Raw genomic sequence first — 121,476 nt, forward strand, 5'->3', positions numbered from 1 at the left:
TTGCAGCTGGACATGTTCTGCACTGAAGGCTGGAGCCGTTGTGGCACTTTCTGTGCTGCAGTGAAATGAATCTTCTGCATATTCACAAAAAACATTTACCTGTTGTATAAATACATGTGGAATCAAATATGAAAATAAGAAAAAAAATCGGTCTTTTTGTATCCCTTCTGGCAAGAAGTGTGGATGAAAAGGGGCGATACCAATTACAAGCATGGTAATTATAGCACAGTACATAACCAATCACCTAAGTAGTCCTGGAATGTACAGTGACTCAATAATGAAAACCTAGGATAATTGTTTGCTATATCTGACTATTGACAAGTGTACTCATCACTGTAATGTTGGTGTCATGGTAGCTTAGCAGGCAAAGTGTTGTGCTGCTAAGCATAAGGAAATGGGTTTGATTCCTGGTGATGGTGGCTGCATTTCAATGGGGGCAGAGAGCAAGAGCACCAGTGTACTACTCTGAACAGTGTGAGAGAACACGAGTGGATGAACAGAGAAATGGCTGTTGTTGCACTATGCTTTATTATTACAATATATTCACATGCATCTAGTGATACAATCAGCACTAGCAAGGTGGCAGTGGCAACGCCTAATAGAACCATGGTGCCCTTTGTTAAAAACAGAGAACATAGCGCGCGCTAGATGAACAGAAAAACTAAGATGGCGCGTGGCACAAGAATCTTGTCACTTTTTCACCGGAATAAATGGCAGCGTTGAGACGCACTGCTCGAAATCTCCAAGCGTATTCGTGCCAAAAACCCGTTCATCTACGAACGAAGTCTTCGTATTTTACACCCTTTTCAGTGTTTCCATCAGCTGCTGCAGTGAACTACGCAACAGTGTGTTCGAGGCTATTTGCCACGCATTCCGCGTTCCCTGCCATAGTGCTCACTATAGTACTTTTTTTGTGTTATTGTTTAGGTTAATGTTAAAATGTTAAAGAGCACAAGGAGAATAATCCACAATATCCCTTTACAGTTTATTATAAACGTACTATGGCTTTTGTGCATAATGTCCCAAATGATATGTTAGTTTACGGGGCTCACATTTGTCCAACAAAGGCTTCATTTATATTTGACAAGTTCAGCTGCTGAATTATTTGCAAACAGTACCTAATAAAAGTACAAGGTTTCCATTAAATGACTGTCTAGATTGGGCTCTTTGTGACTGTGATCATCCGAACACACCTGATTCAGTTCAAAATAAGAATAGTAGTCCAGCTATTCGAATGAACTAATTGAATTCTTACACACACATAGCTTTCTACAAGAACACAAACATATGTAAAACATTAAAATCAACTTCACAGTCCTCACCAAATAATTGTTCACTAGTCATCTGCTCTCACAAATGCCTGTACTATAAACCCACACAGTTACATACCTGCAAGAACTGAGAAGTTACGATTCTTTAATGTGCGAAATGTTCTAGTCTGAACACAAAAACCACACGCATGCTTATTGTCCAGTTCAAACTGACGTCCACATATCAAAAATGAAGGTACCCAAAATTCAAATTAAAACACTCCAACAAGTTGACCTGTCAGCTCACGCAAATTAAGCCACTTAGTAGTTGCACGTCACCAAAAGATGTACTTGAACCACACAGGTAACTAATTTTTCAAACAGATAGTACTTGGGAATACGCTCAAAGCGTGCAATAGAAATACACTCAAAGCGCGCATTTTGTGATAAAGATAGGAATGAAATATGGCAACTGCGAGATAAAAATAGCTGCAGCTCTGTTCAGAAAAAGAGGAATAACAAAACGCATGCTTGCCTGAGCGTAGTGAAATGAGGAATTTCACTTCTGCCGAGAGTGCGGCTCTAACTACACAGAATAGCCTTTCATTTCTAAATTTTATGTATAAAATTCTCACAGCTTTTTAACGTCTATCAGCAGTGAATACTGGTATATGCAAACAAACCCCCACAGGCTTTATTCACTGGCTCGCTTTTCCCTACACATTATACTTTAAATTCTAGTTGGTGCTGGTACATGTAAACAAACCCCCACAGGCTTTATTCACTGGCTCGCTTGTCCCTGCACATTATTCTTAAAATTTTAGTTGAACATCTTCTGCACTGATGGCTGGAGATGTTAAAACACTTTCTGTGGTGCAATGAAAAGTAATCAATCCTCTGCACATTCACAAAAAAATCTGCTTGTTGTATAAAGACACATAATATTAAATATGGAAATAAAATAAATCAGTATTTTTTTATTGCTTCCGGCAAAAAGTGTGGTTGGAAAAGGGGTGATACCGATTACAAGCATGATGGAAATAGCGCAGTACATAACCAACCACCTAAGTAGTGCTGGAATGTTCTGTGACTCATTAATGAAAACCTAGAATAATTGTTTGCTGTATCAGACTTTTTGAAAACTGTACTCATTATTGTAACATGGGTGTCTGGGTAGCTTAGCAGGCCAAGTGTTGTGCTGCTAAGCACGAGGAAAGTTTTGATTCTTGTGATGCTGCCTGCATTGCGATGAGTGCAGAGAGCAAGAGCACCATTGTATTATTGTGAGCAATATGAGAGAGAACACGAGTGGATAGGGATGGCTGTCGCCGCACCATGCTTCATCATCACATTAAATTCACAAGCAGCTAGTGATACAATCAGCTGCTGTTTTGTATCAGCACTAGCAAGGCGGCAGTGGCAAGGCTTAGTAGAACCATGATGCTCTTTGTTAAAAACAGAGAGCGTAGCGCACGCTAAAAAACAGAAAAACGAGGGATGAAGCATGGCACGAGGATCTTTGCGCTTTTTCACTAGAATAAATGGCAGTGTTGAGACTCGCTGCTTGATCACTCCAGGTCTTTTCATCAACAAAACTCATTCATCGACGAACGAAGTCTTCGATTTTACACCCTTTCCAGTGTTTCCATCAGCTGCTGCCATGAACCATGCAGCAGCGTGTTCGAGGCTATTTGACATGCACTTCCGTATTCCCTGCCATAGTGTTCATAATAGTATTATTTCAGGTTGTATTATAGAACACGAGGAGAATAATCCACAATATCCCTTTAGAGTGTGTAATAAATATGCTATGCCTTTTGCGCATAATGTCAAGGATGATATGCAAGCTGCTTTACTGGGCTTGGATTTGTCCGACAAAGGCTTCGATTATACTTTACAAGTTCGGATGCTGCATTATTTGCAATCAGAACCTAATGATAAATATAAAGCTTCTATGAAACAATCGTCTAGATTGGGCTCCGCTATGAATGTGATCATCCGAACACACCTGATCCTGTTTTTTAAGATAAGGGTAATAGCCCAGCTATTCGAGTGACTTAATTGGATTATTACACACACATAGCTTTCTACCAGAACACAAAGATATGTAAAACATCAAAATCAACTTTACAGTCCTCACCAAATTTGTTCACTAGTCATCTGCTCTCACAAGTGCCTGTACTAAAAACCCACACATTTAGGCACCGACAAGAACCGAGAAGTTATGATTCTTTAGTGTGTGAAATGTTCCTGTCTGAACACAAAACCATACCCCTGCATATCATCCAGTTGCATAACGTCCACGTATAAAAAATTAGGGCACCCAAGATTCAAATTAAAACACTCCTACAAGTAGTGTATAGACCTGTCGTCATATGCAAATTAATCCACTTTATAGTTGGACCTCACCAAAAGATGCACTTGAAGCCCACAGGTAACTAACTTTTCAAACAAATAGTACGTGAGAGATGCAGATAAATGCAGCTTTTATAGTTTGATCAAGAAGAGCACATGACTGATTACCTGCATGGATTAATTAGTAATACAAACACATCGCATGATGTGCAACACAAAAAACAGCACCTAAAGCTGCTCCAACCCACTGCAGGTATACGCCAAAGGACACTATCGGTCCCTCAAAAGCTATGCCATCACCATAGAGGGAAACAAACAGCAAAATAGTTCAGAAACAATAAAACATGCATGACAGCAATGAAGAGGCAATGAAACTAATGCATTTCACTGTGTACTCTGGACACCGAACGCAGCAATCTAATACGTTCCACGTTTGTGTTCAATGAGCATGAGTCCTATGTAGATTTCACCTGCATGGGATTACTTGAGGAGTTAATGGCATGAAACACACACAATTGACTGCACCTGACACTCACGTACAAAGAACACTTTGTGCATTTCCATGGGTGATATTACATCCAAAACCTAGCACTGCTCTGCTGTTTTTCGATGAATAATTCCTCAAATGCTGATTAACTCTCGTACTAAAATCACAATAACATCCATAATAGCTTCTTTTATGCAGATGGCAATTAGGCCTCAGCTCATGCTCAATCACTTCATGTGTACGTCATGTTTTAAGTCGAACACACCTGAAGACGTCTATTGTCAGTGCCCTTTTCTCAGCCTATCAGCGACAGTGCAAAATAGCTCATGGGAATAGTTTACTGGCATAAGTAGTTTTAGGACACGGTATCCAGCAGCAGGTGCAAACAAAATTGGTAATCAAAACGTACTGGAAGTAGCCTCCAAGAACACTGTTTGGTTAATATGGGTCAATTTTGTTTGCATTAAATAAAAGGTTCATGGCAAAAAGATACTCCAATAACAATAAAATGAGCAAAAGCCAATCTGCAAGGTACTGGAAAGCTACAATTTCGGCAACTCGGTTGGCTTTTGTAACTATCATCTTAATTGCCATGAAAGTTTGACATAAGTTGTTGTGACAGTTGTACGTTAACAGATTTTATATTGAACACACAATTTTCGTTAGTTGTACTGTAGTTTTCCTTACATGCATATAGCCTTCGATTATAATATGGAAATTTGTAGGAAACCGCAGCATTTTTTTTCACTTGACTATCAATAAACTTTCTGTGTGGTTAAGAAACATCAAGAATACTTTCGCATTACGACTTCCCTTATTTGAAATTTTCTGTGTGTATTATTTTCAAACGTTAGACATAAACGCTACCTGAAGTTGTCATTTATGACTCCAACATTCTTGCACGTATCTAATACAGCACTGTGAAAAGCAAAGCGTGCAAGTGCGGAAAAAAATTTGTAACAAAACACACGAGCAAATTTAAGTTTGATGGAATTCCTGTATCGAGATGCCAGATACACAATAAAGCTCCACTAACACCACCTATTCACGGCACATTTCAGAGCACACAGCACCGCAAACAACTTTTGCGTCTAGCACCGCTGCAGAACATCGCAGGCTCATACCCCGACCGGTATCTCGTGAGGAAACTTTGTCAACTGGGGACACGATCGAGCACTTCGGGCACAACGCGGTCACCACATCATACTGCCCGCGGCAAGGCAGCGAACACGCCGCAGAACATGTCGAATGACGGTAATAAAGTTTATCAGCGCAGATTGTGATTGTGTCATCACCTCATCACCCAGTACTCCTCACGAATGAACCGCGAACACGGCGCACACACAAATCACAAGCGCTGCTTGCAGCGATCGAACACTTTTGACGAAAAATACGAGTCATCCGAAGATGACACCTGCAGATGTTGACGTTCCGGCTTCCAAGTCAAAGCGAACGATGGCACGAAACACACGAAATCGTCGGTCTCCGAACCTCGCGTAAACACAACTCTCCGTCGGGGTTCCATCGGCGATCGCAGCCAGTGACGAGAGCAGGAAGGTGCCTTTTTCCTCTTCCTTACAACCACTCACCACCACCACCGCACAAAAAAAAAACGGAGCGGAACCGGGCGTGCGGCTCGGCGTTGTGGCTGTTACCGGGGCACGAAGACGCCACGTGTCGTATTTCTGCGCGGACCCGAAGGACAGCGGTGCTCCGTAGAGTAATTTCAGCCACGCAGCGCCCAGCACATGGAAACAGCAGTGCGTCTTGGCGCCGCTCCTTATCTCCACAAAATGAGGTGGCTGCCTCTCTTCGGTCCTGGCAGCCGCGGCAAAAAAGGCAAACTGGCAGGTGTTCTGAGGGGCGGCCCGCCAAACGCAACACCAAACGAAGCGAGGGTACCGCAGTGGTCGTGCCTAGCCACTCATCAATGGTGTCGTTTTGCCCATTTCTAAGCTTATTTTTGTTTGGGCATATGTGGTTTGGTTTCCGTGTGTGCAGACAAAGTGGGTAACGATTTAGAGTACTAGGTACTCTACTATGGGAGAGCTTAAAGCCGTACCGTGAGCGTGGACTGGTATCTCCGCGTTTAGAAAAAGTTTATTCTCTCCTGGGACGCAACAAAGCTAAGGGACAAGCGTCTGTATAACAGGCACAATAACAAACAAAAGACAAAGCACAACATACATTACACATTTAAACAAGTGTCCAAGTCCGTAGGATGTCCATCGTTCATAGTACTAATAACTATACATACACTACATAAATGCACTAATCACAATATGGACAATGTACATGATGATATATGTGCAGAATTTACAAGACTTGGTGAAGATGTTAGAAAATATGTACAACAGGTATCAATATTCATAAAAGTTACATTATTTACAGCGTTAGAATGAAGTGCATATATACAAGAGCTCACACCAATATGGGACATACACAAACACATAAAATAGTAAACACATACTGATTACATGCACCAATCAGACATTAACAGGTGACCTGGCTATAGGAACCAGGCCAAGTGGAAGACTAATCGAACGCGTCTGTCAACTACGGACAGAAAGCGGCACGACCATTGTCGCAGAAATTCTTCCTCCCCAAGGAAGAACAATTCCTCCGACAGAAACGATAAGAGTTCACAGTAGAGGCGTTCCAAAATCGGAAAAAGAGCACGACGACGATGACCTGCCGCAACAGCTTCGCACCTATTACGCCATAAACAAAAGGCTCCCGCAGCTATTAGAAGGCGTGCAAAGCGACTACGCGAGCAGCGACCAGATGTTACAAAGGGATTAACACCTAGGCCACGAAAACTAGCGTTAACTGACCTCCAAAACACCTTTGCGATGACACATTGCTTCAGCATATGCTGGTTAGACTCCTGTAACGGGCAGTCAGGACAAGTGGAAGATGGGACCATGCGCCACCTCTCCAATCTGTCCCGTGTTGGGAGTACTCCCCATCCAAGACGCCACATAAAGTCACGGAGGTGACCAGGCAAAAACGATGACGTTATCGCGCTCCACGAGACATGTCTCGATCGTGCTAGACGGGCTGGAGGAACCAGAGGAAGCAGAAGAGCCGCCGTTGTATCTACGATGCGGCTTTCAAGAATGTCCACATCGGGACAAACCTGCTGCGCGTGTCGATAAAATGCTACTGCCGTTGAGTAAAATGCAGGCACGTTAAGTGTTTGCGGTGCAGAATTAAGCCGTGCATCAGGTAGTAAATAGCGTAGTTTGGTGCCCAAGAAATAACAGGCAAGATCACGCGCGGGGCACTGATCACCATGCGACAACCGAAGTAAGAATCGTAGGGCAAGCAGCCATTGTGAGTGCTATGTTCCGTGAGGAACCGAAGAGCGCAGAATGTCTGCTTCGCTTTCGAGAGCATATCTACCAGCCTTATGAAACGACCGCACCACAACGCATGCTTGGTTTCAAAATTTCGCAACGTCTGTATTCCTCTGGTATAAACAATGCCCCATTACGGTATAACTTCTTGTCCTGCAGAGGGCTTTTATTTGACTTCGTACAAAATCTTTATGGAACCTTATAAAAAGACGATAGCTTAGCGCGAGAAAAGAACGACGACAAAGGAACAAGGACGAGACGAAGACGTCGTCGTTCTGTTCTCGCGCTATAACTATCGTCATGTTATACCATCTAGCCCAAACCATCACACTTCTAACTTATAGAAAGGGCTTTCTTTTTACATTTGTTTTGCATCGCGTCTAAAATGCATTCGTATAGGCGTGCACGCAACTTTCTATGTTTCGTGTTGCCGGCGTATTGCGCGTGTTGATAGTCTTTATTCTGCGTCTGAAAGAGGTTTGCTGTTTAATGCAAAAGATAAACCAAGACGTTTGCACTAAAATGAAAAGTCTTGCAGAATTGTTCTTTCATGATAATCTGGCAAGATTGAACCGCAATGTGTTCTAGAATAATATTATCAGAGCCTTTACGTCTCAAAACCCCGATTTCATTATGAGAGATGTCGTAGTGAAGGGCTCCGGAAATATAGACTACCTGGGGTTCTTTAACGTGCCCCTACATCTAAGCACAGGGGCACCAAACATTATCGCCTCCATCTTAAATGCAGCCGCCACAGCCGGGATTCGATCTAGCAATGTTCGGGTTAGCAGTCGAGCGTTATAACCAACAGAACACCGCAGTGGGGCAGCACCATTGTGTTCTGGTGAGCGAGAACGCCGGCAAGAAATAAAAAAAAAATGGCTGCGAATTCCTATAGTGAAAGCCGGAAAGATTTCGCTGACTTAAAGACGGAAATGGGCCCCCGATCCGAGTAAAGAATACCTTTGAAAATATTACCATTTCGTAAATGCCAAAGCAATGGACTTTTGCGCTGTTGATAATGATTGATATGTGGGGTTTAACGTTCCAAAACCACCATATGATTATGAGAGACGCCGTAGTGGAGGGCTCCGGAAATTTCGACCTCCTGGGGTTCTTTAACGTGCACCCAAATCTGAGCACACGGGCCTACACCATTTTCGCCTCCATCGGAAATGCAGCCGCCGCAGCCGGAATTCGAACCCGCGATATGCGGGTCAGCAGCCGAGTACCTTAGCCACTAGACCACCGCGGCTTCTCTTTAGGCTCAGACAAGTTTCGCTGTGCGAAACTTCTCTGAGCTTAAAGATATTTTTCATGCCGGCAGTGAGGACAAATTCATAGTATGTTTAGCATCAGCGAGAGCTTGCGAAAATACTTTGAAAAATTCAGAATTATGGCTGAATCGGTCAACGACTTTCCTGAAACATTTATTATATTCGAATCAACTAAATATTTTCGCGAAAGTGCTTGCAGCACATGAAATAATCAATGCTGGGATGCTTCCCCGTTCTCGGCTTCATCGAACATGCATCCCGCTGCTTTTTATTTTAGCGTATGCACGGAAACTCACACCAGGGCGAGAAGTAGAGACTGCGTTACGCGTTCCTTTAACCATACAAATACAAGCGCCGAACAGAATGGTTGCCGAGATACCACGCTTCGGGAATCGTTCTTTCAAGCACGTTGTAAATAAAGGCAATGAACTGCTATGCCTACATATTCGCGAAGTATACACCGTCATGCATACCGTATAATTGTGGATGCACGGACGCTCAAAAAAAAAAAAAAAAAAGGCCGCTGAGTGAGCTGCACGCTTGAGGATGAAGTCTGAGTTGTTTCGCCGATTTCAGTTCTGTCAGTGAAGTGTATCGGTACCACGACGTTTTGTAAGGGCTCATTCACTATAAGGCTCACTCGAATGCGCCCGGCACTGCGGGAACTAGCGTGTAAAGAAATCGGTAAGTTAGAAAATGAACTGACTCGGTGTTGGAAGCACGCGCTGCGCTGACGACGGCATTGGCGAGTCACGTCATGTCGCTTATTTCGTCACAGCGACAATACCGCTGGCCTCTCCAGTGGTTGCCCTACCTCATAACTCCGAACTCTCAATCTCGCCTCCTTCCACGCGTGCATAGTCAGCCCCGTGTGCACCTCCTTGCAGCATTGCTTGCCCCTGAAGCTGACGCTGCTTGCGCATGCGTATCACCGATACACGCACGGCATGCCCCGACATGAACGGCAGCTTAATAAGACGGACTTCGCTTCCGCAGACCGCATCGCAAGCGCTCACAGCTGTCGGCCGCCTATAAGGCGTGCTTGGAGAATGCGCCTCTTTCTTTTTCGCACTGTCACGGCAGGCTCTTGCCGCATGGTCTCCTGCAGCCGTGACTTTTTTCTGAATTTTGGAGCGTCCCACCTACAGGACGTGCGCTAGCCAGTACTTGATCAAGAGTGTACTAGAGGAGAAAACTGGCCGTATACTCCAGTATCCTCCTGTCTATTCCGAAAAACGATTAAGAACAAAAAATTATTCATCAACGTATTACGGGAACGGCCATTAGCTGATAACCATTTCGAGGCATGTCGCCTAGGTGGGCGTTTTCCTTTACCCAGAGAGGTCAATACAGAAGAAAATAATTTGATTGATATGTGGGGTTTAACGTCCCGAAACCACCGTATAATTATGAGAGACGCCATAGTGGAGGACTCCGGAAATGTCGACCACCAGAGGTTCTTTAACGTGCACCCAAATCTGAGCACACGGGCCTACAAGATTTCCGCCTCCATCGGAAATGCAGCCGCCGTAGCCGGGATTCGAACCCATGACGTGCGGGTTAGCAGCCGAGTACCTTAGGCACTAGACCATCGCGGCGGGGCAATACAGAAGAAAAGAAATATTAATCAGCTGAAAATGCAGATTTTTATAGAAAAATAGTTCTCAAGTTGATCGTATAACTTGACATGGGCGCAGCTGACCCTGGGATCAAGTTATTTCATCGTTAATACTTTTTTTATGTGTGTGTGTGTGTGTGAGCAGCTAAGAAAGTTTGAGCGTTCACGTCGTACGTCATAACTAAGAAATTTGGAAATAACTTTTCGGTTTACAGTAGATATAATCAGAGCTATTTCATACGGAGTCTAATTCTGTATCAGAAGCTACCTCCTGGTGACGCCGCTGTGCTAGACGTTCCTTCATTTGCTCCGGTGCCTCTGCATCACGTTTAACCTTCTGGTTGAGAGGCGCTATTAGGTAGTTCCGGCGCAGCTTCATAACGAAGGCGAACAGCTGGGCCCGCGCAGGCGCCAGCACGTCTGCCCAACACCTCCTAGGCACGTTTGCTGCGGCTATGACGTCACTACTCTAATATGCGCTGATTGGTGAAGAGCGTAGTGGTGGCTACCACGTGCTAGCTGTGCTGTGTGTCACGTCACAGATCTTCAAGCATGCGCAGCACGGCTCTTGATGAAGCATGCGAAACGGCTCAACTTTGGCCAATTTAGCTCTCACCACGCTGCAAATAGTGCAGCACCGCCGTTTCTTAGTGGAGGTAGACATGCAGTGATGGAAACTGGGTGTTTCGATGCGGTCGTCGCCGTGGGTTGTCGCCTGGGCGCGTGCATCGAGGCACGCGTTCACCGTGGCCGACGTCCGTTTTCGGCGGGAGTTTCTCAAGCGGCTTTGGCAGCGACTTCTGCAACTGCCTGTAGCCGCAAGTGTCAGCTTCACTGGTCAACCATCTGTACGGAGTGCTTTTGCGGTGATTCTTTTTTTTTATTTCTCTCTGGGCTGTTATACGTGGCCACCAAAAAATGCACCGCAGATGCTGTGACGGACGTCAGCCTTTGCCCTCCTGCTGTCATATATAGCTTAAAAGGGGGCAGACATGTTTGCTTTTTCCGAGAAAAAAACGAACGCACGCAAAACACGCCAAAAAGAAACGGGACGTGCGCTCCCTCACCGCTACTCGAGCACTTCCAAGCGATTGACGGCTGTGTGTGTTCATCACCACGTTGCGCACGACTTCATGTGCGGTTGATGCACGCAGTGTCAGCTGAATGTTTTGATGCGCGTCCATCAAATAGCCTGAAGCCCTATCTACAATGAACGGAGGCAGTCATTAGCTGGAATATATATATATAACATATACTAGTTTTACTAGTAATATATACTATAATATATAATAGTTTCGCCTGGCGGTTCAGCCTTCTTCGGAGGACGTAAATGGAATGGCACATACCGTAGCGAAGGCTCACCCAACCAGGTCGGAGCAAAAAAAAAACAGAACGAATTAGTGAGGGAATCCGCAGTGACTATTCTTTGCTGCCATGTTTGTCGGGGAGGGGAAAAAAGAAAAAAAAAAACGGAGACACAGTGTTGCCAGAAGCGTGCGGGTTGCCCGTGCATTGTCGCGACAGGTATAAAAGGGCCGCCTGATGACGGGAACAAAGAAAAAGGGGAAAAGTAAATAATTTCCGCTTCTTCGCACCACACGCGTGGTTTGAGTTATTCGGTCACTCGGTGGTTGGCCAACGGCGCCCAGCCGTACACACAAAAGAAGATGCAAAGATACGACAAGCTCCAGCCTTAGGAAAACAATGGCCATGGTAATACTCAAAATCAATAAACGGAGAATCTTTAAGAAATAAACAAACAAGAGCTTAAGAAACTGCATACAAACAGAAAAAAAGACGGTATATTAGCAATACAAAGCAAACAAAATCAAATCACTCACCCATGGAACTAACGAGAACCCTGTGTGAGTGACGTACCTTCGTGACCTCTTGTAGAAGACAAAGCGAATGATTCAATTTAATTATTTATACACAGGATGATCAACTTAGAGCTTGAAACTAAACGCTATTGATGCGTGAGTCGATTCTAGGGTGCCAAGCATTCCAGACACGGCCCTATGAAAACAGTTGTCAATCGCGTACTTTTGAGTTTTGACACCTCAGTGCAGCAGAACAAAAATATTTTTTCGGCGATTTCGCACTCGAATTGCACCCTAATAAATTTATACGTAGCAGTAGTACAGCCGAAAAAATGACTGAAAAAGAAAAGCTTTTTTTAATGGCCCGCATTTTACCATGACAAAAAAAAAATATTTCAATTGATACGGTAATAAGTTTCACAGATGCCCTTGAATCACGTAAAATCGCAGTACGTGCATACGAGCACGCGCGCGACGTGATCTGTAAAAATAGGCTCTTGGGAAGCCTGTGCCAGCGAAAGACGCCGTCTTCAGAGGCGTGTGTCGAGCGAGGCAACACGCAACGCCCAGGAGGCGAAAATGGCCCATGTGTTCAGATTAGGGTGCACGTTAAAGAACCCCAGGGGGTCGAAATTTCCGGCGCCCTCCACTACGGCGTCTCTCATAATCATATGGTGGTTTTGGGACGTTAAACCCCACATATCAATCAATCAACAACGCTCAGGGGGGGGGGGGGTGCGGGAGGGCGAGAGAGAAGAGTTGTACAATATCTCAGAAGAGTTCCCCTCTCCTCTTGCTGGGCAAGCGCTGCACGGGCACTTTTTTTTTTTACAATGTTTGACTCCGTGGTGGCACCTGTTGGGACACGTCCTCAGCTGCCGAAATGGCTGAAATTCCTTGCCATAATAGATATTGGTGCAGCAAAATATAGTGCGATAGATCACTTCACGCGTTGATGGAGAAAATTCGCGCATGCGTCTGATGGCAAATTATATAGAGAAGAGGAAGGGTATGGGGATAGTTGTTACGCTGGCATGACGTGATGATCTTTAGCGAACTATACTTGAGAAGAAAGCAATGAAAAACACGAAAACGGCGAAGGATCCAGACAGGACAAGTGCTTGACTAACAACTAAATGCTTACTAACGAAATCCGCACACGAATGAACAATCAGCGCATGCCTGCATAGGTTATTTGAGCCAAGCAACGTTGCAAAATCAACAGTACAAAGCCAAGAAGTGTGTGAAGGTGTTGCAAACAGCCCACCTTCACGAAACGCCAAATACAAACGCCACGTGCACCCGTTGACTGGACCCCGAATTCTTTATCCGAGGCAAACTGAACTGGAACCACATCGCACGGGTACTTTGCCCATTTTTTTTTCTTATTTCGAAAGTCTTCGCAACTTTCGTGTTAAATCTCATTTCTTAATCCATTTGCTTTCAAACAGTGATTTCAAATGAGCGACGCAGCTACAGCCTTTGCAGCGCCGGCGTACGTAACTTCCCACTTTTCCTTGTCATATGCGGCCGTGTCACAGCGGTCAGATCGTCCGATCGGCATCAATGACAGGCTACGTGACCACAGCATTCTACTTCCTACAGGTACAGTGGTGGAAACTCACCTCTGTGCTGCAAAGGCTCTGCACTCCTGATTTCAAATAAGTGAGTGTCATTGACAATTAAAAAAATAAACAAAATTGAACTTAAAGTTTCTTTAAAACCTCCAAAATAAAACAAAAAATGGCAAAGTGTCACGTGTAAATCATCCCTCAGTTTTCCTTGCAGATAAAGAATTCACGTTTCTATATAGTAAGTGCACATGGTGTTGATATTTTGGTGTTTCATGAAAACTTGCTGTTTGTAACACCTTAACACCTTTGCAGTGTTAGGTGTGCAACTGCGAAATGCCTCAGTTACCCTAATTATGCGTGCGTTCCTGGTTTATGTGTAGGTGGGCTTTCTGCAATAAACAATGTGTTTGTGAAGTCCAGCCCTTGTCCTGTCTGGTTGTTCTCCTTTCCAGTATTTGTGTCTTTCACTGGTTTCTCCTTCCGGATATTCTGGAGCAACTCGCACAGCAAGCTACGCTGATGGGCTGTGTCAAACATGATTGTGATAAATCGGCATCTAGATCCAGTTAGTCGAATTTAGTCCAAGAAAGAAAACGGGTGATGTAAAGGCTAACATTACTCGGTTTGATTGTCTCTCGAGTGCTTGATAAATTGCAGGAAACAAAGACATTGTACACACACACCTTAGTGTTTTGTGCTCATACATTCATGTTCTGTGTAGTACTTGACACGAAGTTTATGGTGATCCCCATCTCGTCCAATTGTCGACCTTGCTGAACCTGCCAACTGATTGGATCGTTTGGTTGATAAAGAATATTTCATTCGTTGTGTTTTCTATTTTCTTTCTGCTATAAAAGCTGTGTTCCAGTTACCTAACTGTCTTTTTCTAAATACATATGCCTCAAACTGCTCTCGCTTGTTCAGACTGTTGAGCAATGTAAGCAATTGCGTCCATGAGCAGGCGCTTTAATTAGATCAAAGCGCCGCTCTTTTCTTTTCAAACTGCCTCTCTTCCTTGACTCGCATTCACGGTCATATCGATTGTCATTCTAATACCGACTCTCGACACCTTTTATTCATACATATTGTGTTACAGGGAGTAAGTACATGAACTTGATCATCCACCAGAATGTGTTGGTAGTCCTCGCCACACCCCACCGTTGGCGATATCACCGACCTGGATTTGCTCAACTACAGTGACTACGAAAGTATATTGCCGCGTGCATAGCTGCATTTAGCGGCGAGATAGCGACAACAATGAAGAACGCGGATTTGCTCGAGAGGCGCAGTGCAGCAGAGTGAAGAAGACGACAATCTTAGCGGCCTTCTCTGAGAGCGTCTCTACAAGTCCTACTGTCCGTGTTTTTAAATAAACCCCCTGTCATTTATAACCCGTGACAATATTGAAATTAACCTTTATTGTGAGTCCAGTACTACCTCTCTGCGCTAGTAGGAGCACTGAACAAGCTTTTTCTGGTCCAGTTTAACTTGAACTAGCAGTCGAATCAATTACGATGCGTTTGCCCAGCAGGTAGAATTGAAAAAGGGCCGGTCATTTACTGGTGAAGATGAGGTGTCACAGAGAGGCAGTTTTACTAAAAAAAATTAATCGTACATAAAAAATAAACGCACCGATCGCGCAAAAAAAAAAAAAAAAAGGCAGAGACTGCTGCGCCGCGCGGCGCACAAGCCACCCCCACACAGAAACGGCTGCTGCGCCGCACGGAAGTGACGTGTTGCATTTTCTGGTTAGGCGCTTTGTTTGAATAGTCGGGAGTGCCTAGCGGTACGTCTAGACATAACAATAAAAGCCGTTAAAGTTACGTCCAAACGAAAAAGTGAACAAAAATGTTATTTAGGTTTCGCGTGACAACAATACAAAAGAGGCTTGTTTGTCTTCTCAAACCAATCGGCAGTTGTGGCGTAGTTGGTTAAAGCAACACATGAGCTGGTGAGGTCGGTGGTTCAAGTCTCAATGCAGTTATCGATAATTTTCTCTTTTTTTGTTCACGCATGTATTGTTTTAACATTTGCGCCTCCTCATCAGCCCAACTTGCTGCTGGTGGTGGTCCCGTCCACAGGCCCTTTAATATTGGATCTTCGGTGACGCTTGCAGGATTGACTATATTTATTATGATACAGTGCTTTGCGAATTAGTGCTCTTAATCGGCGAGACGCAAAAAGCCACAAAAACTCGAATGCAGCTGGCTGCATTGGTTTCTTCGGCACAGGTGTCAGGAATGTTGATTTCCACGGTTTATCAAAGTCTTGATGACAGAAAGGTGCACTGCAACGTAGTCTTGGGCAACTTTTTTTATGTCGCTCAGTGTACCATCACCTGACGAGGTAACCAGCAAGCCGCTTTCTTTAAAAATACTGACGTGTCACCGCAATGTTCTCGGCGATCAGCACTTGATAAACAATGCCCAAGGGCAAGTGATGACGGCGTTAGCCCATCTAACTACTTGTCTGCGTTGCTCAAAAACACGCGCGGCCTGTGACAGCACGGGAGCATTCACGTAGCAACGGACGAGAACGGCCGTACGTGTTCGCACTTGACAAAACAGACGGCAATGCAGTAGCTCTGGTCTTCGGAGATCACAGGCTTCGTGAGAACATTACAATAAAGGTGTTTCCATCCATCGTATGAACACTTCGCCGACGCACTCGGGTTTCATGCATGTGCGTCCGGTCAGTCACACGTGAACCGTGCGAAAGCATTTATTTCATCGTCGACCTTGTCCTTCGCGACAAGCAAAACTCGGCAGCAAGAACACTTTCTCCTTTGACAACACCACGCTTGGCATTGCAATCTAGAAAATGCAGTACGTCCAACGACTGTAATCCGCACATCATACTGAGAAACTTTATGGCGCACACACTCAGATGAAGCTGCGGCGCGGTGGATGGCCGCGCTAGCTCCAACCACCAGGTTCAACTAAGCATCCAGCAATCACATGAAGCAGCGACGACACTCCAGTCCAACTTGGGAGTGTGGCCTAGGCCATGGCCACGATTTCATCGGAGTTTTCACCATCAACATATCGCAGGCGGCTACTATCTCGCAGTGTTTACCTTTCGCTGCCGCAGCGCCCATGGCGCCCCCTGTATTAAAAATACTTGTAATATGTATTTAAATAACAAACCTGAGTTAATTGACTCGTTAGGCACCTTCTTAGTAAAAGTTTTGTAGATTTAACGCATTAAGCACGAATAATTTACACAATTAACTAGCTTTAGGTAATAATTTTTTATGTGATGACACTTCTGTGCGGTGCAGAAGCCACTTTTGTGTGAGGATGGCTGCTGCGCCGCGCGGCGCAGAAGACGTTGTCAAAAAAAAAAAACAAAAACACACATTAGCGGCGGCGCGTCGATCGATTGGCGTCGATGACTCAACAAGAACTGTTGGCGGCGGCGCGCCGACGTCCCGGCGCACACCTGAAAGGTTTTTTTTTAGTGTCGTGAACACGCGCTTTCTCCAACGGCCGCGGAGAAACCAAATTTTACGCACCGCACGGCGGCGCTGTCTGTTGCTGGCGCGTTGACGAGTGAAAACAGCGTCTCATCTTTTTTTCTTTTTTTTTTGACGGTGGGGGGGGGGGGTAACTGGCGTGGAAGCGCATTGGTTTTTTATTCTATGGCAACCCAGCATCATTGTCTCACAAATGCTGCCCATTACATATACTTTAGCGGAAGATTTGAATGCTCATTGTTGTTTCCGAGGCCGATCAACGAGAGAGACAGTCAAAATTCTATTTTTGCGGACCATATGAAAAGTCTTTTACAAATCCGCATATACAGGCCTCAGCAGATCGACGTGTTTTGCGCTGTAAACGTAATTTAAGTTGCCAAGACATCTTTTTCGCATTGCAGTTTTAAATGCGCAGCACTTTTTTTAATCACTCAAATTGCGAACAAACGCGCTTTGATTGTTTCTATCTAGCATTTAATCACCTACGCACGTCCGATTCTCGTAGTTGTCTTCTCCTTAACCTGGGATGAATAAAAAAATCATCAAATAAGTACGTAAGTACATGACGAACTCGATTGGCAGGTCACGAAATGCATAACATGATATTCTTGTCCCGTACGTCGTGGAATCCTTTTCCTCAGTCACGTGTACCCGCATACCCCTTCGGGCCATAGAATGCTGGATGTGTGCGCCACGCGCACAATAAAAGAATCACGTCAGATGTCTGTTTCTTGACAAATTTTAATAGACTCTTTATGTATATACATTTTGTTTCACTGTTTTTATTCTTACTTTTAATTGCTCTTCGCGTAAATAAAATGCAATTTCTTTTTCTTGGACTATTTACTCTCTATTAGTGCCAAAATATCTGTCCTTGCGCATTTTGATTGTTTGTTGTATTTTATGTTCTTGATTTAACCACTATAATTGTCTGTGAGTCGTTCCATCCTTAAACTCAAACATGACTGTGTGAAACATATTATCATTGAACTGGAACACCGAACATCCTACATCTATGTTCTGTGCGCGCCAGCATGTGGCGCTCTGAAGACGCTAGCCTGCCCGCATAGTCCCCACACTTCTTTTTTCCTTATGTGCAATTTATCGGCGCATGTGTGATGAACTCGACATGCTTATATTGCAACCTCAATAGTGGGTTTCAACGCGAGAAACTTGTCAAAGCGTGAGCTGACGCGCGCGAACAAAGCACGCCAGCGAGTGGCTGCGCCATCTAGAAGCAATATGGTAAACTTTTTAACATCGTTAGTAGTAGGTGTTTTCTGACGACACTAGAAAACCCACTATAGCTGTCTATAGTCCGACCATTTGCGATTGCCTCGTCAGCGGTGTCAACGGTCGTCTCCTCTCTGGCGCTTGGAAAGGCGGTCCCTCTCTTGCAGACTAGCCAGCGAAGCCCTGCTCGGCCAACGTAGTGGTAGTTGCCGTTGTTTTCTGGATCTTGCTGCCATTGTCCAACGTAGGTGTATGTTAAGTTGTTTTATTTGCCCGTTTCTCACTTTAAATTAACATTCAGGGGCGCTTTTGGTTAAGAATTGCGTGCTGCTTGGAGGGACGTTAGAATCTTCAGCCAGCAAGCAATGGAGAATGCGTCCAATCGTCCTCGCGCATCGCGCAGGAGCCGGTGTTAGTTAAGCCTAGCGCACCCGTGTGCTCACATGCTTTTGTACTGAATTCCGTGTCATTTTTCTGCGTGTTGAGAGCTGTAACGAGTCGGTCTCGTTATGGTGTGTGTGAAATTTGTGTTTTCGCTGTTGTGTGCTTTGGGCGCGGCGCCTTACTCTTACCGGTACGGCTTCTTTGTTCGTCGCGACGATTGGGTGAAATGGCGATATCGGCTGAAATGGCGGTAGCGGGGGAACCTCTTATCGAAGTCTGCGTGGGGGATGCAAATGACTTTGCAATATCAGCTGTTGATAGTAATGCTTGCTTATTGGCTGGATCTTAGATGCCGCGCGCGCGTGGAATCGTTCCGCCCATTGCAAGGCTTGGCGGCTGAGCGTCTCGCGCCACTGTGCATGCGTCGCACGCTAACCGCTTGCAGGCTCGCGCCATCAACCGCTTGTGGGCTCCCGCCATCAACCGCTTGCGGGCTCCCGCGAACAACCGCTTGAGACTCCCGCCGCTATTCGAAAACTCCCTGCTGACTTTTGGACTTTTGAGCTGTTGTGGGATTCATTTGATTGGTTTTTGTGAGCGAAATATTTAGCGATTCCCTTTCGTAGATATGCGGCGTCCCGGTTCGCGTACTGCATGTGGTGGTGGTAGGCCGGTAGGCAGCATGGCACAGCGCCTACTGCATGTAGCTGCCCACAGTGTTCTGCTAGCGAAGGATGCTGAATTCTTACAGAACAGAATGTCAACACCCGTGGACGACGAAGGGTTCGTTCTGCGCATTCGGGGCCTTCCATGGTCAACGACCAAAGAAGAGATTTTGAACTTCTTCACGTCGAAGGGTAAGCGGCTATATCAGTAGCCACGTTTCGCTGGAGTCTTGGCTTGGTATGGCGTATTTCAAATATTCAGTTTCAGTTGAAGCGTTACATGGACTCCATAAAAGCGTGAATGTTGGATAAAGCTTGCTTAACATTAGATAATTTTGCATTAGTGTTTGGCCCTTCCCCCTGCAATCTCAAATGTACCGTGGCAGCTACACCACAGCCTCGACAACAGCGCTTTACGCGCCGCACGCCATTTCGGCTGGCGGACCGCAAGCGTGAACGGCGGCTCGCCTTACAACGCATGCGCAGTGGCAGTGACCGCACCGCAAGAGTATGCGGTGCGCGATTCTAAAACTCCTCTTACTGGGGAGTTTTCGAATACCGTTTGCAAGCGTTGCGAGCGTAGCGGGCGCCATGAGTTTTAGAAGAACGTCTGCCCTGCTGCAAACCGCAAGGCACGATCGCAGTGACACCGTAGCTTGGAAACCAGCGCTTGCGGGCCGCGATCGCCGCACGCAATTTCGGATTTTCTGCGTGCGGTCCGCGAATGCCGACTCGCGTTACGACGCATGCGCAGTGGCAGAGACCGCACCGCAAGGGCTCCAAGTGCGCTATTCTAAATCTCCCTACTGTTTGGTTGGTGGGACAGTGATGTTGAACGTTATGAGTTTCGAGAGTATCTGTAGGTAACTTATGACTTCAGGTTGATAAAACCACTAAACCATTAAATGTATAATTGCCATGCAGGTTTTTAAAAATTTATTTTGTGTTCACTTTGCTCCTGCTGTGGTGGCCGACCGACTGTTGTGTTGTGGGGGGGGGGGTTCTGATCACGAGCGTCTGCTGCATTTAACTTATTGCGAAATGCAAAGTACACCAGTGTATGTAGGTTTAGGAGCATGATTAAAGAAATTCTCAAGTCTCGTGTGTGCTGGCGAGTCCCATTCACATGTGAAGTTCATATTTTCTGCTTCTGCAGAGTGTCACATCAAAGGAGGCATTAATGGAGTGCACATGACACTTTCAAGAGAAGGCAGACCAAGTGGTGAAGCATATATTGAGCTAGAAAGCGAGCAAGACATTGAGATAGGCCTGCAGCGACACAATGAGCACATCGGTCACAGGTACATAGAAGGTGAGTATATTCAATAATTTAGGTTGGTACCCTAGTAATATTGTTTCTGATTGTTTCTGGTAGTAAGCCCCGTTCACTAGATATAAGAACACTCTGCTAGGGTTTGTACTAGTCAACCTCGAGGAGTGTTAGTGTTGACCATGGCTGCTGCCATTGCTGGTAACGATTTGAAGTTTGTACTGACACGTATCTCGAAGGAGTACGGCCACTAGCGCGAGTCCGGTCTTAGCGAGCCGCAGGGCACGTGTTAACAGTCGCCGTGGCGAGACACAATGCTACTCAAGGTCGCAGCACTTTGTCTGTGGCAACACCAAAATGCAGTACAGCCTGTTGCAAAATCGTGGCGGGAAAGCAAATGGGCTTATCCACGCCACGGACAAAAAGTACTACATAGGGTGCCACGAGAACGTCTCCATGGTAAAAGTGATACACAGAGACACCGGGAGCAAGGCCGGTTGCTCGAGCGAGGGCAAAGGCGCTCGCGTTGCCCTCGGAGGGAGACAGGTTGGCGTAGCTGGGCCACGCACTAGGACACCGTACTGCCCTTCGGCTGAGTGTACGCAAAGGGGCAACAAAATTCGCTCGGGCCGCCAGTGAAGTCCGGCGAGCCCCAAACAACGGGAGTCGACGGACGGAAAATGGAATGCGTGCTCACCGTAAGCTGTCCCGGAGAACCTGACTCCCGACGCACTAGCATAAAACCTCTCGGGAGACCGCGCGCGGCGCCACAGTTAACATCCCCTACTGTGTGAGAGGGGTTAAACGTCACTCCTTGCTCTCCCAGCGTTGCAGATAGCGGAGGAGGGGAAATCATGTCGGGACATGAGAACGGCAAAAAAGGCGGCAAAGCCCGCACAAAGACAGCGGGCTAGCCTCAATTCCCACAAGTTCCAATGATAACATTTGCTAAAGCTGACATGGGAAGTCAAAGATCATGAATCGCAGTGGTTTTAGTCCTGAAAGTTCTCTTGCAAGTGGAACATATGCTATGTGAACCACGAGTGAAAATCCTGCCTGTTCAGTCAACCCACAGCTAGGTAGCCGGGAAAACCGTCACACATGCATTTATGTGGAATGCACTGAGTATATCTAGTCCCTATTCCATTCATTACAACTACCCAGTTAAATGGCTTCCGTAGAATCTGGATACCCAACACGCTTGCTCATATTCGTGTCTGGGGTGCTGTGCTGAAGACAAGATGGGGTAACACCGTTCTTGAAGTGCAAGCAAAGAGGTGCCACTTATTCCCTGGGTGAATGATACGTTACACAAACCTATATAATAGGCAAGTACGCAGGAATTTTCACTGCTTTTTCTGTGCACAGACAGTCTAAGTAATGTTAGTACAGACATGATCGTTAGATGGCAACGTGCAGTCTGCAGGAAGACAATTTAAGGTAGATCACCACCTTCGAGAAAAAGTGTATCATAAAAAGACTGGTGAAGTTGATATTTGGCAGTTGTGTGGCACAGAATCGGTCAGAGTACATAAAGGTGCTGCATTTTAAATTCTGCATGAATCCACAGTTGCCCATATATAGAAACCTCTCAGAAATTGTTAGTGAAAATATTTGTTATAAGGGAAGCTATCGCGTATATGGAGGCTTCCAAAAATCACGTTTGGAAAAAATATGTCCTTGCACATTTTAGCCCAATGTCCTTGTGACAAAGAAACATTTAGTGTCTGAAATTACCAGGCTCGGTAGTCTGGTAATTTTACCTCTTTTGAATCGACATGATCTTTCGTGCAAGCTGAAGCATGTCTTTTCCTAGCTCATTTCGAGTCTCCAGCTGACAGTCTTTCTCATGCTCAGGGGTGCAACAGCTGTGCCAATTTGATACAAATCCATACCTGCAAAGTCTCCCAAATTACCCGGGATACTCCCGGTTGTACGGGTCATAGGAAAATCTGCCGGAAATCCAGTTTTGCCTCGCGCATCCAGTGCTTTTTCTGGCCACTTAAGCAAATTGTCTGGCCATGTAGTAAAAAGAATTCTTTTTTTTTTTAGCGATGGTAGCAAGGTTCAACTCTGTTCAATGTACGTTTTCGAGAGGCGAAAATAGCGCCAGAACATGCAGCCTGCCGAGTAGGAGCAGCGAAATCGCGCATGGCTGTGCACTGCAGTTCTTGAAGGTCATGCACATTAACTAAAAAAAAATCCATTGTAGCAGAGGGAGGGCAGTGACCCTGTGTTACAGCTGATGCTTTTGCTGGCTATTAAATGTGCCAGTATTCCCACACCAGAAAGAAAGAGCAAGAAGGGAGCCCCTCTGGGCTTGCTTGTTTACAAACTCTTTGTGGCTGTTCTATTGCAGCCAGCAGTCAGCCCTCTACATTGACATAATGAGTGACACAGGGACTCCAGTGGACAAAAAGGGGAAGGGGGGTGAAGCAGGGGTGGGATGCTGGGAGGGACCTTCACTCTTGCCCACCTCTATGGAAGGCCCACACCTCTCCACACACTTTCTGTACCTTTCCTTTATGCGACCCCTTTCCCCTCTGCATGAAGGAGCTAAGCTGAACCCTGCTTCCACAAAAGTTCCCCAGTTCTTGGAACCTTTTTTAAAATGTTTTTTCTTTTTTTATAATCCCACTGTTTTCTCCTCACTGTCTCTTTTATCCCCAACTCCCTTATTGAGGGCTCCTCCCCTACATCCTTACCTTTTCCTTCAACATTCTTGGTTTTTTACTCCACAAGGGTTGCCAAAAAGAGTGCTCAACACTGCCTGTTTTTTCCGCGAGCTGGGGGAAGGCGAGTGGTCGGCAGGACTGTACCATGGTCCTTTGCCCAACAAAATAACTCCTAAGCAAGCGGTGACAGGCCTCGCACGCGGAGCGATGTTATTGCATATGCCCTTCGCGCGACGGTGACCACTGGGTAGTTTAATCTCTGCTTCAGCTGTGTTGGTCCCTAGCGCTAGCTTTTACTCGCACGTAAAACAGATGAACGATGCGTAAGTGATGTCATCAGTTTGGACTCTGTACAGATCAGAGGCAACCGCAAAATGTCGCTGACAGTGTTGGGCTCTGTACAGATCAGAGGCAACTGCAAAATGTCGCTGACAGTGTTCATATAATTAACTGCTATCGCAATACCTCCCCCCCTCATGGACGACATGTTGTATACTGCACCCCCCCCCCCCCCCCCTTGTTAAGTAGATTTCTCGGATTGCGTTTCTCTAAACTTGGCAGGTATGCAAATCCCCATTTCTGAGCCAAAATGCCAGACCAGCCTCAAAATTATCTCAGTTGTGCTAATTTCAGCAAGACATAAAGGCCACATTGGTCATCTGCAGTTTTGCATCATCAATCAATCCAAGCGCCCTGACCCTAATCTTAAACCACAATGTCGGATATATTCCCATCAGGTGAGGGCACTCGCCAGACGCGATCAACCAGTTACAGTAACAAAGCCACGTGCCCATCAGTTCGCTGACGTCAGCGGATACCTATTGGCAGAATGGTGCAACTTCTAGACAAAAAATGTGTTGCCGTAGCCACCAACGCTTCGCGGGAAAGATAGACTTCCTAGTCAGCAAACGTGGCTATGGCATGAAGCACCTAGAGCTGGAAGCGCGAACAGTCGACGTGCTGCGAATGATGGCATTGCTGACGACCACGTTGGTCGCCATAGCAAAGGCATATAAAACATTTTTTCTGTTTTGTTTTATTGAGTCGTCCTGGCCATAACTGGTGCTGTCGCTGGATCAAGGGGCGCGGGCCATTACTTTATCTGGTAGAATGAGTCTTGCAAGTGAGCTTGAAGTTGTGGCCTTAACCTAACCCCATCGTGAAAAAAAAAAAAAAAAAAAAGAGTGAAGGAGTAGCAGTGTTCGAAAATTTCTTCGCCTTTGTAATAACCGGTGCAGAACGCTAGCTAAGCCACTTTCGCTGCACTACACCATCGTAAAAAAAAAGAGGGGGGGGGGGGGGGCATAGGGGTGTTAAAAATTTCTTGGACTTTTTTCTGACTGGTGCAGAATGCTAGTTAAGCCCACTGTTGTCGCGCTACACCAGTGCCCTGCTGTGTCCCGTGACTAGTGCTAAGGGGCTCTTAGCACTAGTCACGGGACACAGCTCATTTTGTTCCTGCGTGTATACACCACATAACTTTTAGTACTAGTATGATTGCTGACTGTTATAAAAATGTTACATGCAATCATTTCAAGCAGTGTATAAAATTGCTGGTGCCTTACAGAAACTGCGGCAGTTTTTTTTTTGCCCCTCCTACTCCTCAGTTTTACTAATCCCTCGATTTTCAAGGTCACCAGCTTGGCAGATCCACATTTTAATTCGCAAAGTCTGTCAAAGTATATGAAAGGTGGAGCAATTGTTAAAGTGGTACTGACACAAAATTTGTATATCATCTGCAAACATATGTATATCATCTGCAAAATATCAGTAGCAAATATAGCTTGGAAGGTATCTTAAGTTAATTTTGAAGTGAGCGCTCGACTCCATCGTGCCATTGACGCCCTCGAAGGGACCCAACTTCCTGCACATCACCACGCTGCATCAATAAAACAAGTTATGATGATGACTTAGCCGCCATTTTTCTTTCTCTGCGTTTCTTCCCGCAATTTTACTTCTTGGCGGCTGGTCGCGAGTGTGTGGTCGTGGCGCACGCTTTTAGTTTTCTGTTTGGTGTCACTGTAATCGCCCTTCTTATTCGAAAGTAATTCTTGATGCGGTCCATGCGAAGTGTCACAGTTATGTGTGCTGACATGGTCGAGCGCTGCACACACTAGGTGGCGATTGTTGCATCGGGTGGCTTCTCGTTTTTAGAGATTTCTCAAACCGTAAAAGAAACTTGTGAATAATGAGGGGCCTGTAATTATGTCGTGCACTGCATCAAATTATGTGTCGTGTTACGACTAACAGGCCCCCAGCAACACATTGCAGCAGAAAGACACGAGGCCAAGTTTTTGGTGTCAGTATCCCTTTAATGTGGACTTAATCATTGTTTGCTCATTGGGGTGGTTCAGAATACTACTTTTATTGAAATAGCATCGCATATTTTTAGTCTGCACGTTAATGTGATGCTGAATGGTTTCTACATACTTTTTTTTTCTGAATGTAAGCCTTCTCTTTTTTTACTGCTCCTAATTTGGTCTTTCGTGATAAAAAATGTTTTTTTTTTCCGAAGCCTGCTCCAAATTTGCGTTTTAGTGCTCCAAAAACTAAATTTTACTGCTCCTCAGTTGGTCCATGCTTGGTGTACCGACTCCCCAACTTGTGTTGATGCTTCATGTTGTCCTATGCTTGCCATATTTCATAAAATGCTGTAGTTTTCTTGCCAAGCCAGAATTAAGTCTAAGAGCTCGAAATCGCATTAAAAAAAAAGCACTAACAGCCGAGTGAAAATACGCAATTGAAACAACCGATTGCCACAGACTTGTAGTGGATATTTAAAAATAAATTGAAAACTTGTTTCACAAACTTGAGAACGTACATGGAGAATTAAGTATTACGTTATATTTATTGGGCGTGAGGCCCACCACTGGAGGTGCGGGCACTGCAGCAGCTGTGACTTGTTAAGTTGGATAACGTGATCTTGCCTCGCTGTGGCGAGGGGAAGCGGATGGTTGAATGCATTGTTTTTAACTGTGACTTAGCAGTGTTCTCACTTTTAATAGCATTTTTTTTCGCTCTCACATTATGTGTGTGAACTTCTGGAGACGACACAATCCAGTAAGTGCAGTAAAAGTTAAGGGTGGCTCAGTACTCTATTGCCCTGTGCCACGTAAGCGAAGATTCAGGCAGGATATTTCACTTTTGCCCCCACCTTTCTTTCCGAGGGCATGATACCACTGTCACCTCTCCCTTTTTCTTATTTCGGGCCGATGGGGTTAAAATGAACACCGACCATGAGTGTTCACGTAGAAGCAGAACGTTTCAGTTTCCACACAGTATCTTTGTTCACAATGAAAAATGAATGTGCAAATGCCCAGTTATGTATGTTTTGAGATGTGATGTAGTAACATGTATACATCAGTTGGAAGTTGCTATCATTAATTTGTCTCATTTGTCAGAGATAAGACCGATAAGTCCTGTTCTTTTCTCTTTTTATTATGTTTGCCCTATTCCACTCATTATACATCCCCCAGTTTTGCAGTGACCCACATTTTTCAACGAATCGGGTTAGTCCAGGCAGAATCTCCATTGAAATGTATTCAAAACGTTTGTTATATGTAGAAGTTTTACACTGACCCCGCATTTTAGGACGACTTTCAAATTCCATACGAAAGAAAAAAAACGCGCTTACTCTGATCGAACGTTGACCAAATATTCGAGTGCAAAATATCAACTTACGTTTTCTAGGTTGCAGGGGTGAGACAGCTAGCTGCGCACATTGCGCATTTTTTTATACATTTCCGCTTTCTTACAGCAAGCTGCCCCAGAAGCATAAAAATCTCGAAAATTGTTTGAACTGCTCTAAAACAGCCTCGAAAGCTGGAATTTTGATGCCAACCTCAGCTTCAGCAGGGCGAAAAGGCCAGGTTGACTAATAAGATGCACCCAAGCGTGTTTTTTTACTTTGCACCTTTCTGGTGCTGCCATAATCTCCTTTAAACTGTTGCAATTATGCATGACCCCGCAAAAATGTGCTGCCGTGCATCGAGCGTGCTGCTTCTGCTAGCTACGCTGTGTTGTACCACTGCCACCTAGAAAAAAACCACAGTCAAGTGGAAGGCATAGTTGGGTAGACTCTTGGATTCTTTGTTGTGCGTAGCGCGTTCCTCTGGTAGCTGCGATTTTCATGTCGACGCTGCTGCGTGTGGTCGCCTACGCGTGCGCATTTGCCATGAGCAAGTAACTGTAAATGTGCAGTCATTTCCCTGCATATGATACGGTTCCTGGATGCTGTGGCGCCTGCACATTGTACATTGTTTCTCAATATGGGTTCAGTGAGCGATGGAACGTGTGCAACCCATTCCCAGTTTATGCCCATTAGCTTAGCTTTACGTTCGATCAGTGTTTTGGGCGGCAGCTGTTCCGCAGTGTGACTGGTGTACTTTGTTTTCTTTCTTTCTTTTTTTTGCAATAAAACCGACCTCTGTACGTTTGGCGGTTCGTTTGCGTGGACACAAATTTTTTACCTGCACTGTGTGGTGCCATCGCTTTAAGGCCCAACCACACGTAAACATTGCAGCCCGTCAGCGCATGGCTATGACAGGGCGTCGTGCCTTTTTATTTAGGGTGAGAGTGCGGAGTGCAGCAAATGGGGCGCGGTGCCCCATCAACAAGCCACACGCTGACGTGCTGCAACCGGTACGTGTGGTCAGGCCTTTATGCGAGTCGCAGCGCGGGTGGAAATCGCAAGTCCATATATCATCGAAAGTTCTACATTGTCGATGGTGACCCTTTATTAAAGAAAAAAAACAGGCCAACGTGGGCCATATTAATAACACATCGTTGCTCACATGGAGAGGCGTTACAGTAGAACCCCGCTGATACGTTTTTCACGGGACCAAAAAAAATAAACTTAAGAGCCGGGAAACGCAAGAGCCGAGAAACGCGAAAAATTTAGAAATAAGAGTAGTGGTGAACTGCACAGTTTTAATTTAATTCTTTCGCTTGAAAAAATCATGCAAGGTTGCCTGGCGCATCTTTTCACGCCCGACAAGCACAAAGCATTTTTCAAGCACCTGTAGTGCCATGTGGCTCTTGCCATCGTCACTGGTGCGCACATATCTTCGCAATAAATCCACTACTGCTACGGCCGATGAGGACGTTGGCTCTGGTATCCGCTCCACCTCCTCCTCAACTTCCTCGTCACTGGCGCACGGATCGGCGCACTCAGCCACGATGTCGACGGATAACATCGCGGAGGTGACAACGGCGTCAACAGAAGCGTAGTCACTCTGCGGGATTCCACTGGCACCAATAGCCTCCATGGCAGTGTTCAGTCTGTCGCAGTCTGCGAACGCAGACTGTTTGAAAACTATTTGAAGACTATTTGGAGCGTTGGAAGTGTAGAGGCACTATGCTGCAAGCTCGTATAACCTGCGCAACGACCGACACGAAACAAAGGCAATGCGAGAAGACCGCAGCAAGCACGGGCACACATGGGCGATGGTGATGGCGATCGGGCTATACCCTTTGAATCGGGCCACCTGCGTGACCTGGTGGCGATAAGTTTAAGCCAGCGTGACATCCCATGAAAACAAAAACGGGTCTCGGAGACCTTACTTTTACAGATGCCAGAACCAATTTTAGGGCCCCAACACGTCATAGACACAATCTTTCTTAGAGTGCAAATACGGATCTCAAAGGTCATGCTTTTGCTGGCATGAACCGAAAATACGTCATAGCTGTTGCCCCCGGCACTTTGGGCGGCCAATCCCTTTGTCAAGCCGCGAAGCCAAGCTACATGAAAGACAACATGGCCGCTCGGGCCGGCGCGTCGTGGCACTTCGCAACGTATGATGCGGGAACGGTCCCATAGTTGCGAAGCAGCAGCGGGGTTCCTAATGCTTTGGATCCTATGGGAGCTGTGCCGGGACCGGCCGAAAACGACGTAACAGCCAGGAAAACGCAGCACACGGGAACGCAATAGCGGGTTCTACTGTATCAATAACATTCGCTTATTACTTAGTGCCATACACACATGCTTTGAGACGGTTGTTGCGCCGATGTTTCTTGGCTCCAGCGCTGCACTCTTGAAGGTGGTCCTGCTCGAGGTGGCCGTGAACAGCAATGCATCGCGATTTTGTCTGTCAAAAGTTCGCAGTACAATTGACTCTATTATGTCAGGCTTTTTTTTTTTTTTGAAGGCCCACTGTTATGCGACTACGATTCTTGTGCAATCACAATTTTTTAATTTTTTTTTAGTGTGATTTGTTATTCCTTTAAAGTGTTTCTAGAGAACATAGTTTTCAACAAAACCCTGTTTAAAATATATTTCATTTGTTATGAAGTCTAGATAGGTCACAAGGTATGTGAAAAGGTACTGCAGTTCACTCCTGGCATTAATCTGTTCAAAAATTTCCTTCAAAATCTGTTTCAGTGGTATGTGTATTTTTAGCAAATTAAAATATGCACTGGGGCCCCCACGTTGCTAAAAAAATGCTGCTAACTGCTTCGAAACAAACTTATTCTGCTCCAAAATTGAAATGTTGCTGCTCCAAAAACTGCTCCCAATTTAGCCTCGGCCGTCTCACCCCTTAGGTTGATGATTAAAAAGTAGAAAGTGAGACAGGATGTCTTCTCGGAATGGAAAATTTATTATTTTGGCAGTTCATGTGCTTTTGCATGTGCGTAGCCAGGGTTGTTATCTAGACAAGCTCTATTCATACAGAGTAGCTTGATCTGGCCAAAAAGCTGATTCAGGATCCTTATACAGAGGAACACTTACACCACATTCAGGGGACCACGCAAAACCGTTGTATAATCGAGAAACCAAGATGATACAGTGACACTCGGCCTTGCACCCCTCCCCCCCAAAAAATGGGTACAGACCACCTGAGTAGGCCCTGGCACGACCTTGTGCCTCTGCGAGGAAAGTGAATTAAGGGGAGGTGCTACTCGAAGACACTTTTTTTTTAATATTCACCCTAGAGCAGTGAAACTTGAGCTGTTTATTGAACTTTTTATGCTGATTTCAAATGTATAGTTAGTTTTCTTGCAAGTTACTCATGTTTAGCTTTGCAACATGACAAAGGGAAAACCTTAACCCTTTTGCCCCCCCCCTCTTTTCATCCCGAAACTTTTGAAATTTTTCACCATTAATAGCTCATAATGCTTCAAATAAAGTGTAGAGGTGTAGAGTGCGAATAAATAATTAGGAAGCATATACAAAATATGTAATACGCATGAAAAATAATAGATGTAAATAGTACATATTTCACCTACCCTAGTAAAGGTATACACACAATTTTTTTATTATAGAATAAAATATTGAAGTTTAAACCAGATAGTTGCATTTGTCATACTTTGGAAAAAAATTGGGCAAAATTTTATGCAGATCCGAGCACTAAATGTGCCCGAAAAAAGAGGCACATTGGAAAAAATGTCAAAATTTGTGTTTTGAGAAAGTTTTAAAGTTAAAATTGACTTCTTATTTATGAAAGATATCATTAAATCAGATGAAATTTGCACACCAAAAAGAACAATCCTTATTGTAGTGGCGACTGCGACTAAAATACGCCAACACCATGAGTTTGTCCCTCTCGGCTTTTTCGAGCCAAATCCTCACATTTCGCTCACAGGCAGGGCCACGAAACGCTTGCCAAACTTTCGCTCCATCTGGCTGAGCCTTGTGCCAACTGCAAGCTAGGAAGAACGTCGACAGGACTGTGAAATCCAAACCAAGTCCTGTGTCATGCCATTTTGAAGCCATGCTTGTGCCACATACTGTTGTACATAATGGCCCCGCCGCGATGGTCTAGTGGCTAAGGTACTCAGCTGCTGACTCGCAGGTCGCTGGATCGAATCTCCGCTGCGGCGGCTGCATTTCCGATGGAGGCGGAAATGTTGTAGGCCCGTGTGCTCAGATTTGGGTGCACGTTAAAGAACCCCAGGTGGTCGAAATTTTCGGAGCCCTCCACTACGGCGTCTCATAATCATATGGTGGTTTTGGGACGTTAAACCCCACAAATCAATCAATGTTGTACATAATGGCAATGTCGTCCTTGCTAAGTTCTCACTGCTAGCTCTTTCGGCCTCTCAAGATTGGCGCCAACGTCATCCATTTTTGATCAAGAACTTTCCGGCTGACAGGTGTGAATGACTTGATGCATTGGCTTTTGCAAGCCAACAACTGCCACAAATCGGACCAGCTGCTCGTAGCCTATTTCTGCAGAGCGCGCCGCACCACGGCTTTCACTTGCAAGCAATGCTTTTTTTCATTCATAACGGAGATAATTACACGAGAAAAGCATTGTTCATCTGCGCTGCTCGACAAGACATGGACCCCGCAAATAGGTTTCACAGCACATACAGGCGTGCAGCGGCTAATGGCGGTCCCCGATTCGTACCATGTGATAAGCCAGTCGCGGCACTCGAAAAGCACTCGGAAGAGTGCTTCTTTTTATTATTTCTTGCGCTGTATCAGCGAGAGAAACTGTTCGTATTTGAAGAGTGAGGCTCGAATTTTTGACTCGCGCGATCAACAAAGGCGAGCGGCGGCGCATTATCGGTGGCAAGGTGCTCGAAGACTGCACACTTTCGACCTTTAATAGGCACCTTGTGCTCTTTAGATGCAATTTTAAAGAATTTCCAGTTAGGTCTCGGCCTGTATTATGTTTTTCATAACAGTAGAGGTACTAATCTTATCAAAACAGACGAAAATAAAAAAAATTTTAATTTTGATCGGTAATCTCCCTTTAACTTATTATTGCCCTTAGTAGCAATGGCAGCATTACATAGAGGTGGTGCGAGCGAATCTTATTCTCAACTGGAGAAAAAGAAATCGAATCGAATGTGCAGCTTCCTACCAATAAACAGTCTGATAATTGCCTGTGCATGAAATCAAAACTGCATTGGCAACAGCCCCCGTCAGAAGAGTCGGACAGTGTCATCGCTAGCACATAATGGCAACAACCACAAGTTAGCATAGAATGCCTTTGTGTATGACTGAGCAGTGCTCATTGTAATTGGCATGTAAAGTACTACTAGTGATGTGCCACTGTTATTATGAACGTTGACATCCAGTGAAAGTCATTTTGCAAGGTGAAAACGGCTATCGCGCCCTTATGCGCACGCAAGCCTGTGACTGTGACACAGGCAGGATCAGCTGTATGTGGACCAGGAAGAGTTTCCACGGACCGGAGACGTGAAGTACAGTCGATCCTGGATATATCGAGTTTGGATATATAGAATTATTGGTTATATCATAGTGTTCAGAAATCCTTTGAATTTTCCATGCAAAAGTATGGAATCATGCACTCGTATATCAAACTCCTGCACTGTGGGACATCCACTATATAGAACGTTGCGCCGCGACGAAGTACAGAAAGTGCATTTTTCCTAGCAAATATACAGTAGTGTTATCGGAAATCTGTTAAACGGAACAGCTGCTTAAATGGAACAACTTCCTCTGATATGATATGTTGCATACTTGATTGCTAGAACACACTTCTCTCAGTAAACGGAACTCCTGTTAAATGAAACACATATTCCGGTCTCTTCAGGTTCCGTTTAATGAGTCTACTCTAGATAAATTTTCGGCCTTGTTATAACAAGTTGTGATTTCTTTGCGTGCACAATTGACGAAAAGGACGTATTGTTCCAAGGCGCTGATCTGGTTCCTTGCGCAGCGCCTGCGAGTGCACCGTTATGTTAGATGCGCGATCTGCTGGACCTAACGTAGGGAGGGGTGCATAGTGTTTTTCAAAACGACCAGTGGTCAAGGACACTATCATAAAAATGCGAAGTGACTCGGTGATCTCGTTGCAATGTTCGCATTTCCTTCCTTCTTTGTTAGCGCACAATGGCGCATAAGCCTGAAATGCATGGACTTTGACATGTTCAACTTCGTGACATACTTTTGGTGTTTTCGCTTTTAAAACACCTCTGAGGCTACGCTGTTTCTAGCTTTTTGCATCAAAGCAGCTGAAAGCAGTGTTTGCTACAAAGGTCGAAGTGACATCGGTAGCGGGAACTCGACATTGTCTTTTGTGCCTTCTGGACTTGTGTGAGGCCTGAAATTCTTTAATTTAGGCCTTAAATATGCATATTTTGTATCTTGAATTATTAATATATCGAACTATTTCTCCATCCCCTTCGAGTTCGGTATATCGTGGATCGAGTGTATCAGCTTTTCGGCCGGTCGAAGCCACTCTGTGTGGATAGAGCTTGACTAGGTAACGACCCCGGTTACATATGCACGCGATCGAGGCATATGTAGAAGCGTATGAATTTCCAAGAGAATGAATTTTTCAATCTCGGAAGACATCTAGTCTCTCTCTCTACTTTTCTAATCCTCAATCTAGTGGAACCTAACGTCATATTGTGCACTCTTGATTATTTGTTCGACGTTTGATTCGAGTGGATGTGGTTTTTTTCTTTTGGGCAGATACTGAAAGTTATAAGATGCGGGGTCAGTGTAAAACGGCATCATATAACCAAGGTTTTTTTAATACATCATTTCTATGAGGATTTCGCCTGGACCGAACTGATTAGTCGTAAAATGCGGGTCGTCGCAAAACTGGGTTACGTATAACTGTAGTTTTTGCGTTTCATCTCCGTGGAATCTTTTCCTGGTCAACATACAGCTGATATCCTGCCTTTAGTCACAAGCTTTTGGTCACCCCAGTCACAAGCTTAGCACGTGAAAGGGTGCAATGCAGCTATTTTTACTGTGCAAAGTAACTTTCACTGGACGCCAAGCTTCATATAACGGCGGAACATCCGTAGTTGCACTTCACGAGGCAACAAATTACAATTCGCGTGGCTCAGTTGTGCACAAAAGCATTCTATGCAAACTAGTTATCTTTCGCCATTTTGTGATAATGGCATTGTTGGACTCTTCTGACTAAATGCTGTTGGCAACACTGTTTCGGTTTCTCACCCAGGAAATTGTTGGATTCAATTCATTGGGAGAAAGATGCACATTGGATTAGAATTTTTAATGTTGAGAATAAAGATCGCTCGCACCTCTTTCAGCTTAAGTAATGCTGTCATTTGCAAAAATAATTTAATCATTGATTTGATATTCTGAAAGATGCTTTGCAAGGCATTGGGGATTTCACTCTTCCTTGTATTATGTGTATGGGGCTAGCGACTATGTTGTGAAGTTGTGGGTATTGTTGGCTGGGGGGTGACTGCTGTAGAAATTGACTAGATGTTATGAATGGCTGGTAAAATATTCACTTTTGTCGACAGTGTTTAAATCAAAGCGCAGTGAAATGGATTGGGTCGTGAAGCGCAGTGGAGCACACCAACAGGACTCTCTCAATGACGGCTGCGTCAGGTTGAGAGGCCTGCCCTTTGGTTGCTCCAAAGAAGAAATTGCACAGTTTTTCTCGGGTAAGTTTCTTTGTAAAAATTGTTCCTTAGTTTAAGATAAGTATTTCTGTGGCAGTGACTGATTGGCCTGCATCATCACTGGGGAAACAAATAAATGGAGAGGCTCAATTTGGAGATATTATAGCAGGAGGAAGAAGCACTGCTGCATTGTGCTTGCCTGCACTTCAAACTTGCGTGCCAAAGGGGCATACCCAAGAATGAGCATTTAGGAAAGGGGCATCACTTGTGCTCAGTAAGCCTTTATGCTGCAATCGGAAAGGCACTTTATGTATTGCATGTTTGATGAACTGGGCTCCTTATCTGCGGCATTAAGGGGTGGGGGTTAGTGTGTATACAGTAAAAAAGAAAAGGCTGCCTTCAATTTATTTGCACCTTGTACTGATGTAATTACCTGTTGTGAGAAAAGAGTGTTAGCATCTAGTGGTGAGGCAGCTGATATAGCTTTGCTTGAAGTGTTTTATGCTTGAAATGCAAAATGAAATTCGACTGCTGGAAGTTTAAGATGGAGCTGTGAGCATTGTTGCATGGTGGCCTTAATTTACAACCATGTTGTGGTGCATTGTTGACGCGTTAGTGTGCCTCTTTGTGTGCAGAGAGAGCAGAGCGAGTGACAATGTGTTTTTCTCCCATTCTGGGCCTTATTGAAGGGTTGGAGATTGTCCCCAATGGGATTACACTTCCTACCGACTACCAGGGGAGGAGCACAGGGGAAGCTTTTGTGCAGTTTGCCACTCGGGATATAGCTGAAAAGGCGATGGGGAAACACAAGGAAAAAATTGGGCACAGGTGGGAACAGAGTGCTACCAGGCGGTGAACTCGTTTGGGCCTCCATTTTTCTCATTTTTCTTGTCTCTCCTGTGCCAATTCTGTGTACCATGCTCATGTATCGCTTGCATTTTGGCGTCTTGGAGCACTTTTTCTTCAGAAGCTTTCATCTTGAGTGCTGCTTGCCTAGCGTTTATTTTCACTGAATCTGGCAGAGCTAACCTGAAGTGAAGACACAAGTTAGTTCTTGGAAATGCTAGGAATGTTTTCAGAGGGTGCACGTTAAAGAACCCCAGGTGGTCAAAATTTCCGGAGCCCTCCACTACGGCGTCTCTCATAATCAAATGGTGGTTTTGGGACGTTAAACCCCACAAATCAATCAGGAATGTTTTCAGATGGTAATGCTGTTTTCTTGTCTCACGTTTTGTTTGGTGCACTTCAAGAGGGAGTGGAAGAAGATTGCAGGCTGAAATTGTAGCTAAAAGAAGTTTTATCTCGTAGCTATATTACTTATTTTGTAGTTATCTTACTTCAGTATGCTCTGCCTTGTTCTATGAGAATTAGTGCACATTGAAAGTTCTTAACTTTGCTGTCTTTGTTAGAACCTTTGCTGAAAACAAGCAGCAATTACAGATCTGACATTTTAATTAAACATTCCTACTGCTGTTATAAAATTGAGCCTGTGTTAATGCAGTGTTCAAGAAACTGTGCCGCTACACACTTCTATAGCTTTACCCTAATAAGCCACTAAGTTGTGCTTTAAGGGGAGACACTGGTCTTAAAAATGAAATTTTTATTAAGAGATAATGAAAGTAGGTGTGTATATCTGTTTATTTCTTCTGTACTTAAACAGTGTTATTAGTTACCTGAAGTAGTTCTCCAGTTATCAGACAATAGGTGAAGTTTAATTAGGTCATTTCTTGCGGGTGATTGGGGCACTTTCCCTTAATATTTTTTGGTTCAGTTTAAGATTCAGCGTTAGTAAAGACCTGCCATGTGGAGCTATGCTATTTATATTGATGCTGATATCGATCATCATATGAAAATTATCCATTGTATTTATGCTTCATAATTCTGAAGTGTAATAAAAAAATAGCATAGCTCCTCAGTTTGGTTCCTTATGAGTTCAAAGGTAGAACATTTATTAAAATTGGCTTACAAAAACATAATGAAAAGTTTTGTAAGGCTACTCAGGCTGGGAAGAAATAAGAAGCTGAGAAAATCGCATGTAAAGTTTTGACACGCTGCAGAAATTTCTAAAAGGAATCTTCAAGAATAAATTTTATTCAGCTTTTTCCTATTTGTTTCTCTGCGAAAGAAAACTCTTATTTTATCAAAGGAATCATTTAAAAAAATTTTTGAATGAGGAAAGCAGGATTTGAGCCCCACCATGGCAAAAGGTTCAAGGAGAGGGAGTCCTGAAAAGACCATGGGGTATAAGACTAAAGCCACTGGTTCCTCGTAAATCAATGAGAACTTGATATGTACTTAGCTGACATGCACAATCATTAATTAAGCACCTAGAGGTTAGGCAGCATGTCCCTGTGTACTAGTTCGCTATGATCTGAGCATCGCTTACGCTCAGCCATGTGCAATGTAAAATGTACTTAGCTGACATGCACAATCATTAATTAAGCACCTAGAGGTTAGGCAGCATGTCCCTGTGTAATAGTTCGCTATGATCTGAGCATCGCTTACGCTCAGCCATGTGCAGATGTGTAGCGTCCCAAGACGGTGCAGGGTGTGCAGGGAACTGCATAGATTTCACGTTTCTGACAAGCACGTTTTTAAAAACCGGGCTAAACCAATGGACGCACCTTCACCATTCATTCAATCGCCTTCTTAAGCGGCTTGTGACATGCGCTCTCTGTTAGACTGCTCGCGTGATCATTCTGCTCACAGAGCGGGTCGTAAATGTCAAGGTGCCTACTGGGCACAGATTCCACCAAACTCTTGTCCCAACGGTGCACTTCTAGCCAGCACATTCTTCTTCTAAGCCCGCTTTTTACAGCTTCCAAAAGCTCATTGTGAGGACTGTTTTAAAGACGAGAGTCTCCAGGCATCTTGATCGCGTGGATAAACTACCGGCGCGAAGCACAAACACGGTGCGTTGAGAAACATGTACGAGCACAAGAGCAGCAGACATACACAATCGGACAGCCATGACAGCGAACGCGCAAGAAAAAGACGCGTTGGTCACGCCAGTCCATTGGAAACGTGGAACTGCGCTCTCGATTAGCATGCCGACCACTTTAGCCAAAGGGAGCCTCAGTATGGCGCGCTCAAGATGCGCGCTGAGCAAGAGCCAATCATCAACCCAGGAACGACCTTCAGAAAACCCGCAACGGTGGCCATTCTGCTTGGACGGCGCCATTTTGAGATGGCGCGAATTGCACAGAAAGGAAATAGCTTCTAGTTTTGCTCAAGATGGCACTCGCCCTCTGCAACGTTCATGGCGCACGTGCACAAAGAACAAATTTCGTTCTTTTGGGGGCATTTTACTGCTGCCGGGGTGCTTGGAAGGCCCCCCCCCCCCCCCTTTTTTTTTTTTTTTTGAGGCCGGGGTGCTTGGAAGGTCCCGACCGAATTTGGCTAGTAATTTGAGAGTGGGTGCTCAGTTACAAACGCCCCGAAAATAAGTTTTGCAAAAAACCAATTTTTTGGCAATTTTTTATCGTTCTAAGACCCGCGTCCCCCCTTAATAAAGCATTTTCCTGTTTATATCGCACAGTAGATGGTGCAATTATTCTTGGGGCTTTTTTTTTTCATCTTTTCTGTATCTCACCTGTTGAAGGGAAAAAAGAAGTTTGAGCAGTTTTTTAATTTGCTAGTCTGAAGGAAGGCTTTTGAAAGTTAATGCTGGTGATGCTGCTGCCAGGATGTTCAGTTTGTGGTATGCAGGTCATTTCACATCTAATGCATTTATTTCTATGCTTATGACACCTTAGTAATGATGTAGGCGTTTGCTAAAGCTTGATGGTTTGAATACTGAGAAGTCTTCTGATCAGATTTCAACATCAGAAAAGCCTGGTTTACAGTCAGGTCATAATTGAATCTGGAGTTATAATCAGTGCAAAGAAGAAAATATCAAACCAAAGGGCACTTCTGCTTTATGTTCGCTGCAGTTGGAATATGTGGATTGCATGTGTACTGCATAGTATCATTGAAGTTGAAGGCTTTCTCCTTGCAATCAATACAAAAAGCAGTAAGTACCTCTGCAGGAAAGTAGATTTGGCCCATCGGTGTACTACTCATCCTTTGAAGCAATGACTGGAGAATGCTCGATTGATTCTGTGCTTTTGCACATCTTTCTTACCACCTCTGCAAAAATTCTAAATGTGTTCCGCATGTTTAAAACACTTTCACCCCTTGGGGATTTTACTTGTCAATTAAACGGCTCTTAAATTACCTGCGATATTAACATTTAGAACAAACACTCATAAATTTCAGAATTCCATCACAATCACCAATGTCAAACATGTTGGTGTTAGTGCTATGCACTGCTGGCACTTAGTGAAATTTTCAAAAAGTAGAAAATTTCACTCTAATTTCTATATTCTGATATCGTTAGTGCTGGCCTTGACGTCACCCATCGACGACTTGGAGGGTGACATTACAAGAACCTGTTCATATGGTTCCAAATACGCATGCTCCCTGCTTTTCCTTGGACAGTGAGAACTGCTCGTAGAGGAAGAGAGCAAAGCTAATGAATTGGGTGTAGTGAAGGAAAGAGCAAAGCAAGCAGGGGCCATGTTTGGGTCATCGCACTTTTAAGGGTGCAGACTCATCTTAGACATTTTTTTGTTTATTTCTTCAGTGTTCTTGATCAAACTGCACAGGATAGTGCAGTTTTTTCTGATTTCAAATATTTCATTACTTTTGTAACTCATCTTGTTCCTGAGATAACTTTGTTCAGGGCCACCATAGAAAAATAAGTGCTTAATTAAAAGTGATAGTGAAGCTATGACAACATTGATTAATGACTAGAAATTGAAAGTATGCAAGAGTTCTTTGTTTTTAGTTTTTTGGTTATTTTACAGCAAAGTGAACCATACATTTTCATAAGAAGTTGGAATTGTTAGAATTTTGATGAGTAAATAATTGAAAAGGCTTGTGCTCTAATTTCTGCTCCCATACTTGCATTCTACACACGTACAGGTTTCCATTCCAAAAAGAATTGTTGTACCTGCTCTAGCTGCAGAGATATTGAGGCCTCTTTTGAGAAAAATTTACTCTTTTGAGAAAAATGGAAAAAGCTAACACCCAGTTTCTTCAAAAACCACCAATCATGGTGTGCATTTTTTGTGATGTTCATAAAAGCACTCATAAATTGGTAGTAGAGCTTCGGACACAGGTGCTAGCAAATTATAAAGAAGCTTCAAAGTAGGCTCCCCACTTTTTGCAGGTTCTGCATTGTGCTAGCACGAAGACCCTGGGCAGTCAGAATGACATTACAAAAAAAATCACCACTTCCTAGTGTCTGAAAATTTGCAGAGATCAGAAAATACTTGCAGAAACCAAATATGTCAATTCAAAAAATGAATTTTTTATCACTTTTTGGTCCCAAAGACCAGTCTGCCCCCTTAACTCCACTATTACGGACCATTTCGTAAGGTTTCTGGCAGCTAGATACCACAACTAAATTTTGACTTGTAGATGGTGTAGCCGCCATTTAGATCCTTTCTTGACAAAAAATCTAACTGCACTTGCTATTTTCATATCAAGAATGCTATGTCGCGATGGTGGTGCACATACCATTCTTGACCTGAAAGTATTCGGCTTGCAGTGAAGAAGCAAGTAACCGAACACTGTATAGAATGTGTTTATTCTTGTGGCACAATGACTCCAAAAAGGGAGCAAATGTCACTATGGCTTGTATATAAAATTCTGAACAAATTGTGAGAGGGCCCATTAAGTCTATTAAAAATAGGTATACTAAGCTTCTGCTCTAATGTGTGATCATGGTTTAAAGCAGGACCCTGCTTCAGAAACATTTTTGTCATTTTTGAGCGAGTACCTATTAATCTCACTGTGCACTCAAACCTTGTTCCATTAAAATGACATATAACACATTGAAATGGCATATAACGAAATCTTCAATATAACCAAGTAAGTGAAGTGCCCCTAAAAAACTCGTATAGAAAGGCTAGCATTGGAAATCTCATCTTGAAGAAGTAAAATTGACGTGTCAATGAATTTGACAAACCTAATTACCAAGTCTCTGAAACCAAAGAAATCCCCATGTTTGTACAGACTACAGGGCATTTTAGCCATGACAATTAGTCTGAACAGTACGTGCTATTATGTTATCACTCTGTTTGAAATGTGGCACATTTGAAAAGCATTTAGCTGTAAGAGTTTCTTTCGGTGCGTGTGGTAACATCAGAAGATTTTTTCAGTGTCTGTAGTGACGTGCTACTATTGCTCTAGGGTACTTCCATACTGACTGTACAGTAAACCGGTACTGCTGATACACGTTTATATAGCTTCTCGCAGTTTTCAGTAGGTAAAACTGTACTTTCGCTACTGTGTTTCATAATATTGCAGACTCGTAAAATTCTGTGAGAAACTGAAACATCGAAAAACTTGAAACCTGTTTCTGAAGCAGGGTGTTTCGTTAAGGTCTTTGTATTTATTGATGTACATATAGCTGAACTCTCACTTGCAATGCAAGTATCGGGACATCATAGATATTGCGGCCCAACTGTGCAGCATCTCTCTAATATTGGCTGGCTTGCTGTTACTTGTTTGTCAAGTTAGGAAAGTTGGAATTTAGGCTAGTGTGAATCTGTACAGTTGCACAGAGATTTTGTAGCATTCTAAAATACCTTATGCTCTTTTGCATTTAGTTACCTGACTACGCAATACTTTTTTGCAGACTAGTTGGTTCATACTTGAAAAATTGAATTGCTGCATAAACTTGAAGGAAAACAAGGGAGACAGGAAAGAGCGCAGACTACCTACTGTTTGTCGTTTATTGAAGCCAATATATACGCATGCTACGCTGCGCTTCCACGAGGCGCACAAAACCAAAGATGCCGCAAACAAAGCCGACCCAAAACAAATCAAATCAAAATTGACTGCCACCACAATGACAAAAGTGAAAAATGGCAAAATACAAAAGTGATACCCACCACAAACCAAACTGCGTATTCCCAAGGTGTGTGCTCATCTTTTTTGGGAATACGCAGTTTAGATTGTGGTGGGTATCACTTTTGTATTTTGCCATTTTTCACTTTTGTCATTGTGGTGGCAGTCAATTTTGATTTGATTTGTTTTGGGTCGGCATTGTTTGTGGCATCTTTGGTTTTGTGCGCGTCGTGAAAGCGCAGTGTAGCATGTGTATATATTGGCTTCAAGAAACGACAATAAACAGTAGGTAGTCTGCGCTCTTTCCTGTCTCCCTTGTTTTCCTTCAAGTTTGTGCAGCAATTCAATTTTTCAAATCTACCTGACAACCTTGTAACTTGAGGCATGCTGTGTTGCACTTGAAAGGGAAAGTCAAATAACAATTTACGTCAGAGTGCAAGCTCAATGTATGACACCTAAAATGACAATATTATCAACACAGGCATAGTTATCGAGAAGTTAAGCTAAATGCAGAAGAAAACAAGCGCCGCAGTATACTTTCAAAATGATCCCGGTGACATCAGGCGGACCGCCTACAATTAATCACTAGTAATCATTCTAACTGCATTAAAGAACCTTCCGTGCACCAAGAGACACAATAAAATGCTGCTTTTCCATTTATGTTTGATTCATGAAAAAAAGAACCGCCGCACGTTACTCTGAGGGATGGCACGAGTGGTTCAAAAATTCAATTTTCGCGTGGTTACACGGGACAGGTGGTGCTATCTAGCGGAGTGCAGTTGAAACAAAAGCATCTCATCTGCAATCTTTGAGCCAATGGAGGAAAATTGATCAATGGTCGTTTTTGCTGCTGTGGCTCCCACTGCTTTCGGTATGCTGCTACTAGCAGCAGTAAAGCTGGGCAACGTTGTGCACAGCAACAGTGACTCGAGACTGACCGGTCGGTTCGCTTCTGGAGGCTGGTAATTTGAAGCGCGCTAACCCGATGTGGACCACTAAAACGTGATTTTATTTCAAAATATGCCCTTTCTTCGCACAAAAGTAACACTACGAGGTGCAAATATGTATCTCCTAATGTGCCCCATCCCCAACAATATAGACAGTGCCACAGCAGATGTTGGCATTGACTGAAATAGCGACAGACACTGTTGGCTTTCCTCAATACGTACCTGCACTTCTCTACAGTGGTGTGATACCAATGCGCAATTGGTAGTTTTAAATACTGAGCCTGCACAACACATGCAGTTGTGTATGCAAGCATGCATTTCTCGTGGCGGCCCGACGTGTATGGGGGAGAGGGTGCCACCTATTCGATGCATCGCCAAGCAGCCTCGGCTTCCCATACGCACCGCTTGGTGGTAATCACACTTCTAGTGTTTTAGGCACTAACCTCGTCGTCTGTCGCCATTATGTGTTAGTAATGACACTGTGCCTAACTCTTCTGACAAGAGGCTGTTGGCAACGTGGAATCCGTTTCGTTTTTATGCGCAGGCAAATTTCGAACTCAATTTATCTAGAGAAATATGTGCGTTGTATGCAATTTTTTAAGTTTGAGAAAGAAGGATCACTGGCACATCTTTCAACTAAGTAATCCTGCCATTGGCAAGAATAATTTAGTCTACATTTTTTGGAGAAACACAAGGTCGTGTTGTGAGCTTATTCAGGCAGTCTGTGCCCGTTCTTCTGGCAAGGCTGAGTGTCGCTGCTCATATTCTTAGTTTTTCTATTATATGACAAACGGACTATGCGACTGTTTTGTGTGGTCCCCTGAAAGTTGTATAATTGGGGTTCCATGATATGGTTAAGCTCAACACTTGGGGGCATTTGTCTTGGAATAGCTATCACACTACTGGTGGCACTGTTGATGGTGTTAAAAAAAAAAGGTGAAGGGCTAATGGTAGGGATGGTGATACTTCAGTTATACAAGGGACTATGCAAGGGGTTATGCTTTTCCCAGCCAGAACTCGCAATATATTACTCTAGTTTTCAGGTCCCCTTCAGGCGCCTTTGGTCACTTGTGCAGACTCCCAAAGAGTGGTTTTATGATTATCTACTTATGGTTGAGTTACGATTTGTTGTGCTATCTGTATGCAGGAAAAGCTTGTTGGTAGTTTCTTTTGCAAGTAAATTAACTAAAATTTAAGCGAATTATCTTTTCTTGCTTTTTATGGTTACTCACTGAACCAGTCGTCCTAACTCTAGAATAGGTGAGAAATAGTGGTAGTGCAATCGCCCGGAGTTGTGCGTTTATTCTTGCAGTTATTTCGACCATAATTTTTGGTTAATCACCTCTTCTGTATATTATCTACAGCTCTTGCATTCAAAGGGGAAACAGTACTTAACAAATACAAAAAGCTTTATTAGTTCCCACATTGCAGTGCTCTTGTGGTCTGTCTTATCAATCCATGGTAGGGCAATTGAGGATGAATCCCTCAATACATTTGGCAAATTGATTACAAGGCAATGTTTATTGATCACTCTGTACTTCCAGTAGAATTATCATGCTACTTTATCTGTCCGGTATGGTGTCAGATGACAGTTGGCCAGAGTACTGCCGAAGGAAATGAAGCATGTGTGCGAGTGATACTACAGTATACAGGTAGTTCTCTGAACTTTTCTTGGCCTATTATCTCAAGACAAATTGTCACTGAAGCTCAGTTTGATATGTAATGATTGTCATGGATTGTAGTGCAGTGATGGAAGTGCTGCTTTAAACTACTACTCCAAAAGAGAAATGCTGCTCCAAAGTGCACTATTTGCTAGTAACTGCTCCAAACCTGCTCTGAAAAGATGTTGGCAAACTAAAAAGAATGTAGTTAAACTATAGTGTCTAGAATATACTTACTAGTGTGCTGACCGCGCGCGTCGCACATGCGTTTTATGCGGGTCGCGTGTGCTTTGGATGTACTTTGGATGTGCGTTCGTAAACGGTTGTGGTGTAGTTGCAGGGCATATCTGCTGTTGAACACACAGCGCATTCCTCCCCATATCTTTGCAGTGTTTCTTTTCAGTACGCATCGTTCACGCTTGTGTCCCTTCACGAAACCGGGATGTCGCAGAAAAAAAGACGCAAGGAGAGCCCATTTTTTTTTATTTTTCATATTGTGTGAGTGGATACTGCTCTAATGAGCACATATTATTCAGCGGCCCTGCAGACCCAGAACTTTGAGCAGAGTAGGATAAAAACATAAAGCGAAATGATCGAAGACTAACTGTGGCGGCTGTGGTTAGTGAGAAACATTTTAGGGATTGCTACATTTAGCGCTCCTTTAATATTAGTCAATGGTGTCATCAGTGAAATTCCCCGTGAAAAACTTAAACTAAAAATTTGTATCCTTCATTTTATTTGCAACTCTCTATTTCTTTTCACGGCCAAGATGACTTCTTGTTTAAACTAGCATCGCCGACACCGGCGTTTCTACGAAATCGGTTGTTTAATGCTGTTGCGTTAATATTCATTATTTTTTTGCACCACTTGAAAATGTCCGCATCGGTACCGGGTGTTTCAATAAATGTCCGAAATCCTAAAAAAATCTATATGTGCTGTAGCACTCAGACCATATTAGTTATGAAATTAAACTGTTTAAGTTCAGCTAGCATCAACGACATTGAAGATTTGAAGTTAATGTGAAGAACTCATCCTACCTTTGAGCAATAGAAAAATTGGCTTATAATAAGGAAATGTTGTGCCATAATTAAATCAACCAAATGCGAGTGTTTCACTGTTGAATTTTGTCGAACTTCATTAAAGTTCACTTTTTCTCTGGGAAATCACGCGTATTTATTTATTTATTCGTAATTTTTTTATCAAACACTTGGTATCGTACACCGTATTAATGATAACTGGGTGTATATTCATTAGTAAACTGCAACGAACAAATATTGCCTTGATTACACATCGCCTCCCAATCAGCATTCTACAGTTCTAAGTGAACTGGGAGAGCTCATCGGTGCCTGTCGTACGTGCGCTTTGGCAGAGAGACTGCCGCGGCCATTGTAGAGGCACCGCAGACTCCACTCCGCTCTGGCTCGGGTTGCTCGGCATAGCACTGTCACTGCGGCTATCGCTGTCTGGTGGCTGCCGGTGGAAGGCATTATACACTAAGTATCTTCTAGGCACTATAGTTACACCATTGGACCATCCCTTGAGCCTAAGTGAAACCAAAAGAAAGCTGTATATATACACTATCATCTCAGTATGCTACTCGGTGGCGTAAATCTAGGAAAAATCTCAAGGGGTGAAACATATCGGGCCATGGTGTCCAATTCATATTTTTAATGTGGGTTGTATTTTTATTTATGTAAGAAATAAACCATGCTTTCAAATAAAATTGAAAAAAAAAAAACGAGCATGGGGTTCGAGCTTGACGAATTGCATTGTTCTATTCATTCTTTTTTTTCCTTTTTTTTATTTCCATAGTTCACACAGCTTGAGGGGCATTAAACCCAGGTTCGCAGTAAATGATAAAAAGCCCTTTAAAAAGTTTATAGCACTATACTTAGCTGTTAACTCAATTATATCGTGTGTTAAAGCTAAATCTTGCAAGGGTCGTCCTCTCCAGCCTGAACAGAAGGAAGTCTGGACTCTCTTGGCCCCCCTCCCCCGCCCATAATTTATGCAAACTATTTTACTTCTTGTATACTATATGCATACTGGCATACGACACATTCAATAATATATATAAATGTTTATTAGGTGCTCAAGTGGTGCTTTACACTTCAGGAGTCATTAGGAACATGCGTAAACACCAATAGCAACTCTAAGTTATAGCTTTTTTTTATTGCTCTGAAGAGACTTATTGCTTCAAAGCACCATTTTTTTCTGCTCTAGAAACTGCTCTAAAAAGCAAAATGTCGCTTCCATCACTGGTAGTGGCATTGCCGATTCTTATTGCTGAGAGTGCATTTCAGAAGTCTTCCTTCTGTCGGATTTTTTTTTTTTTTTCCTGTGACTGTGACAGGCACAGATCATACATGCTCTATGTGTATACATTGCTCCGAATTCTTTCGTATTGTTTTTGTGATAGAGCTGCCTTCAGGTAAATTTTTATTAGATTGGCTACAGCATTAAATCAAGTAACTGAATTTTGAGAGGGGTCTGTGGATTTATGAAATCTTGTAGTTGGACAAAATGTTCTTGAGAACTGAAAAAATGTATGAAAGTAAAAGCTCTAGTCTTTTCTTTCAAAGCGAAATGCCTGAAAGCAAAAACTTCGTCTTGCAAGTGCACTGCGTGTCCGTTTGTGCAGGGATGTATCCTTCAAACTTGGATGTAAAGGAGTAATGCCAAAACATTCTTGAGGCTTTAGCATTGTCATTCATGAAGCAAGCCAATTCGGTATATATGCTGGCAACAGTTGTTCTATATTTGTTCTTAGTTTCACTATACAATATGTATATGGTTAGAAGTATGGTGTCAAGTTTCTTTAGCTTCTCAAAGTTTGCAAATTTAGGTAAAACTGCAGTTTTTTGTTAGCTTTGGTTAAATAGAAATGTGTGCAAAGTTACCAGCTATTCTGAAAGCATAAAACAAGAAAATATGCTAAGAAAAGCTAGTCTGGCTGTTGTGAGAAAGTATAAGTTCAAAGTTTTCACATTGGAACCATCATGATGCCTTATGATAGATCCAGAGGAACTACAGAGGCTGAAGCATGTTTGTTAGGTTGGCTCTGTCGATTCATTCCCATTGCCAGGAATTTGAGAATTGTGACCTGGATATCTACTTTGAGGGTGAGGAGAGAGCTGGAAGTATCTGGAGTTTGTTCTAGAAGCTAGGATTCTTCTGACAGACGTAGCTGTTGCTTTGAAATAGACTGCAAGAGATGCAGCCATTTCTAAAGCACTTCTTTGAACATTAGGACTGTGTAAAGTTATTAGGAATTATTTTTTGACATGTAGAGAATCTCTTGTTAGAAACTGTAGGATATTCGAAGAAGCGTAGCTTACTAGGCAAGTGTGTACGAATGCACATTTATTTGCAACATTTCAACTGCTACAGCATTTCTTTTTATGGTGTGCTAATTTGAAGAGCTAGATGGGTAATTCATGATCTTTTTTTTTACTTATGTGAAACATTGAATTGACACATTCTTTTGTTCCTTCCCTCATCAAGGCAGGTAAAAAGTTAAGAAAGTTTAGTAAAGCATTGTGGGTTGTTAGGTGCCTTATAGAGACCATCCTTCCACAAGATTTTTTAAATTGCTTTATTACAAGCAGTGATGAAAAATTACTTTGAGGCAGCGTGCAGCCATGAGTGAGGAGGCGAGCCTATAGCAAGCCAAACTCCTCCCCTGCATTCTTTATACCAGAGGGGGGATCATGTTAGGCACACCTCGAGCTTCTTGGGCAAGACTGACCCTTCTTTCTCTGAAGTCTTGCTGTGCTCGAGTGCGTTGACGCCCCCCTTTCACGCTGCTCCGTGCAGCGTGTGTAGAGGACGTGGAGGCTCTCTTTGGGTTGTCATGCAGCATATTTACCTAGGTCATTGCCCCATCTTGGAGAACGGCACCCACAAAAGTAAAAGCAGATGACATTGTTAGAAATTAAGTTTTTCCCATGGTACATATTGCCGAGAATCTTTTGTTAACTCTTGGCAGACAGAATGGCGAGTGCACAGTGTAAGCATTGCAGCATTTCACTGGACAGCTAAATATGGCAAGACCTGATGAGAAACCCTTCACATTTCTGTCCAAGCAAAGCCTTTTGCGCATTATGATGCAGTTCTATTTAGTCTCGTAGATAACGCAATCACAAATATACTTGAATACATTATGCCACAGGACCTAAAGGATGGGCGTTACGAAAGTACACGAACAGGCAAGTTGATGCAATCTTCCGGCAAATATACCAAAAAGATTTTTGTGTGCAGCAATAGTTCCTGCATTTTTATTTAGCGTTGCATCATGGATGGAGTGTTCCAGTTAATATGTAAGTGCGATGTCGGTCTTACATCACTGGCCTGGTTTGTGGCCAACCTGTTTTTTTACCTTTATAGGTACATAGAAATCTTCAAAAGCAGCCTGCAGGAAATACGCTCAGCAGTTGGTATGGGTGTGCCCAAGATGATGCGTCCTATGGGCTCTGCCAGACCAGGGCCCTATGACAGAGCTGAGCGCTATGGCGGCGGTCCTTCGCGCTATGGCATGGGCCGTGGGGGGCGCAACTTCCGTGGTGAGTTTCTCTAGTCGGATGCTGACTTTTAGAATAAGTATTTACAGGAAGATGCCTTGCTTTGAGCAAGTCTACCAGTAATAAGAAAACTCATTTGTTGCTTCTTTGTACTGACTTCATGCTGCGAACATGGTGGCTTCATTATCGTAAAATACTCATAGCTACTGCCTTGTCTCACATTCATTTGTGAGGCAGTTTCTTCCCTCTTTTTTTTAGGTCTTTCTGATTTTACTCCTTTGTTGTAACTCTTGATATAGCCCAAAGCCTGAAACACTCTGGCAATAATATAAAAGTCGCAGCTTTGCCGGAAAGGCAAAGCAATGAATGTGATAGCAACAAATTGAAAGGTCACGCACAGAAGAGAAAGCAGATCGAAACATGCCCCGCGGTCCCCACACACAAATGATGCACAAAACGTACTTACAGGTGCAGATGCATGCGAATAAGCGTCTCATTTGTTACTTTGCTGTCTGAGCAACGGAGACTGCAATGATTGCAGTGACGCAGGTCGCGGGATCGAATTCCGGCTGGGGCGGCTGCATTTTCGATGGAGGCGGAAATCTTGTAGGCCCGTGTGCTCAGATTTGGGTGCAGGTTAAAGAACCCCAGGTGGTCGAAATTTCCGGAGCCTTCCACTACGGCGTCTCTCATAATCATATGGTGGTTTTGGGACGTTAAACCCCACAAATCAATCAATGATTGCGGTGACCTTTGTGCACCAGGTAACTATGGCGGAATCATTCCAGGTAAAGCCAGAGGCCAGCCAATAGGATGTTCCCCCTCCTCGCCACCACGAGATAAGGGCGAGTGGGGGTGCGACCCTCCCCTTCTCCAAGCTGGGCATCAAAGATTAGAGCGGGCGCCGCTGCGCGATCTGGCGATGCCCAAGGGGAAGCAATTTCAATTGTTGCAAGGTTTATATAGTTAGGGTGTGAGTTTTTACTTTTATAATAACTTACATTTCAAAAGTTATATTTGGCACGTGCTTTTACCATCTGCCATAGTGGAGCCGTGGTTGATGGTGCTTGGCTGCTATCCCGAAGGTTGTGGGTTGGATCCCGGCCGAGGTGGTCGTATGTAAATGGAGGTGAATCGGTAGTGACCGGGGTACTGTGCGATGTCAGTGCACATACCCTTCAAAATGAAATTTTTATTAAGAAATAATAATGAAATTAGGTGTGTAAATGTGTCTTTCTCCTGTTTTCAAAAATGTAATTTCGATCTCGATCGCATGGATAACCTACCGGCTCAAAACACAAATGCCAGCCAATGGGAACGTGAAACGGCGCTCTTGAAAAGCGCGCTGGCCACGTCGGCCAATGGGAGCCTCAGTACGACGCACTCAAAAGGCGTGCCGAGCGAGAGTCAATCAGCAATTCCAGAATGACCTTCACAAATCCGCGAAGGCGGTCATTTCGCTTGGACGATGCCATTTTGAGATAGCGCATATTACGCACAAAGGAAATACAGTGAGACCTCGTTAAACCGTAGTGGGCCGGAGCTTAGAAAAAGTACGTACTAAACATTAGTACTGCTTAACCGAAATAGCGCCAGGTCGCTCACTTACCTGTCAAAAAAAGAAACCTTCAGGGAGTGCGATGAAAGAACAAAAACGTGCAGTAATTTATTATCTTCGCGCGACAGTCTGTAATCTTATTTGACGACGTGGCGGCCTAGCAGCAACGACAGCGGCCTCAAACTCACTTATGCTGTGAGCCAGCTTTTCTGCCAGCCCCCCCTTCTCGGCAAATACCCGCATGACGCTGACGCAATGCGCAGCTTCGGCCACTCTTTGACCTGGATCACCAGTGTTGTCGCTTTCCATGTCGTCCTCATCACTATCATTTGGCGCCACTTCGACAACCGAGGCAACAATGGCTTCGTTAGACATGTCCGGAGATGTCTGCACATTGCTGTCTGCGTCTCTGAAGTCGGGGAAGGAAATGCCTTCCGTAACGCCCTGCCGCTCCAGCACTTCAGCTAGCAGAGTTTTGCAAGCTTCGTCTACGATGTCTGAAGTCTGGTCGATGGTGTCACTGGCGTCATCTGCGTCGCCCGCACACACACTGAAGCCAGCACGCTTGAAGCAATTTTGAACTGTCGTTGCTTCAACCTGCCCCCACGAGTATTCGAGCAGGTGAATCGCGCCAATCAGGTCGATGGATTATAATTTGCGACATTCAATGGCCAGAAGAAATCTGCGCAGCAGATTCTTCTTGTAGAGCTGTTTTTCACCTCGAATGATGCCTTGGTCCAAGGGCTGGGCAATCGCTGTTGTTTGGTGGCAGAAACGCCAACTTCACAGCCGTCAGGTTGTCCAGAGCGACGTGCGCCGAAGCGTTGTCTAAACTAATAACTCTTCTGTTCTTAGCCGCAAACGAAGATCGATGAGGCGCACATACTCCTCAAAGAGTTTTGCCATCATCCATGCTTTGGTGTTGCTGCGATAGATGATCCCTGATGGCAACCGGGCGCCTTTGAAACATCTAGGCTTCGCCGACTTTCCAATCACGAGGAGCGGAGTTTTGTTGGTTCCAGTCATGTTTACGCAAAACGCCACTGATATTCTGTCTTTTGCATGCTTGCCGCCGGTGCACGTCTTGCCTTTGAACGCGAGCGTTTTGTCTGGTAGCAGCTTAAAGAGTAGCGCCGATTCATCCATATTAAAGATGTCATCGGGTGCGTAGTCTTCCAAGATGTTCGTCAGCTGACCATTTTGACACTGCTCCGCGCCGTCCACGTCAGCAGCAGCACCTTCTCCCGAAACAGTCCTCGTGGTAATGCCGTGCCTTGCCTTAAAATCTGGCCAGCCAGCCATTGCTGCACACGAAGTTGTCATGGTTGAGCGGCGAGGCAAAAACCAGGGCCTTCTCCACGAGCAGGGGTCCGCTGATAGGCACGATTTTTTTACCGTGCAGCTTTTAGCCACTTCACCAGCACCTCCTCTACATCCGAAAATGCCGAACCGCGTAGCCAGCACCTTTTCGCAGTTGCAGCAGCACTGCCGAGCAAATTCTCTCTGGAATTCCAAATTCCACACACCGTGGTTAACGGCAGGTCTTTTTCGCGTGCCAGAGCCGATTTTTTCGAGCCACTTTCAATAGCACGAATTATTTCCAATTTCTCCTCTATTTTCAGCACTCGATGCTTTTGTCGCAGCTTCGGCATGACGCAAGTACGAAGCAGCACAAGCACACATACACAATACGTGAAAAATGACGCGATAGCTGTACAGCACGGATCAACCAGAGAACACCTATGCACGGCGCCAATGGAACAAAGAAAGCAAAGCAAGCACACACCGTGTTTGTGTGTGTGCAAAGTGCCATCGCGTGGACAACACCAGAAGCCTAGCCGGCAGAGTGCTTCTTGTTGCAGAAAAATCCAAGAGATGGCGCTCACCAACACAGCCGCCATCAACACAAACAAGGGAGGCGTGTTTTGATCTCTGGGGCTTGCTGTTGTGTCGGGACGCCCAGTGGGGGACGACATGCTGCGGCGAGTGCGCAACGAAAACGGGAAAAACTATCTTTGACCGATACATACGCGATAAGCTGGTACGGCTTATGCAGATACAAAATGCAATATGTTCAATGACCGCTGAGTCGGGGATTCGACTTCACTACTTTTAAAACGAAACTACTTTGTATGCGGGTACGGTTTAATGCGGTTTCACTGTAGCTGCAAATCTAGATCAAGATGGAGGCGCTCAGGCCCACTGCAATGCTCATGGCGCTCACAAAGTTCAAACTTCCTTCTTTTGGTGGCATTTTACGGCTACCGGGGGGCTTTGAAGGCCCAATTTATCGTATTTACTGACTGAATTGGGTATTTGTAATTTGAGAGTAAAGGCTCCGAGGTACAAACGCCCCGAAAATAGATTTTGCAACAAATCCATTTTTTGGCCATTTTTGATTGTTTTAAAATCTGCGTCCCCCCTTAACACCAGATGGTCAATTTCCAGAGCTGTTTGCTAAGGTGTCTCTCAATCATCTTTGTTTTGAGGTGTAAAACCTCAGATGTTCAACACGTTTTTATAAAGAATAATTAATTGAGGTGAAGGTAAAATGTGAAGTATTCACTGATTGAAATAAGATGCCTGGAGCGCATTGCTACCGGTACATGCAGCGCTAATCGCCTGTGGAGCTTGTGGAACCAAGGTGTTAGTTTTTGTATAGAATGAGACTTAAAACAACTACAGAGCAGAATTACACCTTTCGGTAACAGTCTGCCTGTAATTCACCACACTGCCAGCATGGCACCCAAATCGAAATGGTACCCTGGTGTTTATCTTTTATATTGCAGCAAAAGCAGAGGATGCTTGCATTACATTGGGTTTCACGATGTGGCATGCGTGCTGTGTAAGTAATACACAGGATTCAGCTGGGATATTGTGCCTTACATGTGGTCATGTAAGCTGTGCATCCTGCCAACATTAAAGAGTAGAGCCTCCTATCATATAGCTATTAATTGCAGTGAACTACTGTGTCTGTATTCTTCCCGCTTTCTTGATTCATGTTCGATAAGCCCATTCCACATCGTGTTGCGAGCAGTGGCCTGTGTAGCGTTACATATGCATGTAAGGTGCAGTCAGATTGCTGAACACTGTCTTTTCACGTCATGCGTATTGCATCGCCAAAGCGTGTGCCACGACATCATCCTCTGTGCATTCCACAATATAGACTATTTTACAAATTCCTTTGTGTGCCGCCAGTTTCGTCTGTTTCCATTTGTTTTTTTTATATTTAACAACCAAATGAAAGGGCTACAGTGGTTGCATGAAAACAGTTGGGTTGATGTATACATATTTTATGACCGTATCAATCCACGTCGTGATATACAAAAACAAAACATTGGCCAAGTGGTGGAAAATAGTCATAGAAGGTGCGCATTGGTGAGCAATCCTGGTCACCATACGAAGGTGCACAACTGTTGCAGTGATTCGCTAGCAGTATGGGGAACTGCAGGGGGGTTTGTTGGGGGGGGGGGGGTTAGCAATAGCAAGGAGCGACCCTACTGTGCAGATGTTCTTCCCTTCCCACTATATGAAAATACAGCAGCTTCGTTTCATGAGCACCCAGTCTTGGCATTGCAACTACTGGCACGATCAGCATGTCCTATTTCAAAGCTTTGTGACTATGCGGATTTCCCCGAGGTGAGTGGTTGTACGGCACAGCACCCGACACTGCAGTAAATCCACTTCATAGGGCAGTAAAACCACCTTTATATGCGCTAAAATATATATATGCAGTGCCCGTATATGCCCATCTCATTACTTAATGCTTTGCCAAATGTGCTGGCTGAACATTTATTTGTTTCCACACTTCATATATCTGCTCGGTTTCTTTAAAAGCTACTGTGCAATAGAAGCTAATATTGCATATATTTTATATGTGACAGGATTTGTTGAAGAGGATGGCTACGGAGACTTTGGTGAGTGTTACATAGTGATGCTTTTGTGCCTGAAAATCAAATTCCAATGTATACTTAAATCTGATTATAACAAAATAGCATCTTACCTGAAATTAAGTTCGTTATATCCAAATATTTGTTATAAAGGCATGTTCCTAACACCATGTCTATTGCATGACTTTCTCATTTACTTCATTATAACCAATATATCATTGTATCTAGGTTCGAGTGCAAGGTCTTCCATGTAAGGGTCAGACAAGATATCTTGAGAAAAAGTTTGATCATTCTTTTTTTTTTTTTTTTACTTTGAGTTTTTAAGCGAGCATTTTGGCAGCCGAGAACAAACCAGTCACCTTGAGCTGAGAAGCACAATGCCGTAGCCACAAACTACCGTATTTACTCGATTCTACCGCGCCCTCGATTGTAACGCGCACCCGATTTCCACCACAAAAAAAAAAAAAAAAAAAAAACGTAAGACATCGATTGCAACGCGCACCCATTTTTCTCGCTGGCCCGCACGATCACACCACTCGAAAAAACGACTCCTTTCGGGAGCGTCTTCCTTTTAAATATGAGGTACGGGCGAAGCTTGTGCCCATCTGACATGTAACAGAGCATTGCCGTCACTGTAGTTTTACCGTGGACCGATGTCAGCACGCGAACTTGCTTCGCCCCCTTATCGACGGTTGTGGTGCCAGGCATGTCGAAGTAAAGAGGCGTCTGATCGGCATTCCCGATTTGCCCAAGCAGGTAGCTGTTGTTGCGCCGCAAGTTTAGGACGAACCTCTGAAAACTGTGAAGCTTTTCATCGTACTCCTCCGCAAAACATTTCGCATATGCATGTTCCCCTTCGGAGGGAAAAGCCTTTCCTCTTCATAAAGTTAGTTAGCCAGCACCTGCTCGCTATAAACTGGCTCCGCATTAGACCTTTTTCTAAGACTAATTGCATAGCCCGCACTTAAAGCAGTTCTGTCGTCACAAGCCGCTGTGCCGCTCGCTGCTCAAGCACACACTCGCCGAGCAGCTCTTTAATTTGCGGATACCGACCCTGCTGTGGTCCACTGAAGCCTTTGCATAAAGCTTTGCTGTCGACAATCTCCTGCTTTTGTTTCCCCCGGTCCCGCACGCACGTTGCGGGAACTCCGAACGACCAAGATGCGGCCCGATTTCCGTCCGTTTCTGCACACGCGATGACTTTTCTTTTAAAAGCGGCATCAAGGTGCACTCGAGTTTTTGGAGTCGGCCCTTCCACACCGTCGATGCTAATGCACTACTAGATGACGAACTCCTCAGCACACATACGAAGTGCCGCACATGGGAAACACATAAGAAATGGCCGACGCGCCATGCCGACGCACGTAGGGGGCGGCCATTTTGGATTTGCCGATGGCAATAGATTGACCGTAATTTTTTTGTTCGTACTCAATTCTAACGCGCATGCGATTTATGAACTCGCTTAACCGGAAAAAAGGTGCGCGTTAGATTCGAGTACTTACGGTATACTGCAGCAGGTGCCATTCTAACCATCTCGTGGCACATTTATACAAAAATTTTCACATAATTTTCTTATGACGAAATTTCCTTCAAGTCAAGGTGTTTTTCTTTTCCAGTAACTTTTTAAAACAGATTGTAGTCTGTCTTACGAAAGCACTGTGGTGCAGAGCTGAGACACTTCCTGCATTCTACTTAACAAAATTTGAATTCTTAGGAGGATCTGGTGGTGGTGCTCGATTCTCGGCCACTGGTCACTTCGTGCACATGCGAGGTCTACCATTTCGGGCCACTGAACGTGACATTTTTGAGGTGAGTTCTATCTTGCAACGCTGTTCTTCTAAATTGGCACAGGTCTTCTTGTCTCGTAATTTTACTGTGATTATTGCACCTTCAGACACCCCTCATGCTTCGTTGGCATGAGGACTTCGCTACAGGTGCAACATTGATACAGTGCTTCAACTAAACCTCATGTGAAAATGCTTGGTCATGTGAGGGTTATTTGTCTTTAGCACAACAAAATAGTTGATAATTTGAAATTTTCGCATTAGTTAGGGACATAGAAGTTCAACGTAAAAAAATTTTGCTTGCAGTTCTTTCAGCCGATGAATCCAGTGAACGTGCACCTGATCTACGAGGACAGTGGCCGCCCATCAGGTGAATGTGACGTTGAGTTTGCCACCCACGAAGAAGCTGTCAAGGCCATGAGCAAGGACAAGGCCCACATGCGTAAGTAATTCATTCATCAGTACAGCGTGTGTACAGGTCCTTCACATCCTTATAGACGCTGCTTCTTCGATATCTGTCGTAGTTGTCGTAATCCTGCGTAATTCGACGAATGATTTCGTCATCGGTCAATTCCGCACACAGCTCGAGGCCTTTGTTAGCGTCGGCAAAGCCCTGAAAGGATATGCCAGCAGCACGCAGACCGTCAAAAGCAACGTGCCGGACGGAAGTTTCTTCACACATGCTGTCCATTCCGAGCGAGATTGCATCTCGGCGTCGAGTGTGAAGTTCGCTTGGTGGCTTTCTTTCTCTTGTAAGCCTACCAGAGCGATTGTGTGCTTCAAAGCGGCGGACGGAGTAGTCTGCACCGTGACTGTAAATGGCAAATTCGCTTCACGAAAACCACAGCACCAAACAGCTAGAAACTGTCGATGCTAAAGATTGGGAAGCATGAATGCTGAAGATATCGTGCAAAGGCACACAATCTACCGCAGAGCTCACAAAACATGTGAACGAACGCAGTGAGGTTTGACCACAGGTTTGTCTAAGCTATGGTTGTCAACGATTGGCATGTATAGATTGCGGCAATACCGGTAAGAAGCTTGAAAAGTTGGACGGCAAAGGCTATAAGCGTCTGAAATTTCTGGCTTTTTCATGGATTCTATTGGGAACTTGACAGTGCCACAGATGAGTCCAAGAAATCGGGAATGTCCAGAATTTTAAGAGTGAGAAATTGGATGTCGACTGTACATCCAATTCTGCTCGTCCCCAAGCGTAGCCTGAAGCAGGGCATTATTGGGATTTTCGTTTGGCTCCTCTAACCCCAATAAAAAAGATTTTCATATCTAATTTGCTGCACTTATATTTTTCAAAAAGTTTTGTAGTCCCCGCCAGATACGAAAAAGCGGGTGGCGACTGTACACCCTTGCACCATGCTAAAAATCTAGTGTTGGCATTCGATGCGTCAATTGGCGAACATTCAAATTTGCTTATTTGGAAGAAAGCCCCAATAATATTGAGGTTGGCTTCAGCTTGCGGATGTAGAAACGAGACTATAGCATGATAAAACTTGACATGGCTCCAAAATTTTTCTTTCGGGGAGGGGGGGCTGTGAGCCAGGTAGCTGGTGACTGATGTTACGTGACACGAGCTAGACTATTTGTGTTTGCAGAAGCCATCAGCTGTAGAATTTCGGTCATTTGGTTACCCACTCTCTTGCCTTCAGAAGTTGTATCCAACTCTAGCATACAGACTATGGGCTTGCAAAATAAATTGTTGTAACACGCAAAGTAACTAGTTAAAATGGATTGTTTGTTTGCATATTGCAGGCATGTGAAGTTCCTACTTGTTACAATGTCTGGAAGCTATTAGAGAGCTCGTATTGCTTTAATATGTCTTAAATGGGCATAAAATTAGTGTACCAGCTATAGCGTGGTCAAGCTAAGTACAGTCGGACATGGATATATTGAACCCTCATATATAAAATATTTGGGTATATCAAACTCGCAAGTTATCCCCTTGAAATTCCTTTGTAAAACTGTACAAGTTTGCACATTTATATCGAACAGTACTCTTTACCCGCCTTCGGAAATATTGAACACCGCGCGAGCTGGAAGGTGCGCTTTGGTACTCACAGTGTCCCGCGGTAACGCGGCTCCACACTAGAGTTGAAAGTGTGCTTTGGCACTTGCAGCGCTTGGTGACCTCTGCGCGGTCCCACGGTTTTGTGAACCCAAAACGCCCGAAAAAAGGTCAAGACGGGGCGGCTCCGACGGCACAGTCTTCAACTAGCGGAAAATCTTTTTTTTTTCTTTTTTATGCTTTCTCCGCGTAACCATCGGTTCAGAGAGCCGGAACGAAGGAGGTAATGACCTCCTCTTTTTGCCTTTTCATTAATTTTTCTCATCTTTCATTTTTTTTTTTGCTGTTTTGAGTTTTTATCGGCCAACCTCAGCGCATGCCTTTTGCTGTTGCCTTTTCTTAGCGAACACTTTTTGGCAGAGTCCGCTTTCATTGTCGCGTCGTCTACGTACCACAGCATGTGCAGCATTCTTTTGCGTGCGTGGTGTGCATTGCTGCTGCCGACTCCTTAAATTGTCTAGGTTTCATGTAGCTATGGCCAGTGTCAAGAAGCGCAAGGCGGTTGACTTTGTGATGAAGTTGAAGGCTAATCTGCGTGTTGTGGCAGGCGAGAAATGTTGAACCGTTGTGGACGATTTTACGATACCACGGAGCGCTCCGAGTACATTGTTGAAGAACAAGGCAGATACCAAAGCAAAGGTGGCGGAGCAGCAAACGTCGGGAGCCTGTCGCGTTACGGTGGAACTTGCGGAAACCGGTGAAAACTGCGATAAGGAGCGCTTAGACGACGCATTTCGCAAGTTGTCCCTCTTCCCGACAGCTGTTCCACATGGGCCTGTGGACGATTTCGTGGAAGCGGACTACAATGTTCCGGCCGTTGCGAGCCTCGCTGACGAAGACATAGTAGCTGCAGTCGCAAGGACCGAGGATGCACAGGCCGACAGCTCAAATGACGAAGAGGATCGTCTGGACGAGGCGCTGGCTAATCGCGCGTACTCCACCGCTGAAGTGGCGGTAGCGTTTGGCGTCCATTCGCTGTTGTATCGGTGACATAAAGGGAACTGGGCTGTTGCAACTGGGCAGCCTTGCTAAGATCGAGACTGGGTCTTCAACTTTATTTCGAGAACGCAAAAGCAGGCCAAGATAACCGATTTTTTTAACACAAATGAAACATCCTGTTGCGAGTGTGTACGGAATTGGTTGTCATTCATGAATGCGGCCATTGTAGGTGATGGTCTGTTATAAGTAAGCTCTCGGGGCCTGTATTTTCTATATTGAATTTTCGACATATTGAACTATTTCACAATTCCCTTCAAGTTCAATATATTCGTGTTCAATTGTATATCCGTGATCGACTGTTTTGCATTCTTTCTTGTGAATAAGGGGCTAATTTGTGGCTGCTCTCACTGTTGGCCTAGCCTTTACTTACATGACAGTGGCAGTTTTGGTTAGCACAGAGATATTTGCATGAAATAATTGGTGCAGTAGAACTAAGTAGGGGCAGACGCTTTTTATGCTTTTAAAGAAAATGGATTGGCTGGTGCTCCAAATACGCTTAAAAATCTTAAACTTTCTCGACCGCCACTGGAATTCATCTGGTGGGAGTGAGAACATCAGTTACTCTGATGCTCCCTGAATTGAGGAAATAAAAGAATGAGTTTTACAGTTATTTAACTTTTTGTTTACCTTCACACATTTGCCATAGTTTTTACGGCTACAAGTGCAAATTGTGTCGACGTTATTCCTTTTAATCAAATTTTAACAAAATGATGGGACACCTCTCATTTCAGAGCACCGCTACATTGAGTTGTTCCTGAACTCAACCCCAAGTGGCTTGAACTCTGGCAGCAATGCTGGTGGCTTTGGTAATGGAGTAGGTCCTATTGGGTCGGCCTCAGGCACCCCTGCTTTTGCAGGAACCATGGCTAGTGGAGGATCTGGCTTCGGCTCCAGCAATTTTGGCAGTGGCCGTTTTGGAGGTAAAGTTTATTTCGCTTTCACTCGCCATAAATATAGCATAATGCAAAACTGGGTAGTGCAGTATAGCCTTTTTTACTGGGGGCATCACATTAACATTGAATAACGATAGCAGTGATAGAAGTGTTGCACTGGTCACACTGAAAAGGAATTGTCGATGTACCGTGAAACCAGGATATAGGTCAAAAATTTTTTTCAGGCAACAGCCATAAAAAATCTACCCTACACCGGTCATTGGCAGCAAAACTGATAGACTGGTGGCCAATGATAGTTCTGCAAAGATATTATTAAATCTGGTCTGCAGTGCGTAAAGACTGTGTTGGGATACTAGCACACATGAACAAAAGAAGCTTGAATCAAACAATGCAAAGTTTGTCTTTGCACTGGTGTTCAATCCAGTTGCATTGGATACCCTTTGTTGCTTTTTGTGATGCCAGCAGCTCTAATTAAAGGGGCAGGTATGGCTATAATCAGTAGGTAGATCGAGTGCACCACAGAATCAGCGCACCGCACAGTGTACCATTCATTGCTGGTGGAGCACATCGCGCTCGTGTTGTGAATGCTACCAATGAAATCAAAGGCTGTCAAGTCAAGACGGTTTTGATCTTTTATGAAGATAATGCTTGAATCTATCCTTTACCATTCTGCTATGTGGAACATACGGCTGAACAGACATGTAAAGAAGTAGCATCATGACTGTCCACCGAGGTGGTTTAGCATAATAATAAAATACTAAAGCGATCCAGTCTGCAAGAAGATGCCAGGGGTCAGTTTTGCGGGACTGCAGTGGATGAATGTAGGCAGTGTGTTTATTACTACATTGGGAAGAAAATTTGAATTTTGATGAGTAAAGTTGGTGGTGTGTTTATTATGCGAGTACGTTCATTACGTCAGTAAATACAGCATGCGAAGAAAACGGCGTGAAAACATAACAAAGCAAAGACAACGAAGTGGTTGCAAATCTACAATTAACTGCAAGCCTTGAGAAGTACTAATGAAAACTTAGCTTAACAATAAAACCACAGGTTCAATGCAAGGCAAGATTTATTCGAGACATAAAACCCACAAGCAAGTAGTAGAGAAATGTCGTACGCAAAGTTTGCGGGTTTAGCGTTGGTGTTCGTCACTCCAAAAGAGCTCGCGTAATGGCGGTGTGCGAAGTCAACCTTGAGCCGATAACCACCTAACACGGAATCATCTGCAGTTGCCTTCTGACGAAATAACGTTTTACCATCCATCCGTCCCAGTCTTACAACACGTCTTGGTGGCTTTCAGCTGCTCGTGCTGTCGTCGCCAGTAGCAAACACAAAAAAACTCGTAGACTCCCAAGTGCCTACTGGCGACCCTGTTGCCGTTGTTTAGTGCATGAGCATCCGTGTAACTGTCGTATCACCTCGTAGCATAACCACAAAACAGACTGATACGCCGCAACATGCAATTGCCACTTTAGATTGGATTAGATTAAATTAGGGCTCTTCCGTTGAATGTAAGCATAATGCTTGATAGTGCCAGGCTTTTGTGCGCTATCATCATCAATTTGAAGGAGCGGTTGACTTCTCTGCTGCAATTTTCAGGGATTCGATAATTACTCGCAAAAAACAAAAATTTAATTTTCGCTTGGCAATGCGGAGGATGTGAGAATTATGTGGTTGAAGGATTATTCAAGTAAATATACTGCTACGTTTAGTGAAATAGCAGTGTTCATTTAAAGGGGGACAGGGCTCTTGGAAGGCCAAAAATCGCAAATAAATTGACTTTTTGAAGTTGACATTTTCAGAATCTGCACCTATTTTTGCACATATCTGAGAAGTTTCTAGCTTCTCGTGTAATTATTTCTGGCACAAAATCAATTTACAACATCCCTGCGAGATGAATGTGAGCGCAAATTGAGGCTAAAATCGCCCTTTTTCTGCGCCAAACTGTTGCCGTTACACACGAGCTATCACGTTCATCTTGGTCTCATTTGGAAGGGTCGTTTTTCATCTTCAATTTGCAAAACGCATGATTCTTCAATGCGAAAATGCATCAAGAAGCACTATCGCGCGATTCTATTGGCTGTTTGGAGCACGTGACAAAACCTAGGCATCCGATTGGCCGAGGGGCCAATCGGATACCTAGGTTTCCATATATACTAGGATGCCTAGCATCCTAGTGGATATGGATATGGATACTAGGATGCCTAGTATCCATATATATGTTAATGACTATGTAGTTCTAAGTACATACATTTTTATAGTTAAAATGTTAGTATTCTTTGTTTTCTTGATTTTCTCAAAATGGCAATTTTTTGCACCCTGCAAGAAAATTGCTGCAATATATCGAAAACTATTACAGATAGCAGAATAATTTTTTTTTTGCAGCATGAAGATATGTTTGGAGCACACAACATGGGAAGCAGATTTCGATTTCTCTTGATGCAAGATTTTAAAATTTGTCTTTTGTGTGAACACACATAGGCCACATTCGGAGCTATGAGGCTTAGTGTACTGTAAATAATAATGACCCAATCAAAAAAGTGCTTCCTATGTTGGGTAGCTTGTGCTTTCTAGTGTTGATCCCTATGCTATTTGTAAATTTTGGACTGGGGGTTATTTTCCATTGTAGTAAGAACAATAGATATTGTTATCCTAATTGAATAGTGAACTAATGAATATACAGAAAAAAATAACTACATTTTCAGAATCTGGAGAAGAAACTGAGTAAGCATGCCAACTTTTGTCACATTTGGTTTGAAAATGAATGAAAGCCCTAGGACCCATGTCCCCCCTTAAGTGATGTTGAATGGGTTCTACATAATGTACATATCTTTTAAAACTAAGCTTTCTTTGTGACAATACTAGTGAAAATAAGGGGTTCCTTGCTTTAAAAAAATTGATGCTTTTTTTCTTCTCATAACCTGCCTGAAATTTCAGTTATCAGGCTTTGAAAGCATCATTTTCCTGCTCCAAAAAGTTGCTCCAGATTCTATTTGGGCTGTTGCACCCCTACCATTGATCATTGAGCCCGATTAAGGTCAAGAATTGCTGCATTCTCGTATTCTGTATCGTAAATTTGACCAGTTCATTCAAATTTTTTGTGCTAAATGCCAATGCTATATAGACTCCGTGCACTGAGACTGCCGTGCGAACGTCGGAGAAGACAAACGTTCAGAGCCCGAGCAGAACAAAACTCCCCCAACGTTCGCTAGCACATAGTTTGTCTGAATCGTGAACTGCTGCGTAGTCGACTTGTCCATGCTTTATTGGGCAGCGAAATAAGTAGATCATGGCTGTGGGACGTAAAAAGTGTTCCCATTTCCTTTGCCGTCTCGCATTCTGCCGATGCGTGCTTGAACTGGTCCGAGACACCCTTTGCAGGTGCGATGATCTTGAGTGATGTTCTTGCTGCCATAGAGCTGGTAAGAAAAGAAACGCATGCACGAAATTTCATTTCAGATCAAGGCTGATGGGACGTTTGAATGGACCTTAATAATTACTACCTTGCCGTGTACCGTTCGCAGTTTTGAGGAATGCAATGCGAGGTCACTTAGTGCTTTCCTGAGTTGATGGTCCATCAGTGAAGGGGCAAACTGAGTTATGTAGCATTTTACTGTAAACACAAGTAGCCACCCAGCAGCGTATATGCGCTCGATGGGATCAAGCTAGTACATCAGTTGTTTGATTGGTCCTTATTAAATTGGTGCAAGGAACTAGGAGGATCGGCCATGAAATGGGCGGTGCCTTGTTATATAAATGATTTTGGTTATAAATCTCAAAATATTTAGCCATAGCTCATTTTCTAAATAACTGATTAGCTTAAATGACGAAAAAAAGCGTAATATCGTTGAAGAATAAGTTTCACTTGCATAACCTTACAATTCAATTCATTTCGTCTCTCGTAGCGAATTGCATATGGCATCCCAAACACTCCTACGTCTAAAACCAAGTGCTGTAGCTCCAAAGGAAATAACTGCCAAAAGTAATGAATCGAATCCCATCTCTCGGATTTGGTTCTTTCAAAAGCCTTTTTCTTTGACTGTTGACCAATGTGTATGTTAAGAAATGATGCAGGGCGTAGAGTATAGCAGAACTATACATGCTAAGAAACAAGGCTTTGCGAATGCTGTAGCGATCGATGTGCATGTCAGTGTTTCTTTCGGAAAGCAAGATAACGCATGAGGCTGTAGTGAATGAGAGACGCGGGACAGTGGCCGAAAAAGACTGTGCTGTCGTCGTCAGCACTCTACAAGGTGAAGCGAAAGACTGAAGGGGTATGAGCCGTCATCTGTGGACTAAGTCTTCTCGCGTTCTCTTTCTCACCCACGCCTCAAGCTCTTAGCATGAGCTGCGCGAGCGACGAGGTAAAGACTGATTATGGTGAGCGACGATGATGCCGCGACAACTTCAAGCAAAGCACTTGGCAAGACTCGGTGGCTGAAAATTGCCGTGGCACGACGCCGCAACAAACGAGCACGCCAGTTTCCATAGCTAGTGGCAGTGAAGTCATAGATATTTCTAAATGCTCAGAGTATTTTGCAAGTACGCGGGTAGTGGGAAAGCACCGATAATAATCTAAGTTTGAAAGAATGACAGCTTGCCGCGATAGTTATGCAGCAAGCCTCATACCTTACGCACACCTGACACACGCATTTAGCTGTTATTCCTGGCGACGGTCAGCAAAGTGCTCACTAATGCAGAAAAGTGTGGTCGCTTTCGTGAATGTTTTCCTATTTATTCATGGTGGCATCACGGAGGATTGTCCCCCTGCGATATCTTTAACTTCGGAAATTCTGCTCGAAGCACGCACTAACCTGCCAGCCATGGGCGCTTGTGCCACCATAACTATCAAAGCAATTAAGCGCTGCTGTCTGTTACGACTCACAACGTTGCGCGCCAGCCACAACACAAGTGGCGCTGCTCGCGCCTTTCAAGGCGCCCCTTGGTCCCGCACGGAGTGTATTGGGGTTTCGCTCTAAACTCGGTGAAGCCGTCCTCCGGATCCGGCTTTGAGGTGATGCCATATATCCAGTAAAACCTCGTTGATTTGAAGTCATTGGGGTCCTGTGAAATCTTCAAATGAACAGAACATACGAAAAATGAGATTTAATAACAGTAATGAACTTGGAGTTATTCTAAATGCCGTATTTACTCGCATAATAGGCACACTCCCACTTTAGATGCGAGAAGTCAATTTTTTTTATTTCCGCGTGTAATAGGCGCATCCCGAACTTGGCCGTGATCAGACGCTTTGTATCTTATTTTCAGGTCGCAATTGGACGCGCTCTTACTGAACTGGAGCGAGGAAAAAGAAAAAAGACTGCGGCAGGGCTGTGCAGGCTTGCCGAGTGACGAAGGGTGGTTGCCTGGGTGTCAGAGTAATCTTTGCGCCGGCATGGTTCCGGCCGCGCCTGCTCTGCTTCAAACATGTAATTGGGTCCTCAGCAAGTGCACTTGTAGTTCACTCAAAGAAGAAACATCGTTATCATGTTTGCTCTCTCATTCGAAAGTATAAAAGCTGTTTGGCTTTCTGACACGAGGTTTTGCCTTTGCTGCCACTACGCACACTTGTGCAAGCTCGGCAGACTTTTGTCACCGTTGTTTTCTCCACCACGAACCTCAACATCGTATCACATGCGCTACTCTTCGATTAGTGCTTCAGTGCAATCTTTTCAACGCCCAGTCTTCATGTTCCCTTGTACAAACTTCCTCTAACAACATGTGGAACAGTATGCTTGGCCTAATCAGCGTTTATTGCTTTTTTGTGATGAACAACCCGCCGTGGTAGTTTAGTGGCTAAGGTACTCGGCTGCTCACCCGCAGGTCGCGGGATCGAATCCCGGCTGCGGCGGCTGCATTTCCGATGGAGGCGGAAATGTTGTAGGCCTGTGTGTTCAGATTTGGGCGCGCATTAAAGAACCCCAGGTGGTCGAAATTTTTGAAGCCCTATACTATGGCATCTCTCATAGTCATATAGTGGTTTTGGGACGTTAAACCCCACATATCAATCACTCAATGAATGCTTTTTTGTGATGGTCGTGGGCAATGGAAGTTTAGTTTGTTTTGTACGGAATCCACTAAACTCTATGCACTTGGTCTACTTAAGGGGGGGACATGGGACCCAATAGTGAAATATATTAGTATTAGGCCTAGAGACATGATTTTTTCAGAGAATATTCATCTTTGTACACTGTTTCAAAATATCGAAGTACATTTTCTTTACATCAATCCAAAAGAAAGTTACTATTCTTATTTTACAAATTTGGGATGTGACTTGCATAAAAAGTAATGCATCAAGAGAGCTTACATTGAACCTGTATGTTGCAGACTATTCAAATAGTGCAAATATACAATTTAATGCTAGTACCTACAGTTTACCCAAAGTTATGAAGTTTTTAGCTCTGAATTTTCACTGCCGATTTATGGAAAATTTTGAAATTTTACAATGTCTATCAAGGTTTTCTTGCACAATCTAATATCCTATCATTCAAACAAAAAAAAATCAAGTAAATTGAATCGGTATTAGCCACACAGTGCTCATCCGATAATTGAAAACATGCAAAAGTTTGTATTTGCAACAAATGCAAAAAACTGAAAAGGTTGTGAAAATGAAGATTTCATGCATGAAAGCCACAGCACTTGTATTGACAATCACTCGGAAAGCCCCTGTGAAGTAGTCTGAAGCAGACTTTTGCTTGTGCTTTTTTGCGGCTGCCTGGAACGCCGGTGAAGACGCACGTTTCCTCTCTGAGCCGACGGCACAGCGATAGTCTTTCTCAACAGCCTGCTGGTTACCTGTGCACGTTTGATCTAGCTGCAGTTCACGCAAAATAAGCGAACTAGATTCCTTGTTCCCCAAGGTGAAACGCATAACTGCATCTGCCACGGCAGCCTCAAAGGCGAACAATGACTCGTTCTTTTCCTTCTGTGAGAGGCTCCAAATGACCGAATGCAACGCCTCATTCGCATTCGGCTTCTTCCCTCTGGTGCATCTCTGCAGGAGTTTATTGGTTGAGAAGCGTTCATAAATAAGACAGTGCATTGCTCACGACCTCTGGCAAGTTGTACTCGCTTTTTGGGATGGGCTCATTCTATGCCATGGCTGCATTATGCTTGTACCAAGATTCTGGGCCGTGTGGACAGAACCTCTGGTTGAACTTCTCGTCAGTGGATGCCACATGGTAATACGTAGCCGACCCAGCCTTGTGCATCTCGTGCACATTCCCAGAATGGGATTTCAGAGCCCAGCCGTTATAACTCGTTAATTTTGTGAAGTCACCCTTGAGGCGGCCCTTGCCACTGATGCGCTCGCTGCTGTCCCTTTTGTGCTTCTGCACATGGTTCGAGCAGTCTTCTTTTTCAACATTTATGAAGCTGTACACCCTAGCTTTTTTTTTTTACAGCACTGTACAACCGGCTGTCCTTATCACAAAGCATGGTGGTGTACCTGAGGCCATGAAGTGAAAGGGAGTGCTGAAATAAAACCATTGCTGCCTCAACTTCCATTTGGCCAGCCTTGCATGAGGTATTTTCCTGGCATGAATGTTTGGCTTTCTATTCGGAGTAGTATTCTTGGCCCTCGGGTTTTGGACCACATTCACAGCCAAGGCAAAAATTGGAGAGCACTACTTAGTCTAGCACATCACCTGAAATAACTTCTATCACAGTGGCTATTCCAATGTGAGAGGTGTGTCCTCTTGTGTGCCAGCTTCCATCAAAAGAGACGGACGGCAATATTTCCGCGGTTGCCAAAATTGAGGTCCTTGTAGAGGCACTTTACCACTGTGGCACACTTAGTCAAATGTTTGGCACAAGCTCTCGTTGCTGCTTGCTGAAGCTTCATTTTCAAGTACTCTTGGTACGTTTTCGTTTGAAGGCCCCAATGTGAGACACTGATAGTGGCAAAGATGTCATTCAGAGCTGTCTGACCATTCCCAGTGCTCTGAATTTCGGGACGTTAAACCCCACATATCAATCAATCAACCAGTGCTCTGAACCGCACATGCCATGCGGACGTTGATTTCGAACTGGTTGCAGTTACTACTGCCACCAACCCGTCACGAGCTCCATTTCGAACCAACTTCTCCACAGTTGCTGCAGTGAAGCTTCAGTCAACTGACCACGACACACTTGGCAAGAACGTTCGTTTAGTAAACTGTTCACCATGTCGAGGTCAACCATAGTGTGCGTTGAGGCTGACGAACTTTCGATGCCACGCTGACTTGCAGGAACACTAATTTTGTGATTGGTTGCCGAGACCGAGGAAAATTCTGCTGCTTTTTGCTGTGCGCGACGCTTGATGAGTTCCCGGTCAGCCGATGTCAAAAATGTCACATCTATCCTCGCAGCTCGATCACGCTTACTTGAAGTACTGCAGGCAGCAGTTGCAGTCACGCTTTCTCCGGCTGCGAGATCTGCTGCAGCAGCATTCTCTGCTGTCGTAATCACCAGCGGCGACGTTGTTTTCTGGTGCCTTGTTCAAGTACCACTGCAATCGGCAGATTCCAATGGCACCATGGTCGCCATTGCGATCGCTTGTGTTGCAGTGCCGCTTCGTCGCGGAATCTGTTGTGCTCTTCCACTGAGATCTGTAGATGTCTTCGTCGGTAGTTGCGATGATTTAAGGCACACTAGGTGCGCGCCACTGGTAGCAGTTGTGACGATTGAAGGCTGTCATTGCGTCGGGCTGCTGCATCGCGACGCCTGCCGGTCTCCTGTCGCGCTCAGCTCTGCCGACGTAGCCACCGCTGGCTGCGATGACTCCTTGGGCTGCACAGCACATTTTTTCTGTCACTTGCCGAATTTGTGCAGTGTGCGGAACTTTCGATCGCAAAACTACAAAACTTGCACAAGGCGCGGGTCGAAAAGTCGTGGTTTTCCGGAAAATTTTCCCTTCTTTAATTCCGGTTGTACTGGCATATTTTACTTCTGAAAATATCAAGCTGAAATTCGCATGAGAAATTATCTAAAAATGCTTCAAAGTGGGGAGCTGTGATGTGAGAAATGCGTGAAGGTCCCCAAAAATGGCGTACTGTATTTGCTCGCATAATCCTCCCACTTTTTTTGTGTGTGCCGGACAACCAATGCAAAGTTGGGGGGTGCAAGAATTGCGCGGGGAAAACTTTCCACAAAAACGTACAAAGCGAAAAAGAAAGCGAAGTGGCTGCAAATCGGGATTCTCACACCAGCAACTAACAGCAAGCTTTGAAAAGTACTAATTAAAGCTTACCTCAACAATAAAAGCACAGGTTCAACACAAGGGAAGATTTATTTGAGACGCAAAAAGTGGAAGCAAATAGTCGAGAATTGGAACACCATATGCAAAGCTTGTGGGCATTGCGGGCGTAGCGGTAGCGTTCGTCACTCAACAGGAGCCCTCAAAAGGTAAGCGTAGGACGTCGGTATTGGGCTGATGGCTATTTAACAGAATCGTTTGCAGTTTCCTTCTTAATCATCGATCCCAGTTTTAGGCACACGGCAGGCTCAACGTGTCGTGGTGGCTTTCAACGCCGTCACCAGTAGCGAACACATAACTCGTAGACTCCGAAGGGCCTACCAGCGGCCCTGTTGCCGTTGTTTAGTTGATCTATCACTTGCAACCTGAAACGGCCGTGTAGCTTCAATATGGCCCCATAACGTGCCAAGATTACAGACACAACATACAAAACATGCCGCAATGCGCACTGCAAATAATCCTAACATTTTTAACTGCAAAAATGTATGTACTTAGAATTACATGGGTATGATGTAATGAATGCTAGAAAGCCTAAGGAGTGCAATGCTGCAAGCTGATCGAAAATTGAACGAGTACTTCTCGAATTGCAGCACAGTAAAGCTCATTGCATGTAACCAAATACAATCTTTTATATTAAAGTAAAAAAAGAAGCTGCCCATCAAAAATAGGCTTCCAGCATTGTTTTTGCGCACATTTAGCTACATTGTGCAAAAACTATTACAGCTCTAGCTGTCCTAGGTCCACTTTTACTGAACAAAAAAAAAAGTGGTCAAAATCTGTGCTTCAAGAATAATGCTGTTAAAACTTTATTTTGCCGTTCCATGGGAAAAATATCATGGCACACATATCTTTAGTCAGTTAATATGCACTGGCAATGAAATAGGACTGATAGTTTGCACGAGCGTGTCCTTTCTTCTAGTCCTGTAGCAAGTTGTCGCCGTGTGTTCGTCTGCTGCGAGGCCGCTTATCAGTTCGGTGACTACTGACGGCGATGTGCGACAAATGTGCGTGTGTCATCCGCTATACAATAACACGGCAATGTTTTCCTGCTTGTCCAGAATGAGTTACCCATAAATGTTGCGTACCAAAGTTGCTCCCTCGCTCATCAATTTCGAGGCTACGGGAGTGCCGAGGTGCTAGTTTTCTTTTCACGTAAGACTGCCGAATTTTCGAGCGGAGATCGCGACAACATAGCGAACACGGCGTTAAAAACCAGTTGCCAATAGCCTCTATTGCGGGGGCGGTGAGCATGTTCACCGCGAACGGATTGACTCTGTAGTTCGTCGACGCGTGGCGTACTCCACTCTGACGACCCGCCGCGCAGTCCTTTCGTCAGGCGGGGGAACAGCGGCATCGGCGCGTTTAGCGATAAGACTGCAATTCCGTTCCCTCTCTACAAAGATTGATATCTCTTGTAGCTTCACTTCTGTCTTTTACTTGCCGTTGTCTAACTGATGAGGCTGCAAAACACAACCGTTTTGAGTAACGTTGTTGGCAACCAGCGGCTCGTACGTGAGTTAGGCTTACGCCGGTGACAGCCATTGACCGCGTCCAGTTCGTGATCCTCGTTGTCCTGAGCTATAGTGGGGCTCTTTCTGAAGTTCACAGCGAACGAACGAACGACTGCCACACCCGCTTCACAAATTACTGTAGCACGGAACTTCTTTACTGCCGCAGGCAGTCAGTAGCACCATGACAAAATGGAGCATGTATGTGCGTAACACGATGGTGAAGCAGACGCCGAAAGCGCCCCTTGGCCAATCGGATGCCTAGGTTTTGTCACGTGCCCCAAGCAGCCAATTGAATCGCGTGCTAGTGCTTCTCGATGACACGTTTTTGCTAAAGAAAAAACTAATGAACAAGACGAGCCAGTGGTGGCAGGTAATTAAAGATGAACGACCCTTCCAAACAAGACCAAGATGAACACGATAGCTTGTGTGTAACGGCAACAGTTCGGCGCGAAATAGGCGAGCTTTTAGCGTCAATTTGCGCTCACATTCATCTCACAGGGATGTTATAAATTGATTTTGTGCCAGAAATAATGACGCGAGAAGCTAGAAACTTCTCAGATAGGTGCAAAAACAGGTACAGATTCCAAAAATGTTAGCTTCAAAAAGTCAATTTTTTTGCGATTTTTGGCCTAAGACCCGTCTCCCCGCTTAAGCTAGGGTGATGAAAACTTACGAGATGGAGTATTTACATGTGCAGATGTCAAATATGAACTCAGTTTTTATGTACCTCTTACCATTTTGTTTTTAATTAGCCATGAAGTTATTTTGGTCACCTTTTCAGTAAATTGGCTGTACTGATCTTGCTGAATTAAATGTCATTGCATTCTACAATTAGCAATGAGTGCAAAAAGAAAGTTTCATGGCTCTAGCTTTCCTAGAACACAAGTTGTGAAGCTTAGAAGTTCATCCTTCCGTTATCAAAGAACGGTAATTTTTATTTTATTTTTTTCTAAAATTTTATGGTGTCCTATAGTTGCATATGGCACTTTATTGCGCTCACCAAGCATTCAGCTTCTCAGCAAGACAAAAATTATCAAATTCCAGTGTACCAAAGCTGAGAAGTGCTTGTCAGAAGAATGAAAGGTGGCCAAAAAAACAAACTGAGAAAATGGCAAAAAAACAAAGCTCTGTATATTCGAGGCATTCTACACAAACAGAAATGCTTCTCTTTGCATATAAATGCCTCGGAAAGCACCAGGGCAGTTGTCTTTGTCACACTTTTGTTGTTGCCGCCGCTTTGCTTGCTGCAGGATCCTGGAAGATGGTGAATGCTTCCGCTCGGCACTCATGATCCGACTAGAATTCATCTCTTCTGCCCATCGTTCGCTCATGCAGTTTTGCTCTAGCTGAAGTTCTTTCAGGATATGTGTAGACCCTTCTTTCATTCCTGAATTGAAACGCATCATGGCCTTAGCAATTGCAGTCTCAACAGCTATGAGTAAAGCATGCTTCTCTTTAGGCATTAGAGATCATGTGACAGAATGGAGTGCCTCGTTTGCATTTTGTGTCTTGCCTCTTTGGCAGCGTTTGAGCAGCTCCTTGTTATAAAGTCGCTCGGAGACTGAAAGTAGTGCATCGTGGACATTTTGTGGGAAGTTCTAGGTGTGTCTTGGCAGCGGTTCTCCTCTTGCAGTAGCAGCAGCATTCTGCTTGCACCATGAGTCACTGCCACTTGGGCACAAGGTGTGGTCGGACCTTTCTTCAGTCGATGTCACATGATATGTGGCCATGGCTGCCCGGTGCATTGCATCTGTCGCCAACATTGGACTTCAGAGCCCAGCCACAGTATCTTGACAATTTCTCTATGACATCACCTGTCAAGCGGCCTCTTTCACTTAGTAGTGTTTTGCCAGAACCTTTATGCTTTTGAACAAGATTGCGTAGTGCGGTACCGATTCGTTTTTGGACATGGTTTATACAGTCCTCTTTTTGAACCTGTATGAAACCATAGACCTATGATTCTTCAACAGCATGGACCCCGCAGGGGCACCTGCGCAAGTAGGCGTTTGGTGTGTAGCGGCACCACGGACCCGAGCTAACGGGGGAGTTTCGGCTCCCTCCCACGCCTAGCCGTGCGTGGCTTTGCCGTGTCCGGGGAAAAGGGGATCCTGGGAGTTGAGCTGACGCTGGGTGATTGGACCTTTAAGGCCCCCCGGAAGAGGCAACACACCCCTTTGGCCCCGGCTTCACGTAGACGGCACCACGGACCCGAGCTAACGGGGGAGTTTCGGCTCCCTCCCACGCCTAGCCGTGCGTGGCTTTGCCGTGTCCGGGGAAAAGGGGATCCTGGGGGTTGAGCTGACGCTGGGTGATTGGACCTTTAAGGCCCCCCGGAAGAGGCAACACACCCCTTTGGCCCCGGCTTCACGTAGACGGCACCCCTGGGCTGACCCACCCAGGGGAAATCGGCCGTCGCCTTTTCCTATCTCTCTCTCCCTACATCTTCGTCTTTATCTCTTACTATTTCTGTCCTGTCTTCTACACTCTTCCGTTTACTTCCAAACTTCCTGGCAGCTAGTGTTAACCCTGTGCAAATAGCCTACCTTGGTCTAGGCGCATTGGGTTATAATGGCGTTGTACGGCTGGCGTCTGCAGGTTTCAGCATCCGTAAACTTGCAGCGTCCCCTCGTTGGGCTCCGTGGTGGGTGGCCGCCAACGCTACTGAACAACATACAATTAGCATGCACAAAGCATTCCCTTTACTTAGTGATCGTGCGTCCTCAAAGCGGGTACGCACCGAAGATATCAATTTTTTCATCCGGCCAAGACAAACCTTTCCTCATTTCCACGTTATACACTGCGAAAAAACTAACAAGTAAGCCAGAACAGTATCCCCCTTCGTAGTGGCTAGGTCCTTAACCGAAACTCTCGGTGCCGGGTACAAGGTTACCAAAATGGCCAGTGGAGATCTACTCCTTGAAATACGTGACAAAGACTAATTCGATAAACTGAACACGCTCACAACGTTTGGAGACACACCCATCAGTATTACGCCACACAGGTCCATGAACTCATCTCGCGGGGTCGTATCGGACGCAGATTTGCTTGACCTGACCGAAGCTGAACTTTTTGAAAGATGGAAGAGCCAGAACGTGACAAACGTACAGCGTATTAAGATAAGAAGAGATCAAAAGGAAATACCAACAAAACACTTAGTACTGACGACCTTTGCTTCGAGCGATTTGCCGGAAACAATTCAGACTGGGTATACAGACATCTGTGAGGCCATATATTCCCAACCCCCGCCGTTGCTTCCAATGTCAGATATGGCCACGGCTCGCAAAGCTGTCGTGGCCAGAAAACTTGTGCTCTGTGTGGAGTCGTGGGCCATGCGTCCGACAACTGCGAAGCACCAGCACACTGTGTGAATTGTGGCGGTAGTCATGCCGCGTACTCACGTTCCTGTTCTTTCTGGAAAAAAGAAAGAGATCATCACTTTAAAAATAAAAGAAAACATTACATTTAAAGAAGCAAGAAAAAGAGTCTTGCCATTTTATGGCCCCACATATGCTGATGCAGCGCCCCAGGGGGCAGTGTCGCACCAGCCCTCGCCACTCCTTCGGCCTGCGCAGAGCGAGCCATTGGCTGTGGCGCCTGCCCCCAAGGCGGCAGTAGTTGAGTCTACTCCGCCTACTATCGAACAGAGACCAGGGACTCCAGGGTCCTCGGGTCTCAAGGCCTCACCTCGCCAGGCGAGGCCCAAGCTTCGAAAAACCAGCTCGCATGAGCGGGCATCCAGTGCCTCCGAGGAGGCAATGGATACGGCGGCACCCCTGGTGCCAAAACAGGGGTGCCTAAAACTAAAAAGCTCGTAACAGGGCCTGATAATAGCCCTGCTACTTGAGCTCGACCTTTCAGCTTAAACAAGTCACTCCCTTAACGTACACACAGCACTACTTTACTTCCAATATGGAAACACAAATTATACATTGGAACGTCAGAGGCCTGCTTAAAAACCTCGACGACGTCCAAGAGCTTTTATACAAACACTCACCTCAAGTGCTGTGTGTACAGGAAACACACATCTGAAATCCTCCAATACAAATTTTTTACGAGCTTATGTCATGTACCGAAAGGACCGAGATGATGCTGTGGCGTCATCCGGTGGCGTAGCCATTATTATTAACCAAGGAGTATCGTGTACACATTTACCACTCCAGACATCCCTTGAGGCGGTGGCTGTTCGAGCGGTACTTTTAAACAAACTCGTCACCATCTGCTCTTTGTATGTACCTCCCCACCACCGTCTTGAAAGACGTGAATCTCAGTCTTTAATAGACGAACTGCCTGAACCCTATTTGCTTCTTGGGGACCTAAATGCACATAGTGGACTGTGGGGCGATTCTCGCTCTGATGCACGAGGTCGTCTCATTGAACAATTTCTCTTACTCAACTTACTCGTCTATAGACCTCAGCATCGTGTAACCTTCACTCCTACCCCTACTGAAATGGAAAATCATAAATCTATATGGAAGTGACCATTTTCCTGTAGTGTTGAGTTCACAAACAACATATGAATGTCCTCTACATGTTCCCAAATAGCTGATAAACAAAGACTGGGAACAGTTCCACAACACTACACGTTTGAGTTGGACAGACATATGTAGGTTAAACATAGATGAAGCTGTGCAGTACTTCACAGCTTTTCTAACTGACGCAGCAGCCAGGTGCATACCGCAAACATCTGGAATGCCCGGCCAACGACACGTCCCATGGTGGAACACGGAGTGTCGTAAGGCGCGACAGGAACAGAACAGGGCATGGAGATTGCTGCGGAACTCGCCAACAGCGGAAAATCTTGACACCTTCAAGAAAATAATGTCTCAAGGAAGGAGAACGCGTCGGCAGGCCAGAAAAGAAAGCTGGCAGAAGTTTTTGTCGGAGATCAATTCATACACCCAGGAGGCTAAAGTCTGGAACATGGTCGGTAGGATAGCAGGGAAACAAGTACACACACTTCCACTCGTAAACACTCAAGGTGATACCTTGGAAGATCAGGCAAACTTCCTCGGGGCACATTTTGAACGGGTATCCAGCTCGTCCCACTATACTGACACTTTCCAAAAATACAGAACAAGAATAGAAAAGCAGAAACTCGAACACAAATCCACTAGATACGAGGCATATAACCAAGCTTTCAGTCTAGCGGAGCTCCGAACATCTCTAAACTCCTGCAGTACTTCTGCCCCAGGTTCTGCCCGTGTGGTGTATGAAATGTTAAAAAACCTACCAGCCGAAACACGAAAAACCCTACTTTGCTTGTACAATGCTATCTGGTTTTCTGGCACTATCCCTACCTCCTGGAAAGAGGCTATTATTATTCCCATTTTGAAAGAGGGCAAGGACCCTTCTTTAGCTTCAAGTTATGGGCCTATTGCACTTACAAGCTGCTTGTGCAAAGTATTCGAAAAAATGATAAACTGCCGACTTGTACATATCCTTGAAACAAACAATTTGCTCGACCCATTTCAGTGGGGGTTTCGAGAAAGTAGATCCACCACAGACCACCTTGTTCGTATCGAGGCACAGATCAGAGATGCCTTCGTCCATAAACAATATTTTCTCTCTGTGTTCCTCGATATCGAAAAGGCGTACAATACAACATGGCGTTTCGGAATTCTAAGAGACCTGTCCCACCTTGGTGTGCGCGGAAGAATGTTTCATATAATCGAAAGTTACCTGTCAAACCGGACATTCCGTGTCCGTCTGGGCAGTGGGCTCTCCCAAACATTTGTCCAGGAAACGGGCGTGCCACAAGGTGGCGTGCTTAGTTGCACACTTTTTATTATCAAAATGAATTCTTTGCACTTGTCCATTCCCTGCAATATGTTCTATTGTACATATGTCGACGACGTTCAGCTTGGCTTCAAGTCATGCAACTTGGCCATGTGTGAGCGGCAGGTTCAGCTGGGTTTAAATAAGGTCTCCAAATGGGCAGATGAAAACGGATTTCGACTTAACCCACAAAAAAGCACGTGTGTCTTGTTCTCTCGAAAGAGAGGCATGCACTCGGAACCTGACATTCGACTGAACGGGCAACGTCTGTCCGTCAAAGCCGAGCATAAATTCTTGGGCTTAATCTTGGACAACAAGTTGACCTTCGTACCGTACATCAAGTATTTAAAAACAAAATGTTTAAAAGCCATGAATGTTATAAAAGTGTTGTCACGTACTACATGGGGTAGTGATAGGCAATGCCTCATGAACCTCTATAGAAGCCTCATTCGCACCCGCTTAGATTATGGGGCCGTTGTCTATCAGTCTGCTACTCAAAGTGCCTTGAAGATGCTGGACCCCGTGCACCACTTGGGCATCCGCCTTTCTACGGGTGCTTTTCGCACCAGCCCCGTAGAAAGCCTTTATGTTGAGTCAAATGAGTGGTCGCTTCAGCTGCAGAGAACTTACATGTCCTTTGTTTATTTCCTTAAGGTGAAAGCAGACAAGAAGCACCCCTCATACTCTACAATTAATGATTTGTCGAGCTCAACTCTGTTTCAAAGCAGGCCTTCGATGAGGCAGCCCTTCTCAGTTCGCCTGAAGTGTCTAGCTGAAGAAACTGCAGTGTCACTTGAACACAGTTTAATGGCTCCTGTAGCATACCCGCCACCGTGGCAGTGGCAGACTATAGACTGCGATGTGTCTTTCCTAGAAGTTACAAAACATGCACCTATTGCCCATATCCGAACATACTTTTTGGAACTCCAACACAAATACACACGTCTTGAGTTCTTCACAGATGCCTCCAAGACTAACTCCTCTGTGTCCTACGCTGCTGTCGGACCATCCTTTTCGGATGCTGGCCCTCTACATCCATGTACAAGTATCTTCACAGCGAAAGCTTACGCGATACTTGTGGCAGCTAAACACATCAAACAATTACAAATACAAAAAGCAGTAATTTAGACTCCCTCAGTGTGGTAACGGCTCTGCACAGTCTTAAAAAACAAAAAAACCCGGTCCTTGTCTCGCTTTACTCCATTTTGTGCACACTCTACACACTCAAACATGTTGTAGTGTGCTGGGTGCCAGGGCACCGTGAGATCCAAGGCAACGTGAGGGCGGATCAGCTCGCTGCATCCGTCCATGAGAGCACCGTCATTACATTCATATCAATCCCGGCCCTTGATCTTAAGCCGTCTCTCAAACGAAACCTCAGGGACTACTGGCAGAGCAAGTGGGATACACACACACAAAACAAACTACGCATTATCAAGCCACACCTTGGCCATTGGCCACCAGTATCAAAATCACATCTAACAGAGGTAACACTAACAAGACTCGGGATAGGACACACATACACGACACACACACATCTTTTGTCCGGTGGTGATCCACCATTGTGTGAAAAATGTGGTGAGGCATTAACAGTTCTTCACGTTTTAATTCAATGTAAACAGTTAGACACTCTAAGAAGACGACACTTTCCATTATCCTACCGAGAACATATACCTCTACACCCTGCAATGTTCGTTGGCAGGGAACCGCTGTTTAGTAATAAATCATTGTTAGCGTTTTTAAAAGATATTCATAATTTTCATATCATATACCCGGGCATTCCGTAGCACAACCTCTCCAGAGAGGTTTTTGCTGCGGTGGCTACACAGGAAAGCACTTGCCTCACGGCCCTTGCACGCAAGGGTACTAACGTGTGAGGTACTTGTGCTAATGCCATACATGTCCACCATCGTTTTTCATTATGACCAACTTTTGTCACCTATTCACACCACAGACACCTTTCACGGCATGGTCATGATTTTATTACTTGTATGTTTTTACCCGCCTTATTGCGAGGAATTTTATGTCCCTTATACAGCCGCTAATCACAATCATTGTCCACATTCCTTGTCCCATGAACTGGTGCTCCTTGGCCATCAAATGGCCCTTGCGCCAAAAAACACCATATATCATCATCATTCAACAGCACGGAATGATCTACTGTCCCCATCACACTGCCTCACTGTGTACCGCAAGCCGTGGCGGGAAATTGAGTGCTCAAAGAGTGACTCCCGCCTCCACTTCCATGTGCCCTGGTTTGCACAGAGTATTTTTCTGCCAGATGTGCGTGGACTGCCAAACCAAGTAATTTGGGTGCTCTTTTGGTGGTGCGCGCTTGCGTACGGCACAAAAATTTGACAGAACAGCATAGTCCAAAACATAGCCAGAAAACAGCTCTATAACAACACGCACACCAATGTGCGACAGGTGGCCTCTGGTCATCCATGTGCTATCGTAACATATGGCCACATTACCTGGGTTGTCAAAGCACAGATCTTGGTATAATGTTTTCACTGACATGGCGCGATCGGAGAGGACCTTGTCTGCAGCTCTTGTTGCCGCAGGATTCAGTTTATTTTTCAAATAGCTCTGATAGCTTTTGTGAAGTCCCCTGTGAGAAATTCCTATTAAATAGATGTCATTTAGGGCTGTCTGGCCATTCCCTGTGCTTTGCACGGCACGAGACGCATGGATATTAACTTCAAATGCAGCGCATTCAGCCTGGGTGGGTACCCTCCCAGAGCTCCACTGGCTGTCAACAAGTCCACAGTTGCGGCACTCTGAAATCAGCTTCATCGCAAGTACATATTCACGCTCGCCTTTTTCAATAGAAATTGTCCCACTGCATGTTCGGCATTTAGCGGTTCTTGTTTATCGCAGATAAGTCGACAATCGGGTAGGTAGCCGCCGATGGGTCCGAGTCCTCGCCAGCGTTAGCAGCTTGCACTTGCTCGCCCAAGTTGCAGATAAGCTGCTGATCTTATCGGCACTCACATTCTGCTGTTGCAAAGAGGTTGGTACAAAAAGGTTCAAAAGGTTGTCTTTCCTTATGCGCTGTCTATCGCCGGCGTTGTCCGAGGCGGCCGGGGAAATAGGCGGAGATGTCGGCGTTTCATCCGACGGATCGTGTTCAGTCGCCGCGCCGTTCTGTACTACGTGCGTGTCGCATATACTCGTGTCATTATCTCTTTGCCATAGATTTCTTGCACTTTTTTTTAAACTTGTGAGCGGTGCAGAACTTGCGATACGGCTTCGGCATGATGAAAGGTTCAAGCCGGGTTCAAAACGTGGCCGAGAACATAGGCCTAACGCACTTGCCCAGTGGCTGCGCCACGCTTTGTTGGGCTGGTTCGGAGGCATGCCTGAATGTGCAGACTTGAGAAACGCTTGCTCCCATTTCTCGTTAGCTCGCGTGAGTTCAGGAAGCAGACGAGAACAATGGCATGTGAGCGAGATACACTCGCGCTTCACGTGCGCTCCACTGCGGCACGCAGCAGACAGCTCGCGGAGCCCGGCGAATCTGAAGGCACAATTTAGACCCACGCCGAGGGAGGCGCTGCGAAGCGTGGCGCTGTCAGTCAATGTGGGGAGAAAACTGGTTACTCGAGTGTTGGCCTCTCCGCTGTCCCATTCAACCTGCTTGAAAACGCGTTGCTTTGCTCGACCGCTGCACGCGTTTTGCACGTGTTTTTGAGAGTCTCCCGTCGCGCGCGCGCGGTTATGATGTATGCGCTCTGTCCGCATTTAATAGGTTGCCGCAATTGAGGATTTTTTTTTTTCGTGGCAGCAATTTGGTAAAAGGGTAGCGAAGCAAGTTGTAGCAGACGACGCCGTCCTCGTCAGAGCGAAGTGCGTTTCGCAAGTGAAAGACGACGCTGTTTATGTCGTTAGAGGTGAATAAAACTTTCTGTACGTTCATAATTATATACCTGTTTTATTTGGTTTACTCTGTGGACTATGCACTATGTTTGTTCCTGGATGCATGGGTAAGGCCGCTTCTCGTGCTTTAGGTTAAGCGGTTCTTGCGCTGTGACTGCTATTAGTTGGGATACCTTAATTTACTAGCACCCACCCAAGTTATCGTGCGGTGTATACACAACACTTCAAAAATAAATGGTCTATTTGGGGCTTCTTTTTGACCCACAACAGTAATTGACATCTATCTCGTGTGTCTTTCCTTGCATTATCACCGCTCTCATCGCGCGTACCTTGAGTTCACGAACAGCGTGCGTACCGTCATGATGAGCGGCCAACTTTCAGAGAAACTTTTTTGTGTGTGTCTAATCTTCAGGGGAAGAGCGCATTGCTATAAAGGCATTTTATCTTAGTCGCGTATCGAAAATGCACCGTGTTGTTTGGGCTACCCCTGCACACTCAGTAACAACTAGTTCACTGTATCTGTCAACGGACGTGCAACAACAGCTAATGCATTTTTTTTTTCATAGTTGTCCAAGCTTTTGGCAACCACACACTTCCGTCGGCGCTGCGTAGATTTAAAAATATATAACAACACATTACCAATACCACATGTGCACACAGCTTCAACTACTACGTCCCCAACAATATCAAATAATAGTAGCAGCATAAAATATTTCTTAGCTATTTTTTCTTAGCTATTTTTTAACAGTGCTCTAAGACGGGCGTTGAAAATTTATACTTTTAAGATGGGGACGTGCACCTCCCACTAACTCGATAATTAGAGGAACGGTGACGCAGGAATTAACACCCGTAATTTTGAATGCATTGTGTGCGTGCTAATTTTTATGAATAAAAAATGTTTACATACTTTTTTCGGCGCACTGCATTAATCCATTTCTGTCGGTTTGGGAATCAATAGAATTTCACTGGTGGAGTCGACCTCTTCGTGTTTGCATGGTTATTGTGACAGTTGACGACGCAGCGATGTCACCCCCTTTTCTGTTGGGGTGACATCGCGGAACGAGGAACGTTTCACGTGCTTTGCAAATGCGTGGAAGCCAAAGGAAGTGGAAGGGTCGGAAGACTCTATTGTTGTGCGCTTTTTCTGGCAGGGGAAAGGCAAGCGCTGGCGTTGCCGGGCAAACTTGAGCGGGTCTCCCCTATAGGCTCACGCGAGGGGGCTTTTTGTTTACGCGGATTCACGGCGTGCATATTGAGTAGACGAAAATAAGCGTAGTGGGATATGAAAGAAAAAGGACGGCTCTTTCGAATGCGACCAAGACTGCTGCTGTAGCAAGCATAGAACGGCAACACCACGGCGCCGAAAAAGCCAGTTTTTCACGCGTCCAACGGCAAAACTTCACTAACGTCGCAGAAAATTTTTATGGCGAAATTGCCAATCTAATACACGTGAAAATTGGCGAGATTATGCAGCGATACTGGGAGAATTCAAATATAGCATTTTCAAAAAATCATTTTTTTGCATTTTTCAGCCTCAAAGACCCACTTCTCCTCTTACGAGATGGCACGCTATATTATCAGTGGCTGGAATGAGCACATGACATTATTGCTGCAGTTTTTGGGGGTGCGATAATTACTCGAAGAAAAACGAAATCTTATTCTTCTTGGACGATGTGGGGGCGCGAGAATTATGCGAGTGCAAAAATTGTGCTAGTAAATACGGTAGTTCACGTCTTGTTGCTAAAACGACGCGTTGGCCGCCATTTGCATTCAGGCGCGCATGCTGTGAATGCCTTCCCCTTCACAATTCACAAGTAGCCAGTGTCGTATCTTCACAAAAAATAAACAAAAAACAGTGCATACATCACGCGTTTTGAATATCGTGGCAAGCAGCGCGAGGCCACCATTGGTCGGCGGTGCGCTCCACCTCCTCCCCCCCCTTATCTTTGATTTCGGCGTTTCTCTTCAGTTCGGCGTTTCTCTGCGGTTTGAGCTGTTCGGCATTTCTCTGCAGTTTTGCATCATGGCAAGCCCCAAGAACTGCAGTTTAGGTAATCGAAAGTGCAGAACTAGCCCCAAGTATCGAGGGAAACGGCGCGGACGCTTCTCAAAGAGACGGCGAACACCGACCAACGCCCCGACGCTCAGATTTCGGATAGGCCTAACACTGACACCGAACCCCGCGGCGACAATGGTTGTGAAATAGCCGCTGCCGCGGAATTCGTCGGTGCATCCCAAATGAAGAGCAGGTTCTTCGAGAGTGAATGTAGACCAGTAGGTGCTGCTACTGCCAACACGCTGCTTTGCTAAATTGATGCGCTGACTGGCCTTGTGGTGGGTGCGCAATTCCTAACCTGCCGCGAATGGAAACTTGGCGTCTGAGAGGTAGCTGGAAAGCGCAAAGGGCTTTCAGCATTCCTTGTACTGTGCTGTGAAAATACCATTTGTCCTGAATCTACTTTCATTCACGCACGTGTCGAGACGTATTACTTTGGTCAGGAAGCAAGGGACGAGCGCTCGTTTCGACAGCGGCAGCTCGTGTGATAACTTGACTGTAAATGTGAAGGCAGTCCTGGTAGCACGCGCTATAGGTGCAGGCCATGACCAACTTTCACAATTCTGTGCGATTCTCGGTCTTTCGTGCATTCAGTGGAAGCTGCTTTTTATTGTGGCCCAATATGCAAAAAAAAAAAAAAACGGTTTCCTAATAAATGCCAACTTTCCAAACTTGTTTTTCTCATTTTTTTTTTTGATAATTTCACATTTTCCGGGCAGCCTTTTAGACACTTATACTTATTGTATAGTAATGAAACTTGGCACGCATATTCTTCAACACACGCGGAATGCAAATACCTACTTCAAATTGCAATGCCTACCAGAATTAGTTGTGAAAATATTAGGTTGTTGTTTCAAGTAAAATAAGATCAGACAATGCTTTTACAGAAAGTCAAGTTCATAAAAGAGTACCCGCAAAACGTGTAACTTTTTGCTAGTGTGCATGGCATAACTAACTATAGCAGCTACACAAAAAATGATTGCATATATGAAATCTCCATGAAAAACTATAACAAAATTTTCTAGTGTCTGACTAGAAATAAAATTAAGTTCTTTCGAGGAGTGTCTCCCCTTAACGATGCGTCATTTGGAGTTCATTTTTTGCTAGCAGGTGCAGGATGATATAAAGAGATTGAAAATCGCTGAACTGCAAAATAGGTTTTTTTGGGTGTTTTTTTCGTCGCAAAGACCTGGGAGACTGGTCTTAAGGCTCTTGTCTAATTTTGAAGTCTATTTTTGAACCAAACGTGACAAAAGTTGGCATGCTTACTCAGTTCGTTCTCCCGATTCTGAAAATATGGGTATTTTTCTGTAGGTTCATTAGTTCATTATTTAATTGGGATAACAATATTGTTCCTACTAAAATATAAAAATAACCACCAGTCAGAAATTCATCATTGCGTGTAATTCCGTCACTACAATGATTGATCTCTTGTAGCTTCACTTCTGTTTTTTAAACGTGCCGTCCTCTATCTGATCAGGCTGCAGAACACAACCGCTCTTGGTAACGTTGTCTGCAACCAATGAGCTCGTACGCAAGTTATGCCTACACCGGTGATTCAACGACCGCCGTCTCCCGCGGCGAGTTCGTTATCCTCGTCTTGAGCCATAGCGGGGCTCTCTGAAGTTCACAGCGAGCGAATGATTGCCACATCCGCTTCACAAATCACTGTGGCATGGAACTTCTTCACTGCCGCAAACAGTCAGTAGCACCATGACAAAATGGTACATGTCTGTGTGAATCAGGATAGTGAAGCTGACACCGGAAACACCACTTGGCCAATCAGATGCCTAGGTTTTGTCATGTGCCCCAAGCAGCCAACATAGTCGTGCGCTAGTGCTTCTTAATCATGCGCTTTTGCTGAACAAGCAATGAGCAAGGCGAGCCAGCGGTGGCGGGAAATCGAAGATGAACGACCCTTCCAAACGAGACCAAAATGAACACAATAGCTATTGTGTAATGGCAACAGTTCGTCCAAGAAAAAGCGAGTTTTTGGCGCGAGTTTGCGCCCACATTCATGTCACAGGGATATTAAATTGATCTTGCGCCAGAAATAATGACACGAGAAGCTAGAATTTTGTCAGATACGTGCCAAAATAGGTACAATTTCTGAAAATGTTAGCTTCAAAAAATCTTTTTTTGCGATTTTTAGCTTTCTAAGACCCCTCCCCCCTTGGAGCAAAGGGGGATAGGTAGCGCTTGGGACACTCGAATGGTGGCTAGCAATTGCCTGTCCTTTTCCTCTTTCTTCCTTTTTTGCCTGCCGGAAGTAGAAAGGCTGCAATGATTTAGTTGCCACTCTTTAGTATTGCTGTGTTGCATTGCCTTATGGCTCTCACGGGCCATCGTTTCCACGAATTGTGGTGGCAAAATGGGGATCTGGGCTTAGCACAAGCCAGTCCGTTTTCAAATTATTCGTACTGGTGATGACCGTCACTTAAACTTCTCCTCTCAGACATGCATTGCAAAGCACGGGACCACAGAAATATTTCGACGACTAAGGCGGGAGATCCTCCTCGAAAAACTTACTTCAGATATTTGTGACAGCTCAATGAATCTTTCACCAGTTATAGTTTGAGCTGAGCTCCTTTTTTCAAGTCTGCTTTTATTTTTTATGGCTCCTTAGTTAACTTTTTGCAGACCATGCGCTTGTAAAAACAATGCATTTTTATGTAAGCTTAGGTAACCATAGTAAGCACAAGAAAGCTCTAAAAATAGCAAATGTTGCTCCTAATTAATTGCATGATTCAATAAAGCAAAGAAACATTGTGTAACATTTGTGTGCTAGCCTAGACAAAAAATTTTAATGCTGAGTTTGAGTTTTACCATACTCGAGGAACAAGCTTCTGGAGTTATCTAGCTGAATATGTTTTGGAGACCTCTGAAAGTTTGGAGACCTACTGATTTGAATTCGGTACATGTTGAACTTTAAGCATGCCAAGTTCCATTGCAATCTGATTACGTAAAGCATACAAATTAGTGCACGAGCTCTAAAAATGCCAAAAATGTGGAACTTGGAAAAAGCGGTTTGAAAGTTCAAAAACATGTTTAATACTATACTCTTCAACCATTCTGCATTGAAATTCAGAGAATGTCAACAAAGCTATCTTGAGAAGGTCGATAGTTTAAAAATAATCCAGCACTATATATTGGACCCTTACAGTATCTGCAAGCTGCCTCCTCCCGACGGGCCTTTTTTTTTTTTTTTTTTTTCTGGTAGGGTACTGCGGCGATGGGCTGTTGCTCTCGGGCTCGTGCGAGGTTTTCGGCGGCGGTGGCGGTGTGCACTTTGTTTTTTTTGCTAATGGCAGTTCTTGTGACACACTAGTTTTCGAATGCCAATGATGGCACAAAACCCCACAAGCTGCTCGTGTCTGATGCCGATCGCACGCGGTGCGACTACAGATTTCACGCTCACAGCGAAGCTGGTTGGTGCACTGCCGCTGGCGGACGTTTCCTCGCTTCCAGTGCCTGGCAGATACACGCGGCTTGACGTGTACGTGGACGAAACAACAGTTGCAGCACATGTGTCATTTCGGCGCTAAAGTTCCGAGAACAATGCCAACAGTTGCAGCACATGTGTCATTTCGGCGCTAAAGTTCCGAGGACAATGCCAGTCTTTATAGTCTACTTGCCATTACTCGAATGGACTGCTCGCACTGCCCGCAGTTGGGGCCTACTGCGCCGCTGACAAGGTTCTGCATCGCTTCGGTTCCACTAATATGTTTCCGCGTTCGTCTTGACACTTGCTTTTTTCGGCGAACATCTTTCACTCTAAAGCCTTCACGAAGTCATCGACGCTAGGAATGAAGCTTGAACAATCCAAATGTGGTGCGTCGCTGCTGCCGCAGCTAGGCCTAGCTGCAGATGAATCTCTCACGGGTGCTCACTACTTGCATTTGGGGCGCCTTCCCTCGGGCTGGTGCCGCGTAATAAACTTTCGTGAACGAAAGTAGTGTTTCTCACTGGCATTCATGGTGCGGAAATTATAACTCGGGTGCTTGCGTTCGTCAATGTATTGGCAAACGCAGAACAAAAAAAGTGCTCGCAACCAATGGCAGGGCTCCGATCATACCACGTGACATCGAAGGCCCACTCGCCTCGCTAGAATGCAGTGGCAAAACGATTTTTAGCGTGAATGCCACTCTGCCGAAGTGGGTTCTGAGGGAAGAGGGTCAGGCCTACATGCCCGCAAAATTTGAAGAGCCGGCGATGCCGTATAGGGATGTGCCACATGTTTGAAAATCGGCTAATTTCGCACTATTTTTCGATAACTTCTACTTAATTCTCAGCTTTGATTTTTTAATATATTAAGGAGGAGGCGTGGAAGAATGCACAACACAAGAAAACACAAAATCGACTTTTTCGAAAAAAATTTTGGTTTTTCGACATACCCTAGCCTCGTAACCGATAGCCATTGCTCCGATATTTCAGAACTTTGTCCGGACTGCTAGAATCGCAGTGATTTTAACCACACGCTCTGGAGGTGCCCCTCTTTAGAGAGAAAATATGAAGAATTTTCTGAGAACTCCTTTCATTTAATGCTCACGAGTCCGGTTCTCGTACAACTCAAGGCTGTCCAGAAGGCCCACGATGCGGCGGTGGGGCTAGGCCTCCCCGTCCCAACGTGGGAGCGGCCCGCGATCCTACCTCTATAAAACGGGGGTGTAATCCTTCAGGACCCCAATAAGTTTTTCATCCATCCATTCGGCCCACATCTCCTTTTAAGCAGAATTTTGACGTCACTCAGAGTTCAAATTGGTAAGGTTTTGCTGTAGATTGATATGGCAAGCTAGCAGTGGTTGTCTAGCATAAAAAACTGCCCGCATAAATGCCTCGTATACCACTTTAACACGTGTCCATGGGGATGAGCTATACGGCCATATATGATCATGTGTCACACATTGTCGGTTCTCATCCCCATTGTAGTTGCTACGCGAAGTCTGTGCCCATTTAACTTGAGCTACGGTGTCAGTATTAGTGCATCTGGTGATGCAACCACTCTGCCAATCCTGCTTGCCTGCGACAGTTGTGCCGCACTGGCATGGGGTGATGTAACAGGTACCGTGGTCTTGTCTTTCATATGACTGTAGGAAAAGCTGTAACATTAATACGAAAAGTCACATCTTTCATAGCATTGAACTTGCTATAGTGTTGATTACATGCTTCTTTTTCTTTCAGGAGGAAATTATGGAGGTGGCTCCATGGGCGGAAACATGATTGGCGGGAACAATTACACCTCATTTTGAATACCATAGTGGTCATGAGTTCATTTTAAAATTCTTTTCTACTGTATAGTGAATGTGTTAACTCTCTGTATTTGGAACCTGAAGATTCATGTCATTGTCCATTACAAATAAATGTCTCGACAATATGTAATGCAGGGGTCATGTCATACAGTGGTGGAATTGCACCAATAGAGTTTTTTATGCTGCTCAAAATGGAACTATGTTGCTGCCATTTACTATGAGGTAATATGTGGCCTTTTGTTGGCTAGCCATTTTTGCGATTGTGCGGCTAGGCAGCAAAATTGGTTTTCTAGTCTGAACACGGCATCTGTGGCTGTGGCTGCCAGTTTTCGAACACATAAAGGATACAGAACTTCAAATATTGAATACACAGATCGTTTAAATAAAAGTTCAAATAGCTCTTCTGCTATTAAATTAAATTGAGGGACAGCATTGTATTAGGTTGTAACACTGTGAAAATGCTTCTGGTTATGTGCAAATATGCCAAAATATAAACTTAACATATTCACCTGGTGAGCTAGAGCACTGCACAGGCCCGGCTCAGTCCGCCTGGTGTTTTTGAATATCGCCCGGACCTAAAAATGCCAGAAACAGGCTCAACTTTTTTACACCGTGCAAACAAGTTCGCCAACTCTACAGTAGACCACGGCGACCACATTTTTCAAATATTACACACCCGCTTGCCGCAAACTCCATTTCGAAAAACAATCATATGCCCATTTCCTTCGCCTGACCAAACCTTGTTACGTGCACAGTGACTAAAGCTGGACATGGAGGAGTCTTAATGGCGAAAACAAGAACGAAATAGACTTTATAGTGAGTGCACACCCAGGCATCGTGCAGGATGTGGAAGTGGTTGGCAAGGTACGATGCATTGATTATAGAGTGGTACGGTCTCGAATTCGCTTAAACGACAAACTGATACGTAAGAAACCAATCGATGAGCTAGCACTGAGAGGGAAAGTACTGGAATGCAGAGTCCCGCTTCAGAACAGGTACTCTGCTTTTATTGAGGAAACCAGCTGAGCGTAGATACAATGAATAACCTGACGAGTATCATTATGGAGTGTGCAGTGGAAGTTGGAGACACGGCAGTTAGACAGGACACTGGCAAGCTTTCCCAGGAATCGAAGAATATCAAGAAGAAGCGTCAAAGCACGAGTTTCAAGTACAACAGACAAAATAGAACTGGCAGAGCTTTCGAAGTTGATTAATAAGCATAAGGTATCCAATATAAGAAGGTATAACATGGAGAGAATGCAACACGCTCTGAAAAACGGAGGAAGTGTCAAAGCAATGAAGAGGAAATTTTGGATAGGCAATAGCCGGATGTATGCACTAAGGGGCAAAGAAGGCAAAATAACTACCAATATGGATAGGATAGTTGAAATAGCGGAGAAGTTTTACAGAGATCTGTACAGTAGCCGGGACAATTATGACTTTAATACTATAAGAACTAGCAGTAACCCAGATGACACCCCACCAGTAATGATAGAAGTCGGAAAAGCTGCGGAGGGCATGGAAAAACGCAAAGCTGCTGGTGAAGATCAGGTAACATCAGATCTGCTGAAAGACGGAGGACAGATTGTGTTAGGAAAACTAGCCACCCTGTTTACGGGGTGTCTCCTGACGGGAAGAGTACCAGAGTCTTGGAAGAATGCTAACATCATCTTAATACATAAGGAGGTGACAAGGACTTGAAAAATTTAAGGCCGATGAGCTTGCTCTCTGTAGTATACAAGCTATTTACAAAGGTAATTGCTAACAGAGTTGAGAAAATAGAATTCAATCAACCAACGGAACAAGCAGGATTTTGAACGGGCTATTCAACAATTGACCACATTCATACTATCAATCGGGTAATAGGGAAATGCTCAAAATATAGCCAACTACTATACATAGCCTTCACAGACTACGAGAGGTGTTTGATTCAGTAGAAATATCAGCCGTCATGCAGACACTGCGGAATCGGCGTCGATGAAGCATATATAAACTACAGGGGATCAACTGCGACCATAGTGCTTCATAAAGAAAGCAACAAAATACCAATCGACAAGGGTGTCAGGCATGGGGATACAATCTCCGCAATGCTATTTACCGCGTGCTTACAGGAGGTTTTCAGAGGCCTGGAGTGGAAACAGTTAGGAATAAGAGTTAATGGAGAGTACCTTATAATACCCCTGTCACACGGGCACCCGCGAAGACCGTTTACCTCCCTCGTCCTTACGACAACGAAGATGCGGTCCGTGTCACACGGCCACCCTTACCCAAACGAAGGTAAACGGAGCGTTTCGCAAAGGACGTTCAACTAGGGTGGATCGTTGAACTAGGGTGGCCACCCTAGTTCAACAATCTCCCTTCGCAGCGAAACGAGGTACTCTCGTCCCCAGCAGTCTAGAGGTCAGAGAAAAATTTCGAGCACTAAGTGGCCGCAGTGAAAGAATAATACATTTTGGCAATCTTAAACGTTCTTTCGTTGTACTCATTCACAACGCGTGTTTGTTTACATATATTTACGCCCGACAGAGTTTACTTACTCTCAACACCGATGCTCTACACTCCGTGCCTCGAACGTGGTGCCTCGCGAGTCGGGCCGGCCGGCGCCATTGAAAAATATTTCGTCCATGCGTGTGGTTGTGGTCGTCGCTGTGTCACTCATGGCTGAGGAACACAAAATGTGCGCTCACGAGGCAAGGAAGCACAAGAACTTTCGTACACAAACATGAACACAGGCAACAAAACACGGAAGTAGCAACAAAACAACTAAAAGCACAATGTGGCCAGCGTCACTAGTAGCATCGCTACATTTAACGAATTTGTTTTTATTTGAAAATATTTTTATGGTTTGTTAGCCTCTTACCTCCTTAATAGGGGTTTTTTTTGTAAAAAACCCTAGAACGAGGATTCACAAAAAATCAATAGAGATGAAATTAGAATACTTTTTCGAAAATCAAACAGCGCCAGCTGAGCCCCCTCGCGCCAACTGTTACAACCTTTTCATTGCCGTGTGACACTGCAACAACTCCTTCTCTGTCAAACCACCTAGGGGAGATTCACGTTGACGGCGTTCAACGGAGTTTAGTGGTGGCCGTGTGACAGGGGTATAACCTGTGCTTCGCTGATGACATTGCACTGCTGAGTAACTCGGGGGACAAATTGCAACTCACGATTACGGAGTTAGACAAGGAGAGCAGAAAGGTGGGTCTTAAAATTAATCTGCAGAAACACGAAAGTAATGTACACATCCTGGGAAGAGAGCAGCGCTTCGAGATTGGTAATAGTCCACTTGAAGTTGTAAAGTACTATGTCTATTTGTGGCAGGCAACAACCGCGGAGCCGAACCACGAGATTGAAGTAACTAGAACAATGAGAATTGGGTGGAGCACATTTGGCAAGAACTCTCAAATAAGACAGGTAGATTGCCACTATCCCTCAAAAGGAAGGTGTATAAAAGTTTTACTTGCCCGTATTTAGCTACGGAGCAGAAACCTGGAGGCTTACAAAGAGGGTTCAGCTTAAATTGAGGACGACGCAGTGAGCAATGGAAAGAAAAATGGTCGGTGTAATCTTAAGAGACACGAAGAGAGCAGACTGGATTAGGGAACAATCGGGGGTTAAGGATATAGTTGAAATCTAAGAGGAAATGGACATTGGCCGGGCACGTAGCGCGTAGACAGGATAACCGCTCTTCATTAAGGGTAACTAACTGGATTCCCAGAGAAGGCAAGCGGATCAGGAGGACACAGGAGGTTAGGTGGACAGATGAGATTAAGAAGTTTGCGGGTATATATTCGTAGCATAAAGCACAGGACCAAGTTAACTGGCGGAACATGAGAGAGGCCTTTGCCCTGCAGTGGACGTAGTCGGGCTGATGATGATTAAAGAACACTTCGAGGCCTTGAATATACACCACATGTGTGTAGCCCACAATTCTGATCGATTCGATTTATTTGTATGTGTGGTATGAAAACGCCCCAAAATGCCATATGATTATAAAAGACGCACATGGGCCTACAACATTTTCGCCTTCATCAAAAATGCCGCCGGGACTCGATCCCTCGGCATGCGGGTCAGCAGCCGAGTACCTTAGCTACTAGACCACCGTAGTAGTAGTCCACAACTGCGATTTTTTCTCGAGTATTTCTGTTTCAGGAAACGCTCAAATGAATGCCAGCCCTGATCGTCGTCCCGGCGACTCTCTTCATAACAATGCATGGACGGCGTCATCACTCGACTCTTCAAGGTCGACTGACCGCACTACACGACTCGGTCGAACCGCTCGAAAGATCAAAATTTCTTGGTCGAGCGCCCTCACCTCCGTCACCTCTCCCTCGGATCCTTCCCGGTTTCACGAATTTATTAAATGATTGTTCGGTGCGTAGCGCGTAACACATCGACAGCTGTAATATAGGCAAAAGGAATTCGTTTCTGTGGTTCGTCTGCGGACCAGGTCGGCCCGCCCAACTACGATGTCTACCGATCTGCGCGGGCGTTAATCTGTTGCTGTGTAGAGTGCACGGTGATATAAACAATTATTTGTACCGTACCCCGTGCTATAGGGTACGATACAAACTGTACGGTTTCAATTTTATGCAATGGTCACAATAATTGAAGGTGGTGGTGGTGGTGGTGGTGGTGTTGCAGCAGGCGGGGTTAGCCTGGCCTGCATGGCCGGCAATTGTTCCGCCTGAGCATCTCCTTAATTTGGAAAATGTCACCACGTGTCAGACAGCCCAGTGTCTCGCAGGAAGACCAACAAAGTTCGTTGCACGTTCCTCCTAGTTGCCGCGGGTCCTTCAGGAAAGATGATGTCATCAACTGTCCGGTGCCTATGGCAGCCTTTTCGCAAGGTGCGGATCATCGCTGCTCTTTGGGCATCAAACTGTGGGCAAAGCCAAATGAAATGTTCAATATCCCCGATGTCACCACAGAAGGCACAGAACGGGGAAGCGTATCTCCCAGTCTTGAATGACCAGGCCGGGGTGTATGCGGAGCCGGTTCTAATGCGGTACAACAGCGTCGCTTCTTCAGGAGAAAGTCCATGAATTACACATGCTTGGTGTGGAAACCTGTAGATCGCCTTGAAATGATTGCGTATCACATCTTTGTTGTTCTGGTAAGTCTTGGGAGTTCTTACTTTTGGAAACGATGTACGTGCTTCGCATGCAAGGGCATCAGCCTTTTCATTGCCCTCAATGCCAACGTGGGATGGGATCCACTGGAACTGTATATTAAAACTCTTGCCATTTAGGTGTTTGATTAGTGCCAGAGATTGCCTGGTAAACTTTTCCTGAGGTAGGCCACGATGCAGTCTTTGTAGCGCCGATTTGGAGTCCGTCAGCACTACAACATCTCGTGCAGAAAAGGATCGCAGTTTTCGCAAAGCCGCCGTAATTGCAGCGCTTTCTACCGTTGTGGACGAAACCACGCGATCCAGGCGGCCCGACCATGACACGCCCAGGCTGGGTATGCAGAAAGCCGCTGCGCAGCTATCAGTCTGTGTGCACACTGATCTGTCGGTGTACACTTGTAGGTGGCCACGGTACATGGTGCTCAAGTGGTCCAGCGCAAGAAATTTTGCTTCCGCGGCTGGAATGGTGCGCTTCGCTGGTAGATTGGGTACGCTGAAGTTGCACGCAACATCCACAAAAGACCATGGCGGGTCCATAGGGCGCCGTTTAGGCAGTTTCAAGCCTAAATATTGAAATGTGTTTAGTGCCGCGTTGAAATGTGAGCCAGTTCTTGCTCTTAGCCGCCGGAGAAGCGCCGTGCCTGCGAAGGACTCGCCCAGTCTTGACAGCTGCGTCAATAAGGCCTGAGACGCCAAAAGGCGGAGCGGAAGAGACTCGGCTTCATTGGTAACCTTCGTGTTTGAAGCCGCCTGAGGGACTCCCATCGCCAAGCGAAGACCCTTTCTGTGCACTGCCTCTAGGCGTTCGAACTGGCTTGGTGATGGTGATATCAGGGGCAGCTGATAAAGAATGCGGCTTGTTATAAGCGCATCATTCAATTTAAGCATGGACATAGGATTGTTGCCCCAACGGACCCCTGCCATGCGACGAAGAGCGTTGATCCTTTGCACTGATGCAGTTACCATACCATCAACTGCACGTCGCCATAATAGCTTGTTGTCGATGGTAATGCCCAGGAAGCGAAGACTTGTTGCACAACGAATTGAGTGGCCTCGAATATTCAGCGACAGACGTGTTGACTTCCGTCGCACTCCCGGGAAGAGCATGAAGGCCGACTCTTCCGCTGATAAAGATAGGCCAAGTGTCAACAAGTGACGCTCAATGATTGAAATAGCGCTCTGTGCTATCCGGGCCAAACGTTTGTGCTGGTACCCTGAGATCCAAATGCAGATGTCATCGGCGTAGATGGATATTTTAACTGCTTTTAGAGCTGAGTGCAGAGTGTCGGGAAGCCTGGCCATGACAGCGTTAAAAAGCAAGGGAGATAGAACACTTCCTTGTGGGACGCCGAGGGAAACGCGTCTCTCTTCGCTCGTTACATTTCCAAGCTTAACACGGACACAGCGGTCTCTGAGAAATTCATGTACGAACCGAAGAGCATTTCCCGACACACCCATGGCTTGGAGCCCGTTCACGATGCCTGCCTGAAGCACACAATCATATGCCTTGGCAACGTCCATGAAGACGGCGAGTGTCGAGAGTCCGCTGACGCGGTGGTGTTCGATGTGGCTTAATAGGTCCAAAACACTGTCCTGGGCACTCAGTCGTGGGCGAAATCCGGTCATACACGGTGGCCATCGTCTTCCTTGTTCAAGGTACCAAGTTAATCTTGTACATATTAATCTTTCCATCAACTTAGATACGCATGATGTTAGAGATACCGGTCGATATGACGCGAGGCTCGCAGGATCCTTTCCGGACTTTAAGACTGGCACCACCCATGCTGTCTTCCAAACAAGTGGGATCTCTCCCGTGCTCCAGACATGATTAAATATGTCCAAAAGAGCCCTTTTTCGCTCATATGGTAGATTTGTCAGCATTTGATTGCTGATCAAATCGGGACCCACGGCACAGCGTCTTCTTAATTTGCTTAGTGCCATATCCAGCTCTCGGAAGGTGAATGGCGTATTCATCGTGTGGAAAAACTGGGGTGACAGAGGAATCGCCGCTCCTGCTGATCTACCAGGTATGTACACGTCTGCGAAATCCTCTGCAAGGGTTTGCAAATCTATCCCTTGTTTCAAAGCGAGTGCTTCGAATGGCCTGTTTGTTCGGATCTTCCCAGAAAGACTATTTATTACTGCCCATATCTTTGTCAAGGGCGTAAACGTTGATAAACTCTCACAGAAAGCGGCCTATTGATTTCGTCTTAATTTTTTTGTATGGCGACGAATTGCAGCGTTGATCCTGTTATATTCGGTTTTCGCAGACGGATTTCCTTTTGTTCTCATTATTTTCCGCTCCGCTCGTCTACGTGCTGCGCAGAGGTTCTTCAATTTCAAGTCTGGAGCAGGAAAATGGTCAGGCAGTTTCAGCAATGAAGTTGCTGATCGCTTGCTTTGCAACATATCTGCGAAGAGCTCACCAGTGGATTTGTCCAACACTTCTCTGTAGGTGTCCCAGCGTGTTACATTGCAGAATTGCCGACCAGCAGTTCGAAATCCCAGGATATTGGTGAAGATGGGGAAATGGTCGCTGCCCATCTTGTCTGGAGCCGTGGTCGATGATACCAGAAGGTCCGTGGAGTGAAGTACAAGGTCTATTGCACTCCATGAATCAGGTGGCCTGAAAAATGTAGGTTTACCATCGTTCGCCACACATAAGTCGGCAGCATCTGCAGCTGCTAGAAGTTCCCTGCCTCGAAAATCTACACTCTTATCTCCCCAGAGTGGATGGTGCGCGTTAAAATCACCACAGATTATTCGAGGAGCGGGACATCGAGTGCAGAGGTCCTTTAGGAAAGTCTCCATAGAGACCTTTTTTCGTGGGCTTATGTACACCGATACCACACTCAGTTTTCGGTTTCCCAGACACACTTGCACAGCAGCGACTTCCAGTGAGCTGGAACAGAGGTCTTGCAGTGGTAGGGTGACGTGAGGTATTTCCCGCCTTATGTATATCATTGCGCTTCCATTTGCAAACGACGTTATGCTCGGGTTGCCGTGTCGGATGTACCCTGGGAGCGTCCTTGCATTCGGTAGACCGGCTTCGGAGAGGGCTAGAATCGGTATTGGAATGTCGCGCAGGAAAAGGTTGAGTTCGCACAGGCGTTTTATAAGACCGGCGCAGTTCCATTGCATTATTAAGGGCACTTTTGAAGGACGAAATAGACCAGGTGGGCGAGACAGCGCCATTATTCTACTGTGTGTTTGTGGAAGCAGAGCAAAGTAACACTGACTCTAGAGCCAGGACTGCTCCCAACATATCCTTCGTTGAACTCGCAGGCATTTTAGCGACGTGTGAACGCAGTGCTGTGAACAGAGCGCGAATAACGTGCTCGAGGTTTTCTTGCTGTTGGCTTCCAGATGGTACTTGAGATGGGCTCAGTGCATCAGCGTAGGTGCGCTTGGCGGACTCTTTCGTGATACATTTTTCACCAGCGTTGAGCACTTGCGTTGACTCAGTACCAGCTCTTGTCGGATTTAGGCGTGGAAAATTTCCTGCGCACTCGTTATCCGAAACGCAAAGTTGTGGCGCGCCGGAAGTCTTCTTTGTGAGCGATGGTTCGTTCACAGTCTTCGGGCCGAGGACAAACGTCTTATTTTTTCGCTGAGCAGCTGTTCGTGCTGGACATCGGCCGTAGCTAGCTGGGTGGTCGCCGCCACAGTTTGCACACACAAGTTTTTCTTTACTTGTACACGTCTTAAAGTCATGAGGCCCCCCACAGCGCTTACACCTTTGTTCCCCACGACAGTGCTTGGCTACATGTCCAAAACGCTGACATTTAAAACAGCGTGGTGGCGTCTCCACGTAGTCTACCAGCTCGTGTCTGGTGAAGCCAAGGTTGATTTTCTCTGGACGTTCCGAATTGGGAGCGAATGTGAGAACTACAGAGTCAGTGCGCCTTGATTCCCATTCGGTGGATGAGGTTTGGACTCGTCGTATGATCCTTCTTGCGTGGTATACTCCCTGAGGTCTCAGGTAGGTTAACAGCTCTTCGTCCGAGTACCATCTTGGGACCCCTTTTATAATGCAGGTATTTTTCATGTAGCTGTGTGGTACACGGGCAGATATGGCCAGGCCGCAGATAGTGTTGGTCTCTAGAAGCATATTAGCTTGATGTTCTGTCTCTATATCCAAAAGCAGGGCTCCCTGTGCTGTGAAACGGCTCTTAACTGGGGCTCCACCGAGAATCGTTTCAATTTCCGAGTATAGGTGAATAGGATTCACTTGCCTCAAGTTAGCTCCTTCGGATGTTGGAGCGATTAAGACAGGAATGCCCACCGTCCTGTCTTTGCGATGTCGTACAAGGCGGAAACCACCCTCGTCCATGTCTTGATCTGTGAGGTTCGCCCCGTTGTGGTCCCCGACGACAGTTGATTCGTCCTCTGATTCAGCGCTGTGTTGTCGCTTGCAGTCAGGTATGCTTGCGCAGACCAGCTGGTGCTTCTGACCTTGTGTCACACCTTGGGAGGTCATGGCGGCGCTCTCCCTGATGCTTGTCTCGTTTCTTCTAGCACCTTTCGACGCGGCGGGCTGCGCAGCACCCGTCGGTCGCCGATACGGCAGGTACCTTTTCGAGTCGTCCGACGTCTTGAGCAGTGCTGAGCCGTAATATAAACAAAAGTAAACGATAAAAGCAGACAGAGCTGCTTAGCCAAGCAGCAACAGCTTCGTCGTCTTCTTCCTCCTAATTGAATCCATTTTGAATAATTGAAATCCATTACACTGTACACAATAGAAATAAGCATGAAAAGTCTGCTGACTTGCGTTATGTTTATTCAGTATGCGCCGATAAATTACCGCTTCGTATGCGAATGCAGACATGTGAATTGTAGCGTGATAACGTGGTGATCTGTTCACTGATAACACGATTAATAGTAGACACTGCATGTTCAAAAAGGAAACCGGGCTGCATGAATAGACGTCAGACTCTGGAGTGGATGGATGGATGGATATGGCTGTACTCTTTAGATCGGGCGATGGCTAGCGCCACCAAGCCGTAACACTTTATGAACCTTAATGAGTTTTGCGGACATGCAGGGCCACCTGTCGACGCAGTTTTGAGTAGTGTAAAGCTCGACTCCTTGGAGCAGTTTGCTGCGCAACCAGGTGCAACCACAGCGTATGGAACAACGATTGAGCGATATATTAAATGCATTTGCATATCGAACACTCGGAAAAAGAGCTGCGAATTTCTCTCTGCTAGTTGGGCGCGTCACCGAGCCGCCGAGATAAGCTTGCTACTTCACTCGCCTGAAGGACGGCGAAAACAAGAGCAGACGCAACAGCTCCGCGCTCTACGAAAAAAGACTTCATTTTGTGCTACTGTTGCGTTTTGAATTGCCGCGTACGTAAATGGCTCCAGCTTTACTGATTTACGCAGCTTTCGCAAAGCATAATGGCGGGAGCGCTAGATACAGGCCGTTGCGAACGCGTTGGGTAAGCGAATTACTCTCGTTCTCCACAGACGGTTGCTTAAGTGTGATAATGTAGGTCTAGTAGCCTTGGTGGAGAACCGTGGTAATTTTTATTATGAAGCTCAAGGGACCCTCTCACCGTGGTGCGTGACGTACAACAGTAGACGGGTGACGCCCGGTGGTTTAGGCGTCGCACACGTCGCGACCACCGATAATCTGAAGTGGTCGCAGCCACACAGCATTACGCACGTGGAGTTTTAAAGGCTCTAAGTTGCGGCTTTAACTAGGAAATGAGAACAAGTTCGTCAAACAGGTAAATCTCAAAATTATCGCGACCACAAACAGTTTTTGTTTTCTTTGTCGTTGGTCTCCGTGATTACCGGAGCTATCTCGGTGGCATCGGTTTTGCGTTTCGTTGTACACTGAGAAAGTGGACACGCATGTATCCTCATTTGCAGTATATACGAACGGAGGACAACCGTCACCAAAGCATTTGAGCATGCGTAGTAAAACAGTTCATTGTACAGGAAGCAAGAAATCGATGGAGAACGCAACTGCAAAGCTAAAATCGCCACGGCCATTCGTGCCGGATAAAGCAAGCTTCGTACCACTGATCGCATAGATGGTTCGTGTATGCACCTGTTCGCTTTGACATCATGTGTATGCCCAAGTTTAACGCATTTAGGCGTTACAGAACGCACGTCGGAGTGCTTGCCTCGAACTCGATGTCATGCGACGCTCGCTTGCAGTTAAATTACCAGTTGCAGCACGCCGAAATAAATGAAACTTCTTTAGCATTGTGTCCGCATTTCGTTTTGATGAGCTTCCTACTTTTATGAAGCGAGGTTGGGTTGAAGGAAGAAGCTTGCCAGGTCCTTAATTTTCAGGAAACTGTGCCTCAAGACCAAGGAAAAAAAAAAGAGGGCCTATGCACGTTCGTTTGCGGGCGCCTCTTTGTGCACTACCTTTTATGATCGGTGCGGCGCTGGTGGCGGCGTATGTCGCAGCGCTGCCTGGGCAGAGTCTGACGTCTATAGATGTTTTTTTACGTGGGCATCGCCGTCTTGCTAGCCGGTGGTCCTTTTCTGGTATGGCAACCCATCTGACATGCGGGAAGCCAGCTGTTTGCATAGAAGGCAACGTTTTTAGAGTGTACTAGAACTGTTGAGGGGTGTGACCGCGCCTCGCCGCCTGATACCTTCCGCGTTGCCCGTAGCGGCGGCGCTGCAGTCGAGTAGTACTGAAAGTGCCGCGTGCAGGAACTGCTATGGGATTCGGCTTCTCTGGTGTGCTTTTTTGATGCAGATTTCTTCGTACCTGCCAATCATTCATGCCTAGCACATGATTTTATAACCCTGCCTTCATGCCTAGCACATGATTTTATAAGTACGATACGCCAGTCTGCTGAATTTGAGCTCCATGACAATCCTTGTGAGAGATCGAAAATTATCTGGAAAGGGCGTGTTTTATTATGATTTCTTTTGTCTTAATTCTTTCTTCCTTGGGTGGGTGTCTACAATATTAAAAATAACTGAGCCGATTTATTGGAAATTAGCTGTGCTCAGAAAGCTGTGAAATTAAAAAAAATATATACCATGTCAAACGCACAGAGAACCAGGAGGCTGTAAGTGAAGAGGAAGGGAATCTGAACCCCCCCACACAACAAAATATTTTCGTAATTCAATTTTTCAGGGTATACTAAAATATTTACACTTATTCACAGCGACCACCAATTGACAAAGTTAGTCGTTCTGCTGCACCCCTCACCCCTAAAAAAAAGTTTTGGGTAGCCCTGCGCCGAACGGTTACAGTTGGCGAATCTGAATATAGCGTGCTTTTGTACAAATGCGCACGGTAAATATCACCTTTCGACAGTATGAGGACTGAAAACTACGTCTAGTCTACCGTAGTCGGACGAGAAATGCACCGCGTAAAATAGCGGCTGTTCTATGCGGCATTGCATGAATATATATATATATATATATGTGTGTGTGTGTGTGTGTGTGTGTGTGTGTGTGTGTGTGTGTGCATTTGCTGTGTACATATACACTTAAATTTCTCCAAACACAAAATGCTGCAGCACTGCCTGCCTACACTTTTGACAATAAGAACTACACCTATAATACTAAACATCGCCACAAATTTGTTGGCTTGCAATGACGTTACGCCAATACAATATTTGGAAAGCAGCACAATTTAAGCTGTCGACAGAAAATGAGAACTGGTTTCAGTGAATTTACGCAAATGAACAAACGGGCTGTATATATATATATATATATATATATATATATATATATATATATATATATATATATATATATATATATATATATATATATACTAATAAATATAATACTATAACTTCCCTTATACATTCCTTGGCATTACTGTCTGTTAGATCTCATTAATATTGTGTCCAAACACGGAAAAACGAGCCCTTAGGTATACACTTCTTTCCCCTATTTATTAACGAGGGTCTCGTACTGGCAGACTTGGTGTCATTAGGTTGTATACGAGGAACTATTGGTCAGCTGCCCGCTCGTTATAAGTTCACGTGCTACGTGAAGCCACATATGCGCATAAAAGGGTGTTTCACACTCGCCGCTTGGCTTATAGATGGCGCTGACTGACACTCCTACTTCTAAATTTACATATAAACCCAAAAAAAGTGGGTGGAGGGAAGGCCGCTGTGATAGCTCATTGGTTAGAGCATCGAACGCGTAATTCGAAGGTCATAGGTTCGATTCCTTCCCACGGCTGGTTAGTTTTTCACCTACTTTTCTTTCTTCTTATTTACATTCCATTTGTTCTAATAACTTCCCCTATACATTCCTTGGCATTACTGTCTGTTAGATCTCATTAATATTGTGTCAAAACACGGAACAATGAGCCCTTAGGTATACACTTCTTTTCCATATATATATATATATATATATATATATATATATATATATATATATATATATATATATATATATATATATATATATATATATATATATATATATTTACATACATATGTAACTGGCACTTTTATTATATTTAAGATAAGCCCTTCCGCATAGAGTTATTGACTAGGAGGTACAGGGGTTCCTTCAGCTCTGCTCCCTGGCTCAGCCACCTGGAGCTTGCATAAAAGAAGCAAAGCCAGCGCCAAAGCATGCGTTTAAAACAAGAGAGCCTTTGAGACAGCATCAATTATTATCTTCCATAAAACTGGCACTATATAACTGAGTCGTCACCGATATAAATTTCGTGCCAACTTATACTTATATATACTTATACTCGGGTTTCTCATGAAACAATCAAGCGCATGTGGACTTATATGACGAACAGCACTCTTAATATGGAAGCTTCCAAGAAAACGAGCGCATGATTTAATCGCGGTTTTGATTCTTATCTATTTTTAGTTCGCCAGTAGCCACTTATGATGTAGCGCAGCTCAACGCGCTGCTTGAATGAGAAGCTAGGCGGATCCGTGCGAATTCCGATTGTAAGTTTTTTTTTTTGTCAGCAGGCTCTTGAAACAGTGAATGTATGGACGCAATTTCGGCGTGCCTGCATATTCCCTCGTGCACCATGGCGCTTAGCAGGTGTGCATACTCTAATAACGCTCAGAAACGCATTGAACGCGCTAAAAACGAGCAAATACACGCTTTCGCAGGCTACGGCGCGGGTGCTCCCTATGTAGATACTCTTAAGATCTTTAGTGGAGGAGGAGGGAGGGATATGGCTGTACCCTTTAGATCGGGCGGTGGCTAGCGCCACCAAGCCGTAAAACCTAATGAACCAAAAAACTAGATTCATTTTTTTTCTTTAAAAAGTGAATTTGAGGATTCGTAATTTGCAGTGAAGAGTTTAAATTTCACCCGTGCCTTGACTCTAGCCACCAATCAGATAACTTCCTTCTAGTTAAGTCTACCCACTTAAAGTCTATTTGGCCTTCCCGGTCCCTAAACCCCAGTGCTTTGAAAAACTCTGCGCCATCATCCTGAACTATAGGGTGAAGCTCTTTACAGAACATTATCAAGTGTTCGGCAGTTTCTTCTTCCTCTCCACACGCACTGCATACTGTGTCTACCCCTTCGTATTTGGCCCGATATGTCTTGGTTCGCAGTACTCCCGTCCTGGCCTCAAAGAGTAGAGAACTACCCCGAGTATTATCATAGATTTTTTCCTTGGCGATTTCCTGCTGAAAAGTTCGATAGATCTCTACTGCGCACTTCTTAATCATGCCCATTCTCCACATGTCAGTCTCCGTTTCCTTCACTTTCTTCTTAACCGATAGTTCTTTTTGGTTTGGCCACCTGCTGTTTTCTAAGTCTTTACCAGTCAATTTCCTGGTTCGCTTCCTCCATTTTGTATCGACACTCTTCATGTACAAGTAGCTGAAAACCTTCCTAGCCCAACGCTCCTCCCCCATTTCTCTCAATCGCTTCTCAAATTTTATCTTGCCGCTAGCTTCCCTGCCCTCAAATGATGTCCATCCCATATCACCTTGTACTCCCTGATTTGGTGTATTCCCGTGAGCTCCTAAAGCAAGCCTACCTATTCCACGTTGTTTAATTCTAATCTTGCTTGAACTTCTGATCTCATGCACAAGACCGCCTTGCCGAACGTCAGCGCAGAAACCTTGACCCCTTTCCATATTCCTCTCACAACATCATACCTATTGTAATTCCACAGTGCCCTATTTTTCATCACTGCTGCATTCCTGTTACCTTTAGTCGTCACGTATATTTCGTGTTCCCTCAGATAATCGGTCCCATTGCTTATCCATACGCCCAGATATTTGTATTTATCTGTTATCTCTAGCGTGACCCCCTGTATTCTAAGCTCACTACCTTCGTTGTCATTGAAAATCATGACAGCTGATTTTTCCTTACTGGATCTAAAATCTAACCTCTAAAATCTCCCTCATTACCGCAGATGTCCACCAATCTCTTTAAATCTTCCTTGTTGTCGGCCTTTAGCACTGTATCATCTGCGTACATTAATGCTGGTAGTGCTTATCAATGAGTTTTCCTTGTTTGACTAAAGAGAGGTTGAAGCCCAGTCCATTCCTTCTAATTTTGCCTCTAATCCTTGTAGGTACATCATGAATAATAAGATCAGAAGTTTGAAACCGCGCCGTTTTCTTTTTATTTCTAATTTTTTTAAAATAAAGGCGAGCCAGGCGAGCTAGGATTCATGGAAAGTTGAGAGATGCTAGGTAGTCAGGTGGTACTATACAATGCTAAGAAAGTGCAACAGAACCGTCTACATAGCGATAGCGCAGCAACCTACTATGCGATGGCAATATTCGGTTCGAATGCCCATGCCGGACCATTCCCAGTCGTATACTTACCTAAACGCATGATAAAGAAATCGTTAAATAGGAAAAGAAAGAAGTAGATTGGGCTGTGGCCTCAGTGGCGACCACCTGCCGGGAATGCACTTCCTCACCAGAGCCAGATAGGCCACCCTGGTGCTTTGCCACTACCGCCCTCGTGAAAGTACCAATCAACCCTTGGTCCTCAGTTCCCAGTGGCTGCGAAGCAACTGTCCAAGGTGGCGGTCAGACCAGTGACGCAGTGGAGGGTGCTAAGAATCTTTCGGTCCGGACGGGCCGCCATTGGAATCTGAACTTGGCTACGTTCAACGCTAGAATACTATCTACTGAGTTTAGTCTAGCTGTGCTATTCGGGGATTTAGAGGGTGTGAAATGAGGTGTAATAGTGATCAGCGAAGTTGAGAGGACAAGTGGGGCTTGTGTGGTGCTGAAGAATGTACACGTCCTATGCTACCGTGGACAAGTTGACAGAGAAGAACTATAGGTATACGGTTTCTTATACACAATATCATCGCTGGCAACATAGAGGATTACTATAGCATCAGTGAAACGGTGGCAAGTATCATAATTAAGTTTATCAAAAGGTACAAAATGAAGGTGGTACAGGCCTATACGCGCCTACATCGAGCCATGATGGTGATTTCGTTGAACGCTTTTATGAAGACGCCATTATTAAAGCTGTTAATAAAATAAAAACACATCATACTATTCTGATGGGCGTCTTTAATGCGAAAGTAGACAAGAAACATGCTGGAGACCATGTAGTGGGGAAATATTGCACCGGCTCTAGAGAGGCCAGAAGGGAGTTGTTAGTAGATTTCGAAGAATGTAATATAATTTACGGGCTAACCGTAAGTAGACGTGGCAAACTCCTAATGACGAAATTAAAGACGAAATAGACTTCATTCTGTGTGTACACTTGGGCATTGTGCAGGATGTAAAATTAGTTGGCAAGATCCGATGCAGGGACCATAGAGTGGTAAGAGCTCGTATTCACTTAATTTAACAAAAAGAGACAAAAACTGATACGCAAGAAGATAAGTAATTAACTAGCGGTGAGAGCGAAAGAACAAGAAATAACAGTTTTGCTTTAGAATAGATTTTAGGCTCTAAATGGGGTATAATCGACGTTAGCGTTGACACAATGAACGATAATCCTTCTAGTATAAGCAAATAATGGGCAATGGAGGTCAGAGGTACAGTCACTAGACAGGACACTGGAAAGCTATGTCAGGACACAAAAACTATCATTAAGAGACGATAAACCTTGAAAGCCGCAAATGCAACCGACAATATAGAGCTACAGGAGCTTCCGAAGTTAATAACAGGCGCAAGGTAGCCGACATCAACAGGTATAACAAGTAGAGAATTGAGAAGGCTGTAAAAAACGGCATTAACCTAAAAGCTGCTAAAGCACACTTGTGAATAGGTGAAAATTGGATGTATGTATTGAAAGACTAGGAAGTCAATGTCATAACCAATACGGAGGGGATAGTTGAGGTGGTGGAGGAGTTCTACAGAGAGCTGTACAGAAATCTAAACAACCAGGATGATATCGTAAGAAGCAATAGTAGCCCAGGAAAATTCGACATCCCACCAGAAGGACTCTTCACTCGACCATGTAACTGAACGGACGTGTTTTCCATCGCTCCTCCCAGTCCTTGGACGCTCCCATGGGTCTTTGTCTACGACGCTTTCGTTGAACAGACCTACTTCGGACTTTGCAGTGATGACTTTCACAGGCAAGACTGCTTCAAGTGTTTCGAAACGTGAAAGTGCTCTTCTCAGCAACTCTCCGGTGACCAAGTATGGCTGATACATCAGCGTCTCCATGACACCGCACCGATGCCGCTGCAACTTTCGGCGCTTGGCCGCGTTAGTGCAAACGCCGAGCGCGTTGCGGTGACATTTAGTGTGTGCCTGATCTCCACTGCTTGAGCATGGCTTCTCCAGTTTCTTCCATTGAATCAGCAGCAATGGATGCTGCAGACTCCAACGAATATCCAGTAGACCTGGATTATGGTTCTTGGTTCACTGTTACCCGCCGACGCAAGCCAAAGACCACAACTTATTCTGCACCCAATCCATTGTCTGCTAAAAATAAAGTGACTCCGCGGCCGCCACCCCTACCTGTAGATGACTTCAAAGTGGTCTTACGACCATAAGGAGGCCTTCGCTTGAGTGACTGGGCCCATCACGTGTTGGCACGCGCCTTCTGTCTGGTTGCTGGGCTGCCAGAAGAAACAGTCAACAAGCTTCTTTTTCACATACAAGCGGGACGCAACATAGCGATTGCGAGCACACCAGACGAAACTATTACTACAAAGTTGCAAGCTGTCACTGCACTAAGTCTAGGATAACATAGATATGAAATGCAAGCTTCAGTAGCCACTCCAGATAATTATTGCAAGGGAATCATCATCGACACCGAAAAGAATACTTCACCCAAAGCACCCTACGCCGAAGACTTGCCCGCCCGAATAACGGGATTCACAAACATGGCGTTGATAACTTTTGCAGGCCTTGAAGTTCCATGTTATGTCTACTACTACTGCGCGGAATACCGATGCTACATTCGCCGACCTCGCAAACAAGTTTTCACAATCTGCCTCTGTCACAAACGACTCCAATTTTCGGAGCATCCGCGGGCCCCACCTACCAAGGAAGGGCGCTTTTGTGTTAGGGGACGACATCCGGCGACTATAACGACCCAGCGTGGCGCCGGCTCGTCTTCCCTGCACCGGTACCGGAAGGAGCACCGGCGACCTAAACAAGAAAAATTACTCCCAGATGAGACGGGAGCACGTGTACGCCCCTGAGGCGGTTTGAACTGCATCGGAAGAGCAGTTGACGTACAGCCAGCAACAAGTGCGCTCGTCGGTGTCGCGAGTCTCGCGTAGGCGGCGAGCACGGAGTGACCCGCGCAACGTATTGAGACGGCTGCAATTCCGGGCACCCTCGTCGTCTACCAAGCCGGCGAGATCTTCAGCGGCACCCGTCAACTCCCCAACGTGCACAAAGAGCTGGCCTGGTCCGTATGGAACTTTTTATTGTGACTTTTTTTAAACTGTTAAATTGTTTTAACCAGCCTTTTTTTTTAATCTGTGTAGTTGTGTGCGCTGCGACGCACACAGAAATTCAAAAGCCCGACCGTAACCCTTTTCATGTAATTTTTCTTGTACCTCCTTTGATTCATGTCATCAGTTTGTTAACATTCCGCATATTTGTCTTTAGCCTGTATCTTTTGTAGTGTGTTTAGCACATTTTATTATGTAGCTGTTGTTTCTATCGCGCGCCTCAGTGTTAATCCTCTCTTTTATTTTTGTTAACTCCTGCCTTTGCCGTTGTTTCAATTAAATGTTCTTTATGTGTAATCAAACTCCGTGTCTGCTTATGAGTGCGTCGGTCAGGCCCACACATCACCACACGTGCAACCCCGCACGGGTCGACCAACCCGCAAATAAATTTGAAATGTGCCACTTCGAGGCCTTTTAGGCGTCGCAAGCCGAAGCGTAAAGTGGAAGCCTGCGAGTCTGCCGCACGTCGATGTTGGATCGGCGGGGCCTCACCAGAAGTGTGTGACATTATCTGGCGTCCGCGCGACAGGACTGGCCGACCACGTGGTGGTGTCTGGGAGACTGACGTAACTCTGAGCGTTCAGTATGTAGCCGGTCTGTTATTGCTTTGTTGGTTGACAACTGTGTATAGTAATGGACGACACGGTGTTTGACAGGCTTATTGAACAGGGCAAAGCCTTTGGCTTTGTAGGCAAGGAGTTATATAATTTCGTTGAAAAAGAACGAAATAGGCTTAAAGAGGAGCGCGATGCCGAACGCATTAGGTACAGGCAACATCTGGAATTTTTGATGGAACAGGAGCGAGAAAATTCAAGACTCAGAATACAGGAAGCAAAAGAGCGCTTTAAGTTAGGACAGTTCTCTACGCAGTCGGACCCCTGCCCAGGCTCTGGTATTTCGAATAGCGCGACCGTCCATGCCCCGAACAAGTTGGCACAGTCGTACCATGAGTACGTTGAGAAACTGCGCCTGAAGATTCAAAGCAGGCGGCGCGAGTTTGAGGCTTTTGATGTAATGCATAAAAGATGCAAAGAGCCCGAATATGTAGAGCCGCCGAAGGCCGGGCAGGCCGGTAGTACTTGGGAGGCGGACAGTAGGTTCATTCCTGAACCTAATGTGTTAGCGGTAGAAAGCGCTTTTGTGGCAAAAGTGGCCAACGAAAGCTGGAGAAATGGTGACGAGGAGCTGTGCCGGCAGAGTTCGAATGGTACAGAAAAACCCTCTGCTGGCGATTCGCCACAGCCACCATGTACGTTCGTCTCTATGGCGGCTGACACTGAAGTCTGCAGTACTTCCGGTCCGGCAGGCGAGGACCCCTGTACAGACAGCGGGACAGAGTCGTGTGCTGACGCACACTGCGAGCTGGGCAATGTTGGCGCAAGTAGTTCTCCCAGGTGCGAGCGGCGCAGCCCTGAGGAAGACGCTTGCATTGTTCAGCCGTCGGTCAAGTTTCCCGCAAGTCAGGGGGTCCACAAGTTAACGGAAAATCCCGACTGTATAGGCATTATAGCCGAAGAGACAAGCGAGACAAGTTCTGCTCTGCAAATGTTGCAAGCGGACCTCTCGAAAGTTAGCACTGAGCAACGTGCAAAAGGAAAAAGACGCCGCAAAAGCAAGAACAAGAGAGAAGCGAAGGGTGTAAATCCACCCATGAAATCGAGAATTGCCAAACGGCAATCAACGCAACGAAAGCTTCGATTGCGTTTTGTGGCATTCACCAGTAGAGGGGGTAGTCATGCCCCAAACCGCCCGACAGGTAGAGGGGGGAGGCAGGCATTTGTTCGTGGAGCTCGGAAGAGCCAACCCCATTCGCTCCACTGTCCTGCTCGAAGCGCGGGGTGCATGCCGAAGCAGCGCCTTTCGGCCAAGCGACACGACGTGGCTCGGGGACCCGTTTTCGTAGAACGAGGCGTCGATGAAGGCGTGCCTCCGGAGTGCAGACTAACGGGAAACAGGCGTCCGTGTAGCGGCCATACGCTCTTTTGTCTGCCCGGGTTGTTTCAAACGGCTCCCCCAAGAGTGCGACCACCTCGGGCGCGGATAAAACTTATGTGTATGTACATCGAAACGTAAACCCAACCTTCAAGGCGAATGGGATACTTTTTTGAAACAATGTTCATTTCAGTCATTCAATTTTGAAACATTTGATAAACGTTCGGAGCAATCGCTTAGTTTTTTTTTTTTTGGTTTGCTTGTGTCGTCTGTGCGTTTGTTGACGTGTTCTGTTGTTCAAACTTACTACACGTTCAGTTAGAAAGCCTTGTTTTAGGGATATTGTTATTTTAATTGCTTGGGCTTCTCTTTAAGAGACTGGTTGGTCACATAATCGAAGTCTAACGCGGTAGGTTTGGGTGATAAACATGGCGATATATGTTCTTTAAAGCTTTAGTTTTTGTTGTTACTTCGAAATGAAGCGCTAGTGTGCAGCATGTTCAAGAACTGTGCACAAATGATCATGCCGATTTATTACTCATTCATCTTTTCTGAAAGCTGCGTGTCAATAAGTGACTTTTCAATACCACTTAAAGCGTGTATTGTTTTTAATATGTGGCATCAAAGGATGCTACGTGCCTTAGCTTGGAAATGTGCAGTATTTTTGTCATTGTCTTTTCATGTGTGTGGACATGACGTTGTGCGCGGGTTATGACATTCATCGTATGATGACCGTGAAGTGTAATGTGTCAGGTGTTCTCTGCGATGTCGTCCACGTCAGAGAAATGGTGCGCGCGAAAAGAAAACGCATTAGTGGACAACCGGAACACGGCAGGCTCTCGAACATTGAGCGTTTGTGATTTTCTTGAACATTACACAGTAATATTCTTAAGAAGGGGGCTATGTCACAAACGACTCCAATTTTCGGAGCATCCGCGGGCCCCACCTACCAAGGAAGGGCGCTTTTGTGTTAGGGGACGACATCCGGCGGCTATAACGACCCAGCGTGGCGCCGGCTCGTCTTCCCTGCACCGGTACCGGAAGGAGCACCGGCGACCTAAACAAGAAAAATTACTCCCAGATGAGACGGGAGCACGTGTACGCCCCTGAGGCGGTTTGAACTGCATCGGAAGAGCAGTTGACGTACAGCCAGCAACAAGTGCGGTCGTCGGTGTCGCGAGTCTCGCGTAGGCGGCGAGCACGGAGTGACCCGCGCAACGTATTGAGACGGCTGCAATTCCGGGCACCCTCGTCGTCTACCAAGCCGGCGAGATCTTCAGCGGCACCCGTCAACTCCCCTACGTGCACCAAGAGCTGGCCTGGTCCGTATGGAACTTTTTATTGTGACTTTTTTTAAACTGTTAAATTGTTTTAACCAGCCTTTTTTTTAATCTGTGTAGTTGTGTGCGCTGCGACGCACACAGAAATTCAAAAGCCCGACCGTAACCCTTTTCATGTAATTTTTCTTGTACCTCCTTTGATTCATGTCATCAGTTTGTTAACATTCCGCATATTTGTCTTTAGCCTGTATCTTTTGTAGTGTGTTTAGCACATTTTATTATGTAGCTGTTGTTTCTATCGCGCGCCTCAGTGTTAATCCTCTCTTTTATTTTTGTTAACTCCTGCCTTTGCCGTTGTTTCAATTAAATGTTCTTTATGTGTAATCAAACTCCGTGTCTGCTTATGAGTGCGTCGGTCAGGCCCACACATCACCACACGTGCAACTCCGCACGGGTCGACCAACCCACAAATAAATTTGAAATGTGCCACTTCGAGGCCTTTTAGGCGTCGCAAGCCGAAGCGTAAAGTGGAAGCCTGCGAGTCTGCCGCACGTCGATGTTGGATCGGCGGGGCCTCACTCGAAGTGCGTGACAGCCTCGTATTTGGACATCGGGCAGACGTATGTCCAATGCCTACAAAACGTCGATGCCAAGTATGTGGAGTTGAGACATCAGCGCTGGAGCACAGTAGTACAACTCAATGCTTCCACTGCAGGAGTGACCACCCAGCTACGCACCCCAAATGTCCTGCGAGAGAACAGAAAGCTCCAAACAAGCATTACGCCAAGAAGGCACTGGAGGTGAACGCGTTAGTACCACCACCTACATCACCACCCAAGGGACACCAGCCGAGGTTCAGAACGAGGCGCAGACAATCCAAGAGCAGGGGGAAGTCTCAGGACAGGGCCTTGGAATCCTTAAACAACACGCGAGGAACCGCATCCAAAACCAGCACCATCACCCTGGGACTGATCCTCCAAAAGGACAGAACTGCTTGCGCGGAGAGATCAGAATCGTCAACAGCCAAGAAGTCAGTGCCCTCTGGACAGACGCCTCTGGCTACAATGAGTAGAGCAGCGGGGCCTCCTAACCTGAAATCTGCTTTACCTCATTCCTCCCATTAATCCTCATTACACACCCACCCCAACGTACATCTCACATCTAACGCCCATAACTGCACTAAGCAAGAGCTGCAAGATTCGCTCACAACACCGATGGACTACCTTAAGGCTGAAGTGACCAGCATGACCACTCAGGCAATTACTGATTTCCGTGCAGAACTTAGGGATATGTTAAAGGCCCATAACCAAGCACTTGAAACAGAGCTAAAACAGCACATACAAGAAAGCTTCGCGTCATTTAGTACAGGGCCCCAGGACTCATCCCTACTAGCTTCTAACACCAAAAGTCTGACCAAGTGACCTAATCCTTACATCCACCCACCACTCTTAACTCAGGACACAGCCCCCAAAAAGTAGGAAGGGCTCCCCTAGTCCTGCCTTCACCATGTAGCAGTGTAACTGCAAGGTGTTTCGCCGAAAGAAAAGCCCCCTGCAGCAGTACACTGCGACTTTCACGCACTTTCCGGATATCGCGGCTCTGCAGGAGACACACTGAACACCTACCCTCTTGGGCTTCCTTACATACAGAGATTACCAAACACCGTCACTTGTCGCAATACCAGTATCCAAACACTTGACAACTATAGAACACACACTTTCGTCATCCATTACACATGTTCTTGTTGAAATTTCTCAGAAACGCAGTCAGCAGAGCTTGTTTATACTGAACATCTACAGCTCCCCCAAATCTAGGAGGGAAGACTTCGGGTACCTTATAGCGGAAACGTTCAAGCTAGAGAAACAAGTTGTAGTGGTTGGTGATTTTAACGCTCCACACACGTCATGGGGATACCTATCGTCCACACGTAAAGGTACCAAGTCAGAACGCCTCATATGCAATCACAGATTTACACTGCTCACAGATCCGCAAGCGCCAACCAGAATAGGAACCAGCGCAACGAGAGATTCATGCCCTGACCTAACCTTTTTAAGAGGGTAAGCAGTTATAACTGGTTCAATCTACATGAAACGTTACGTAGTGATCATTGTAACATTTCCACTACGCCGCACATCTCCAATCCCAGTGCTGCAGAGCGGAAGGTCAGTCTCAATAATTGGGATACATTTAGAAAACAGCGCACTCAGAATGACAACACTGGGACACCTTTAAGTGAATGCTATAGTGCCTGCAAGCTGACCTTGATGAAACAACCAAGCGAATGAGCACTACAACCGCAACTACAGATGCAGACACGCACTTTGTACACCTGTGGGAAGTACGCCGAAGCCTCATAAAACGCTGGCGTAGGCAGAGACACAATCGCAAGCTTAGACTTCGCATTGCTCAACTCACGTTGCAGGCCGAACAATACTCCACAGAGCTCACGAGGAACAATCGGCACAACTTCTGTAAGTCACCTAATGGAACGCAAGCACTACGCGCATGTGGGCCATACTAAGAGCCCTTGTTGACCCGAAAAGTGCCAAGTCCTAAACAAGCACTTCTTCACAAGCAGGATGGGGGCGACAACAGCACCTTACAGGCGCTTCAAGAAAAGTACATCGCTGCAGGCCCTCAGCCAAAATATAAAAACTACCCATATTTAGAGTTAACACCGCTGGATGCTGATATTACTGTGCACGAAGCTCGAGCTGCCCTTCTGAATATCAAGCGCAACACAGCACCATGGAAAGACTACATCCAATACTTTCTCATACGAAACCTCAACGATGAAGATCTGGAACAGCTCATAGATTTTTACAACACTCACTGGGAATCCGAAACGTTACCCCAGAAATGAAGACATGCCGAAATAACACTAATTTTTCAATCCGGCAAACCCCTACAGCTTGGAAACCTGCGGTGAATCTCGTTGACGTCTTGCCTCGGTAAATTAATGAAGCACGTCGCCCTTCAAAGACTGCAACCATATCTTGAGACCCAGAGATTTTTTCCAGATGCACTGTTTGGGAACCGGGCCCATCTTTTCATGCAAGACGTACTTCTCCATCTCAAAGAGGTAGTAAAAGACAGGACAGGCTATTGGATTGGATAAACTTTTATTTACAGGACAGGCTAAGTTCTACGCAAACTAGAACTGTGCTTGCGTTGTCCATCCGCGGTGCATTTGACAACATCTCGCCTGACCTAATAGTGGATAATCTTGCGTCGACACGTTGCGGACGACGCGTTTACGACTATGTGAAAACATTCCTAACAAACAGGACGGCAACCATAGGATTAGGCTCTCTTCGCAGTGACATCATCAAGATCGCGGGCAAAGGCGCCCCACAAGGATCGGTGTTATCCCCGACACTTTTAAACATCCACGTAGCTAAATAACTGCATCTACTGGCCACCATTCTAAGTCTGCGACATCCTTTATACGCGAAGGACGTTACTATATGGGAGACCAAGGGCTCAGACGGACAAATACAAGATGCGCCCCAAGAAGCAGCAAATACAGTTCAAGCATATGCACGAGCTCTGCAGAGAAGTCGGAACTGCTACTCATTCGTCGTCCCAAGCGAAAGCCCGACAACAGCCCGCAAACCACAGTCACCTTAGAGGACCATGTAACCCTGCGTACAGAAACTCCGCGTCTTTGGCATTCATATACAAGCTGATCTCAAGGCAACGCACACCATGAAAATATTAGAACATCAAGTTTCTCAAATCACGCATATGATCCTCCACATCACCAGCCGAAGGCATGGACTTCAGGAGCAAGACAATCTACGTAAAGTTAATGTCTGCATAGTAAGCCGCATCACCTACCACGTCCCTCATCAAACTCTAACGCTTGTACAATAGAGAAGACTGGACATTCTCCTCCACAAAGCCGTCAAGACGGCGCTTGTACTACCTACGTACGCATCTATTAACCGTCTCCTAGCCATGGGAGTACTCAACAACCTAAGAAAACTAACCGAAGGACAACGTAATAGTCAGGTATACGAAGACACCGCAGCACACAAGTGGGAGAGTGGCTACTCGTCAGGCTATAGGCTATCTTCCGAACCGATGTGGATACAACACACCAGGGAAACAGCTACCCAGTGATCTCCGAGCAAGAATTAGAGTCGCGCCACTTCCCCGCAATATGCGCCCTGAGGGCAACGCTCAGCGCCGGCGGGCAAAGGGGAAAAACCTCACGCGCCTCATCAATCAGTCTCCTCCAAACACTCTTATACTGCGGCGCCTCTAAACACCACTCCCGCAGTTTTACAGTTGAAGCAGTGGTGAACGATGATCTCGACGTAGTATAGCCTCAATTAGCGCACCTACAAAGAACGTATCTGAGGGCGAAGAGTGTGCCGTTGCTCTGGCGACTTCCCACGCTGCCATAAACCTTCCTCACACAGATGTTATTGTAATTTTTACAGATTCAATGGATACCAGCCGTGCCTTCACACGGGGTATTGTTTCAGAGCACACACACCGAATTTTGATCACTGCGTTCCACACGCCGCTTAACTTCCGACTGGTCTGGACCCCTGGGCACGCCTCTCTCCTCGGTCATGACTGCGCACATGCAGCTACCCGAGCACTCACTAATCGAGATCCGGAGGAAGAGCTGGCCAAACCAGGTGAGGAGGCCACAAACACGAAACTTCTAGGATATCGAGACACTCGAGCACTATAGACGAGAACGCATTCGGTACCCTCCCCCACCCCATACGCTCACACGAAAGGATGCAAGTGCGGTGCGTCAACTGCAGGCGAACACATTTCCGAACCTCTATTTCCTCCACATCCTCCATTCAACTTCTTACCCTGACAAATGCCCTGGCTGTGAAGCGGTACTGACGTTATTTCATGCAACGCTAGAATGTCAGCGCCCGGCTGCCAGGCGCTCTGCCAACTTTTCTCCTATTCCTACCCTACTAGACTGGGAGGCCATGCTGCGTGATGAAAGCCCGAGTGGCCAGCGGAATCTGGTTTGGCCGGTGCGGGACGCAATAGCGGCTGTTGGAGCTCTGAACTGAGAGCCCCACCCGACATTTCTCTATCATTGAAATAAAAAGTTTCTTTATCTCTCCTACCAGTAACGACAGGGGAGGTAAGGAACGCCCTAGAAAAAATGCAAAATGGCAAAGCCGCTGGCAAGGATAAGGGAACAACGGACATGCCGAAATATGGTGGAAAAGTTGTGTTAGAAAAACTGGCCACCTCATATACGAAGTGTCTCTTGACGGGAAGGGTACCAGAATCTCGGAAGAACGCCAACATCATTTTAATCCACAAGAAAGGAGGCATCAAGGACTTGAAACATTACAGGCCGATCAGCTTAATGTCTGTTCTTTAAACAGTTCGAAAAAAATCTAAGTTAATACAATTAAGGGGACATTAGAGTTCAATCAACCAAAGGACCAAGCAGGATTTCGTGCTGGCTACTCCCCAATAGACCATATTTATGCTATCAATCATGTAATAAATAAATGCGCAGAATACAACCAACCCTACACATAGCTTTCATATAGATTACGAGAAGGTGTTTGACTCAGTCGAGACATCAGCAGTAATGCAGTCACTACGGAATCAGGGCGTCGACGAACCCTACATAAAAATACTGGAATGAATATACAGAGGATCCACAGCCACCATAGTTCTTCATAAAAAACAAAAATGACAGAATGCCAATAAAGAAGGGTGTAAGGTAGGGAGACACGATCTCCCCATGCTATTCAACACGTGTTTACAGGAGGTTTTCAGGGTCCTAGACTGGAAAAGTTAGGGATAAGAGTTAATGAAGAATATCTAAGCAACCTGCGGTTTGTTAATAACATTGCCTTGGTGATTAACTCAGGGGATAAATTACAGCTTGAGATTACTGAACTGGACACGGGAAACAGAAGAGTAAGTCTGAAAGTTAAACACAAAACTAAAGTAATGTGCAACAGAGTCGGAAGAAAACAGCACTTAGCGATAGGTGGAGAGACGCTGGAAGTTGTGAAGGATATGCTTGTTTAGGACAGGTAGTAAGCGCGCAGCCAAAGCATGAGAGTGAAATAACTAGCAGAATAAGGATGGTGAGGAGCTCATTTGGCAAGTACTCTGAAATCATGAATAGTAATTAGCCACGAACCCTCAAGACATACAACGGCTGCATCTTTCCGGTACTTACCTATGGAGCAGAAACCTGCATGCTTACAAAGAGGGCTCAGCTTGAATTGAGGACGACGTAGCGAGCGATGGAAAGGAAAATGGTAGATGTAACCTTAAGAGACAGCAAGAGGCTGAGTAGGTCAGGGAACAAACGGGGATTAAGGATATCATGGTTGAAATCCAGAAGAAGAAAGTGACGTGGGCCGGGCATGTAGGCGTAGGCAGGATAACCACTGGTCATTAAGAATAACTGACTGGATTCCCATGGAAGGCAAGCGGGTTAGGGGGACACACAAAAATACGTGGGTAGATTACGTTAAAAAGTTTACGGGTACAGCAGAACGTATAGGACCGGGTTGATAGGTGGAACATGGGAGAGGCCTTTGCCCTTCAGTGGGCGAAGTTATTCTGATGATGATGATTAGCAGTAGTAGTAGTAATATAATGTAGATGTGAACAAAGTGGACAAAAAGATAACTTGCTGCAGGCAGGGACCTAACCTGCATTTTTCGAATAACCTCAATAATATGTGTATGGAAAAACATGTATAATTAAAAATTTAGTATTTCGCAATTTGATTGCCAGCTCTACACATTATTTCACACTGTACTTCTCAAACTATGTTTTTTTTTATTTTGCCTGCAGCAAAACTCCCTGACAGCACAGTAAGTAAAAAAATGTTTCATTTCACTTAGTGTTAATTTTTGTAGATAAAAAAATACATCCAATACGAATCACAATCATAGTTACAACCCCAAAAAACTCATTAAAACGCAAGAGTTCATGAAACTTATTTTAGTTGTAAGTCTGCCATCGTTCTATTGAAAAATTTCGTCCTCACCTAATTTAGAAAGTACTAACTTTTTGACAACGCATTTCATGAGCCTTAGTTTTGAGTTTTCCGAAAAGCTTCACATGTGGCCTAAGTAGTGCAAAAAGCATGTTCGCAAAACATAATTTGGTGGAATACTTCTCATTTTAGTTAGGTAGTCCTTAATTTTTTCAATCAAATCGCAGATGATCGAGCGCGAAGGTTGGAACAGTTGATGTGGAATGACCCAATTGTGTGACTTCAATTAAGAACCACAAACAACTTCTACTAAACTTTACTTGGCTTTCTATGACTGTGGCTTTCATATTTCTTCTGGGTATATTTATGAGTTGTCATAGTACATTTGATGGGGAGCCCTATAGATATGGCGTAACTGTGCGTTTTTTTATTTTTGTTTTGTGAGTCAACGTTCAAATCCTAAATAAGCCTATTTTACAGCTAAAGCAAGTAACAGACATTGACGTTCTTAAGTCCGTAAACACAGGATTATTCCAACCTTTGCCCCGAAAAACAAGTGTACCGTTCCTTTCTTCATTTTTTCCCTCTCCCTCATTTTTCTCCATACCATTGTGAGTCGGCAAAAAAGTACGAGGTATTTACCATCCCGTGTTGTTTTCTGAGAGATACCAATGAGTGAACAACATAACTATGCAACTTTCCACCTTCCGTGGATCTCGTCGTATACATTGCAAGTGGACTAAAGTATGGCTTTATGAGGTGGACGCGAGGAGGCTGCGTGGAGAGACGCGCGCTTTGTCGGTCGAGGCCCCGCTACTCGAGGTCGCTGCACCGTAACAGTGGAGCAATCGCAGCTCCATTCTGCAGCTACTGGAACCGCCTTGCGGCACGCTGCAATCTTTGAACAACAACATTCGCCCAGCCAAGACCTGGCCCTTATTTCGAAGCGCAAGCACAAATACATCTCCCCTGAAAGAGTTTGCTTAGGTTGTGTCATTGTGTAGTCTTGCTTTAATGGGTTAGCCTGGTTGCATGTAAGCATGTTTGCATTTACCACGGTCGCACAGTGTACGCTTTCAAGCTTTCTTTGCTTTCATCAACATAAGCGTATACGCTTACGTGTGACCGCCAAGTCTTCCTTTTGCCTCTTCGTTGTGTGAAGAGGTGTCTATTTTTGTCTTACGAATATGACGACATGCACCCTTATGCGCCACCTCAGTCTAATAAAATTGTATCGGTGGAACTACCTTTGCTTGTTAAGATGAAGAAATTCGTAAACAGGGTGTCTGTACATGTGCTGGAGCCGACTTGTCTCCTTCAACTGAAGCACTTTGAAGAAGACGAGACCATTTGTCGAAACACGACACACACTCGCACAGTTTTTGAAGTTGTCCTCTCAAGCATCCATGTCCTGACCTTAATTATTGCTACTTGCAAAGTTACACTTGATAAAGGCAGTTCCCAGGTCGAAATGTATAATCAAATGATGTGTTTGCACGTGGCCCTGCATTTTTTTATCTATCAAATATTGATTGCCTGAATCCAAACACACATACACAATATATATATATATATATATATATATATATATATATATATATATATATATATATTGTGTGTGTGTATGTGTTGATTGATTGATATGTGGGGTTTAACGTCCCAAAACCACCATATGATTATGAGAGGCGCCGTAGTGGAGGGCTCCGGAAATTTCGACCACCTGGTGTGCGTGCGTGCGCGCGCGCGCGTATGTGTGTGTGTGTGTGTGTGTTGACGCCATTACATAGTGGGAACCAACCAAGCAAAGCTAATATTTGTTGGCAGAGTGCTGAGAAATGTTCAAAGCAAGCAAATCAAGAAGACAGCAAAACATTTCGTGCCGGTCAGCACTATCTGGTTCAGTGTTACTATGTAAAATTGGGAAAAGGAACTAGCGATAGCTAAATGACCCGAGCACCGTTTGCGAAAAGCGAATACGCCAGCTCATATGCTCTTGCGCATCCAATTTCAGGGTTGGAGCTTCTCAAGGCCGAGCCTTGTCCGTTAACGCAATTGGCGTTGTGCGTCGTAGCCGTAATGACGATGATGATGACCACGGACAACGACTGGCTGGTGCAGTATATGTATATGTCATCTCGATATGCTCCGCGATTCATTTCGTATGACTTGGAACAAGCAACAACCACCAGGGGTATTGAAAACTGGGCACGTATACCTCGACCAGCTACGAAAAACCAGGGGAACGTGCACACACCTCGTCTTTGCCAAGTTCAGGTTAGACCCCAAAGCAGAAAGCGGCAGTAATGACAGCAAAACGAAATTCACAACTCAACACAACATATAATTTATGACTAATAAACATTGTGTATAACTGTGCGCCACCTTGTCACTCATTTACGTGCGTGAGTCTTCGGCGTCATTGGTTACTTACGGCCACACCGAACGGTCCCATTGCTTCGCCCACTCACCATCATTCACTTCGTGGATATGCCGTGGTTTTCATCTTCTGCTTTTTCATTTCTTTTTTTGTCATTACTTCACTTATGCAAACTTAGGCAAATGTACCTACGCTTTCCTGCGTTCACGTTGTCTGTATGCCGACTTCACTATCATCGATATATCGAGCACCTTGGTTTTTCTCGTTCATTACACAACAGGGGCCTCGACTTCGGCAGCTTTGATGGCTTCAGATTACACGCTGGATTTTATTCGCCAGTCACCTTCACCACAAAAATGAATAAAACAACTGGCACGACACGCACGTATGAGTCATTCCATACAGGTCAACTTTTTCACAACAGGCAGTTTGGTCCTCCATAGAATCGTCGTCTGGAGCTAAAAGGGTCTGGAGGCCGGTCTGCATCGTGTACGTGCGAGCGAGGATGGGGAGGATATCTTTCGGTAACCTCATCATCCTGAGTGCTAGACACAGCAGTTGCATGACGCTGACCAGTAGTCTGGTATTCTTCCGCAGTGGCGGCCCAGAAACTTTCGAAGCAGCACTCTTCTTATCACGAGGAAGTGAGAAAGAGTATCTGCGCACAAAACACATGTACGAGCGAGCTTGTTTTCTTCCGTCACAACCTGCCTACAGGCATCACAATAAAGTACTTCGTATACGACGCGATGGTATAACTTTATTGTGAGAAGGGTAAGAAAACAAAGCGAAAGAATTAGCAAAGGCTTGTATTCAGTGAGAAAAAAAGCAGAGTGGATCAGGGAACAAACGGGGGTAAAGGACATGATAGTTGAAATCAAGAAAAACAAATAGTCATGGGTCGGGCACGTAGTACGTAGGCAGGATAACCGCTAGTCACTAAGGGTATAACTGGCTGGATTCCAAGAGACGGCAAACCCATGAGGGAAAGATAGGAAATTAGGTGGGGGGGGGGGGGGGGCAGATGAAGTTTACAAGTTTGCAAGAATCAGAACGTACAGAACCGGGTTCATTGCCGGAACATGGGAGAGGCCTTTGCCCTGCAGTGGGCGTAGTTAGGCTAATGATGTTGAAGATGTCGATGTGCAACAACGTTCATCTCCTATTCCGCCAAACGAATTGAAGCTTGTCAATATGCGAGCTTTTGTAACCCACAAGAGTGAAACCTTGGGCTAGTTGGTGCGTAGTCATATTTGCAAGATGTTTCAGCGCGCGAACAAAGGAAAAAGGACAGGGTAGACAGAAAGAGCTCTGACTTCCAACTAACTTTATTTCACAGAGTGGCAAGAGTATATACTGCTAAAAAGGATGATAACAGAGCATGAAGGTAAAATGCAAGCCTGCACTTTTCTCAGCCAGACTCACTCGAACTGAATTTCACCACTGTGTTACTCTGCCGGAATCACTCAGACTTAAGGCTTGACCTGAGTCTCAGTGAGCCAAAGGGAGTGTACGTATACGTCCGTTAGCGGAAAGTTATTTGTTTCGATCACTGTGTTAATGCTCCTTATGAATGACTGTCTGTCAAGAAATTTGCGGGGTCGTCATGCTCACGCCTCTCATCAATAATAGCATAAACGCTATACTGTGTTGTGGCACGTTGGAACAGACTTGAGTATCAGTGTAAGCCAATATAAGGCTGATAGTAATGCTGAAGATGAATAAATAGGACCATATTGCAACAAATCGAGCTAGTCGGAACATACTCATGACGGTCAGTGCAAAAAAAAAAAAGGGGGGACACAAAAAGCAAGAAAAGTACACAATACAAGTGCTGTCTAACAACTCAAAATTTAATAAAAAACGTGTTATATGTATATATATATATATATATATATATATATATATATATATATATATATATATATATATATATATATATATATATATATATATATATATATATATATATATATATATATATATATATGTATATATATATATATATATATATATATATTAAAATAAATGGAGACACAAACAAAATTTTTTCAACCACGACCAAGCATCTAATCCCGTATTCTGTAGATACAAAATTTAAACACGCGTGAAATCACAGAAGCGGTTGAACTGATAAAAGCGAAAGACTACTGGATGAGCCAGCCTTTTATTGTTCTTAATGATGCTGAAGTTTTGTATTTGCAGCATACGCGATTCAATTCTTGGCCGGGGGTGATAAGATTTTATTTGTGCCTTCATTTGTGTTTCTATGTACCGAGTTTTTTTTTTAA

The 121,476-nt window shown here is 45.1% G+C and overlaps 1 protein-coding gene and 1 long non-coding RNA gene across 5 annotated transcripts; one reads left to right on the top strand and one right to left on the bottom strand.

The window, feature by feature from the left end:
* Positions 1-18,535: 18,535 nt before the first annotated feature.
* Positions 18,536-87,804, top strand: LOC119187346 (heterogeneous nuclear ribonucleoprotein F). Of its 3 annotated transcripts, XR_012887226.1 has the most exons (12): positions 18,536-18,692; positions 19,584-19,689; positions 20,654-20,809; positions 34,639-34,782; positions 35,430-35,568; positions 48,632-48,807; positions 54,208-54,240; positions 55,928-56,022; positions 56,304-56,439; positions 59,808-59,996; positions 65,238-65,398; positions 87,607-87,804. XR_012887226.1 is itself a non-coding variant. In XM_037435510.2 (11 exons), the coding sequence occupies exons 2-11, from the start codon at positions 19,590-19,592 to the stop codon at positions 87,672-87,674; spliced, it is 1,236 nt and encodes a 411-aa protein (XP_037291407.1). In that variant the 5' UTR covers positions 18,536-18,692; positions 19,584-19,589; the 3' UTR covers positions 87,675-87,804. The 3 variants fall into 3 exon arrangements, 2 of the variants coding, with proteins under 2 accessions (XP_037291407.1, XP_037291408.1); XM_037435510.2 differs by lacking the exon at positions 65,238-65,398; XM_037435511.2 differs by lacking the exon at positions 65,238-65,398 and having other exon boundaries at positions 18,554-18,698.
* Positions 63,207-90,028, bottom strand: LOC142776008 (uncharacterized). Of its 2 annotated transcripts, none has more exons than XR_012887228.1 (5): positions 89,942-90,028; positions 88,184-88,249; positions 73,882-74,126; positions 73,259-73,373; positions 63,207-63,388 (listed from the first exon to the last, which is right to left on the bottom strand). It is a non-coding gene; the product is annotated as an uncharacterized LOC142776008 (long non-coding RNA). The 2 variants fall into 2 exon arrangements; XR_012887227.1 differs by having other exon boundaries at positions 73,259-73,376.
* Between the last annotated feature and the right edge of the window lie 31,448 nt (positions 90,029-121,476).

This window comes from Rhipicephalus microplus, chromosome X (assembly GCF_043290135.1).
Source record: "Rhipicephalus microplus isolate Deutch F79 chromosome X, USDA_Rmic, whole genome shotgun sequence".
Lineage (NCBI taxonomy): Eukaryota > Metazoa > Arthropoda > Arachnida > Ixodida > Ixodidae > Rhipicephalus > Rhipicephalus microplus.

Excerpts from the sequence above, each read along its gene's own strand:
- LOC119187346 (XM_037435510.2), top strand. The coding sequence starts at position 19,590 with ATGTCAACACCCGTGGACGACGAAGGGTTCGTTCTGCGCATTCGGGGC. Across the intron at positions 34,783-35,429 it reads AATTGCACAGTTTTTCTCGG|GGTTGGAGATTGTCCCCAAT; the intron begins GTAAGTTTCTTT and ends GCCTTATTGAAG. Across the intron at positions 48,808-54,207 it reads TGGGGGGCGCAACTTCCGTG|GATTTGTTGAAGAGGATGGC; the intron begins GTGAGTTTCTCT and ends TATATGTGACAG.